Source organism: Tauraco erythrolophus, chromosome 6, assembly GCF_009769465.1.
Source record: "Tauraco erythrolophus isolate bTauEry1 chromosome 6, bTauEry1.pri, whole genome shotgun sequence".
Lineage (NCBI taxonomy): Eukaryota > Metazoa > Chordata > Aves > Musophagiformes > Musophagidae > Tauraco > Tauraco erythrolophus.
In genome coordinates, this window is record NC_141470.1 from 15,353,339 (window position 1) to 15,497,517 (window position 144,179).

Sequence of the window (144,179 nt, forward strand, 5' to 3'; positions counted from 1 at the left end):
ATTTCCTGCTAGAAGCACCGAAACCGTGCAATAAAGATGACTGTATTCTCTGACTGCTTTTACAATTTCATCTCAACATTTTATAGTTTTCAGGTAAAGCAAATAATAAGCATAACTGATCATATACGTCCATCATTTCAGCAATGTATGTTAGAAAGCTGCCTTGTTAAATATACGGCATTTTCTGCCAATCTTCTTTATGGAAATTTAATAAACGCGCTTTGCAGTAACCAAATTTCAACTGTCAAGATGATCACAAATCAAATTACAGACCAAACCTGAGCTTCCCACAAGCAGGATGGTGCTGCTCCTGCCAACCGAAGCTCCTTGAGGAAAACAAGAGTTTTGCAGTTGATGTTTCATCCTTGATTCTGAGATTTTGAGAGACATTGATCAGATACAGCCTGCAAAGGGAAACTTTTGCAAGTTGCATTAGAGGAGAAAAAGTGAATACAGTCTCGTCTCCCCTGGAATCACCCTTCCAGCTGACTGAATCTCCTGGGGCCAGAGACTCATGTAGCTGCCCATGGCCTTGGCATGGTGGCCTTGCTACCAGCGGTACATAACTCGCAGCTACGATCTCCAGATTTCCCCAGCAAAGAAGAGCAGCAGCTCTAATCTTAGGGCTATGTATTCTCTTGAGGGATTCTGTCTTGGGGCAGATTCCAGTGGAAATGGTTAGTAAGTGGGTGGTTTTGGTGGGTTTTTTTCCCTACAATGCAAAAAAATCATGAATGTCTCTGAAATTCGCAAACAGGAATTTTTTAAATGTTGCCTCCTGAAGCCATTGCTATTTAAAATATTTTAGGAAAAAATAGACCATATGTTAAAGACTGCATCATATTTCACCCCCAAGACCCATTCTAGGAATAAATGAAAATAGGTAGATATCCACCAATTTTACTGAATCCACTTAGACAAATTCAAACCCACCACTAAAACTTATGATTGTAATTTCAAAACTAGAGGTCCCTTTAGAAATGTGCTGTGGTAATTGTACCTGTGGTTTAACTAATAAACATTGTATCAGTGCTTGTTCCACGAGCTCACTTTTTAAGGTGCATCTTCATCAACCATCTTTCAGAGGCACATGTCACTAGAGCAAGACAGCTGCTCACCTTGCTCTGTCTCTATTGTTTCTTGCGACTACTGTTGCTAAGACAAACCAGCACCTACAAAAACACGTAACTTCTGCAGTAGGAAGCTGAGGTCTTTGACTACCACATTGTTTAGACAGAGAAACCACAGCCCAGGACCAAAGCACCCATGCACAGAGAGTCGGTGCAAACAGAGTCCAATACTGGGAAATGCTGCATCACCGTAAAGACCAAACCTGTGGCTCAATGAGAAGTGGGTTACCATACATTTTTAATTTATGGTTTTTGCATAACATACGAAACTGCGTACAAATTTTTTGGTAGGAAGGGGAAGGATGAGGGTGACAGTGTTTAAAATTTCCTGCTGAGACAGGTATGCAAATCAGCAGCCAGGCAGCTACGTTACCAGTGACTTGACTACACTGATGGGAAACACCATGTCCAGCAGCAGTGATTACAAAGAAAATAAACTTAATTGCACTTGGATATGTAACGAGGCGGGACGCAGGTGAAGACGGGGAGGGCTGGGGAGGCAGCTGGCAGGCTGAGTCCCACATGGAACAGGAAGAAAAGCGCCGGGCTCTTGGTGTGCCAGCCCAGGCAAGGGCAGAGGAAAGGTGTTGTGCTGGGTGGCTGCCTCGGGACCCAAAGATCAGCCGTGGCCGTGGGACAGCAAAGGCCACCCCAACACCAATGCAAAGGCAGCATCCAGGTGTCACAGGGCTGGAGCTTCCAGTAAAGCATTAATACATTTCATACAGGAGAAGTTTGTAATGATAAGTTTTCATAACTTTATAATTTCTGTATTTTAGGGATAAACGCTCTATGTAAGTCTTACAATTTCCTGTGTTCCTTTTCCTCAGATTTAATCAGATGATCTTTGTACCTTCTTCCTTCCATTAGATGTGGATGTTGATACACAAGGTTTATCACAGCATTTTAAAATGTTGTAACATCAACTTGACCAGTTTTGTCTATAATTGCGTCATTAGCAGTATTGTAAGTTGCCAAGAATTTGGAAAGCATCAAATAAAAACAAAAATACCCCTATCTACCAAAGGATAATGTTTATCAGTTACAAAAAAAAAAAAAAAAAAGGAAGAGGTTTTACATTTAAGAAGCTATTTGGTTTTCATTCAGCTTTGCCGTTTATCCCCGTTTTATATAGGAAAATCGTTTGTTCGGACATGGTGGACAGCCATCCCGAGGGTTTGCCTTCAGCCCTCACGGGAGCTTCCCGTTACGCCGGTAAGCGCCGTCGGCTGGCGACGGCTCAGCTCTCGCTCCTCAGAAGCGCTCCCCGCCAGCACCTCGCCGCCCGGCGGGAGCCGCGCCGCCCGAGCCCCTCCGGCGCGATCCGGCGGGAAGCGCCGCGGCCCCGACGGTCCCGGGGCCCCGCGCGCGAGTGGCGCTGAGGGGCGGGCGCGCGCCCAACGGCCGGCCCGGCCCGGCCCGCGCCTCGGCGGCGGGCGCCCCCGCGCGCCCATCGGCCGCGAGCGGCAGCTGAGGGGCGGGGCTAAGGCGCGAGGCCGCGCGACGTCAGCAGAAGCGGCCTCCGCAAGACGCCGTTGCCAGGGCGACGGGCGGCGGCCCAGCGCCGCTCCCGGGGCCTCCCGGCGAGCATCGTTTCGCTCTCCCGAAAAGCGGCCCACGGATCGCGGAGCTCACGGGAGACACAGCCCCGTACCGCGCCCCTTACACAGCAATTCCCGGTGCGCCGGCACCCACTCCGCGCCCTTTGTCCGCCCCGCCGCTGCGGCAGCACCCCCACACGGGATCACGTCACTTTAGCGTACGGAAGTGCCGACCGACAGAACATGGAGTCACCTTTTCACAGACGGCTGCGTAAAGGGATCGCAAATTCGGGAAGAACCCACCCCCACTGCCCCGCAGAGACCAAACCACGATGGACTGGTACACGCCAAATGCTGCACAGCACACCCGCGCCACTCCCGAAGGTCACGAGCAGCAGTCGAACCACTCATCAAAAACTGTCAGGAATAACCCCGCGCACAAGACTTACATGTGAGTAAGTGACCAAGAAAAACCAGAAACTTCTGTAAATCAGCACATTTTTACATGACTTTATTCAATTTTCTTGAATAAAACACAGGCCTTCATGCCACAAGCACACAGGCACCACCAACTTCTTTGATCTTTTCCTCTGCTCTTCTACTGAAGAACTTTGCTTTCACAATTACAGGCTGCTTGGGCAGCTTCCCCTTTCCCAGGACTTTGTAGTAGCCCTAGAAAGATTAAAAAACTCGTTAAGTGTTTGTAGTCAGCCTGCAGACTCCTACATTCAGACTTGTCTTTCAGCATACACCAGTTAAAACCAAAACCATGACCATCATGGCCTCACTCCGTGTGTGTCTCCAATACAAAACCGGTACAAGTGAAAGGAAAACACCCTGCATGACCTAGTGTGGTTACATTTGTTCAGGGAAAAAGGGGAAACTTCAAATTGTTCTTTTTCTGTAATTTAGAAGCTGCATTTCAGCCCCCCCAACATTCCATATACAGAAAACACTATGAAACCTAATGAAGAAGTCACTGACCTTCTCCTACTTTTCCAAAGGACAGAGCAGTTGGCTGCACTTCCAAGACTACCTACTACTCAATGACTTCTGGTCGGTGCTCTTTACCTGTAAGACATCCTGGCACTTCTGAACAGAGCAGAGCACTCTTCTGCACGTCTTAAACGGACAACTGAAGCTTTTGCAGCAACAGCTGTTCTCTGCCACTGAAATCCTCTCATTTCATCCCTGTCCTTTACATGAAAAGGACAATCATGGCACAAAGCCCATTAATGCTACAGCTGTTGAACACATCACCTGCTGTAAGAGGAGGTGGAACTGGCCAACATGGGTATCTTAATTTGGGAGGCAGAACCACCCATCAGTGTCACTGATTCAGTGGCTGGCAGAGACACGAGAGATCGCAGCCAGTGAACAGGGATCAGACGTTTATGTCCGAGAACTACAGCACACCAAGACAATCGAACATGTGGAGATGTGACTCTAGTCTCGGTGTTAGAGAAGCGACTTTGTACAAATGAAAATAGTTCTGCCATGTCTTTACGCACGCTTTCAGTAACATGTTGAACAGGTGATCTTTCACCACCTTCAAAATAAGGGAAGTCCCTATCCACAAACACACACGAGAAAACATTCTTACACGAAAAAACATAACAGCCTAAGCACCTGTGTGAATACTTACACGCCAAGATATTAGTCCTGAGAAGTTTACAAATACTCAGACACTGCAGCTTATTTGCAGCTTTCCTACTTCGATACAAACAAGCGAAGTTACCCATGAAGTGACCAGGAATTGAGGATTTTAATACGAGCAGACACTTACTGAGCGCACAACATCAATGACTGGGGCCAGTCCAGCCTCGTTTTTTGCATAATTGAGCCTTGTCTGTTCACTGACGAGCGTCCATAGTTTATCCAAATTGACAGTAGGACAGAACTTCTGGTTTCTCTTCAAGTGATAGTGTCTCATGCCTACTTTTCCAAAGTAACCAGGGTGACTGTGGAAGAAACACATTCCTCATCAGATTACTTTTTTAATAATCCCAAGCAAGTAGGACTAAAACACTGAAACAAGCACCTTGATCAAAGTAATCAAAATGTCGCATTATGCTTTTATTCATACCAATACACAGTGTTGAAAATGCAATAATCATTAGTATCCAAACCAAGGGAAAATTAATTTCTCTTAAAGTGTTTGTTCTCCCTTGAGCTCACAACTCGCTCCCCCTCACTGGTGAGGCCAGCCCAGCCCTGTATTTCTGAGGCAACCTCAATTCCGTGAATCCAGGGAGGGCTGCACTGCCCGAGGAGTTCGTGCACTCGTGTCACTAACCTGGTGACTGACTGAGTCAAGAACGGTCACAGCCAGTGAATATAGATTAGTGGTCACTGTCCGAGTACTCTAGCACACCAGGACAACAGGCAGTGTCCAGATGTGACTCTAGTCTCGGCAATAAGACAACATCCCTTACCTTTACAGTATGCAGCTAAATAGAATGCACTTTGGATTTAACATAACATTTTGAATTTACACAACATTTTGTGTGTGTGCACTGTTTAGCATGGAACGCATTACAACAGGCAAGTTTGTTGCACCAAATGTTGCACTGAACTCTTAAAGACACCTAGTTTAAGCGAAAAGGTCTTTGATTTTAGGGTAAACAAGGACAAGAGTTGACTGTAGCTATAATGCCACGCTTAATGTCACAGGGAAAAGTACTTAAGATCGAAGCAAGTTTTGTTTGCTCACATATAAAAGTTATTTTTTTCTACTTCAGGGACATACACTTTGTACGTATGTATTTAAAACGTTAGCTTACTATTTATCAAAGTTAATCCTGTGATGGTGCATACCACCAGCATTACCGCGACCTCCGGGATGTTTCCTGTGTTTGCCTAAAAAGAAAATTAAGTTTGTTACACTGAGAATATTATAGTTAATACTTGAGCTTAGAGGTACATTTGATGTCAATTTAAGCTAATTATTCTGATCCTATCCCCTCTTCTGCCTTCATCTCAATTCAGTGAAATGAGCTAACTAAAAACTAACCCTACAGGAAAAAAAAAATAACCAGAGCATGCCTCTGGTTAGCTTACAGGAGCACAAGAAGGCACTAGTACTAGCACAGGTGGAGTGACCAGGACAGGGAGGAAGAGCCAGAGGTAGAATGGACATAGCACTGCCCTCTAAGCTTAAGATGTCACACAACCAGTGCCCATCATCTGAGAAGATGCCACACAACCAGTGCCCATCATCTGAGCTACTAAAGAAAAGTTACGAACCCAGTGAAGTCTAAAGGAACGTGCAGTACTTCGGATCGGCCCATTGCTGTGGCACCTGCCCCACAGCGCGACCGTCACTCGCACACGCTGCAGCCTTCAGTGCTGCTCGCTACCGCCCACGGTCGCGTTTTTCTGTCACCCGCGAAGGGCAGCAGCACCCTCTCCGCACCGGGGGGGTACCGACGGGCACGCACGCCCTGAGGGGCCTCGGCCCGCCCGCCTCTGCACTCACCAACGCGGCCGTGGCCGTGGCTAACATGTCCTCTCAGCTTCCGGGTCTTCCTTAGTCTGGAAGGCTACGGGAAAGCGGGAGAGCGGCTGTGAGCACAACGGGAGGCAAGAGGCAGGACTCCCACCCGGCCTCCCCCGGGGCCGGCGCTGCTCCGAGGTCGCAGCCGCTCGGCGGCAGCGCAGCCAGGCGCCATGGCGGCCCGCGCCCGCAGACGGAAGGCCCGAGTGGCCTCACTCGGCCGCGGGCTCAGAGCAGCGTCTCCCCTCCACCCCTCTCGCTAATCCCCGGCCACGTCCCGCCGCCGGAGCGAGGCGTATCCCCCGCGGGGCCCCCGAGTCCAACCCGGCCCGGCCCGGCGCGGCGCTGGCAGCAGCACCCACCATCTTGTCGGCGTGCGCGAGGGGAAAGAAAGAGCGCGGCGCTCGCGAGACCGGGGAAAGGTGCCGCGGGGGCGGAAGTGGGGGCCGGGCGGGGCCAAGCTCTCGCGAGACTTCGCTGAAGCGTCCGGCGCGGGGACGGAGTATCGCGAGATCCGCCGCGGCGGGAGCGCGCGTTGCTCGCCGGGGCCGGGGAGTCGCGCTGCGTGGGAAGGCGGCGGTCGTGGGGAGCGGCGCGATCGTAAAGGCGAGCAGAGCTGCGCTGGCGAGACAGGCGCCGGTGGAGTCAGGACGAGCCGACCTGCAGCGCTTCAAGCGGCGTGTGGAGCGTTGAGCGCTCCGGACAAGCGGCGCTCCGCCGCGCACCCCTCGCGCCGGCACGGCGCGCCGCTCACCCGCGGCTTGCGGAGAGGCCGCACCGGCCGCCGGGCTGCCGCCGCCGCACCGGCGCCCTGCTGCAGCTCCCCGCCGGGCCCTTCCCCGCCGAGGGGACTGGAGCGGCTCCGAGCCGCTGCCTCCGCCGGCGAGGGTTGGATTCAGCAGGCGGGCAGCGTGAGGTACTGCTCCATCTTGATTAGACACAACTTGCTTTCTGTTCCCTCTGTGAGATGTAGCAAAAGTAGGATTTTGAGCAGAACTTAAGCAAATTTGAAAGCTTGGTCACTTTATTAGACATCCATAACAATGGGAAAATAAATACTGTGTACTTAAACGCAACCGTCTGCCACGCTGGAGTAGCAATTCCCGGCGAGCGTTACTGTTCCCTCAAGCTTGTTTTTTATTGTTTTATACTGTAAGACTAGAAACAAACTGTTACCAATTTAAAACACGGGCCTCAGTACTGGGTTTGGTTTTCTTCCAAGATTTCGTTCTCAGTGAAATGGTGCACTAGTAACATTCCATGCTCAGGAACGCCTATTTCTTCAGTTGTTAAAACTAATGAAGGCACAATAATATGCTCCCTATTTTTCGTTCATCTGATGTTTTCGAAAAGACAGACCTCCCGATAACACTAGGATTGTTTTATATGGCCATAATTTGAGTATCAATAAGGCAGCTACCAATTTTTTGAAACATGATCTCACCTTGTCCAGTACTCTCCTCTGATTCACATTACAAAAACTGGAACGACATATTGATGTGTAATGTGTTTAAAAGCTTTCTACTGAGATTTTTAAAGTGCAGATGGAAGAAAATGGCTTTGGTGTGAGAGATGAAGTGCTGCATTCTTGTACACCCGCCTTCTGTGGCTTTTTCTTGCCTTTGTTGCAACTCTTCTCTGCAGCGCCTCCTTCAGCCGATGATGCTTTATCCATCATTTTCTTAAGAGGAAGATATCTTTCCTCATGTATTTACTAGCAGCTGTTGTTTATAAAATAGCCAGAATCCACCTGTCCAAGTGAAGTTACTCCTTCCATTCTGAAGAACTACATCTATAAGTGATTCTGGAATTTATAGCATATTGTAGAGGAAAACTAATGAAAATTGACACTTGTGATTACATTACTATTGAATCAAAAGCACGTGGTATTTTACAGACATTTAATATACACTTAACAAGCTTTTGTGTATACACAAATGTGAGGGAGGCAAGCGAAAAAGGAAACGACTTCACCTTTTCAGTGAGTAATCCCTCCATTTTATTCTATGAGGCTGATAGCAAACCAGAACCACTGTCAGGTTAGGAACTGCGCAAGCCTCAAAGCCAACCTAACTAGAGAAGTCATGCTGCAAATGAAGAAAAATTCAGTGTTTGGGGTTTTTTTTAAAGGTAAAAAGCTTTAAAATTATTTTCATTAGCTGTCAGATTCGCAAATATATTCAAGTATTTATTTTCTTCTTCAAACAAAGGAAAAGCTTATGGATTCTCAGTGTGAGTTACCAGTCAGAGATGAATGCGGTACTTGACTAACACTCGTGGCAAGCTAACCATTCCTGTCCTGCTGAAGAGCCTTCATTGAAATGGAAGCGCCACCTGCACAGACTGCAGCCAATGCAAAATAAAAGCAGACTCTCCTGAAACAGCTCATCGGAAATTTAGGCAAAGGCTCTGTCTGCTACAAGCTGCGTGTATTCTACTCTGATCGTCTAACCAAGGTAGCAAAACCAACCTGAAAATACCGCAGTTCAGGAGCAGTATCTATGACATTGACAATGACAAAACATAATTTGCTGCTAACCCATGGAAAGAAAAAAAATGTTTTAAGAGATGCTCCTGTTAGCATAAAATTAATAGAACAGGGATATAAAATGCCTTGTCTCAGCCCTAGTGAAAAACACTGATGAACACTCAAACTACATGTCGTGAAATAGCAAACCTACTTAAAGACAGGTTTGGAACAACCATTCTGTACTTTCATTACAGATTCATTAAAAATCACAGGAAATTTACTCTGGTTTTGTACCTGCTCCACATCAGAAACTGCAGAGGTTTGCAATGAATATGAACAAACAGATATATTTACAGAGTTTATTAGAAACCATACATACATTAGGAAAGGATGTACTGTACCTACTCGTTGCAGCTTGCATGTCAAAGAACTGAGATCTCCTCAGGTTTAGCAGTCTTAGTGCAGAATGGATTACAAGTAGTTTACTGACCAGAGTTCAAACCAAGTGGAAGTTTTGTATTGTGAACCAAGTACCTTATTATCAAGTAACTTTGTTATTTCTTTCTTTTAAAATTAATTAGAAGGAAAAAAAAAACCACACAACCAACCAACAACAACCAACTCTGCCACATGAAAGCAGCGCCCGTGCGAACAGGCTCTCCCGCGTACCCGAGTTCATTCATCCCCGCAGAATTCAGGCATCAGTGTAGCTCTCACAAACATCCCTTGAAGTCAGTGGTTCTGCTGAGACAGTCAGCTGCACGTAATCAGCTATTCATTTTTGCACCAAGCATAACTCAGTTCATACTAAAGAAACAAAAAGCACCTGTTACTCTCAGGAATATACAAATATTTACCACAGTTTTCTTTGCTTATTACAAAATCAGTTACAAAAGCTTACAGCTCATTATGTACAAATTCTATCCAAACACAGAAAGGGGCCATCATTTGGCACACCGTCCAACAGCATGGGTGGTCACTTCACGCTGGGGTCAGCTTGCTCCGCTCTCCTCCGCATCAAACCCTGAAACGCTGCAGGTGCCTCACGCGCGGGGTCAGAAACAGTCTTTGGGTTGGTACTTCACCAGTTAGTTCTTCTTGTGAAGGAACTTCATTTTGTTTCCTAAAGAAAGCACACCGTCAGTCTCTAGCATACACTGAAAAGACGAGGAAATCAGAAGTTACTCAGCAAACGGGTCTAATTTGCAATGTAATTGCTGTAGAGTAACTCTTGTCCTTAATACCAGCAGGGACAGCCAACTGACAGAAGCCTGAGTGGCAGGCACTTTCCTCTTCATCTCCTCGGCTATGGTTTGGCTCCCCCACCACCAAGTGAAAATGAAAGTGTTAACAAGGATCATAATGAAATCTGGTTTTGTCACCTTTAAGCACGCTCTCCTTGGTTTTCTATTTCCCAGCACACTGAAACTGACTATCTTATCTCACCTCAGGCAAGGCTTTTTAAAATTAAAAAAAAAAAAAAAAAAAAGACATGAAAATTAATTTCAGAAATACTTGAAATACTGCTAAAGATCTTCCTTACCAAGGCCTCGCAGAAACTTGTTCACTCCACTTTGTTCTGTGTCTGGAAGCTCTTCCAAATACTGTTCAAACCCTCTGCTCGAAGAGACCTGGGGAAGAGGGGGGAAAACAGAGCTGGGGTGCGCGGGGTCAGGCTGAACCCGCGTCCCGGGCCCCTCTGCACGCTCCCAGCTGTACAGCCCCTGGCGCCTCTAACACGACGAAACGTTACTGCCGGTGCGGCCCTGTTCATCCATGCGGCATCAGTGCCGGTACCGCGAGCCTTATTCGGTACGCGAGGGGCACCGGATTCGGGGCCGGGAAAGCGAGGGGGCACGGGCGGCCCTCGCCCGGGCCGGCTGCCCGCTCCGCCCGCCCTCGGACCGGCCGCGCCCTGCGCCGCCTCGCCCCTCTCCGGGACACGCCGGCACCGGGCCGCCGCGCCCGCCCCAGCCGAGCGGGACCCGCCGGCAGCCGGCATCCAGCGCGCAGCTCCGCGCGGCGGCTGCAGGCCGGGAAGCGCCTCCCGCTCTCCCTGCCCTCGCCAGACGCGGCCACGGCTGCCAACCCCTTCACCGGCCTGCGACACCGGGGCCCCCGCCGGCGGCCCTGCGGCACCACGCGCGGCCGCCCCGCCCCGCCGCGGGAGCGCGCCGGCGGCCAGCGGGCACGGGCGGGAGGGACGGCCCGGAGCGGGGGCGGGCTTTGGGGGCTTCCTCCAGCAGCCCCAGTTGGAATTGACCTTCCGGTGAGGCGGGCCGGGCCTCGCGAGTGCTGTCCCGCTTGTCCCGGGCGGGCGCTGGCAGGCCGCCTCGCGGGCCCGGCGGTGGGTATTCTTCTGCTTAGGCAGAGCCTTGGCATTGTCGCCGCCGTAGCTGCAGTCTCGGCCCACGGGAAGTGGAGAATGGCTTTCGGGGGGTTCGTCAGCCGTGCGGAGGTTGCTCAGCCCTGGCAGCAGGCCGAGCCGCTCCCCACGGGACCTGTGCGAAACGCCAGTGACCCGCACTGCGGGAAAGAAAAACCACCCTTACCTTTTGCCCTGCATTTTCTCAGCTCCCTGTCCTGGATGAAGCCAGCAAACATTTGGGATTCCATGAAAACTTCCAAGAAGCGGCGGATACTCTTGGAGGCCACAGATTTACGGAAAGCCTCCCTTTGGAAGGCACGCTCTCCTTTTTCATTCTGGGTTAGGAACAGGGAATAATGGCCAACTGTCTCCACAAAGAATCGGATAAAAACCTCAGACACTAATCCATTCAGGGTGTTACATTCTGCAAAATAAGGCAGCAATAAGACACCAAAATCAGCTGCTACCGGAGCTGTCAGCATTGTCGTCCACACGGGGCCAGGTACTGTCATCGAGCCGTTTACTGATGCCGTGCTCATACGCGAAAGGAGTTGTACCGGCTCCTTGCAGACCTGGATACACATCAGATAGGCTAACAGCTTTGTAATCAAGAGTGCTCGTCTACATAATTGGTGCTTCATAATCAAAAGTCAATGAGAAATACAAATTCTCAGGAAACAGCTCAGAAAATCGACATTTTTGTGGCTGCTTCATCAAAATTATACCTCATGTTTTAATTCTTGAGTAAGTTTCTTGAGAAGCTTCTGAATGACTCGGAATTAAAATGTTTGCTCTGGGGTCAATAAGCTTTTAGCAAGAACTGATCAAAAAGGGTATGTTGTAGAATTTGGGTTTTCATCATTTCTGAGATGTTGAAATAGTTTTACATATGTAGCACAGATGAGTAGAAATAAATTTCAAAAACTGAAGAGGGGCCTGTTTCATACCTTTTAACCACAGGCATTTAAATTCACCCTGGGCTGTTTTCATAATTGCTGGGGAGAAATATGAACCTTCAGAGGAAAACTCAGCCCCACCTGCACTGAAACGATTTTCTGCAGGTACCTGCTTCTCCCCCCTGAATATACCAAGAGCAATTCCCTGGTATACCAGACATACCCCTGAGCATGTACAGTTATCTGGACTGAAATAGGGCCAAGATGATTGCAAACCTCTGTTTGAGCAAAGGTTTAGGAGGGACTCATGGGAGCGCATGTCATTTACGAAGAAATGAAAATAGATCGCTGACACGGAGTTGCTGTGGGTTGATGCTGTCAGTCTCACTCTCTGTGTGTTCAGAGACCATCTTTGGTGTCACAACAGTTATTTGAGTACTACAGTCCCATCTTTCCGTCTCCTGGATGGAAAGTCACAATATTACCTACGTGCTTGTTTATGCAAGTCTCTGTTTCCAAATGAACTTACCATCATCTGAATCACTGTCTGAATCTTGATTTATCAGTTCATTCTTTCTCTCCAGAGCCTGCTCCAGAGCAGCTTGCAATTTTCTAGGTAATAGTGTGTCTTCATCATCCATCTGACAGAGGGGAAAAAAATCATCATTAGGTCACATTAATGTGAGCAGTGACTACAGCAAACACTTTTGCAAGGTTTAAAATTCATAAGAAAAAGCATTTTGGATCTGCTACTGTCATGCCTACATAAACAAATGAAAATCTGTGTGCAACGATCCTATATTTCTAAACAAAATTTCTTGTCACTCTTAAGGAGATTTAAGTCAGGAATGATAATCCAAGGAGCAAGGTAAACATGTAGAAACTTGGAATCAGCTCTTTACATGACAGAGAGTCCAAATAGTTGTTTTTAACTAAATACACATCATGCAAAGCCCGGCTACGTGTACACACAGCTGCTGTAGTTAGTTTTGGGCAGATTCTTTGGTTCTCGACAGTTGTTTTTACTTATACTCTAGTATATCTTATTTTCCGTGTTTTCCCCCTCTTGCTCTCTTCATCTTATTCAGTGCTTGTTCAGCAAAAGCAAGTGGACACAAGACTCTTGGCTCTGCAACCGCTAGTCACCAGCCATATCTTCCAGGGAATCGTACAAGAAATTTACTCATCTAACCTGCAGATTGTTATTTTTGAAACTATTTAGTGCCACATTACTATCAGGAGACGGTGATCCTTCATCTCCCTGTTTACAAGGCTCCTGCTTTTCCTACTACGTTAAATTATTCACCTTTCCTCTCTCACTCAAAAAAATTGCTTTGCAATTTTTGTCCTTTTCACCTCCAACAGTGTGAATTTTCTTCCTAGCGTGAGGTTACTATCTTTGGATGTTTTCTTTGCACTGTGAATATAGTTCTTGATTTCTTCTGACAGTCACAGCCTCGATCCCTTTTGCATACCTGAAGAGTAGTACTTATCTGCAGGCGAAATGGAAAACGAACACTTTTTTTTTTTCCTAATCTCTTTCCCCCTGCACAATTCCTGCCAAGTATCTCTAATCAAAGAAACCTAATCATACTGTAGGAGTAAACAGCTTGCTAGACTGCATGGCAACAGTTCGAGCTGTACTTTACCTGTCTGATGAATCGATCAGATCCCAAGTTAACCATCAAAACCTAAAGAAAAGAAAACACTGTAGTGAAACATATCTGAAGAGACAGAAAACATTCATTTGTGTCTGCTTTTTAATAGCAAAAGATCATCTGAATGGTCCCAAGCCTCAACATGCATCAAATTCCTGCTGTGAAACAGCAGATTGTGTGCTTTGTAAAACAAGAAGATGAAGTTTTTCTTTAGAGCAAAAAGTGTAATTTAACATAGTGAGATACAACAGATCTGGCTTTAGGTTAATATGTAAAAAAAGCTAAAAGGATTAGGCAGGTCTTTTTCCTTAAACCTAAGCAAATGATTGCTAATCATTTTTGTTAACGTGCAGGTGAAAAGTATTTCAGAGAGGTTTAAAGAAAACGGTGTCACTTGAGGCAGCAGGGCTTCTGAAGGGCAAGAGTGTGAAATAATAATGAAGCAGCAAAGCTGAGAGAGCTGTGAAGGTGTGGGAGAGTAATGTTAGGTGGGAGGAAAACAGAGCAGAGCGTTACATGGGCCAGAAGCACAGAGAGCCCTGAAAGCAAGCACAAGAGAATAAAATTTCATTGAAAAATGACAGGAAACTAATAGGACTAAGAGAGAAGAATGTGCCCTTGAGTATTTTTGTGGTATTTTACTGGAAGAGCTGATGAAGTGCAACTCTCATTTAATTTCCAATATAGTATTACTAAAGTCTTAGAAGTAAAAACCAAAAAACCTTAAATGTTTTATTTTCTGTGCTGGTTATGACTTCATGCACAACTTCCATTAGCAGTAATAGACATCATAGCATATGGCATTTCGTGTCTTCCTCTTCTTGTTCCAGGTACAACAAAATCAGAACAAATCAGCATATTTACACTGTACTTGCTTTTTGACCAGGTTAACATTCACTTCTCTTTGTCAAGGTGCCAGGTATGGGGAGAGAGACAGAATAAAGGGAAGACTGAACCCACTACTGCAGTTTTACCAAGAGGTGGTTGCCCATGAGAAATAGGCCAAGAAAAACCAAAGAGGCAGATTCAAAATTAAACGTGAGCATTTATGTGTGAAGGGCAGGCCCTCTCCAGGGTCATGCCAGCTTTACTCCAGGCAAACAATTCTGGTGCCAGCTCCTACCTCCTCTACAGGCAGCTCCTTCAGTTTGGGCAGAGAGCTAGAGAGCAGTCCCACCAGGAAGGGGGTAGGGCAGCACACGATGTCAATCATGGATGAAGGTAGAACAGGAATGAAGGTGTGCTGCCAGGAGAAAGGGTACAGCAGGGCCACCACGGCGTGTGAACAGCTTGAGAGGGTGCTGGAGAAAAAGGAACAACCGTGTTAGCAGAGGTTTTTATTTGTCCAGAAAATCTACCACCTGCTGATAAACTTAGCGTGTTAAAATGTATGCGCTTGGGGCCACCCTTCTATCACTTCTGACTTCAGTCGGCCTAGGTCCTCTTCCAGACCCTGCCACTTCTGTACTGGGCAGTGTGGTAGCTCCTCCCGTGCTCACCTCTAGGTGACTTGAAACTAAAGGTGAAAAACTAGGACCAGTTTGTTTCATTATAGCAGTCAGGAGACTCTTTGATTTAGAAGATGAGGTTTAATGTTCCCAACAGCACACAAGAGCAGCCACTTTGAATGATGCTTAAATCTAAAAGCAACTTCAGTTCCATGTTGTGTTACGGCCATGTCAGTAGTAAAAATGCATAATATTGAGGTTCTTATGTTGAGCACTAATACACAAACAAGAGAAAATGAAAAATAAAATAAAATTGAAAACATATCCTAAAGAAAAACTCTACTAAATCAGATGTAAAAAAGCCCCAACAATCAATACTTACCCCAACGGAAATCTAGTAAAGGCACACATTTTTCAAAGTTTGCATATTTTTGTGACAACAGCACAGTTTTACTAAAATACATTTTAACGGGCTTGTTGACCAACTCTAGTGATAGAGGTATTAACCCTGCTCAGCAGGGTACCCTAAAATACACATTAGTATCTCCTAAACATTAAGGCTTGGTATCATTTGTGGAAAATGTCTCGCATACGTTGTCCTTCCACCTACTGAATCTGATTCCCTTTTACAGTTACATGGCTTCCAAATGTTAAAAACAAAGGAACATCATTACCAAGCGAATTTTAGCATCAGGGGAATAAAGACAGGCTCTCCATTTCAGAGCTTTGATTTTTGGACTGACTTACAACATCTGCCTCTCATGGGCTAAGGATGACAGAAACTTGGATTTTTACCCAGCTTAGCATGACTGAGCTCATTTTCTCACAGTGCAAACTTCTGTTGTGCTTAATGTGTCCACAAAGAGCTATAAATAACTAAAAACTCCAGAGCTGTTACTGCTTGAGAATGCAGGTGAGAAATGGTTTGTTCTACTGCAAGACCTGTTGGAGACTTTAGGTGGCATCAGATCTCCACCAGAATAACCCTTGCCAGCGTTTTTTAGTTGTGGATTATTCCAAGGCCAGGAGAAAGGTTTCACCTGTTTGTTCCTGTCAGCGATTAACCTTTGAAGTTTGCTGAATGGAAAAAGGGAGAATTAGAGGATAAAGCGAGAAAAGGTTGGGGAAGAGCAAAAAAGCTTGTCTTTTACTGCAAATAATCTGTTGAGTTGGTTTTACTTGACGTTTCCTTTAAGATCTATCAATCACGCCATGTTTTTATAGCACGTGTTGCCTGACACAGGTTTCCTGTAAAATGATGTGTTTCTCTAATTTATTTTTTTTACAACAGGCAACGGTGCTGCCATTGCCTCATGTTTTGGTCTCGAGTGTCTACCATAGCAGCGTGTTTCAGAACAGCTGTGGAGCGTGCTACAGACTCCCAGCATTTCTCAAGCTCACGTTAATGACTCTGTGGCATTTTCAGCTACTACAAATTCAGTCATCTTAGCTGAGCGACTAAAAAAAGAGCCACGTTATGCTAAAAGCAGGAAGACAAACATTCTTCTGATACTCGCTTAGTATTTTTTTCCTTTCTATAGAATGCCCTTTTGTAACTTGTTGTCTTACACGCAGCGCTGTGACGTAAATCAGCCCCTGCATCCTCTCGTGCGTGCTATTCCCACGCTAGGGGAGGCTTCGGGCTCTGGCCCAGGACACTGGTTTCTCTTCCAGAGCTTTCCCGGGAGCTGGCTGGGGCAAGGCAGCAGCTGAATGCAGCGAGCGGCCATGGATGGGGGTGTCCTGCGGCAGCGCCCTGCTCTGCTCCGCCGGCGTCCCGCGGGTCACACCAGCACCCATGTCAGCACCTCGGCCTGGGCATTTTAAGGCGCTGCACAGAGTTTTTCAAGATTCAGCCTCATAAATCTTTCCCTGTGAGATGTCTCAGGCTGACCCCCATGAAACACTCGCTCCGAACTTTCAGTCCCCAGAATCGCCCGCTGCCCTCCCTCCCGGACACTGCTCATGCAGAGGGCAGCGGGAGTCCCACACACTGTTACCAAACTCCTGCTTGCACAAAGTGCCCGCGTCTCTTCTGTAGCTGGAAAAATTCGTATTTAGAAAGGATACGCATCTTTCACTTCAGTGAGAGGTTTTTACGTTCCGTAAGGTAAAATTCAGAGATGATGGATGTAAGCAAACCCCCAGTTTAAATCTCTAAAATGTGGTTCGGATCCTTTTACAAGGGTGTTACTCATGAAGCATGTTTGGTAAATCAAAAAAGAAAGCCCTACCCTGGGAAACCAAGTCCACTCCTGTTTTTCCTTTCAAGATGTGCATCCCACACATTGTCCCACTGTTCTTGCTTATGAGAAATAAGAAGTAAGGTCAGGTGATTTATTTTCTTTAAGGTGTGTGAAGCACACAAAGTAAAGCAACAGAATAGTGAAAGAAATTAGATTTTTGAAATATTTTCACTTGCAATATTCTAGGGCAGTTTTGGTAATCCAGAGAGATGGTTTTGAGAGTGGGCTTTTTCATTTGGTCGGTGTAGTTTTACAGGAACGCTGCATAATGTTCTAGCTGTCGTTCTACTGGAAAACATTTTATTACCCATATGCAGGTAATTTTATACACAGGCACAAGAAACCAAACCATTGCGTGAGTCACACTAACAAGGAGCATAACATCACATACTTCTGAGGAGAATCACTGCCAGAGTCTTGCACAAGTGGGAGACACGCTGTGATGATCCCAGGGCTCCAGCCAGCCCCGCACGGCACTGGGCCAGCTGTGCCCAGGGTCCCAGCATGGCACCGGCATGTGCCTCCCTCCTTCCCTCCAACGCACTGGCAGTGCCGCTGCCCCATCCCGGCAGCACTAACGCCGAGCCCTCGTCCGGCCCTGGCGATGGGGACTACTCTGCTGACCCGTGATGCTCTGTCTCTGCGGAGCTGCTGAGGGGCAAAGGCAGCCTCTGCTGACACCCAGCACATCTCTCTGCTCTGTCAGCTGCAGGCTGTCACGCACGCACGTGTTGTCGCTCGATACGCGGTTTAAGCCTACTAACAGTAATTGGCTGTAAAAAGGTGACTGTGTTTGCAAGCTTTGTGGGCTAAGGGAATTTTCGTACATATGTGCCTATGTCACACAGATATGTAAGGCTATTATCTAGCCAGACTACAGCACAGCCTATGCCACTGAACTCATCCCATTACCCTGTACTCATCCCAATAATTTGCACTCTGCTAAAGCAAAATTAGTGAACAACATCTAGAAACATATCCAGTTTCAATTGATTTCAAAACACAGGCAATCCACCACTTCTCCTTCCAGTTCTTTTTCCATGATTATCATCTTGTTAAAAATTATTTGGAATTTGCTAAGGTTTTGGTTCTCCCTGTTCCTTTAATTCACTAGATTAAAAAACCTTCAGCATTTGATCTTCTCCCCATGAAAGTATTAATATGAGTTCACCTAGTCTTATTGAGACATTCTTAATCACAAATTTTTCTTGAAGAAGAGATCTTTCGTCATGTTACAGACAAAAGATGACAATGCTGCTTTCACACTCAAAGTTGATTTATCTTCCTCTGCGCTATTTTGTTTTCCAAATCTTTTTCTTATGATAGGACACAGAAACTTGAGGGGGAGGGGGAGGGGGAGGGGGAGGCTGAATTAAATGCAAAGGGTAAAAATAAGACCTGTGAGGCAGAACTGGGAGGAGAGGAAGACAAAATGAGCCTGGAGAGCAGGTAAAAAGGAAACATGAACTGAGGGCAAAGAGGCTGAGATGCAAAACTAAGGGAGAGGACAGTGGCTGGCTGGACTGAACGACACAAGGACCAGGGAATTCACAGTTTAATGTGAACATTGTTCACGCTCTGTCACACACATGTGGCCAAATTATTGGGTCCCTGTGACACTTGTTCCTCCCTGCTGCTCTAGGTAGATGGAGGGACTGTAAGGCTGTCTGATGCCAATTACCCATCCTCGTTCGGTACCAGAGATGCTGAGAAGAGGCTGCAGCTGCCGGAGGGAAGGTCAGACACCGGCATAGCTGAAGGTGTGTGACAGGCTTGAAGCCCACTCGTGGTACAGATGTAAATCAAATCTAACCAGTGGTCGTACACTTCAGCCACTTCTGTACTGCTTCTCCCTTGCACCGCTGTGCACAGCCTGCTGATAAGCAGACAGATGCAAAAAGACAGTTTCTATCAGGAATGATTTTCAAACTGAAAAGACAAATTTCCTCCACAATGGTTATGTTTACCTATATGCAAGAAACAGATTATGGTCAAAACAAACACTAGAATTTGTGCTCAGCTTATTGCTGTTTGACTCAAATTAATTCTAATACATTAATTTATCTGGACACTAATAGAAAAATTATTTCTAATGCTTACAGAGCAGCAGGAATTATGCCTGGCTTCACCAATTAAAACAAAGCATGAGGGGACAGGCAAAATACTGTTCTAAGCCTTGATTCAGCAAAGTAGGTCAGCACAAGTTTCAGCCTTAATTTCCTTTCATTGTGCTGAACTACTTTGCCGAAATGAAGCCTCAGAGACCTTTTATTTTTCCACTTCTATTTTAATCAGACCAGCCCACAAGTACACACACAAGACATGATAGCCCCTTTTGAACTATGAATACCCTGACTGCTGTGGAAAAGAGTGCTGTCTGAATGGCTGCAAAGTCAGCCTCTCTTTGTCAGCAAGGCATGTTTCAGCTTCTGAAATCTGAATAATTTTTTTCTAGAAGCCCTTCAGGGGTAAAGCAAACTACAGAGAATCCTTCAAGCCTTTATAAAGTGGTTTGGAAGTAGAGACTGTAATTTTTGAAGCTATTAAATAATTTTAATTTCATTAAATATATTATTAATATATTAAACTTTACTAATGTAATTTAATTTTTAATTAAATAATTAGATTTCAGCCTCCTGGATTGAGAATTCCCTGTGGCAGAATCATTCTGTAAAAAGCCCACCTCCATGTAGGGGTTCACAGGGAGGAGGACTCTCTTGCCACTGCCAAGGCACTTATCCTCACCTGCCCTTCAGGTAAATATGTGAACATCTGGGTAGCTGCAGGAAGTTTAGGATGGAGTGGTGGCATACATTACTTGAAAGAGGGTTCTGAACTTTCTGAATTTCCTCTTACTAAGTCTGACCTTTCTCTAGAATAATCAATGAGATGTTTAAAATCAAAGTAGTGGGTGCATATTACGTGGAAAATTGGGTGAGTTTGTAAAAGGCAAAGTAATATTTTGCATTGTGATTTATTTTTTTAAAGCAAACAAGTAAGAGGTAAACTAAGAGTCATGACATGAGGTCTTTAGTAGTGGGCCTAAAGTATGCAGCTAACACTGTATCTCGGATCAATACCTGACACCCCTCTTTTCAGGAAATATGGACAAATCTGTATATGTATATTTTAGGTTACTTCGTCTCTTGATGTTAGGGGAGACCTGCTAATAGAAAGCTCTGCTCCTAGTGTCTAAATAAAATAGGGAATTCCCTAGTGTAAATGTGATCATGGCAGAGGGGAACACCTATAATTCATGTGAGGATCATGGTGAGCCAAGTCCATTTGGGCCAACTGAAATGCAGCAGCCAGTTCTGAACATTCCATAATTTAATCATTACACACAGAGCAACATATACTGCTACAGTCGATCTCTGCAACTGGGTAAAGAGCTCTCCAAAGCACAACGGAGAGATCTCCCCTGTCTGTTATGGACTGTAACATATACTACCCAGTCTTAGCAGTGAGCTAATGACTCACTCTTAGTTGGGAAGTCAGTGAAAATCCCTAGCTCTGCACAGGAGCTTGACAAAGGAAAAATATTGTTCAAGAGATTAACGTTTCCCAAGGTGGGTGACTGATTTAGCTATTGCACCGTGCCCGTCAGCCTCCAAGGTCCACCCGCTGCTTCCTCACCTCCCGAGCCAGGCACCCCCCCTCATGGCATGCAGCAGCCTCATGCGAAAGCGAGAACCGAACCGTACTTGTGCCAGGAGTGACAGGCAGAGCCAAGTCACAGTGGCTCCCCTACTTTGAATGCGGACACATTTGCTGCAAGTGACCTTCGTGATATCTCGTGGAGTGCAAACAAGGCCTCAGTGATAACACCAGGAGGGCGAGGGGGGCACAGACTGAGGAGGAAATGCATATTTTCCACATCATATCAGCCCAATTATCAGTTATTGTCCTTTGCAGAATCTTTTAAACTCTGCTTACAACTCAAAGGTTGTAGCTACTTAACCCTCACACCCCTCAAACGGTGGTCTTTTCCCCCAAGAAAACAAGCCAAACCCAAACCTTCTTTTGCAAGAAATGAGTCACGCTTCAGATTTTGGCTGGTGCTTTCCACAGTGCAGTCTGAGAAAAGCCATGCTTATAAAATTCTCATAAAGGAATCACGATATGGCCTCACCTGTCTGGCGAAGGCAGAGCTGCAGTTTCTTATCGGTGGGGCACCAGTGACTCAGTTAATTTTGCAACACACTCCAGTGACTACTGAAGGTGAGTTACAGAGAGCTCAGGCAACAATTCATCTGTGCTACTGATGATTCCAGGTAGGAGATTTTTTCTTTTTTATGAGAAACATGGTGGTTACAACCCAGTTTCTGGACTTGTTTTCTCTGACTTTAATTCACGGAGCCGTGGTTTGCCATGCTGCCCTGTTAACGAGTGCAGTTCATGGAGCAGACTTGCCCAATGGTTTGCATCATTATCTGTGTCCCTTTTCTGCTCCCTCCTTACCATATTTTACAGAAAACTCAGTGGGCAACATCTTCATCCATAAACTCTTCTCTGACCACATCCCCTTTAGCTTAAGCTTGCAAAATCCTCTCCGGTCTTGTGCTATCTTATCCTACTTGTATGGTCACATCAGCAGTCTCACTTTAATTACCTGAGCACGTTCCCATAGCGCATTATGAGTACACCAGGCAATCTGGAGCAGAAGGAGCAAGGGTCCGTCATGGCACTTGCCTGTCCTTTCATTGATCCCCCATGAAAGTTTGTTCAGAAGCATGTGGACAGAAAAGCTTTTCTGTCACCGTAAATGTCCCATCAGACCAGAACAGAGAACACCACAGAACTTCACATCATATTTTGATACACTGGGCACTGAGCTAAGATACATGCTAAGAATAAGGAACTTAAATTTTAGCATTTTCTAAGATGACAACAAAGACACCAAAGATTATATCTGTGATGCTCCTAGCAGCCTGTGATGTTATGCAGAAGGGCTGCTGCAGCAATCTGTACCCAACTGCAATTTATGGTCAATGGCTTAAGGAATGAACAGGTATGTTATTAATGCCATAGTGCAGCCAGGAGTCGACGTCAGGAACAGCCAGCACCCAGCAGCTGTCTGCTCTGCTGGGATGATGTCCAGAGATGGACTGAAATATGATGTGCTCTCAGAGATTCCTATTTTAAAGCTGCTGTATTTGTCAGTCATTCAAAGTAATTCAGATTTTCAATGTTTTATAATTACACAACTCATTAGGGGATATTATCAGAGAAGAAGTAAGTGCGGGGTTTGTTTTGACTATACAGGAGGCTTTCTTCCTGATTTTCATCCAAATATTGGAAAACAGATATTTTATGCAAAATTTCCAAAAGTTACCATAACTTTACACAAATTAGTAAATTATTTTACTTCATTAAGAGCTGCATTTCCAGAATCCAACTCCCGTCTGCCTGGAACACCGGAACGACAGACAGTATGAGGTCCTACAGATAACCTGCAAAGCACAACCCTGGCTCATGGCACAGATCGAGGTTGCATCACATGGAGCTGAGAGCTGCAGACCAGGGAATGTACTGTCAGGAGATCTCTCTCTCAGACAATAGTATTGAAGTACTTAATTTAAAAGGAAGCAGAGAAAAGTTGATTAAAGGAGAATGTGATTTTAACAAAGATATCGTTGTTTTGGTCCCATAATACTTGTGCATAAGAGAGGCACATGAAAGCCCTCAGAGAAAGAGACATGCAAAGTGCCCTTCAGAACGAGGATTTGGCTTTTCAAGCAACTGGCATTCAATCATACTTTCCACAAAGTTCAAGCAAATGGGATTTTTGGCAAAAAGTCATTGCTTTGACACATCAGCCATCTGCCCAAGCTTTGTCAGGTGGTTACAAGAAAAAAACCAACAATATTTCAAAGTGGAAAATTATCCTTAGAGCCCACGGAGTTATCCAGTCCCTTTCTGCAGGACAGTTTCTTAGCATAAATCCACAATAAAAGTGGTCCTGGCCCAGGTGCTCCATAGGAGTGTTAACTACTTGTTCTTTCCACACTGGGACCTTTGCTCCCACCAGTCCTTGTTAAAGTTCACACTGGTGGTTTCAGATTCACAGGCAATCATTGCGCTGTTAACAACATGACAGCTGTACAGTAGGATGAAGAATTTTTCTAGGTAGTAGCAAAGGAGAAAAACAATCCCAACACTCTAATCCTTCTCATTCAAAAACTGAAAAGAGGGAATCTGTCAAAATCGTCTTGCAGGGAGCTGGAGGCCAAGTCAGGAAAATGTTGCAACTTATTGCCCTATTCAGAAGAGAATTACCAAACAACATGGTTGTCTTCTTATCCCATTCCCTCTCATGGGAGGAAGGGAGAGAGAATTCTGTTGCACAAATGGTAAGTGGAAAAATGATGGCCAAAGTCTGAAGTGACATGAATAAATACCACTGGAAAGGAGGGCAGGAGGAAAGGAGGAAAAGGAAAATCGTACAAGCTCTACCCTTCTTGTGATATGGCATATTAAAAATGCCATCAAAGTTTACTGCATATTAAAAATATCATTATTAGATTGCTTTTCTCTGGGACTGTGGAACCTTAAACAAGGCAGAAATTTAGAAAGTTCATTTTGTTTCTCAGGCTGTCTTTTCCATCAGACATACGTTTTCCTACTGTCCACATACAGCTCCTCTGTTGGTGTCAGTCATCACACAATCTGAGTGCCTGAGAAATGTAATCTAAGTGGTGCAAAATGTAAGTATCTCTTGAGATGGGGGAATAAAGTGAAAAATTTCTCTCAAAAATCTTAAGGGACAGCTCTGCTAGTTACCTTAAAGCACCAATCTCACATCACATTGAACGCCTTGAATTCTGGCATTCAGACTGCAAGACAAGGTGCTCAGCATCTTGCAGGACTGGGCTGCGCACCAACATCCTACTCAAAGAAGATTACTAGCTATATTGGGTAGGAAAGAAAGAAGCAGAATATCAAGAAATTGCAGCTACATCAGGCCAAATAATCACATATGTTACAAAAGGTTTATGCTTTTTTAAAGTATATGAGGCTTTGAGCAACCTGATCTAGTCGAAGGTGTCCCTGCCCATGGCAGGGGGGTTGGAACTAGATGATCTTTAAGGTCCCTTCCAACCCAGACCATTCTATGATTCTATGTGTTTCTACTCAATGATGCTGCATCGTGCAAGCAGACTGAGATAAACCAAAGTCTCACAAAAGGAAAGCAATCACACGGTAAGTAACAGAGACTCAGACAGACTATAGAGGATGCTTCTTTGGTAAAACGTCAAGGGAGATGCAAGCTGTGGTCCCTTAGGTAAAGCAGGGGTGGTCTGCAAGTTCTAAATTATTCCTCAACAGAGGCTGGTCTGGCTCTCACTGAAGGAGGTGGAAACTCTCTGGTTACTTGCATGAGAAATGGATGTTTTTGATGTAGGATAAATTCTGTCTACTAGGCATGATTACATATTGAATAATTACACGAGGGCTCATTCCTTCCACTGCAGACATTATGGAAGAAATTCTCTAGCTTACATTCAGTATGTCAGACCAGACAAGCACAATAATCCTGACAGTATAAAGAAAGCACTTCAAGATCTTTGGATAAAAAAATACCAGAAGAAACGTCAGCCATCCATACTTCTCCTGGGTTTAGATGTAAGATCTCGCAGCTATCCTACATTCCACAGGTACAGTAGCTTGCATCTCTAAACATCTCCTCTTCAATTCACAGCTGATAATTAAAAACAAGTTTTCCCTGAGACAAAGAACTGGACTTCCAGTTCAGTACAGGGCTGTGACAGACAGGACCAAGAGAACGCATAGTTGTGTCTCCTGTAGCCTGTGCTCAGAAACGGTACAGACCACTTAGAGACCAGCAACAGTAAATTCTCCCTGACAAGCTGTTTTCTGGCATGTGTTTGCTGTCAAATTTCTCTCACCTTTTTTTTGTGGAGGTTTTTACGACAGGGGAAAGTAAAGGAAATCTCTACTACTGGCCAAAGCTCACTGACTGTTTACTAAGCACACTCGCTCTCTTTGTCCTAACTCACGTTTCCACCTTTTAACCTGGAGGTTGGCAGATTTTACAAGTTTTACAATATGACGGACTACTGGAAAGGAGCATTCCCAGGCAGCAGGTGAGCCTGGTCAGGCCTATCATTGCTGTGATTAGTTTGTAAGAATTATATCCTACTTTTGTTAATAAAAAATAAACAATAAGGAAAATAGGGAATGAGCTTTCACTTTAGTAACCTGCCCAAGAGTTTAGCTACTCTTGCTTTGCCACTTGACTTTGCTACACAGTGCTGAGGAACAATAGCTTACTCTTGCTACTAAAGCATTGCCACTTATCTCCTACTTAAATTTGCATAGTTTAACTTGAGCTACAAGATCATGCTATGATTTTTCTGCCACATTAAAGGATCTCTAATACTATTTTTCTAGGTAGGCACTGAGAGACGGGGACCGGGCTGCCTCTCAACTGCAAACTGTGCTGCTTTCTAGCACGGCCTCACAACTCCCAAACCAACAGATTCAAATATCAGGACAGGTGTCAATGCTTCCCGAGAATCCAGGGCGTAACACGGACAGCCTTTAGCTGTCTCTGTCCGTGAGATCAGGGAAATGCCGTTGTTTGTTCTGAAAGCCTTTGCCCTTGAATACAAGTACACTCTGCTCCCCTTTTGCTCCACAAAGTTAACAGAGACATGCCTGTGGGATGACTTCTCCCAGTATTTACATATTTATGCTTCTGTCCTGTATTAGTCAGTGTTTCTGTCTGGAGCCCCTTCCCTTTGGTCAGGTCTGGGATCCGCCTGGACTTTCTGCAGTGGTGCTGGAGGACAGATTCCTCCTGGCAGTCCAAAATACTTTGGGGGACGGGCAGGGAGGTTTGTATCCTTAACAGGATAAAAGGTTTTATCCGTAACATGATAAAGCATTCCCACCTCGTAGGTGCCTAGCTTCCGCTCGCAACAGCGCCTCTTGACTTCATGGGGCGAGCGCTGCAGAGGAGGGTTTCAGCAGGCTGCAGCACACCAAGAGACAGACTGCTGGTCCGTGTTGGGCCAGGGAATGTGTGCTGGCAGAGGAGCAGAGAAATATGGAGGAAAAAGCCTTCTCCTTGGGAAGACAAAGTAATCCGTGGCAATCCCTAAGAGAGGAAGACACTGATGTGCAGGAGCTTTAGCTGCACTGATGTTCACTGTCATCCAACATTTCTTCAGCCTCATTCCTGCAGATCTCCCTTGCTCATAGGTAAAAACTAGTGGGTTTATTCACAAACTTACAGTATCTCATGAATGTAAATTCAGCTGGCTCACACATAAGGATGACGCATGACAGGCTCCTTTCAGTCACAACACCACCTTGAAGTGTGCCCGTGCCAATGCTCCTGCCCACCCCCTCAGCCCCAGCACCCTGCTCTGCCCCTCTCCCAGTGCAGGAACTCCTGGTGTGACCTGGCCAAGGAGCCCAACCTGGTCTGGAGAAACTCTGCAAAATGAGTAATTCCTACTGCAACTGGGCCAGCACAGCCTCCTGGTTGAGGGAGAACGTGGCACGGGGCAGGAGCAAACAAGTGGAGCATGAGCAGGGACTTCCCAAGCTGGCATTGCCACTTAGAGAAACACCCAGCCACCCTTCACCTCGGGATACATTTCCAAGTTCACCTATGTGGTTTAGGAGCATAAAACTCATTTCTGTCAACAGAGATTTTTTTAGTTGAGGCCCATGCTCCTGCTTCACTGAGAAGTAGCTGAAATATCTCATATAAAACCAAAATTCACAACAATGAAAAGTTATTTTGTCTTTTACAAGAACAGAGACTCTATAGAAGCCTTTCACAGCCCCTAAAGCTTCAGAAAGGCCACTGAAAGGAATATTCTAGGATTTAGATCCACAGCAAAAGAGAAGCCTCATCCAAACACTCCCACTGATCCCAGCTGGCGTTGGACTGGACCCACATGTGAAATGTAAGCAAAATATGCCCAGAGTTCTTCACAATATAGTGGATTAGAGCAAGAGTGGTTTTTATTTATGAAAAATGGAGTTATAACAAAGGGACATTGAGATGCCCAAGGCCTTCCATTCCCGCTTTCCAGACAGTGAGGGGAAAAAGCAAAGAGACTGTTCTCACAGGCATGGATACATCGCCTCTTCAGCAAACATGTCTACAAATTTGTTTCACCAGCATAAACTAAAACAAGCAGAGAAATATTTTTCTTCCAATGTTTCCTTTCTATTTATTTTCTGTTGCTACCTTTGTGCCTGCAGCAACGCCAACGTTCCCTGAGCCCCAGAACCCACTGATTTTGCATCTGCTGCCTAACCTTTCAAACTCCAGAGGACTGCGCTAGCGCAGCTCTCCCTTTGCAGCTGGCGGAGTCATGGGATTATTTCAGAGTTGGGGTGAACAGGCAGAATGCCGGGAATATAAATAGGGGCTCCCAGCTGGGACGGGGATTGAACTGGGATGGGACATACCATCTCTGTTGTGCTTTCAGCAGATGTTTAAGGAATTAGAGCTTTATATTACTCCTTTATGAGTTATTATTCTTCCATGTTTCTCTATTGTTATCTTTATTTTTCTGTTGTTTTCTTGACTGTTCATGGAAAGCAAAATACTGGCAGATTCAAATTAATTTTTGAAGGTGAGCAAATAGCTGCAGAGACTTATTCACCCAATTTCAAGCAGAAAAAGTATATAAGCAACTTATTGGGACAACCCCCCCCCAAACCTAAGTGCACATAACTAACCAAGGCAACTTCACAGTCCTGTCATTCAAAACTTTACTATTGTTTCTGCATTGCTGGTACCATCACTTTCTGTGTTGAAAAATGGCAACCTCTTCTGTGCAAAGATCAGGGACTATAAATTTTCATATTTTGGGTGCTATAAGAACCATAAATAATGATTTATTGAATGAATCTCACTTCACTAGGCATGACTTTCCCAAACTTGTATAATGTGTGAAATCATTTATTGCTTGGAGACCTGTTAAGCAGGCAGCCACAAAAGCCCACTGCCTCTCATCATTTGAAGCCCAAACCTCAACATCATTTATTTCTAAGCTATTTTTTGGGTACATGCAGAAATCAAACCCTTGTAAAATCTTTTTAATTTCCTGCTTTCGTTCTTTGGGCCCACAGACTGGACCTGTAAGATATTTAACTTCTTTTTTTTTTTCCACATTACTGGTAAACTCCTTCGGTTTCAGCCGTGATGCCCATAAACAAAATTCACGTCAGACAAGGCAAAGGTTCCAAGACAGACAGTTACTAGCTCAAAGCCAGAGTGTTTCATTTTAGACTTCATCCCCATTTAAACCATGAAAACCTCAGTAAGTATTGAATTTAAATCCACTATCACTTTCTCCAGGCCTTTGTCAAAGGGCTCATTATTAGCTTCTATTTTACAGTGCCTCCTAGATCCCCATGCTGAGGGGCCACACTGTATCAACTAGAGCTGCGAGCACACACAGAGCAAGAAGCAGTCTCCATCCTGGGCCATTTAGGATCCCAGACAGACCAGATAAAAGACAAGAAAGAGGAGCTACGTTTCCAGCATGTGTCACACAGCAGGTCGGAGGGTTCAGAATAAGCGCTCAGGATTCAAAAGTCTTAATCCAGGGCCCTATCTACCACATCAGATTTTGTCACACTCTTTTTAGACAAAACAAGTATATAAGTATATAATAACGGGTACATGCAGATATAATAAAGTGTATTTATATAAACTTTTTTGTAAGAAAGGTTCTGTGCCTTCTTACAGAAGCAACCACAAAACTTTCAAGCCTCTTGGATCCATCTGAATCCTCTCCTTTCTGAAAGTAGCTGCTAATGGCCCCTAACCTGTTGGCTCGCTCTCACAACAGAAAAAAACAGTTCGCTGGAGAACAGTTTTTCCAGGAGAGTGCAATGTTTGGATATGTGTTTACTGAAAGGGACCTTTATCATTTCAAGTTCCTGTTGGTCCTGGTGCTCTGTATCTGTGTGGCAAAAGAGAGAGCAGCAGTGGTTTGTCTGTAAGCAAGATTCTCTGTTACTCTCTGCTCTGGGGTCTGTAGGACTACGCAGCTATCAGAACGCACAGGCAAGCCTGAGCTGTTGGCTTCCAATCAGGCTTGCAACGTGTCTAAAACCCTGGTTGCCTGACGAAGTCCTGAGTTACCATGAGTCCTCAGCGTTGGCAACATGACCGTTTTCTAAGCCAAGCTGCCTTAAGCCTGTCAAAGTAGGTTTAACTGTTGCTTCATTTCTCTGAACAGTGCTCAGAAGCATTATATGACATTGGCTAAGCCAGCTGTCCCCAGAGAAAAGCTCCAGGGAACGGCTGCTTTCTGTCCGACCCCTCATGGCTAAGGATGTCTCCTGCAGCAAGCCGTCCCTGCGTACTGTCCATGGATCGAGGCTCGGGGTACTTTGCCAAACCAGGACAACATTACAAAGGAGTAACTGGGAACTCAGGAGTGACTGAGCAACAGCTGGCAGCAGCACAGTCCTCATTTTCTCTGTACCATTTCTGTGATTTTTCACTCAAATCATTGTGCCATTTGAAGGAACGCAGACCTGTGTCATTCTGAGTTACAGTCAGACTTGTCGGTGCCACTAATTCTGCTAAATGAACAGTAAAATAGAAACAGGCAGAACGATGTAATTAAGTTTGCTGCAGAAACAGAATCATAAGGAACACACCAGCAGTATTTTCAAAAGCCACCTGCCCCAATATTCGTGGTGTGACTCACATATCTACTAAAGTACTGCAGAAACCCTGGACCAGCTACACAATTCTCACCAGCAGTTTATGTGAAATTAAGTCATCCCAAATGGTCATTCAAACTACGGGTTACTGACAGGGGAAGAAATGAAATAAAATGTTCTTGTTGTTCTAGACAACAAAAAAGACCGCTAAGGAAGTAACTTTATAACTTGAGAAGGGTCTGCAGCTTTAAGGAATTCTCCCCTAAAGGTTGTAAAGCTTTTACTATGCAAAGTATTTTTGCTATTATATACACTGGCGGCCACTAAGTGCAGCTATTATTTCTGGCGGTCATTCAGAGAAGGTCGGGGCTGATAAAGCGTTTAACAGAGTTTGTTTGGGTAGATCCATCTGTGGTTTTAACCACCCATACAGACTTTTGTGTCCTTTTAAAAGACACTGGATGTTACTGAGTCTAATAAATTATGATCTTCTATTATTTATCATGCCACAGCAAAGAGCATCATCTTTACAATGCCCACACTTTTCTATATGCATTACACAAGCATCTAAAAAAGGGATTATTCCTTGCTGTGGGGTAGGGGTGCAGCCTACACAGAGCTCCCATTTCCTTGGTAAAGGCCATGTGGAGTTGTGACCTGTAGGGTGAGTTCATGCCTCAGAGGAGCCAAGGAGGGGACATTGCAATCAAAGGGCAGGAAACTAAGAGGTATGTTGAAAGGATATAGCAAGGAGTCCAAGATGGAGCTTCGGAAAGGAAGTACTTTCAGGTCATGTGAGCACCTGAAGGAAAAATATCCTAACTAGTTGGGATGGACCGTAATAGCATTCTTAACACTCCCACTGAATGGGTTTGATAGTGCAGGATTTGAAACTTAGCCCCATTACAAACTCTCTGTACTGCTTGGAGCAAACCAGGTGAACTCCCAGCGCCCCACTTCCCTGCCTGGCTGGCACTGTGTGCCACAAGGCGAAGCGCCTCAGTGATGATCTCTGCTACTGTTTATGAGTACTCTGTTCCAAAACATGAAATGAAATATTGCTAGGACTATCTTGCTTCAAAATGCTGTGCAAACAGTTGCTGACTATGAAGCAGGTGAGTAAAACTTATTTAAATTGCACAGTGAGAAGATCTTCACAATCTGACTACCGTTCCAGACATTTCATAAAGCTTTTTGTATCAAGAGATAGTACTGACCTGAACAACATTGCCACTTACCTGAGCTTATCTGCTACAAAAATCACACGCCGCTCCAGCAGGAGAGAAGCAAAGATCCTGATGATCTGACGAACGCTGAGGCACTTGAAAAGGCATTCAAAGTCCACGTGTTCCAGACGTGAGTCCATTGGCCGTCGCAGCTCAATGACCTGAACATATCCAGCAAACATCAGTCAGCACCACTAGCCAGAGCTGACAGCTCCAGGGGTGCCCAGCACCCCAGCCCAGGCCCTCCAGCACCGCTCCGTGCTTGCCTGTTGAGGGGACATGGAGAACGACCCCCATCCTCTTTTGTAATCTGAGGCTGGAGGCACAGCACTCCAGAGAAATGGTGTATTACACAATTCTCTATCAAGTCATTCTTCTTCCCAGAATACAGTTGTGTACATTAAATCTGCTGCCATTTCCGAGAGAAGCATCATTCTGCCTTCTAAACACCCTGTCACAGATTTAAAGCTTGGCTGAGTCAACAGTATGAAGCAAGTAACAAACTGGAAACACTGGAGCCGGAAGCTTACAGGATTAAAACAGTCATAAAGACAAGGCAAATTTGGTTATTATCTTGGCTAGCGATTCAAATTCACATCTAGATAGGAGCCAAGGACTCAACTTAAAGGCTGGGCAAAATTCAAACAAATTTACTTCATTTTCACTCTTCTGTGATGCATAAATCACTAGATAATGTTTAAAACCTTTTTTTTGGTCATAAAAATATGTACATATATATACTTAACTGGGGAGTCAGGACAAGGTCTTAGATGGCGACTTGTGACATCCCTTTAAAGTCTAATTTTCATACTTCATCCATGACCTCAGGCCCTCTCCTTCCTTTTTTCAAATGCCTTTTGCTTGATTCCTTTATTATATCTTCCTTTTACTTTGCAATTGACATGCTCAGATGTGGAACTTGAAGGCGAAGGACAGAAAAAAGAAGAGGGAGAAATAACATGAAGAAGAGAGTAACAGAGGGAGAAAAATATGAAGTGCAAGACAGCAAATGATGAACTACTGAGGAATTTGAGGAAACAGAAGGGAAAGGGGAAAAGCTGGCCAACTTGAAGCTGTGTTGAAATCTCTGAAGACGTATTAACAGGAACGTATACACATCTCCTTCTTTCCATATGTCCAAAAATCGCCATCACTTTATTGCTTTAGACCACTTTTATGTTTTCATGCACATGATGACGCATTCCACGAGCACACTGTATTGGGTTTAAACTTGAGCAGCCCTTACAAAATTCTTCACAAACACACTGTTTTAAGGATATGATCAGCAGCAAGACCACAGGATACTGGAAACAAAACCAGCTCATACCAGTTTAATTGTAATATTTTTTTGTGGTCGGTAACGCAACTGTAAAAAGAAGGTCACTGTTAGAACAGTATTTGTGCACAGAGCTGATTTTTTTAAAGCCTGACCCATCACTCAGCTGTTGCCTCAAACAGCAGTAAGCATCAAGTTGTGGAGTGATGGTGTACCATGAATACCTCCTCAGGAGACACTGCCTGCCTGTACCCCTTTATCATATGCAGTCAAGGTGCCCACTTCCATTCCTTAGCGTTGGGATTGCAAGCTCAAATCATGTTGATGTGCCAAATTATGAGGAGCTGGTTTTACTGCAAAACTTCCAACACTAAAATCTTGCTGCGGGGTAGGATGCAATGCAAGTTACGGCAGCTTTTACAAATGCCATGGATGTTTTCTGTTGCCTGGTAAAGCCTTCTGCTTCAGTCTGCTTGTCACAAAGTAATACACTGTCTGCTTCCCAATTAATCATCATCTTTGTTTAGGCCAGAGGAGCCACAATGGAAGGACAAGATTCTGTTCCTAATTAAGCCAGTGCATTCCATTCAAATAACGAGTTTGTACTAGCATAGCAGAGAGCAAAGCTCAGCCAGAAAAGAGTTGTTTGTTTGTTTGGAATTATCTCAATGTTTTTCTCTGGGAGAGTTCAGAAGCTTGAGCAGAGGACAGAGAAGTTGCAGATCCATGGTTCCCAGATATAGTCACATCAAAAAAAGCATTATCAGATCTCTCCACTGTTATGCCAATGAGCCTTTTAATTTTCCTTTCCTTCTCCAGAAGATGATGCTTGGGACTTAAATATGCCTTGCAAGTCACTTATACAAGGAAGTCTTTACATTTCATACCAAGTAACATTACAGGCCCACTCCGTTGAAGCTGGTGGCATTATACTTAGAGAAAATACATCATTTGATGTAGAAACAGTAATAGTACTGTTAAACTAACCCTCGGGAGTGTGAAATAATGCTAGAGGGGATTTTTTTTCCTGTTTTCATTAACTGGGCCAAATTCTATTCCTATCTGCAGTGATCTATTTCCTCTATATGCTTGCCCATCTGAGTGGAGCTACTGTATACTTACATAAGGACATGCAGAGAGCAGAATTTGACACGGCGAATGGCTAACAAGCCTCAAGTCACAAAAAACTTTTTAAGCAAGGCATCAATATTGCCATTTTCCAATAAGGCCTATGTTGTACAATGCTAGGCTTCTAGCTACTTGAGTCAGTAATAAAAGGAAATGAAATTTATTATATATATGCACACACACAAGAAAAACTTTTTGGAAAAGCATGTCATCTGAAAGTTGTAAGTGTGTCTTGATTGACATATTTTCTTTGAGAGCCAGTTAAATGATATTTATTGCCTAAAAGAGCCATTTAAATGCTGCTGGTCACTCCTACCAAGGCCAGGACCAGCAGTAATGAGGTTTGCAATAATAACCAGCTGCTGAACTGTTTAAGTACGATCAGCATGGGAAACTTAAGCTTGCTTGTTATCCCTGTGATAAAGCCCAGCCCTGGTAACTACACTAGGCCAGGCATACTAGGACGTTTGTGGTGTTTGTGTTTTTTTCTTAAACACGACTTATTAATAAACATAAAATAACAAATACATAACAATAAATTGGCTTATTATCATCAATGGGAACTAGCATTAGCATACCAACACTGGTGCAGCTCCTGCAATGCTCATTTTGAGGGTGTGCCACCTCACATGCCTTGCAGTATCTATATGCCTCCTCCGGTTTTTCTTTTGCTGTTTGATATTGGAGTGGTAAGGGGCAAAGCTTTGACTTTTAATGTTTGCAGTTGCTTTTTACCTCATTTCCCGCTCCAGGCAGAAAGGTTTTGACTTTGATTGTCTTTCCAGGTGCAGGAAAAGGAGATTCCATCAGACTCCTCATAAATGGATAAACCAAGGCAGCAGATATTCCCCTTCTCCTTTCAACCTCATCCAGGATCTGATCCATTAGTAAGGCGCAAGAGAGAAAGAGACAGAACATGTCAACACCACATACACTTTTAAAGCATCTTTTGACCCACATGTGCCTAAACACATGGGAAATTTCTCTTTTAATTTATTTTTAATTTAGTTTAATTCTCCTCTGCCATGTATTTCTTCACAACCATTATAGCCACAGGATTCGATCATGCTCTAAAAATGATACGTTTTCCAGTTACAAAATGGAGCCTGTTTGTGAATGCAGTTAACAAAGAGACAAGGAAGAAATAACAAATCTGGAAAGGAGAAAGAAGACTCAGCATGGCAAAAGGCATGTATATTGTTTGAATTTTGCCTGAACAACAGAGTGAGCTGAAGGAAGGACAGATCAAGACAAATCCCATGACCACAGACCAGGTCAGAGTCAGGTCTCAGTGGTATATCTTGAAATTTGTGTTAAGGAGAAACACTTTCTTCTGCCCTGGGCACCTCTTCCATTTCAACTGAGAGGGCAGCAAAAAGCCAGACCAGCAAGAAAAGCAACCCTGGTACACTATGATACCAGCAGAGCTCCACCAGGAAAGAGTTCCTGGAAGAGCCCCGGCTGTGGCAGCAGCAGTCACGTCGCAGCCTGAGCTGAGCTGGGGCCAGCCGTGAGCAGCCTCATGAAGCATGCCCAGCTGTTTACACTGGGTGCCTGCATTAAGGTCATTTTCTGTTTGACATGATGCAGAGCCTGCAATCTAGTTTTGAAATGAGCAGATGGAACTTCTTACAGATAGAAAGGACAATTATTTTTTTCTCTCTTTGGTCACATGGGCCAACATAAATGAGATCACAGCTAACTTTTCCCACATTAGACAGACCATATAGATGATAAACCTAAAGAAGACGAGAAAGCAAGCTTCAAAGCAGTTAGTGGTTTGACCTGAAATGGTGATCTTTTAACCACCACTCAAGAGCAAAGGGCCATACAAGAGTTAGTGGGTCTGAGTCAGGCATTTTGCCTTGTTTCTCTTGGAAACGCCTTTCATTGAAACAGAACATTGAAAGATACTTAAGCACAAGCTGGTGCCTTACAACAACAGCCAGTGACACCAAATGCCAACGGGACATTCACTGGTGCAGTTTCCTCTTCGCAATGTAGTAAAGACCTAACTAAAGCAAAGCTGACCCTATATACATAGCTTGCACTCCAGTCTGTGGCAGATAACCATAAACGAAGATATAGATTTCATTCTTGATGTAACTTGCAGCACAATAATTACCCTCACCAGACAAAAGCAGCTGCCCTAATGGTAAGTAATAATAAACCAAGGCTATGCCCCAGGTCCCTTAGTGCTCCTGCACACTGCAAGCATACAGCACTACCTCCTTTTCTGCAGTCACTGTTTGATGCTTTACTTTGCTGGTGTTGGGGGCCATGTGTGTGTCATATCCCAGTCCCAAAAACTTTCACAATATGATTAGTATTTAAATCAAATAAAAGTTGAACACAGATCTCGGAAGATAGAAGGGTCAAAAATATCTGCTGAAACCGTGACCACATGAACTGGCTGGAAGTAAGGGTATCATCTGTGGTTCTCAAGTCTGTCTTAGCAGTAGGTATTACAATAGTGAGCATAAAGGCTTTGAGGAACATGAAAATAATGCAGGGGATCAGAAATAGGATGACAAACATTTTAAAACAGAGGACTCCTTTTGCTCTTCTGATAAATAATATCCAAGGTTTAATATCTTATGGTCTTTCATCACTCGCATTTTTCTGTAAAGGCAATTGTTCCTCATTTTGACTAATTCAGCGAAGTGCACCATAATGATTGTTTTCCTCTCTTTTACTAGATTTATCAATTAGGACAGCCCAGGTTTCTCTTACTAGGCTGGAAAAAGACACTGTCTTACGTTTCAAGAACTTCTGTCTCCATCCACACCACATATGTCTTCAAAACTGTCATGGAGGCTAAGGCTCAAACACCTCCTCCTTCATTTAATAGCTATTTTGTTCAAACCCTATCCAAAAATGCGGTGTTTGGAGTGTGTGCTAAAGAGCTGTGCTAAATCCAGCCCAGGACTGGAGCCAGCCCCACGTCGTGCCAAACACTCTGCTCCCACTCTGGCACTGGTATCGTCAGGAGGTGACCAGTCCTTTGTAGGACAGTACCACTGTGACTAGACTACAGTAGGATGGAGTCTTTTTGTAGCCCAGACCCTCCACAAGCCCAGTGGTTGAAAAAGTGCAGAGATGTGCCACAGCCCCATTCAGGGCCCAATATGCATTTGAGTGGGAGCCTTCCTTTCTGCATAGACCAAGAATCTGAGCCCTGTGTGGCCAAGGGCCTGTCTGCAACAATGCTTGGGAACAGCCCTTGCTGAAGACAGTGAAATCACGGTCACCCATCAGCCGCTGGTTCACTTTGGCTGGATGATCAGACACTTTTGTTCAAGTTACAGATTGAACTGGGAAAGCAGACTGTTTGCAATTTTGGTATGACCTTCCACATCTGCTGCAGACTTTACACCTCAGCTGTAGTGATACTCAGTTTTAAGGAGGATACTTACATTTTCTTTTTTTTTTTTTTTTAGTATTTTCTGTCTTTTTTCCCCTCTCCCATTTTCCTTTGAAAATGAGTGCACTATCAAAATAGATAAAAACATAAAAGTAAACAAAGAGCCTCAGGACCTCTCTCCATACCATGAGTTTGGTGAGCTGTGTTATCCTCCCAGAACAATGCATTCCGTTTCACTCACAGTTATCTGTGTTTAGATACATCTTATAGCTAAGAGACACTGTTATAAACCCTTGATTTCAGAGCTTTATGAAAGATGTCAGAAGCAGAATTGCAATTAACTATTGCAACTTAATAATTTTTCTTCACATAGATTTATCTTAAGCAAAGTTTTATCTCAAAAACTTGAAAACTGCATTGAAGATAACATTCTGTATGATTATTAGATCATATGAACAATATAAATGCTGTGATTTTATTAACTTCAATGATTTACATGTTCTTTTCAACTTTATTCCTATATAAATGAAAAAGAAAAATCTGTGTAAGTTCTGTGAGACTTCTCACACCTGAAGTGGAAATCGTTGGCAAATTCTATGAACACTGTATCGAAATGGGAAAAGGGGAAGGCAGCCATTTGACATATCATTGTTCTCCACACACCACCAGCAAATCCTATATGATACTCTGAGGTGCTCACTGGATTTTGCAGAGCTCACTCTCAGAGGACTACGAGGCCCTAAACTAGCAGCTAGAGAGATATTTCAAATGTTAATCGATCAGAAATGTTATTAATAGTTAACTTTAATAATCTTTTGTCTTACAAAAGAATAATGCTTGTGGCTCTGGAGCTGACTGGCAGTTAGTTGTTCCTATGGCTATTCAATCCCCCAGTTTAGCTGCAAAGCCCTGCTTATTGTCTGAACTCTTGAGTCAAGAAATGTGTTACCTAGGTAAACTACCTCAGCATACCATGCAACTTTGGATTAATTAATGTGGAGGCCAATTAAAAGATTATCCATGCTTTCCTAGCCTCCTAGGATAAAAACTCATGTTAAGAGAGTCAAGCATACAGAATTCACTTATCAAACAATCTTGCTTCTTAACCTCATCATTCCACAGGGTATTGGAGTAGAAGTGGTACTGGCCCATCATTCAAACCGTGAATGCCAAGAATTACAGCTCAGCACAGAACGGCTTTAGAAAACAATGGAAAAAACTTCAGTCAGCCAGATCATACAGACACCCAGATGTTTTCTGAATCAAGTTCTGCCTCAGTCACAGAAATAATAAGACATTCTTCAATGAACCCTACAATAGGGATGGAATATCCAAAACAGCAACTGTAAAACACAGTTATCTCCCATCAAAGGAAGAAATTCTTGTCTGGTTCATCCCTGTGGATGTGTCTCAGTAAACAATCAGATTAAAAAACAATATTTAAAAAAAATCTTCTTACCTTGGAAAATAAGTCAAAGCACCCCAGCCGGCTGATGACACAATAAACTTCAGGTAGGCGTGGACCTTTTCCACTTGGCTGATAGCAGTAAAAAGGAGATCGAAATTACATATTAATTTGGAGTCATGAGGAAATACGCTTCTCTCTCTGATCACACAGTTGGCCATCATGTGTCATCTTTCACTATCCGTTTCTCCATCAAAATAGCTACTCTTGGAAAAGCATCATATTTCTTCTGTAAGACAGGAAACTAAAAAGCATAAATAGTGCTTATCCACTTTGGAAATCACAGTGCATTGGAGCTCCAGCTTGCAGCCATAAAAGCATTTTTAACTACGAGTGTAACTCATGCCTTTGCTATCATTGTCCTCTGTTCCTGCTGCGGCATGAGGAGTGAGGCCACCCCGGGGCCTTGTGCTGGGCAATGAGAACTGCAATGCTAAGGGAGGTTATGATGGCTTTAGTTCCCCACTCACTTCATGATGTTCAGAGAGCTCAACTCACAGAAAGTGTGCTTAGAGACCTAAATGAAGGCAAGCTGCATGAGCTGAATCATTAACTTCCTCAGATTAATGCATGATACACATGAAACTCTTACATAACTTTAACGGTGGCAAGTATGAATCAACAATGTACATGCCCCCCAACCCCTCAAAAAAAAAATAAATCAAAACCTATAAAGACCATCCTCTATAATCATGCTATTGAATATACTTCCTAGAGAAGCAAATGGTTAAACTGGCATGACTGATGTGTATTCATTCCCTCAGCACACTGGACTCTGCAACCCTGCCTATACCACTGCAGGGAAAGATCTGTCAGCACTGTGTGTGAAAGAAGGGTACAATCACTTGCTGGATTCAGCTTCTTTACTGGAAAAGAAGTAGAATTAGGCTAATATTGAGACCTTTAGAAAAACCGTCCTTGCTGGCAAGGTCCTCAAGAGCAGAGAGCTGGTCTGCCTGTGTACAATGCACGCAGACGGCAGTGACATCCACGCATAGCAGCTTCCCACTGTATTTTTAATAAGCTGTGAAGCAGCATTCCAGTTTTGTGTATTTGCAACTGATTTTTACCAGTTCAGCAGGCAAATCCTTCCTAGGGGCTGTTATTTTAACAAGGCAGTTTGCTGACTTGAGATGCAGTCACATGTTGTCCCAAGATACAGTGCAAAGAAGTCCTGACGCTGCGTCGTCCAGGAGCTAAGTCCACCACGGCACAGAACGATTGCAGGTACACCAGCAAGCCTCAGCACCCCGGCAGCAAAAGCTGAAAGTGGGGTCTGAGACAACAGGTGAGGCTGCCCACTTCCTTGCATCTCGTGGAGTCAGCTGTGCTTGTGCAGTACGGCGTGAGAAGTGGCTGTAAAACAATCACTTGGCATCACTTAGCCCCTTTGAGCCGCTGTACGTTATTGATATGCAGCAGTGACAAATTCATCTCCATTAATAAGGACTCTGTGATAAAGGAGCTCAGTCACCCTTTCCATCAGCTTCTGCCCACTTGTACATTTAGCCAAAGTGGCTGATCATCTCCTCTGTATCCACATAGAAGGCTAGTATATTTTTATCTTTGTCTCAGTAGACTCTGCTCATACAAGGATTAACTCCTCCACAGTGTGTCTGACATTTACATGCCACACAGATGTCAATCAAGAGAAACTGAGGCGTAGCTGTGCTTTTTAAATCTGAATATTGCTATCTAGACTTGGACAGCCAGCAGGTGCCTGTCTGTTATAATAAAGACCACAAAAAAATACCAAAGCTAAGTGAATACAGATGAGCCTATTTCTGGATCCAAACCTGCTCACTACACGTCACATCTCTGAAAAAGCAGAGCCCTTTTTTGTCCATATTAGGTATAAAACCCTTTCTAAAGGCACGGAGTGATTATATCAAGCATGTGGGATTTTGGTTAAAATCGTTGTGTCAAATCTGCAGGAATGCCGAAGCCATGCCAGGAGCCTTGGAGAGCTCCCAACCAAGAGCTGTCTCACTGAGTGCCAGTAAAAACATCACATTCCTGGGTCATCTATAAGACCAGAAACAATAACTGCTCAGAGCTTATTCAAAGATTCTCCTTTATGAAACATCATTGCTTTCAAACATCTTAAAGGCTACATATCTCTGAGAGCTGGGATTCTTCCCTCCTTGCACTCATCATATAGGACATCCTTTTCTGTTATTTCAGAGGCTTTTTCTTGCAAACAGCACAGCCTCCCAGATGCACACGAATCATCTGTAAGAGGCAGCAAGCAAAAGTCTCAGGCAGAGCCATTCTGAGGGGCAGGACTTCTCAAATTTCTGGCACTGGCCACTCTTCACATAACCTCCCCTCTCAGCCATTAGTTTACACCTCAAAGATGGATCTAAAACACCTGCTAGTTGTGTTTTAGTTTGCTTCTTTCCCAGAAAAACATCGTATGGGACATGACACTCCTCCCTTCTCTGCCTGGGCTCGTCTCTCTTCACTAGGGGAGACTTGGACACTCGGTCTGGCCAACAGTACTGGTTTAACCTCCTCTCTTCCCAGAAGAGAGCACTTCCATTTGCTGGCTGTGCTCTACAAGGTAGCTACAAAGCCTTGGAGTCATGTCCTCCAAGGCTCACCCTTCCACAGGATGAATTGGTCCAGTTCAGGGAAGCTGTATGGTAAAGTAGCACAGCTGAGAGGCATCTGAGTGACTCTGCCTTGATGCATTGCACTTCTGAAAGAAGAATGGAGGGGATGATGTTTTGGTTTTGATTTGTTTTCAATTTGTTTTCATGGAGCCCAGGATATTTTCAGCCTTCATCCAGTATTACAAATGAAAATGCTAATGAGTGTTGTTGATAACGAGACAGTTTCCCAAGAGAATGTCAAGAACTTGGCTACAAGATGGAGGAGCTGATATCTCCATCAGGGCTAGCCCGCAAGTGGCTCAGGACAGTCTTTTTTATATTGAGTTTAATCCGAATTTTACCGTCTAAAGCCCACCTCAAAACCTGCTTTGGCAGGAGAAACAGGAGGCTTTTGCTCCAAAAAATGTCTGCTATTTTTCTCTTTCAAATCACACCTCCCTGCTCATATGCTTGAAATCTAGGGGAGCCTTCAGAGATTTCCTCCCAGTCTGGCATAGCTCTGGGAGTCTCTCACACACTGCTCATGCCTGCTTTCAGAGCAAGCAGGCTGCCCCTGCAGTACACATACTCGCCAGCCATTCAGACACATAACTCAGTGGTTTGGGTTTTTTTAAGATACTAGGGAGGCTGTGAGGTGTCAGGAAAGCTCCTGGTTTCACAGTCACAGAGATAACTGGGGAATGCTAGTCCCAGCATGTTGACATCAGAGAAACCAAAGTAGTGGGGACCAAACACAACATTTTTCCTCCTGCACTTCTCCTCTTAGCTTCTCCCATCTACCTGAAGATAAACTGTGTGGAGAGGAAAGTCAGCAAAAACAGACCTACCAAACAGCAAGAAAGAGAAACATAAACTGTAGTCCTACCTGCCTTCTCAAAAAAGCAGGAGTGCAGCAAGAAACAGACTAGCATCAGTTTGAAGACTCCAGAAGGGCTGTGCGCTTTCCTCCCCAAAATGGGACAGGACATCTCACCCAAGATCTTCTAAATAATTCCCCAGACAGCATTATTAGGAAAACCAGAGGAAGCAGTAAGGGCTGCTCCAGGTCAGGTGAAAAAGGACCATCACAAATGCACAGCAGCAGCTGAGTTGTCTGAAGGAAGGGCCTTTGCAAAGTAGATGCATTAGGTCTGTGTAAGCCTCTAACACCCTGGGCTCCTCTTGAGACCAGAACTGTAGATGCTTCAATTGCAATTAGCTGTAATTAAAGCAATGACAATAAAACAGAGATAGTACGTAAAAATATTTAACTCTAAATGGCAATGCAAATGCCATTTTCACACACAGAATGTGTAATGTCTATTCCCTTCTGCAGGAGAGTGAAAAGGACACTTTTAATCCTACCTGGCTGATCTCAAAACAGCGAATAGATGCAGATTCAATCGAAAGCTTAAAGAAGGAAACATGGTATTCCCAAATAACCTTCCAGCACATTTTTCCTACTCAGTTATATTAGAGCCACACACAAGCCGATGGGGTGTTTAGCTTGAATGGATGACATCAAGAAGATAGAGGAGATGCTTCCCATGAACATTCTTCTGCATATACTAGGCTTGGCAGTTTCAGGAAGAGAGAGACATACTGAAAGCGCAGTAAGTCTTCTGGGGAAGTCTGCTGTTTCGTTGCTGGTTTAATTGAAAGAATGACAGACTTACAGAGACTGAAAAGTAGGTTTGCAGAAATGAGGTTATAGGGTCAGATCAGATAACTACTCTCTTAAGCCTAACACAATCACATCCTCATGGCCACACAAGCCCTAGCCTCACCAGCAAGCCAACATATCCAGAAACAGAGATGTTCCTTAATGGTGTCAGGAATCAGAACAATTCAAATGCTGAGAGTCTAAAATGAATACATCAGTCACAAGCCAGCTTCTGTGGCAGCTCTTGATTCCTTGTTAGGGCCAATCCAAATTCAGACCATGAGAAAACTGTGGGTGTTTTAAATCCAAAAGCTTGTCTTAAAGCCTTCTTTTTATATGTGAAACATGAACTTTTAATGCCAGAGCACCCAGTGTGCACAGGGCTGTCAAAGGTGCTTGTAGGAGAGCAGCATGGAGGGAAGAAGGCAAGGGGAAGGAAAGGTTTTCCAGTGAGCTTTTTTCAGTTCCATAAATATTAATCTGCTTCCCACAAAAGCTGCTTTCACAGCGTAACGAATTCCCCTCTCCTGTCCCAGCCAATGTAGGATGAACCAGTCCCACCTAACGACTGTTCTCATGTTTTAAGGTACACACTTCATGTTCAGGCACCTGCTCCGCCACTGACTCCCAGAACTGGCTCATCTTAGCCTAGAAGAGTGCTGGAAGAGCGTTTTATGTGAGAGGGAAGAGAGAAGTAGGATAAGGTAAAACAGACCCTGCAAGTTTTCATCTTATTTTTGCAAGTATGAAGTTACCAGCCAAGAAATCCAGACATTGTCAGGCTGTCTGCTCTGAGAACTTCTCAGATGTCTGCCCTAAATGATAGAAATGTGTATCTCCCGCTATTTCCATGAACCAGCTGCCAGATGTGGCAAGGAACTGCAGGACATTGTTTTGAGGATGCAGTATCTTACGCTAGAACTAGCACCCCTCAGCATCTGCAGCAACTCCCATGGCAGTAAAGCTCAAGATGCTTGTGAAGATCCCATAAAACAGCAGCTTACATGCCGTGACTGTCCCTGGGGACAGAGGCTGGCACAGCTGTGCATCCCAGCCATAAGGCTGCTGACAGCCCAGGCTGCCGAGGAGCTGCACTGGATCCAAGCATCTCCCAAAGGGTACCAGCCTGGTGTCTCTCTGGCTGTCTATACCCTTTTTCTGGGCTGCAGAGACTGTCCATGGCCTCCCAGTAAGGAAAATTTTTCAGATTTTCCAGTACTGGTGGGTCTTGCAGCTGAGGCTCTGCCAGCAGATACCTGCTGAGAAGGTCCCTCCTTTCACCACTGTGATTCTTGTATATCCCCTGTGCTCTTACTAGGTACAAGCCTATGGGGTTGCACAGATAGAGAAGAGCTAAGATTTCAGTCACACTCTTTAGAAAGCAATTTTTTAACGATTTAAATCAAGGCAATCAGTAAAATGAAATTATATACTAAACCAAATTAAAAAAACTGTGTTTTCCAAGGTACACTCAGATTCATGTTACAGCAGCTTCACCCCTGTTCCTTCCCTACTGCGTGCTCCTGCTCTCCCTTCTGCCCCTACCCAGGTTGCTGCGCCATAGCCCTGGGGGCATTGTAATGTCCACTGGAGACGGCCGTGACCAGCCGGGCGAGACTGAGCCATCAGCAGGAACTACTCAAATCATCTTTGCTACTGACATGTGCGTATCACGGAGCCACAGCCCAAGAACAAAGAGCCTAGCAAGTCGATTAGGATTAATTAGCACGGAAAAGAAAGTTAAATTAATCTGAGTTATTAAAGAAAAATGTCTTATTTGTAGTAAAATGGCATAGTAGTGAGAGTTAATATCTCTACTATATATTGGCCCATTTCCTTTTGCATGAAGATGCATACTGCTCACATCAAGTCAGGAGGAAAGCTGTTACACTATTGCCTTGGAGGTATCAAGATGTAACTGGAAAACTCCATGCTATCTATGGAAGCACAGATTGCTGCTGTGGTACAATAGGTTACATTCCATTCTAATCCTGTTCCAAAATGAAACAAAGCAATATAAATACATTTAAAGGGGATACTGTACAGGATTTGTAGTACAAACAGAACATAATTGTCATTGTATCCCTTGAGGTGGTTTTGGCAGAGTTCTAGCACACAACCCCAAAAGAAGGGTCTCAAAGAATCTCACATCTGAAGGCAGAAAATAAAAAGTGGAGCAGTTTGTTCGTATCAGGACATGCCAAAGGAGAACAAGGCTGACAAAAAGTAACTGTTTCATAAACAAAGGAATCACAACAGCAGCCTCTGCAGCAGACACAGACAGCCATCCTCACAGGATCAGGCTGGTTGGCCCACCCAGCCACGGAGCCTGCTTCCAAGGATGGCCAAATGCTCCAGAAGGTGCGGGACACCTCTCTCTGGGTGTTACAAGAGCATCTCTCACCAGCACAGCTGGGGAATATTTTCTAAGGAATTAGCCTCACAGCAGTTGGTTTGTCTTGAAGCAGAGCAGTTTATAATGATTTTAGGGTTTTCTTATGGTTCTATATTGCACAGTATGGGCCCACCTTTCTCCTTCATAATGTTTGCCAAAAACTGCATGTAGTTCCTGAGTTATGGTTATTGCGTTTGACAGAACTTGTGGGTTGGGAATGGTACTAATCAGAGGAGATGCTGTGCTCTTCTGGACATCAGAGCCACCCTGACTGAAGCTTTCAGAAACTGCTCAGGAAATTGGAACCCAAATACAAAAATCTGCTTTAGAGCCCAAGCTTCTGGCATACAAACAGTGCCTGCAGAATTCACCTGTTCCTCCTTGCCTGTATAAACTCTGTACTTGCATATATAAAATAAGAAAGTATGCACGTGACTGCAGATAGCAACATCACACTGAGATACACACCAGTGAGGCTGTTCCACCCATGCACCAACATATGCAGGGGACAAGAAACGGTTACGCTTTGTGAGCACAGTCGAACCCTGTGGAGAAGGCACTTCAGGTAACAACCCCAATTCCACCATTTCTCCCAGCAGGACAGAAAGAGGTTGCAGGACCCAAATAACAGGAGATCTCTGCTAATTTTGCCATTTGCCCAGATAGAGAAATGCTGAGATGTGTGTCAGCGTTCTATGTTTATCTTGCCTTTAATGTAGGGTGGATTGCACTGAGCCTTAAGTGAGGAAAAAAAGTCTACATTAATCTTTCATTGACAAACTAATTCAACTTTCCTGTGTATACACCTTTTTTATTGTGGCTGATTGCTTCAATTTCAAGCTGGTCCAGGACCAAACGTTTTGCATTTCACAATTGTAAGCTCTGTGCGTGATTCCAAACTTGCTAACATTCCCAGAAATATAAAAGTCTTAAACCACCTTTACCTGCTAGAGTGAAAACATTCCATAATTTCATTCTAGCCAATATTTTCTGAGGTTTTGTTGCGGTTTTTTTTTTTTTCCAAATATACCTTATTATCCTTTTAAATGACTACACATAAAAAAGTAATTGAATCGTACTGCTGCACTACATCTTGTTACGCTTATTTACACCAGCAAGTAGCTTCTAGGTGCTCCACTTGTTTCTCTCTGAATCACCCCCTGACCAGCCCTAGATTTACTGCAACGCAAGCCTTCAGTGACATTCCCTTTCCACATATAAGCCTTGTTGTGGCCCACACTTACATACTGTGTTACGCAGAGCAAGCAAGTCTCTGTGATGCTACCTATGGCAAATACCGCCCACTGAATTGATAAACAAGTTTTCTGTTATGTTAGTTTAAACGAAGCTTCTTCCAAATACAGGAACCACACACGGCAATACCTCCCAGACAGAGCATCTGCTGTCTGCACGATGAGGAGCTTGGCCATAGACAAAGAACAGGGTAAAAGCAGGATGAGGTACAGGCAGCATGCAGGATGGAGGGTGCTGTGCTAATGACAGAGAGTTGCTCTATCTACTGGAAGCCACTGAAAGCTATGAAGGCAGGTGCTCCTTGCTTGGAAAGATGGGAAATCATGCCAGAGATGGAAGGAAGGGGGAAAAGTGCCAGTGACCCTTTTTCTTAGATAGGGAGTAGCTATTTACAAGTTTGCAATGCTGCTGCAGACATTCATTTTGCACAGGGAGGACGCAAAAGGCTCCTACAGCATCCGATATCCATATAAGCTCTCCAACCAAGTGTAGGCAACTGTCATGTGAACAGTCACAGCTCCCCACCTAGTCACTCACAACCATCTCCAAACCTAGCCAAGAGGTGATGAGCCCAGGCTAGTGCAGGAACAACCACCTGCTTTACACTTTGCCGCCATCCAGCCAGGCCTGCAGGATGGACAGCAAAATCCCTGTTTGCACTGTGATTCACTTGCCTTAATACATTTTGCAAGCCTTTGTGCAGTTTCCTCCCCGCTCCGACGCATACACACACTGCCATGTTCTCAATTTATCAGGTAATCAGTGATTTTTCAGGTGATGAGACAAAACTGTTTGGCAGGCTGAGTAGGGTCCCGGCACCAGCACCTGACCACCCCTGGTCATGAAAAGGAGCCTGAGAATGTAGACTTCCCAGCACTGGTATCAGCTTATTGCATGGTCCTGAGCAAACGGTGATGGTGGCGTACTCTCCACCACTGCTGCCCTCCTACTCGACAGGGTGGCTTATTTACCTACACCATGGACCTGCTGCAGAGTGATTAGACAGTGCTGGCAGAGTACTTTGGAGATGTAAGCAGCTGTCCAAGAGATAAACACTACTCACAAATGTTTAGAAATACCACATTTGCCTTTGTTTGCAGTGTTGAAGTATTTCTGATTCTGCTTGAAAGCACGTAATATAAAGAATTTAAAAAGTAAGTGCTCACACAAGAAACTTTCCGCATCCTTAAGAATTTCCTACAAGAGTTGGGATCTGTTTGATTGAGACAGCCATTACAAATTCTTATTTTACTTGAGCTTCTTACTTTTCCAAATTTCAGAGTGAGCAACACTGTTTTCTTTTAAAAGCATGAGACACCCTCAAAGTTCAGACTATAATTTTGAGATATTGTTTAACAGAATTCTGCATTTTGAGGTGAAGTTGATGTACTTACCAACAGCCTCCTGCAGTAACCAAACCGCCGGCTCCCTTCTTCCCCAGTCAGCATGAAAGAGAAGGTCTCACTAGAAGAAAACAAATTTCCCAGATCTTACTATCAGAACTTCAGCATAGCTACAAGACAGATCATTTAGAAAGGGATACTGCCTTATGCAGTGTGAGATTCTATCCACTGGAGGGTCTTCTCTCCCTCTGCCCATCATCTGGACATACTTTGTGGGCAAATTCCATCAGCAGTAGAGCAAAAATATCCACATGGTTGTGAACAACCTAGTTATCATAAGAAAAGATGGGTGCTGAATTTCAGCGACATGGCAGTCCCTTTGTACTGCAAAGGGAACACAAGAACCAGATGTTGAGGGCAGTATTCAAATATGTATCTCCCTTACCTTTTAGTTAGACCCCGTCTTTGGATTGTGCTTTGCTTTTAAAGGAAGAACTTTAGATATCCTCTAAGATTAGAGAAACCATTTTCTAATCCAGAAACAACACAGATTTCCAAAATCCAGCTCATTTTATAGCCTTGTCTAGGATAAGTACCATTTGTGACAGAGAAGTAAACCAACAGTTTAAGGTTATAATTACAGCACAGGTAAAGGGACCTGTGTCTGTGAATTTGTGCCTGGACTGAGAAACATTCCTAACTGCTTTGCAAGTTTTAAATGGCATTATATAAAACACTTTTTCTTTGTGCTGGAATGCCAGAGTTTATACAATTATAGTTGTATATGGGAAGGATATCTTGTTTCACAAACACGGGCTCATGAAAGGTCTGTCTAGGAGAGAAGCAGCAGCAGAAATGAAATGCTAAGTAAGTAGGGCTGTGTGCTTCTCATACCAATGTTGCCCACACAGTTGTCCACTTTTCCTTCAGTGTTTTCAATAACTCACAATTTAGGTGCTTCCACGTACTGAATAATGCAGCCAAGCAGTAGAGAATATAGCATGGTTATGTTGCATGTGCCATACGTAAGCCAATAAAAGGTTCTGTTCACGTTCTTGGCTACAATCATTGCTGCAGGTGAATGCTAGTTCCTTGTCATCATTGAAAGTCCCTCTAGACACACTCTGAACTTCATTTACACACATCTCAAACCATGCATCTTAAAAAGCCATCTCATATTCTAAGGGAATGTGGACAGACTCCATCTGGAGTCCTGCATCCAGCTCTGGAGTCCTCAGTACAAGACAGACATGGACGTATTGGAGCGGGTCCAGAGGAGGGCCACAAAAATGATCAGAGAGGTGGATCACCTATGAGAGCAGGCTGAGAGAGTTGGGGTTGTTTAGCCTTGAGAACAAAAGGCTCCAGGTAGACGTTACTGCAGCCTTTTAATACTTAAGGGGGGCTTCTAAGAAAGATGGGGACAGACTTTTTAATAGCGCCTGTAGCGATAGGACAACAAGTTGTAGATGCCACATCTCTGGAAACATTCAAGGTCAGGTTGAACAGGGCTTTTAGCAACCCGAACTAGTTGAAGATGTCTCTGCTCATTGCAGGGAGGTTGGACTAGATGATCTTTTAAAGGTCACTTCCAACCGCAACCATTCTATGATTCTGTCCCTTCTGCCTATTCTACTACTTCTACACCTTCGGATCAACAGGTTCTGACACATTGATGCAGGGGAAAATAAAAAAAGATTTTTTGAGGTTTCTTTTGAATGAAAAAGAAGGTGAGCCTGGTCCTCCTTTCCCTTGCCATTCATCTCTAAGGGAAGGAAGGTAGGGCTCCTCTGCTGGCAGAGAGCTCAGCTTCAAAAAAGTTCTCAGAACAGCATTGCTTTGAGCCAAACAAAGAGGTGTCCTGCCATGTTAGACAAGCATTCTGGGGTAAATGACTAGGGCAGGTGGTGGGCAGGGCCCTGTCCTTTTAAAGATTTATTTTAAATACTTCCATTCAAGCTTTCAGATTTAGCACTGAGAGGAACCTTGAAACCTCTTCCCCTCAGCCACACCGGCCTGTGAGGCAGGCAGAACAGGGAAGAAAAATAATACAGATCTTAAAAAAAAATAAAAATTAAATACAGCTGCTTGAGCCTGAAGTAGCCAAGATTCAAACTGCAACTTCCTTAATTGGGCATCGGAGAGCCTGTGGCTGCTCCAGATGCACTCCATCAGCACTGTGCAGCAGAGGAGCACTGGAGGGTTTACCTGTTGTATTCGGAGACAGGGAGCCAGTCCTTGGCATCAGGAAAGCAGAACTGAGGGATAGCCTTGAGGCGCTCCTCCGCTTCACGCATTTGCTTGGTTGGTCTTTCTAGCTGCAGGAGAGAAAATTGAGGTTCAGTCAGTTACTGTTAGTGCCAGCTTCGAAGCACCTCTCAGGAGAGGGGGCTACTAATGAGCACTGAAGAGCAAGGGCCCATCAGCTTGTTCTTTATTTGTGCTTGGCAGAGTGAGCCATGACCCCAGGACAGGCTTACAGACGATAGTACAATAGAAATAATCACTGCTGGGTTTTTTAATTTTTTTTTTTAATTGCCCAAAACTTCCTTGTTGCACAATGGCTACTTAAAACACAGTCCTCACTCAAATTCCCTTCTGCTGTAAGAGCACAAAAGAAATGCCATAGATCAGCAGAAGTCTTTCAGTTGACTTCAGTGAGTTTTGGAACAAATCCTAATAGAGCCAAAATAACTTAAAAGTGAAATATTTAGAAACTGAATTTAAACACAGTCTTTAAAGCACCTACCAGCAGGCCAAACTCTCCAGCACTGGAAAAGATAAATTTATAAACAGGGAAACTTGCAGTCACCTGCTCTATGCCCTTCACTTTGTAACAGATTGCTTTGGAATGATTATGAAAGCTGAATGATTAAATCCATTTAAAAAATAGATTTCTATTAATTTTCCCACTTATTCACTTTACTGATCTTAGAATGAACTCTGCATAATTTTTCTTTTACCTTGGGAAACTGGTATGTCACTTCTGGGAGGTAAGTGTTTTTAGAGGGCTTCTTTTTCAGTGACACTACCACAAAATACTCAAATAACTCTCGTTCCTGCCATTCAATCAGCTCCAGTTCCAGCGTTCGATAACTTGGAGCCCTCTTCAGCATCGACTGGATGTGTACTAGACGCTGGGTATGAGCTAGCATTTGAAAAAAAAAAAAAAAAGAAAAGAAAAAAAAAAGAGAGAGATCGTTACCTGGGACTGTAATGTGTATGTGTAAGCCACAGCCATTCACAAAGGACTTTCAATTTGCCAGCATATTATTCCAAGCACGTTCTCCTCTCAAAAGCAAACCTTCATACTGTAGTCTCTCTCACTAATCACACCCATAAATCAAAACTCTCTCTGAGTACTGACGTGATGCAACACTATGCCACTGAAATAATTTGCAGTTTGTAGCTGTTACCCTGCCAAAGGTGTGCTTTTTCTTCACACATAAAAACTGGATTATAAGCCCTTATGTGGGTGTGCAAATGCACTACGGCCTCCAGGGTGACACATCTCAGGCCTGACTTGCACCTGGTTTACACTGGTGAAAAACAGTTCTGTGATCTGTCCCTCTGTAACATAGCTTTATGCTAAGAACCACTGAAGGTGTATTTCCTCCTTCTCTACAGCACCGGCATAGTCCATCCAGGCCACAGAACAATCTCCAGGGAAGGCAGAAGGAAAGGAAAAAGTTGCGAATTGCCTCCTGTGGGATTGCTTTGCTTGTGCTAATTTGAGTGGGGGGCAGTCTTAGATTCATGGTCACGTCCAGTCCTGATTCAAAGGTAGGCCTTGATCCAGTGGCTTGTTGCTAGACTTCTACAGCAGACTAGTCAGTAACACCATTACCAGTTCTGATAGACCAGTAAGTCAAAATAGCTGAGTAAAACCAGCTTCCCGCATCCTCTTCCCCACCTCTTCACACCAGGATCTCTGTGCAATGGCAAATTAATTATTAGCAGCACATGTCAATCCCTGAAGGCACTGACACTGCCCACAGTTTGCAAAAGGCAGGCTCTCCCTCATGGCAGGGAAATAAGATGTCACAAGCACTTGATTACAGCAGTAATTAATTGACAGAAAGAAAGGGAAACCCTTTGATGATCAGCTGTCATGCAATTGGTTCAACATCACAAAAATTAAAAATTATTTTGATAAAGCACTTGGGTCTTGATGTGACTGAACAACTAGGGAAGCTAAATCCCAAGAAATAACCTGCCTTGTCCTGCTTTGAGACAGCCCCACACTGCTGGCCAGTGCTTCATATTTGCAAGAGGTGAAACCAAAGAGCACACCCCAGCCCAACAGATGGGGTGAATCCTGTCGTGCTACCCGTGACAACTGGATCTTTGGCTCAGGATGCCCTGAGAGCATCGATGCAAATATAAGGTCATGCAGCAGCAGTCAGTTGGGGAGTCATCAGAATGAAGATCCTCCATTCCACAACAATGGAGAAAAAAGCTGCTCAGTTTTCAGTGAAGCTACAATACCCTCCCGATAGCAAGAGAGATGCCAGGCCCTGGCATAAGAAATGTCTTATTTCATGTATTATGAGCAAAAGCAACCTCTACATTTTTTGACACAAAGAGAAACAGAACTGAAAGTGACTTGGGGCTGGTACCCGTCTACAAAGGGGCAAGGAGTCTTTTTCCACACATCACTGAACAATATTGCATACAGCCTGTTTTGGGTGGTCTTACCACTACCTATCTGGATCCAATCTTTTTCCCTAAGACAATTTTTTCCAGTAAGTTTCCCTGCATGAACAGTAAGCAGGTGACAGCTGCAGTATATAGACACAAATGTTTGCCTCCTATCTTACAACCACAGCTCTGCACTCTTGTGGGTTTTTTTCCCCTCACTTACTAACAACATTACAGGTTTTTAATAATCTGTTGTTTCTGCCTTCAACTTTTTTATAGTTCTCTCTGTGTATCAGGACTCTTGAAAACAAGGGACTAAATTACTGGCCTGGTGCAACCAGAATTTGTGCAGATGCTGTGCACCGATCAAGGAATTTCTACAATTTGGAGACTGCAGACCTATAAAAGAGTGTAAGAACCGCTACGCTGGATCAGACCCAGAATCTTGCCTCCAACAGCAGCTAGCAGTAAACACTTACAGCAGTGTATGAATAAGAAGAGAGCGAATTTATCCAATCTCATCCCTCTAAGTTTTCACCCAATAGTCAGTCTGGAAAACATCAGCATCTGTGAAGTGGCTGACAAAGCAAATTTATCAAAGGTCCTGTTCTTCGTTATATGACACAGTTGCCAAATCCTTGTTAGATCCTCACAGCTCATTTTGTCCTTGCTTTCCACATTCATGCTCCTGTGTTGGAAACTTTGTAAGCTCTGCAGTAATGGAGTTAGTATAGTTCAGGAAGGAAAATATAGGCCATGGACAGGAAAAATGTGCAGTAGCAGGCTGATCCCTTACCTTTAAACCTGTCATCTGAATCACTCTCACTCTCGCTGTTCTCATCTGCAGAGGAGATAGGGGGATCAGTTAATGCAAAACCAAAGCAAACATAAACTCAGTTTAATATGGTGAAACTGGGAAAAATCGTTTCTCACGTTGAGCCTTGTGATCCACACATGCTCTCTCCTCAGTTTTAAAATATCTTGAAATAAACAGTTTGAATGACTCCTTAGATTCTGTTTTCCTTGGATTAAGTTTCCATTTTGCTTGAGAATAAGAGCTTTGTTTTCTTGAAAAGTGCAAAATTCATTCTCCGTTACAGCAACAGGTTGTCCTGAACCCCCATCTATGCTAAGGTACAGAGGTGAATATGCCATTTGGAAAATGGATTTTAAGCCTTCCAATTCTTTTTCAGACTTTTAAGTTTGTTGAAAAAAAGTTACACAGCACTTGAGAAGCCAAAGTAAGCCTTATGAGCTTTGTCTGTCTGGGCAACACTTTCAGTCACCAGAACTCACCAAAATGAGTGAGAGTAACATGCAAAAGTAACCTTATGACAAGATGTATTTCTGAGGTGTACTCGCATTAAAGCTCTATTGTACTCCTACTACAAACGTGGCCTGAATTTCTTTCTGGCCCTTGCTTTTCCAGAAGCAGTCTGAAGTGCAGCGTGAGTTACATTCACATGCCAGGAAAACGCATGAATGAATTACAAGGTCAAAACTCTGAATTTTGGACAAAACGTAAAGATGCAAATTACTCAATAAATGAACTAAAGAAGAAGCTGGATAAGTCTAATCATTAATAGGATAGACAATGCTGAGAATCTCATTTATTTTTAGCTTATCCCTCTTTTCTCCTCTTGCAGACAGAAAGTTACCATTGTTCATACAAGAAATTTCTAAACAAAGTAGAGCCCAGGGTAGATGGGGAGGAAAGAAGGGAATCTGTTAATTCAACATTCTGTTAATCTGTAACATTCAAATGGATTCACTGAACCACGACGCTTGTGTCATACCTCGTAGTGACGCTGTCTCAATATTTGACATAGAAAGTTTCTTCAGTCGCTTTTTTCCTCTTTTTGCGCTGTAGATGGAATTGATTCTTTGGACAAGCTGCAAAATAAGAAAATGAGGAATCAGTAAGATCAAACACTTTTCTGCCAGGAGACTTCTAATTAATCTATCCAAACAAAGAATTTGATCATGGATGATAAGCCAGCTGAACCCCTCAAAGCCTTTACTATTTCAACATGCATTTCTTATGTTGCGTATTTTGAATCCCATTTGTTTGAATCACTTATTTTGAATCTCACTTCTTTATGGATTGTCATGGTTTGATGTGGAGGGGGGGGTGGTTCTGGTGGCAGGAGAGGGGTTTTGCTCCCTGCGACCTCCCCGGTTTTGGAACCGGGTTAGGCTTAGTTCTGGCCACCAGATCAGACTGCCATCCCCCTCCGGGTTGAGCCAATAGGGCGCCTCTGCGAATTGCCCTATTTAAGTCAGGACAAAGGAACCGGAAAAGGTGCTTCGCCCAGGATCGACCAGAGAAGGGAGGAGGGCACTACCCCCGCTCCTTGGCTCCCGGCCGGGCAGCTGCCTGCATCAGGCCGGCACCGCCCACGGAGAATGGCGGCGGCGGAGCCAGCTGGGGAGCTCGGGGGCACCCCACTCCCGGGGTGCCCACTGGGCTGAGTTCACCTGGAGAGGACTGAGATCTGAGAAAAACAGCCGCATCGACAGCAGGTCAGTGAGGATGGAGCGGGAGGAGGTGTGCCGGAGCCAAGTTTCCCCTGCGGCTGATGGTGAGATGGCAGGCGGCCCCCCTGCAACCAGGACGGCCTCGGTGGAGCAGAGACCCACTTGCAGCCCGTGGGGAGAAGATGCCTGAGCCTGAGGATGGTCGTGTTGGGGTGCACGACAAGGCAGAGAGGCATCTGGAGTCTGCGTGACGACCCACGCCGGAGCGAGTGGCTACAACTCCCTAAGTACCCGAGACTGTGGTAAAGCCCACACCGGAGCAATCTGTGGGGAAGGATTGTTTCCAGTGGGCTGGACTCACGCTGGAGAAGTTTGTGGATTTTTCCTCGTGGGTAGGGGATCCATTGGAGCAGGGGAAAAGGGTGTAAGGACTCCTTCTCCTTTAAGAAAGAAGCAGCAGTAACAGCACGGAACGAACTGACCTGCACTCCCCCAGTCCCTGCCCCCTGTGCTGCTGGGGGGAGGAGGTAGAGCCGGGAGGAAAAGGAAAGGGGGGGGGAAGGTGTCGGTTTTAAGATCTGGTTTTGTTTCTTTCTGTCCTCTCTCAAGTAATCGGTTTTTTGTTTCCCTTTGTCCTTCTAAGTAATCATTAATAAACTCTTTTGCTTTGAGAAAGCCCTGTCTGTTTTGCCCAGGACCATGGTTGGTGGGTGCTCCCTCTGTTCTTGTCTCAACCCTCAGTCCCTTTGTTTTTTTTTCTCTCCTCTCTACTTTACTGGAGAAGGAGAGACTGTGTGAGTTTTAGTTGCTGGATCAGCCTAAAACCACGACATGGATATATTTTAAAAAACAACTAAATAACTCAGAAACCTAAATCCTGTTTTCAAAAATCTCATAGACATTTGCAATAAAAGCACAACAAACCTGAGGATTCAAAGGTAGCTGTTGTCCTCTACCACCTCATTCTTCTCTCTCTATGCTGTTGCTTCTCTCTTCACTTGCATTGTCTAACAGTGACCCATTAGCCATATCCAACTTTGCCAAACTCTCATAGACCTTAAGATCATATTCTTATTTTGAATATGAGTAGCATGTGTGTTAGCACCTCTTTGAACTGATATTTTAGTGCGTTCAAATAAGCACAAAAGGAAACTGCCCTAAGTTTTTAAAGCCTTTTTAGGTGCAGAGTGATCACCTTCTTTGAAGCTGTATCATTATCAGCTGAGGATCTGGCCCATATGGACTTCTCCTCCCTTCGCCTTCCAACTCCTTCCATGCTGTATTTATCTTACTTCAGGTAAGTACAATCTTATCCTTATCTACAAAAGTATTTTGAAGTTAGCTACTAGTGCTGGCTTTAGCTGGCTTTAACCAGCACTGGTCAGAATTTTAACTCCTGGTAATCACCTTTATGACTTCCCTCAGTAGGCCTAATGCTGATAATAACTGTCTATCCAAAAAAATCAGAGATCATAGAAAATATTAATGAGATAGCTCCTGTTTAATGCCTTCAACAAGAAGTTGGGATTACTAAGAATTTGTAATTAAACAGAGTATGATAACTTCTGGAGAGTCATAAATATGTAGCAATTACTCTTCATAGTGATTTATGAGTCAGGAATAGTATATTTCATCCCATAGCAGCTTTACTCCTAGAACTATAATAAAATTCACAAAAGCTGTTTTACCTCAGCTTGCAGAGAGAAAGAAACTCAGTGAGAGAAACTAATTCACTGTAGACACAGGAGAAAGTCATTAACAGGGCACAGACTGGAACAAAAACTCAGGCAACCCCTCGAACAGAGGAGGAGAGTCTGGCCCAGAACGGACAGTTTGAAGTGTTAAAATCCTCTCTCGTTCTTCCTCTTGAAGCAGTATTAGGGATTTTGCCTCCACATGCTGACTGAGCCATGAGCAACCTACCAGCAAGGCTCATCTGGATCTTCTCCGCTTGCAGCCGTGTGCCTGGCTCTGCCTGCTGCGAACCTGCACAGCACCACAGCAGAGCCAGCAGGATGAAATCCTGCCCAGCTCCAGGGCGTGCGCTGGCCTAGAAACTCCTGCACGTCAGCACTGAACAAGGAAGGCATCAGGAGCCAGGAGTGAGAGACCTTACTGGGGTTTTTCATCCCCCTCGCTGTGCTGCTTGGCACTTTGTCTGCTCGAGCTACTTCACTGGGGGTAAAATACCTGCACTGCGGTGAGGAAAGCCCAGATGTCCAAAGCGTTTGGATATTGCTTCACAAAGCATCACTGGGGGTGTTACAGAACAAGAGTTTGTCAGGTTTGAGTTTTTCCCTCTAATAACTTAACATTTTCTCAATAAAAACCTGAGATTCTCCAGTAATACGTCATTCTAGGAGCTAGAGTGGTCAAAAATAAAAATTATCACAAGATTTATGATAAAACTATGAACACTCATCACTGAAAACATAATTTCATGTAAGGAGAATGTCTGTCCCTTAAATAAAAAAAAAAAGTTGGGTACAAATCTAACAGCCAAACTTTCCAAGTCTTACTCAAAACCAAGTAGCAAGCTATTCTGTAAGTTACTCTATAACTTCCTTCACAGATGTATGCTCATTTGTGCAGTAAAATTGTATATTTCAAGAAAGTAAAAATATATTAAGGACGTAGGATTAATTTCCTCCTTTTTGCTTGTTTCCTGCTTAGAAAGAATTTCAGACTAATTGACAGGAACATAAAAATCTGCCTCTACTCACAGTATTTACAACCATGTACTTTAAATTATGTTCTCTAATAAGAACAGGAGAGAGCTGAATATACATTAAAAATCAACTTTGTTCACAAGCCAAAAATAAATATATTGGCAGTTGTCCCCCCTTCTGTTGCTATTGTACTAGGAAAGGTTTGTTGGGGTTTTTTTTGTTGTTGGTTGGTTGCTTGAGTTTTTTTCACATCCCATTTTGAATTGGAAAACTCCTTGAAAAATGGAAAATTAATTTTTACTTCAAATCCATCAAGAAAACAGGGTTATCAGGATGGGGTATATTGTGAGTAAATGAAGGGAAACATACTAGGCCAATAATAGCTATTTTTCTGAGACGAGTAAACAAAGGATAGGAAAAATACATTTCATATGCTGCTGCATGTTATAAATCGTAATTACTTGACCGTCACTCATTCAAAATCATAAAGTTAGGTACACAAAAATGCTCTGGCCCAGAGTGCTTAAATAAAAGTGTGGAAAACAGAACTGGCTTAAAATCAACTCCGTGCAAAGATGGCAATCAGATGTTTGCTACTCTTGGACCAAAGCAGTTACCCACTTCTAGGGAAAGGATTTCCACAGTATGGCTGTTTTTAAAAACAGATTACGTCTTGGCTCCTGAGAGTTACTGTTTCTGTTTTGATCTCAATTTTCCTTTAGGATACAGAAAGATCTTTCGGTGATGGTTAAAGGCTGGATAGAAATTTGCAAGCTTTTGCAGACAGGTGACCTATCCTCAGCATAAGCCTGATCACCCTGCCAGTACCTTTGGGATCCTCCTGGCCCGCCGTGTAGACAGCAGCTCACTTGTGGTACTCAGGCTGTCCTCATTGAGGCTGGAAGGGGAGGAGGGAATGCCAAGCTGAGCCAGCAGCAGCATGTCATCGTGGCTGTGCCGCTTGGGCAGCCGTGGCAAGCGGTGGCTCTTCCTTTCTGACCAGTTCCCAATACGCAGAGACTGGCTGCTGGGCTTCGAAGGTAGCTGCAAGAACAAGAACAGCTTGAGCTCTTTGTGAATGAGTGGTGGCTGCACAAGGCCATCACGCCCGGTGAGCCACTGCTCTGCTGGATATGAGCAAAGAGAGAGTTTAAGCTCAAAACAGAGAGACAGGGGTCAATATCTACGACTTCAAAGTTCAAAGAAAACAATAGTACTTTAGGCTTTGGTGCATTTCCATGCACCCACATCACATGAACTCTCTGAGCCTTCAAACCTAACTTAAAGGCTTGGTTGACATCAGAACACGGACCCAATGGGCCTGATTCATCTCTTTCACTTACAGTAGTGAAAATCAAGAGCAATTAATTGAAGTTGCTATTTTATCCTAGAGAAAGAAAGTAGAAAAGCAAACTTGGCTGTATTTCCATGGTGTTAAGATGTTTTAAGATCTGGCAATCTGCAGAGGCACAGGTACAGCATTGTCTTGCATTCTCAAAGAATTCCCTTTAAAACACAAAACTGTTTTCATTGCAGGAGGAAGGGAAAATCTCAGGACAGGATTAAGTACCAAGTAACAGCTATCCTTAAACAACTGGGGCTCTTTTGGAGCAGTCTTTCAAGTAGCATTGCCCAGCTCTCAGGAAGGTTAATCGGCAGGCTGGCAAGGCCAGGTCTCTGCCTTCTCCTCCCAATCACAAACACGGCCAGAAGCTTAACCAGCGTGTCTAGAAAAAAGTACTATTATGTCAAACAGCTGTCAATTGGCATTCGTCAATATTCTATTAGCAGTTCTTACAAGCTGTAAACCTGCAGTAGTAATTGTCCCATTTGTTCTACTAGGAGGGCTTACCTATTACAGCACCATACTATCTGGGATTAAGCATAGGTGTTTCTGCACGTGTGGGGTTTGCATCACAAATACAATGTCATCAATAAAACATGCTTTTTTGTATCTGATGACTTCAAAAACTGAAAGTAACGAATGGGAAAGACGACACAGTGGGATTCAAAATGACCACAAGCCAGTGTTTCTGAGGTCTCTGCTTACCACAGGTTAGCATGCCAGGAAAATCTGCAGCAGTCTATGCTTTAACAAAATGAATTCTTTTTGGAGATGATTGTTGAAAGCCTGCTGACCTCTTGATCTCTTCCATCTTGTTTATCATCATCCATGACTGAAAAGTCATGTTGCTAATCCAGCTATGTTGCTATGCTGGAAAAACTGGGTGATAAATCGTTGCCAAAGCTGCCATTCTTCAGGAAATTGAGACTTTTCTATTTCTGGTCATTGGAGAATTACCCAGGCCCATAGTTGACCTGCTCTTAGTGTCTCTTCACTTTATATATCAGCACAATAACAGCGCAATTATGGCAGGACTGTCTGCTGGCAGGAAACTCCCGGCAGCATTTCAAAAAGAAGCTACCAGAATAAAGATGACCCTGGTGCAAAGACACCAGAAAGCAACTTTATAGTTGCAGATAGTTTATATCTGTATACTCTTTAGTCACCCTATGTAAAAGACAGAACAGCCCACGATATCTTACTATGGCCCTCCATGGTTCCTACCCTAATGGTACACCCTGTTGGATCCTCTAGGTGCTACACAATTCCTGTTAACACACACACAGTCAAAAAGAATTGTTACAAATAGAATGCTTCTCATTACAAGGTTATCTTCATGGCTGCAGTTTCTGTTTCTCCTTACTCTGCCTGATTGCTACTTTCCACTTGTTCCCTGTTCACTAGCTTTGCTGAAAACACTCCTGTTTCACAAATTATGTGCTAGGTGTATTCTAAGAATCCTGGTGAAACTTCTTTTGTCTCTTAGACTGTGGTGCTCACATGCACACAAAATAAGTGAAAGAAAATAAATTCAGTTTTGTTCCAAGTCTCTTTACAAGACAAAAATGTAAATTGTCGCAACCTTTTGTTCAACTGCAAATTTTCTGTTGATTCAGTGCAAAACAAAGTTCCTTCAAAAGGCATTTTGAATCTCAAGATCAAGTATGTGATGAAATTTATATTCTTCCTTATGAACACAATGACCCCATAAACAACAAAGCAACCTGGCATTTCATAGCGTTCACAAAAACCAGACTGCTTTGGAAAATCCACCGCAAAATGGAAAGTCTGCAGAGTGCCTGGTCTTTTATTTTATGCTCTAAACACAACTTATACAGCCTTGTTAAATGCAGACACTCAGGTTTTTCTGATTATTTTATTATTCATTCATTTATTCGGGGGGCATACTCAGCCTTCTCTGTTTTACAGTAACGCCTGCCCGCTCCGCGCTCCCCACGAGCAAAGTCACAAGAGGCCTCACGTAACAACACAGGGGCGAGATTAAGCAGCTGACTTTGTCCCTCCTGTCCCCACTAAGTGCCCTGCAGCAAACGCGGAGGCAATTCACTAACAGCTTAGGGCCAGATGCAGCTCGGAAACAACCGGCGGAAGGATTCTGCTTAAACTCCCCAGGCCGTAGCCAGCACAAAGAGCCACCAGCTTCTGCAGCGCAGCGCTGGGAAGCTGCGCTACGGCTGCCAAGAGCATTCCCAGCAACGATTTATGCATTCGGTCGCACTTTTTTCCCAGATACCCTCTCTCACTCGGTACAGCTGCTCTTCCTCCTATGCCATGATTGCTTTTCTTGCAAATGTTTTAAATAAGCTTCAAGCACAGAAAGACGGGCGCTGTCACGCCGTTACCTGGGGAGGTGATGTGTATTTCCTGTCCTGCGGCGTCCACATCCTGTGCAAAGAATCTAGGGAATTCTCGGAGAGCTGATGGGATTTTCGGCCCGCGTGACGGCCTTTCAGCTCCACATCCTCGTACGGGTTTTCCTTGGGTGACTCGCCTTCACGTTTGTTTTTTTTTTTTTTTTCCCAAGAAAAGAAAAACAGACAGGAATGTAAAGTTAAAAAAAAAATAAAAATCATGTGAACCAAGTGAAAGGCTTTTAGAAAAGCTCCTCAGCTTTCAGCATGACTCATCCCTCTAGCTGCAGCTGGAAGTATTTGGAGGAGAACTTGGCTATGAGGTCGACAAGTTTCTTGGGGTTTTTTTTACTGCTTTTTTTTTTTTTTTTTTAATAAAATGCAAAGATTTCACAATACGTGCTTCTGAGCATCCACAGCTGTGGAAAATTTATTGATATATAAAAGCTAAAGCACATAACTACTTTAAAGTGTATCAGTAGATTTTATAAACCTATAGCAGCCACTCACAGGGTGAAATGAATAGCAATAAATAACTGTTCTCAACATACCACCCTTACACACAATAAGACAACTTCTATTTGATGCTACCTTCATTTTTCTCTTCCCCTTGGAGAAGGCAAAGAAAGGATAAACACTTCAGCTCAGCAGCACCAAGAGAGAAGATTAGAAAATGTAAAAGATAAAGGAAGAGTTTCTGCCCCAAACATACCGCATCCTCAAAGTGTTCTTTAAAATACGTCGTGCGTTCTAATTAAACAGCTATTCATTTCAATGTATGTAAAATTAATTTCTCCCAGAAGGAAACTCATCCTGCCAATAATACATAGAGGCTTTAACAGTTAATCACTAAATATGACATAAATGAAAAAGAAATCAAAAGTAGACTGCAATCTTTGAATTTTTAGCATTTGAAAACCAGAACCAAAATTTGTAGTCCAGATTTAAGTGAGACACAATACCCTTCAGCAGCCTAAGGACCAGTTGAATAACCCACCGTCTTCTCAAAACTTCTGAACTCACTAAACCTCTCACCGAACTAAGAAGCATGAAGATGAATGAATGTCATCAGTAAAATGAACATTTTATGTCCATTTCTTCAAACAGTTCATAATCAGCAATTGGTGTAGGTCTTCAGGTTTTTTGAGCACAGGGTCCCTCCTGTTTTCCATATTACACAGAAAATCATCCCCCCAAAAAGCGATCTACTCAAATTCACAACTTGAATTTGCAGAAACCTGAAACATGCAGGAAGTTCAAAGCTTTTGAACCAACTTGCTTTTGGGTTTATATCTAAAGATGACCCTAAAACTCATGGTTTTAGTACTATATATATGACAATACGAGCTATTAACTATAAGAAATTCAGATTTTACTACATACTGCATCAATTAAGAACTGAGGACAGAAAGCTGTAGCATGGTTTATTATTCACACTGTTACAGAAAATAGTCACCACTTTTACAGAGATGACAGTTGAGGCACAGGTATTTTCAATCAGAGCAAGGCCTGGATTAATATCCAGTTTGTTTGACTACCAGGGTTTTTGTTCTAGATAGAATATTACAGTTTCTCATTGTACAAAAGAAAACAAAAGAAGTTTGTGCTTTCTACTTTATTGTTAAGCCTGGAAGTGTGAGACTGCTTGCTTCATCAATTATAGCGATAAGAGCTTTTGCTTAGCAAGTTCACATATTTGCAATACAAGTGAAAACTCCATTTTGCTTTGATAGTGCATCATACTAAGATCGCTAGTGAAATATAAGCACAAGAGGGACCGTTTTAGCTTTGTTTTAACTAGAAGCCTGAATAACTGCTGCTCTTGAAAAATGTTTGAATTCGCAATCACAGCTTACTATTTAATCTAGAAGGAATCTGATTCTAGAGGCTGCCCACACGCCACATGGAAAGAACACCTTCAGGTGCACAGGGTACTTAGGAGAAAGATCTTTTGATTAACGTAAGGAACAGGATAAATCTTAAGAAACAAATATTCCTACAAAAAATTAAAGCTACAAATGTTCTGGGAGGACTATGAAGTTGATCGATTCCTTCTGCAGGAAGAAAAATAAATAGATGTTGCTATTTATTGTGGCTAACTATTTCTGTTACTTGTAAACTCTAGAGTTCTAGATACGATAACCACAACAACAATAAATAATCGACTTCACAAAATGCTGTTACTTACTCACAGCTAATTGGACTGTACTAGCATAATAAAATTTCCTGTAAGCCCAAGTATAGGTCAAGCAAGCATTTTGGAATGGATTAACAGATTTCAAAATACCCAACTACATTAGACAGTGCTTAAACATATGCTTCCTTGTGAAAACAAATGTTATTACATTAGTCTGCATAGCATCCAAACTCTCGAGAAGAAACAAGCCCATCAGTTGAAAAGAAACCTTTTTCAAAACGTAAAGCATTTGAAAGTTTTAGGGTGATTCTCTTTCCAAGACACAGTGTAAAACAGAATTGCTCGAACTCAGTTAAATGCAACATTACTAATGTTGACCTAAAATATTAAGTATAGAAACAGGCCCAGAGAAGTCTTGGATGAGAGAAGAGGGAGGAGCAAGGAACTATGAGCAGAGGCTGCTTTTCTGACTCAGATTCTCTACCAAAAGAAAGCTCGGGCCAAATTCCTCTTCAGTGTACTGTGGAGGTCAGTAGAGACGCCACATGGATTTTAACCCTTTCCCTAGAACTGCGAGAGTTTCTTCAAATGACTGGCTTGCTGTTCTAGAACACCTGTTTCTTTTGTTTTTCTCATTTGCTTTAGAATCAAATTATTTCAGGGGTTTATTTTCATTTAGAAATGATGCCTCGAGACCAAATATGCCTCACTTAAAATCTCTGATAATGAAATAGTTTGATCAATCTGAAACAACCTGGTTTTGCTGATTTGGCATTTGAACCCAGTGAACTAAAAGAGGTCATTTATTCGTCTAGGTGTTCAGTAATTTTCAAACCTTAGACAACCACCATTTTTTAGTATATATGCTCTCCCTGGGCGATGAGACCAAAAGGCCAGATATGCAAAAAGAGCACGAGGCAGCCCAGACAGACAGGTTTCTTCGTGCCAAGAGCAGGAAGGGCAAGTGACAAGAAAACCAAGATGGCAAGCAAGCTAAAACGATGTGTGAGGGTATCCTGAACTGCCTTAAAGCAGCATTAACCCTACCACTCTGCACTGACTTCCTTCCATGGGAGAAAGACCTGGGAACTGATGGCTGCCAGCAGATGTAGGTCGCACACCGGAAGGAGGCTCTGGAGAAGGGCTGCGTTGGCAGCTGCTACTGCTGCTGCAGCACAAAAATGAGGAAAGCTTCTGTATAGCTGGGCTGGCTCAGAGGTTTGCAGCTTTGATCTCTGCGTTTCTCTTCAACACCAACAATTCTCTAGCTCCAAGACCCAGGCAAGGAACGTTCACAATCTGCAAGCTGCAGTGCTTTTTCATTCATTTGGATTTGCTGCAAAAGGAAAACACATTTACAATGAAAGAGCAAGGAAACATCCTTGTTCCTTCCATATGGATGTCTCTATTGGAAGCCAAAAGGAGAAACATTATGCCGGATAGAGGCCAGGCTCGTCTTGATGAGGCTGATCCAACTGCCACAGAAGACAACAGCAGACTATCACTGACTTCAAAGGAAGCTGAATCAGACCTCCAGAATGCATATGGTCACATGAAATAGCAAGTCTTTGGCAAATACTGTCTCTAATCACTATCCCTGCTTTCAGATCAGTTCCCTTCACAAATGTGAGGGTTTTTTTTCACATTTCCCATTCTCTTGCATTCTATATACCAAACTGCTGAGTTAACAGAGGACATTTATCTACACGACATTTATCTTCAGGAGAACTCACAGACAATTTAATGACTGGTCCATAGGGAAAAAAAAAAAAAAAAGATAAAATAACCAGCGATCTTTAGTTGCAATTCCTCTCTCCACGATGCTTTGCAAGTCAGCCCCACCGAGTCCTGAGGCGGCACACAATGTTCCTCTGCTCAGCCTCTCACACGTGGCAAATGGGAAGCAGAGGCAGACTCAGCAAGCCTGTCTCATGCTGAGAAAGGAGTGAGAAGTAGGGCTGAGGGGGGAAAAAAAGTGCAGGCAGGCACTTCTCTATAAATGGCAGAAAGCAGGGAAATGTATAATTTCTTTCTAGATGGGAGAATTAATTATCAGAGGAATGAAGTGATTCACTGAGTGCTGATTATAACTCCTGCTTTTCCCACTGCCAGGAAGCAAGAAGAATCGAACAGCAGGTATACAGCGAGGGAAAAGACTCATCAACTTGTGTTAACTTGGGTGCCTAAATTAGAAGCCAATGCTCACAGAGGAGATACGGTCTCCAGAGGGTGATGCTGAGTGTGCAAGATAGGATCCTACCGCCTTCCCTGCTGGCTACGTGGAAAGCCCAGGCCCCTGAACTGCACAGCCAAGTTAGCACCTCACAAATGACAAAGTGTGCATATCCTACATACTACAGCATGTGCACAAAACGCAGCACAATTCATGTATTTTACATTATCATGGACTGGGAGATGAAAGCTTCAGCTGCCATCCCAGGGAAAAAGCATCACGTACCCCAGAGGCAAGAAGTTGGAAATAGTGGCAATAAATGGGCAGGAAAAGAGGCCCAGATAGGCAGAATCAGGACTGAATAACAGATGAGCAGAAATACCCAAGTGAGCAGTCTGCAAGAACCTCTGATACTTGTGGCACCTACCCCCTGAACCTTTTGCAGTGTTTCTGTAACAACAGACATAAGGAGCAACATCAACTCCTTTCCACACATAATCCCACTGATGGCACCTACAAGTTCTTGAACTACCTCTTTTTGCCCTCTGTCCATGACCTCTGTTCAGTTTAGATACAGCCCAATTCATCCAGCTCACATACAAAGTGCACACAAGCTCTTACAGAAGATTAAGATAAAATACAACTTGGCAAGGAAGAAGTAAGCAGAGAAGCGTGGTTGGGGAATTCTCCTTTTGCTGTTGTTGAAGAGGAAGCAATGGGAATGAATTTCTGAGTGTAAGCACTGCATGAGGGAACAGCACGGGATTCATGTGCTGTGCAGCCTTACTGCTCCCCAGCGCCTCCGGGCATTTAAATCCAAACGGCTGCTCAATGGTGAGAATCCAGGTATATTCTGTGTATGCATTACTCATTCATTTTATTAATAAAATTACACAAACGCAGATTCACACTGCCAGTGCTGAAGGAAAACTCAGCCATGGGATGTTTATGAGCATGTTCAGATCAAATGGATGAAAACCACAAAATCTCCACATTCTCATAAAGTATCTGAGCTTAGATCTTTAGTACATAGATGAGATCTTTCAACATCAGAGAAGCTGCAACTTTGCATCTCAGCTGAGGAATTTACCCAAGGAATCTGTAGAAAGAGGAACTATTTCAATATCAAATTACAGCTAAGACACATCATAGCTGCCTTGGAAACTATTTCTAAACAGTACTATGTTACAGACTATTACTTGCTTATAATCCTACCCCCAGTGCATCAGCTCAGTACCAAGTTCTCAGAAAAGTAGTAAAGCATCTGCAACGTCCAGAGTGACAAGTCTAAAATATGATTGGCCTTTCCCTGGTCCATGGAGTTTGTAGGCAACAGCCTGTGCTTTCTAAACTTTTCCAGTTTTGCTTTGCCTTGCAACAAGCAGAAGAAACGCTGCAGGTACTTTCAGCTCCCTGCCATCTCTGCAGCTTGGAGTTGTAAACATGAAGCATTAGATGGTGACGAATAAGCATGGCTGATAAATGAACAAGAAACTTAACCCCCAAAATCATCCATTTAACACTCAATCCAAATTCATGTGCATGAAAACATCTGATGAGCAACTGTTAGCACAGTATAGCACCAGCACGCCTAAACTGCTTGCATTTCACAGAGATTTAACCCTGCTGACTTCAGTACAGTCTCTCTGAATTTAAACTAGGATTTTGGAGAGCAGCCTCATGATCATTTTACTCTCTGTTTTACAAACCTGCAACATTGACTAGTAAATCAGGCAACAGCTGGTTTATCTTCTGACAGAGACTGTCAGAAGAAGTTGCAGTGGATGGTATTGCTGTGAGACAGATGCCACAGAGAAAAATGGAGATCTAAATAAAGCATGAGATGATTATTAAAAATAACTGAAATCCATGTATTCCAATGTAGCAACAAAGCAGCGGGCTGATCATCAATAGGATCAGACAGCAAGAGGATTTGGCCTTTCTTTGACAGGCCCATATGGATACTGTTTGATGTAATGTGTTCTGGCTGCCATTAGCCTATATCGTCTATTATTAAAATTGCAACTATTACACTTTCCAAAAATCATATGCTTTTCAGACTGTGAAAAGCAGACTGTGGGCGTGGAAGAAGACAGGAACATACGTTTTCCTGATCACTGCCTGCACCATAATTTTGTATCAATCAATCCTAGCTCTTTGACTAACAACTATCCAGAGACCTCCTGGTAAGGGTCTGACTAAAAACCCAAAATGTTTTTCAGAGAAGCAACTAGCACAGCAAGGTGATGGAGGTGCATTCTCTCCAAGTTTGCTTCAGCTTCACAGCAGCCCAGCAATTCCAGTTTCTCCCAAATTGGTACAATCCTTTTGATGCAAGACGATAATATGGCAGACGATAATGCGATACGAAAGCATGACGGGTGATAATGTGGCATATAATGATGGGATTTTACTGGAAAGATCAGCTCGCTGTCTTTCTAACCTTTTTCCACATTTACTGGAAGGACTTTGCAAATGTTCTAATTTGAAAGCAATGTCAAGCTGGAACATCTTCCAACTGGACCTCAGTCATCATTCTGCAGCTCTTGGCACAGAGAGCGCAGGATTCAGTAAAACAGCTAAATCATCCCATTTGTTACACGACATGCACTATGTCCAATTTACATCAGAATTCAAAACAACTAATCGGTTTAGGAGAGATGAGATGCCTTACCAGGAGGGATAAAGGGAGTGACACACTGTTCAGGAATCCACAGGGAAGGTTAAGCCACGGACATTTCCTTCATGCCTAGAATCTCGCTTGTAGGTCCTCACCTGCCTATTTTAACTGCTCAGCCATCCACCTGGGTGAGGCTGCCCTGACATCCCACTTAATAATGCTAATTCGAGACATACTGCTCCATCTCCTCTCTTATGAGTTCTGATGTATTGGGAAATATCTCAGGGACCCAGATTTGTCTGTTCTCAATCTCTGGAAAAGACTGTACTTACCCGAGTACAACAACCACCTGACCCTCACCAACTTCAAGCAGATAGCTATACCAAAAGAAAGACATTTTGCTTCCTCAGTGATTACAAAAGAACTTTTCTAGGCCTGGTAGCTACCTGACTGATTTGGAGCTTTATAATTATTTAGTTTTCACTCAGCTTTCTGATTGCGAAGAAGGCCCATGCAAAGCCGGAGTTAGTTGTCCTGTTATAGTGCAGAAGTAAACAAGAAGCTGATTCTCCCCAAACTGAAGAGAGATACTCGACAGAGAAAAACAGCTAAACAATTATGTGTAACTACACTGTTTCACTTTTCAGCCATCTTAGGTGTCAACCATAACAAAGTTCAATTATATACCTCCAGAAGTACAGTGATTAAGTTGCTATCATCAGTCTAACTCCTTTGAAGATGCAAAAAATGTTTGTCAAGAGAAGTATCCAGCTATTGCAAGGGCTCAAAATCTCCTAAACGTGACACTGAACAGGTCAGTGAGCAGAAGGGTGCATAAAAAACCCTCCCCAGGAGAGCCAGCTGCCCCTGGAACCATGGATTGCAGAACACTTGCAATAGGAGTCCACCAGCAAGGCTTCATTCAGAAATTCATCCTGGTTTTAGAGATCCCACAGTAATGTTTCTGGGGCATTGCTTTACTTTTTGACTGCTTCAGCTCTAGCTGTCAAAGCAGACACAGTAGCTGTCAACAGCTGCTTCTCCTTCAACAGCTTCAGACCTACTGTTGGTCTTTTCTCACCTTTCCCCCTCCAGACAGATTCTCCACACAATTTAACCATCACCTTTTATCTAAAGCCGATCTGAAACAATCTGACTCTGCTGACTGAGAGCTTCACAGACTCCAGAAAAGCATTCTGACTGGCTTTGTCAATTACTTCTTGACAAACACAAATACAGCCAGAGATGGGCCTGAACCCAAGCTCTGCCGCTGAACATTTATTTCTGAGGTGGGAAGAAGTCTGTATCTCCATCAAAAATGAGTGACTGACTCTAGTCACCTCAATGGATCACAGAGAAACTGCGATGCGGAGATGGGGAAAAGTGAGGACGAGATGGAATTGAGCTTTTGAGCTGGCCTCTGCCACTACAGACAATATCAAAACCCCAGATCCAAAGGCCTGTGCTATCTTAGAACCAGAACTCAGCTGCTGAATCCCAGCTTTAAAATAAAAACATTTCAACTTTTAATTTTGCATAACTGTGGCATTGCCTGGAGGAAAGATTTTTTTTCCACAGGAATTTGTGCCAGTTGCCTCAACCATACACTTTTGACTATCCTCCTCTTGCCCAGGTTATCTGTCCTTCTTTAACAGCTAATTCATCTGCCCAGGTTCACATTTGAGCTGCTGGAGTCTCCTTGAGAAGAGTATTTCCTCAGCCAGTGATTATTTGATAGACTCCATCTTCCACAGTATGCCCTAAAATGTCAGTTGAAAAAATACTTGCATTTAATGAACTAAGGAACCCCGTGCTGCTGACTATACCACCTGCGAGGTTAAAGGAGAGACACATGGCCTAATGATCTACACAGCACTGGGGCTCATCGCCAAGCAGCTCTAACAAGTTTTGGCACTCATACCTATCATGCCTTTGGCATGCCACCTAACTTCTGGCATAGACCAGGCCTGGCTATACATACCTGGCATATGCTAGTGTCACCAGACTTTGTGTTCCTAGGGACTGTGCTGCCAGTGAAACACCAAAACTTCCCCAGGGCAGAAGCAGACACGTTTCTCCTCACAGGAATTTGATGGAGAAGAATAAACTAAAAGATCTATTTCAGCCCTGGAGAGATTCCAGCAGATCTATGCACTGGGAAAATGGCCTAGTAGGAAGCCTGTCAACCGATGCAGATGAAGGGCTAATGTCACCCCAAACTGCTGGGCACATGCCAATGCACATGGTCAAGCCAGACAGAACAGAGGTTTGTCCACTGCAACCCAGCACAGTAAGCACTCAAAAGAGCTCCAGCCACAAAGTCAAACCAGTCTTGTCTCAAAGAAAAGTACAGCCTAATCCTAGCTGAGGACTCTAAAAGAAGTGACTTCGTTAGCACTGTCTTTCGTGTTAGTTAACACAGTTCTAAGAGTGCTTTGGACCACTGCAATATAGTGAGCAGGCACCAGTCTTGCATGTGAGCCAGTCACTCAGAACGGGAACCTACCGGAGCAAGACCTCTCTGCATCAATATATGTGGCTGCAAGAAACCCATTCTTATAAACTGCTCTTCTTCCTGCACCAGTAAGAGACTAAATCCATTAGAATACTAATACTCTGATACTCATACACCTGGGCTACGTGCTGAATAGTCCACCTATGACTTCAAAAACAACAGAGAAGCAAGAAACCTTGTTAGTCACAGATCTTCAGCATTTTAATCACTTTCATTCTTCTTGGGGGAAAAAAAAAAATTAAATGAGGGTCATGCAGCTATAAGAGCAAGTGGCTCTTGCTTGGACAAGGCAAATGGAGTCATAAGACATCAAATTAAACATTTTCAATCCACAATGCAACACACACAGCCCAGCTGAGCAACGGGTCTCCTACACATCTATGTAGCATCCTCTTAAAGGAAATCTCCACCTGCGGTACTGTGTCCAGCACTCTGAGCAGTTACAAACAGAGTAAGAAGGTTTGCCTTGTCCAAGATTTCTTCTACCATATTTAATATCTGAATTGCGAATGCAATTTCTTTTACAAACTATAATTTACATGATTTTACTAGATTTTCTCGAGTTAAACTTAGTATTGTGCCCTTAACCTTGTCTTCGCTTTACTCATTCAGCTTTTTTTGGTGATGATAACAAGTGCTTTCTTCTAGAAGTCAGGTGAAAAATGCCTCAGAGACACCAAAAGTTAAATAATAATATTCAAATATCTCAATTGCATTTAGGAGAACAGACTGGAAAACTGAAACCATATAGATTTCATAGATTTATGATACGTATGACAGGAAATCCTGTTGTCCACAAACACAGCAGAAGCAACAACCTCAGACGTCTCTTAATACTACGATAGTTTCTTGAATTCACACAAAACCAAGCATGGTTCCCCCAACTGGATTCATAAAGCCACATCAATTTTGGTCTGATTAAAGACTCATTCAAAACCACAAGAAGCAAAACAATGTTAAGTTTACTATGTCTGCCACATTCCTGTGATTGCTAGTACAGAAGATGAATGAAGTCCACATGGTTCCTTGCACATAGAATACAGCTCTGATTAATAGTGCACCCCTTTATACAACTGGTTCTTGATTAATGCAGAATGGATAATTATGTTCCAATCCAATAATCCGTCTTGAACCTAACATGCAGATATTTCATCTATTAAAGCGTACAAAAATAATACAAAATTAAACAAAGCTTCTGGTTCATAATGTCGCTGGATTTCAAAGCACAATCATTTTTGTTTGTAATGTACCCTAAAACTCTTTTTTTTTTTTTTTTTTTTAAGTCAGCTCTCAAAATAACATAAACTAGCTATAGCAGTTCATCATTGTGCTGGTCATTTGTCGTGGGTTATGTTGAACCGCCCCACACACAGCCGGTCACTCCCCCTCCCCCACCCCCAGGAATGAGGGAGAGAATTAAAGGATAAACGTGAAACCCGTGGGTTGAGATAAGAGTGATTTAATACAGATGATTTAATACAATGTAGGTGCTCACCACCCCTCGTATGCGAAGCCCGTCTCGTCCCGGAAACTGCAAATCCCGGACGAACGCGAGGCCCCGAAATAGAGAGGGGCAGAGAGGGAGAGAAAGAGAGAGAGAGAGAAAGAAAAAAAACCAGCAGAGCAACAGCGCAGCAAGCGCAAAAGAGCAAAAGTGCAAAAAGAGCAAAAGCGCAAAAGCCCCTCTTCCCGGCTGACCCTCGCTTTTATACTGGGCATGACGCTGCATGATATGGAATACTAATTGGCCAGTTTGGCCCTCAGTCTTAAGTTCCACACAAATGACAAGGGGAATCGTGTCCCCCTTGTCCCAGCTATGCTCCCCCCCTTATCCTGCCGTGTTTCTGTACTCCGCACACTGAAAAGTCCTTGGAGTTTCACTTCCAACCACAAACATCAGCTTGCTATCAACATTCTTCTCAGAGTGAGCCTCTGAGTGAAACCAAAACAGGGAGCTCTTCTGGCTATTAAAAAAAAAACTCTGTCCCAGCTAAAACTGGGACAGTATCCACCCCTTATTCCATACCATGCATGTCATGCTCAAACCTTACATATATACTATTCCCTTAGCCATGGGTCATCCCTCCAAAATGTGTCTTCATCTGTTACAGCAGTCTCTCAGGGCAGGAAAGATGACGTGGAATTCGCTCAGTCGGTAGAACGGATGACATGTAGTCTTTGTTGCATGTGGCGCCTGGAGCTCGTAGTTGGTGTATCCGGCCGCTGTCTGCAGGTTGAAGATGTTGATCTTGAAGAAGTTGCTGGTTGTTTGGAATCAGTTCTGATTCTGACGAAGTTCATTCTTCATTAACCTGGATGATTCTTAATATAATGACATTAGTACAATGTGACAACCATAGTGATGATGGTATGCAGGGACAGGGTTATTCAGCAATTAATATCACACAATTCAATTCATTTTATCATCTATTTTCACCCAACATCAAATCCCCTTGAGGTACACATCGGACTTCCCCGTCCTTCTGCATCACCCACCAAGTACACCCAGGTCCCTGAGCAAAAGCAATCCCACGAATGGGTTTACCTTTACCCGAGGCAGGAATAACCCAAACTGTCTTCCCGAGTATATTCCTCATGTGCACTACAGGGACTTTGTCTCCTTCTACAGTACGTAGAAGTTCTGATTGCGCAGGACCAGCTCGATTGGCAGATCCTCTAGTGTTAACTAACCAGGTGGCTTTTGCTAAATGCGTATCCCAATGTTTGAAGGTTCCACCACCCATTGCTTTCAGTGTGGTTTTTAGCAATCCATTATATCGTTCAATCTTCCCAGAAGCTGGTGCATGATAAGGGATGTGATATACCCACTCGATGCCATGCTCTTTGGCCCAGGTGTCTATAAGATTGTTACGGAAATGAGTCCCGTTGTCCGACTCAATTCTTTCTGGGGTGCCATGCCGCCACAAGACTTGCTTTTCAAGGCCCAAGATCGTGTTCCGGGCGGTGGCATGGGGCACAGCATAGGTTTCCAGCCATCCAGTGGTCGCTTCCACCATTGTAAGCACATAACGCTTGCCACTGCGAGTTTGTGGAAGTGTGACATAGTCAATTTGCCAAGCCTCTCCATATTGATATTTCGACCAACGCCCTCCATACCAAAGAGGTTTCAACCGCTTGGCTTGCTTGATTGCAGCACACGTTTCACATTCACGGATCACCTCTGCAATGGTGTCCATAGTTAGGTCCACCCCTCGATCACGAGCCCATTTGTATGTGGCGTCCCTTCCTTGATGGCCTGAGGCATCATGGGCCCAACGAGCTAGAAATTTTTCACCTTTATGTTGCCAGTCCAGATCCACCTGAGCCACTTTAATCTTGGCGGCCTGATCCACCTGTTGATTGTTTTCATGTTCTTCTGTGGCCCGACTCTTGGGTACATGGGCATCTACATGTCGTACTTTCACAATCAGCTTCTCTACTCGAGCAGCAATGTCTTTCCACAACGGGGCAGCCCAGATGGGTTTACCTCTGCGTTGCCAGCTGCTCTGCTTCCATTGCCGTAGCCATCCCCACAGGGCATTTGCTACCATCCAAGAGTCGGTATAGAGATAGAGCATTGGCCACTTTTCTCGTTCAGCGATGTCTAAAGCCAGTTGGATGGCTTTCACCTCTGCGAACTGGCTTGATTCACCTTCTCCTTCGGTAGCTTCTGCGACCTGTCGAGTAGGACTCCATACAGCAGCTTTCCATTTTCGATGTTTTCCTACAAGGCGACAGGACCCGTCGGTAAACAGAGCGTATTTCTTCTCATTGTCTGATAGTTCATTATAAGGTGGAGCCTCCTCAGCACGTGTCACCTCCTCCTCCTCTGGTGACATTCCAAAGTCTTTACCTTCAGCCCAGTTAGTGATCACTTCCAAAATTCCTGGGCGATTGAGGTTTCCTATCCGAGCTCTTTGTGTGATCAGCGCGATCCACTTGCTCCATGTGGCATCAGTTGCGTGGTGTGTAGACGGGACGCTCCCTTTGAACATCCAGCCGAGCACTGGCAATCGGGGTGCCAGGAGCAACTGTGCTTCTGTACCAATCACTTCAGAAGCAGCTCGGACTCCTTCATATGCTGCCAATATCTCTTTTTCAGTTGGAGTATAGTTGGTTTCGGATCCTTTGTATCCTCGACTCCAAAACCCAAGAGGTCGACCTCGCGTCTCCCCTGGCGCTTTTTGCCAGAGACTCCAGGTGGGACCATTCTCCCCGGCTGCGGTGTAGAGCACGTTTTTGACATCTTGTCCTGTCCGGACTGGTCCCAGGGCTACCGCATGGACTATTTCTTGTTTAATTTGTTCAAAGGCTTGTTTTTGCTCTGGGCCCCATTCAAAATTATTCCTCTTTCGGGTTATTTGGTAGAGGGGTTTTACAATCTGGCTGTAGTCGGGAATATGCATTCGCCAGAAACCCACAATGCCTAAGAAAGCTTGTGCTTCCTTTTTGTTGGTTGGTGGGGACATAGCTGTTATTTTATTAATCACGTCCATCGGAATCTGACGACGCCCATCTTGCCATTTTATTCCCAAAAACTGAATCTCCTGGGCAGGTCCCTTGACTTTACTCTGTTTTATGGCAAAGCCTGCTTTCAGAAGGATTTGGATTATCTTTTCACCTTTCTCAAAAACTTCTTCTGCTGTGTTGCCCCATACAATGATGTCATCAATGTATTGCAGATGTTCTGGGGCATCACCCTGTTCCAGTGTGGTCTGGATCAGTCCATGGCAAATAGTGGGGCTGTGTTTCCACCCCTGGGGCAGTCGATTCCAGGTATACTGGATGCCCCTCCAAGTGAAAGCAAACTGTGGCCTGCATTCCGGTGCCAAAGGAATTGAGAAAAACGCATTAGCAATATCAATTGTAGCGTACCACCTGGCTGCCTTTGACTCCAGTTCATACTGAAGTTCCAGCATATCTGGCACGGCAGCACTCAATGGTGGTGTAACTTCATTCAAGCCACGATAGTCTACCGTCAGCCTCCACTCGCCATTGGACTTACGCACAGGCCATATAGGGCTGTTAAAAGGGGAGCGGGTCTTTGTGATGACTCCTTGACTCTCCAGTTGACGAATCAACTTATGGATAGGAATTAGAGAGTCTCGGTTGGTACGATATTGCCGTCGGTGCACTGTTGTATTAGCAATTGGCACCTGCTGTTCTTCGACCCTCAGTAACCCCACAGCAGAAGGGTCCGTTGAGAGACCAGGCAAAGTAGACAGCTGCCTGCCTTCTTCTGTCTCTACTGCAGCTATGCCAAAAGCCCACCGATACCCTTTTGGGTCTTTGAAATACCCTCTCTTAAGATAATCTATGCCAAGGATGCACGGGGCTTCTGGGCCAGTTACAATAGGGTGTTTTTGCCACTGCTGTCCAGTTAGGCTCACTTCAGCCTCTAACACAGTCAGTTGTTGAGACCCCCCTGTCACTCCAGAAATAGAGATGGATTCTGCCCCTCTGAAGTTCGATGGTATCAAAGTGCATTGGGCACCAGTATCCACTAAAGCCTTATACTTTCTAGGGTATGATGTGCCAGGCCACCGAATCCACACAGTCCAGTACACTCGATTATCCCTCTCCTCCACCTGGCTGGAGGCAGGGCCCCTCTAATGCCTGTTATCATATTCATCAGAGGAATCAGCAGGATTGGAGTCAGGATGGCTAGGAGGATCAGCCCTCCCATTTTGACTAGTGGACTGCTCACTGTAGACTGGGGCAACAGCTGTCCTGGAGGAATTGGAGAAAGTTCTATTCCTGTTGGTTCTTCCTCCCAACTGGCGTACCCTGGCCTCTAAAGCGGAGGTGGGTTTTCCATCCCACCTTCTCATGTCTTCTCCATGATCACGGAGGTAGAACCATAGCTCACCCCGTGATCTGTACCGTCTCTCTTGTCTCTCTCGAGGAGGGTAACGCCTGGTTCTGACAGCTGAAATTCTAGAACGTTCGGGTGGTGGGAAGTCTACTTTTTCTCTTAATTCTCGGACCTCTTCAGACAGCTTTTCCACAGCCGCAACACAGGTTCGTATAGAAGTGTCATCATCATATCGTCGGAGGTAGGTGACCAGATTACCTACGGATAGTGGTGCTTCATCGTCCCCGAAGTCCATTATTGCCAATGAGGTGGAATATGCGGCTGGCGCACTCCGTATAATCTTCTGCCACATTGGTCGTGTGCACCGGACGTCATCTGGATCTTCGAGTCTTGGTCCGCTTCTCGAGTCAAGATAAATCAACTCTCGCACAGCCAGTTCTCTCAGATACTGAATAGCTTTTTCTATGTTGGTCCACTTGCTTACATTACATGGCACCTCGTCCTTGTAGGGGTACCTTTCCTTTATGGCTGCCAGGAGTCGTCTCCAGAGGCTGCGGACTTGTGTCTGCCTTCCAATTGCTTTATCAATGCCTCCATCCATGGCAAGGGCTCCCAGCTGCCTAGCTTCACTACCATCTAACTCCAGACTATTGGCTCCCATGTCCCAGCATCTGAGCAACCAAGAGACAATGGGCTCACCTTTAAGGCGGCCATAATCTTTTCGAATATCTCGCAGCTCGCTCATTTTTAGAGATCTGGTGGTTATCCTCTCATCTATGATGTCACTCCTCCTCCATTGAGATTTCCTCTGGGGCGAAACAGAACGCTCCCGCTTCATTTCTCGTGATGGCCCTGGTCGCTCTTCATCATCATCATCATCCTCTCCTCTGCGTTCTGACTTTCGCAGACATTTCCTTGGTTTCTCTTCCTCCAATCGTTGTGATGGCCCCGGTTGTTCTTCTTTGTCTGGTTGCTTTGATGGTCCTGGTTGCTCTTCCTCATTTGGTTGTTGTGATGGCCCTGATTCCTCTTCTTCGTCGTCTAACTTTTGTATACATTTTCTTTTCCTTACGGGGGCAACTGATACCGTTGTAGTCTGAGTAGCTATAGTGCTTGTCATGGGAGTTGAGATGGCAAGCACAATAACCCGAGAAATAAATTGATATACACCCCTAAATGGCCGATTGATTTTGAATATATAGATAATTAAACATATATTCAGGAGACCTTGCAGGACAATCAAACCGGTTAAATTATTCCAATGATGTTCGGCATTATCAAAATCAACGTAAGCTTTTGTGAATGAAAAGTCACCGGTATAATTGGCGATGATATCCGCCAGGTGACGCTCAAAATTAATAAACGAGTTCCACATCACCATCCCCCTCTGCACCGCCGAATACAAAGACTGAGCCGGTCCCAGCACCGATGATCTTATCAGAGTTACACCGTACAGTATAGCAAAACCCTTAATTACCGATAACATACTTTTCATGCCGGTCCAACACCCAGAGCCAGAAAACCGCATAAACATTCCGCCTAACATCATATAGGGTAGATAAGACAATAAATTATGAATGTCCGGTAACATGTACGCAAGCATAACAAACAGCATTCCGGCCAGCCACATCGTTATCTCAACCCCTTCGTGCCCCACGTTGGGCGCCAATTAAGACTGTCGTGGGTTATGTTGAACCGCCCCACACACAGCCGGTCACTCCCCCTCCCCCACCCCCAGGAATGAGGGAGAGAATTAAAGGATAAACGTGAAACCCGTGGGTTGAGATAAGAGTGATTTAATACAGATGATTTAATACAATGTAGGTGCTCACCACCCCTCGTATGCGAAGCCCGTCTCGTCCCGGAAACTGCAAATCCCGGACGAACGCGAGGCCCCGAAATAGAGAGGGGCAGAGAGGGAGAGAAAGAGAGAGAGAGAGAAAGAAAAAAAACCAGCAGAGCAACAGCGCAGCAAGCGCAAAAGAGCAAAAGTGCAAAAAGAGCAAAAGCGCAAAAGCCCCTCTTCCCGGCTGACCCTCGCTTTTATACTGGGCATGACGCTGCATGATATGGAATACTAATTGGCCAGTTTGGCCCTCAGTCTTAAGTTCCACACAAATGACAAGGGGAATCGTGTCCCCCTTGTCCCAGCTATGCTCCCCCCCTTATCCTGCCGTGTTTCTGTACTCCGCACACTGAAAAGTCCTTGGAGTTTCACTTCCAACCACAAACATCAGCTTGCTATCAACATTCTTCTCAGAGTGAGCCTCTGAGTGAAACCAAAACAGGGAGCTCTTCTGGCTATTAAAAAAAAAACTCTGTCCCAGCTAAAACTGGGACATCATTAAAGAAAGAAATAGTGTAAGGGCATCAGGAGAAAGACAAAGAGTTAGTGTGCATATGCATCAGATGAAGAGGTCATCTAGTAACCTCAAAATCAATGACTCTAGTCCTAGAGCTTACATGCTTAGAAGCTGTATTTTGATCACTGTGCTAGTCTGAGTGAGAGCACTCAGCACCAAACATAGTATCTTGCAGACATCTAACATTAAATACACTTTTTAGAAGATACTCTCTGATAGACAATCCACAAGTTATCCACAGCTCATCTCTGCTTTCCAGTGAGGGAGAGACGTCCTGCTGAGAGGCACCAGGCCGGGGGACATGGTGACAGACAGGAGAGCCAGGCTGCTGTCCTGGGGGACCTCAGCAAGCTGAAGGAATGGCTCAACAAGAACTTTGGGAAGTTTAGGAAAGACCAATACAGTCCCACACGTGGGTCAGAATAACCCTGCAGCAGTCCCATGCTGAGGCCAACTGGTTAGGGAGCAACTCTGCAAACCAAAGGCTTAGGGTCCTGGTGGGCAACGAACTGAACATAAGGCAGCAGTGTGTGCCTGTGGTAAGGAAGGCCAAGCACACCTTGCCTGCCTCAGCAAGAGTGTGGCCAGCAAGTCATGGGAAGTGGTAATTGCCTTCTATATGGCCCTTGCAAGGCTGCATCTGGAGTATTCACCAGAGCACCAGAGAAACATCAACGGACGGAAGATAGTCTAGAGCAAGGCTGCTAAGATGGTTGTAGCTGAAGCATACGACATAAGCATAAAAGGCTGAGAGAACTGAGATTGCTTAGCCTAGAGAAGTTGGGGGAGGGACCTAACAGCTGTCTTGCACTACCTAGAAGGAGGGGGTTATGAAAAAGGCGGGGGCAGACGCGTCTTGGAAATCCACAGTGAAAGGATGAAAGACAATGGTCACAAAGAGCAACGAGGAGAATTCTGATTGGATAGAAAGAAAAATTCCATCACAGTCATATCAAGAAAAAAATTTCACACTGGAGGTTAAGCAGTGGAGCAGGCTGCACAGAGAGGCAGTGGAACCACCCTCCTAAGATATTTTGAAAACTCAACCAGATGTAGCCCTGAGCAACCTGATCTAACTCTGAAACTAGCCCTGCTTTGAGCAGAGGTTGGACCAGCTGACTCTAGAGTCCCTTCCAACCTGATTTTTTTTTTTAATATGATTCTGTCTCACAGTCAAATGCTTAGAGCATTGCTCAAGATTCACAGTCTTTTTTTCTTGTGTCTTAACACTTACTTGCATTAAAAGTTTTAATTCTACAAGGAGTAGGGTGGGAGGGGACTTTATTAAATTTATTACTACAGTGACAATGCTTTAACCCCCTACAAGCTTTTAGGGAGGCGGGAGATTCAACCAGCTATAGACAAAAACCCACTAACACCTTTAGGGCAACCGTTTGCAAAGAAAACTGAAAGCAGCAGTGACAGAGTCCTTTATAGCTTTGAAGCAGATGTAAATCTATAAAATAAACTCACTCTTACAGACACCTGGTTTGCATGAGTAGAAAAGTGCTACTTAGAGACTGGGGTCTAGCACTACTGGTATAAATTATGCAGATGTGATACACAAAACTACGATAGTTTCTTTAAAGCCAGAGATCAAACTGCTTTGCCTTGTCTTTAATCATGCTTGACAGTTTATAGGAATTATACTGATTTGGTATTCCCCCCGCACTGCCCGTATTGAATGAAGTGCTTTGGAAAGAGGTTGTTAAAAAGCAGTACAAAACAATGAAGTCCTGTGTTTGTCCACAGATCTGAGATTTTGCATTCTCTTCCCACTGCCCTGCCAAAATGGCCAAATTATAATCTGCAGGGAGCTGGCTTATAGTTCCCATGAGTTGTAAGAGTCCATTACAATTTTGTTTTACTGAACCAGAGATTTCTTCTCATTTGGAGAAAGCTTCTAACTAGTCCTGTACATTTTATTTTTATATTTAACAAACTAAAGCAAGGAAAAGAAGCACTACCACCTAACATCTGGGAGCACGCTGACAGATGCTTAGCAAAAAGGTGTCCTGTAATTAATGCACAATACATTTTCAACTGCAAATAGCACAGTGGTCTGACTGGTCGAAGGCTAATGATCACATAAATGATGCTCTCCACAAAAAAAAACTTTTTGGTATCTACGTTAGCGCTCATTTTTATTAACAGACATAGAACTGGGTATTTTTTTGTGTTCTGAAAGCATTTTTGAATGGTATAGAGGGACAGTACAGCAGAAAATTGAAAGAGCAAATTGCTACTTTCACTGAGGCTGACAAACCAGATACAGAATTTGAGTATAAGGACAAAGGGCCCCAAGCTGCAGTTTGTGGCCACTGTTCATTGCTGTATCAACTGATATGACCAAGAAGAATTTTGTTCTATTGTCTTTGTTTGCCCTTCAAACATTTGTAAGCAGTATTAGAGCGCCTCTGGCCCTTCTTTTTGCCAGACTAAACAAGCCCAGCTTGTCAGTGTCTCTTCAGAGGACATGTGCTCTAGGGCCCCTGACTATCTTGGTAGCCCTCCAGTTTTCTGTAGATAAAGATTCATTGTCCAAAGTAAAATGAAGTACCCTTTGTATCTGTTGTAATAATACAACACTGAAAGAGTTAAAAACAAGGCAGATATTCATCACTTGTGTGGAAAATCTGTTCTCTGAAGGGCTGCCCAATTTTCGGTAATTATAACAACTTTTTTGATGTTAAAAGAATGTATGCATAGGCCATACATTTCCTTCTAAGACCAAAAGAAACATGTTTTCTTGTGAAGCTTAATCAAAACAGTGTTTTTGTTGCGCATTCCTGATGGCTCTATAGCTAAAGGAAATTAATTTTTCTTTAACCAGCAACTGGGACTTGGAGGAGACCAGGAATGGTGCTACAAACAGCTTTGAGGCAGTCCGCACAGGAGTCCTGAAAAGCTCAGGCCGACCACACAAGGCCTGTGAGGTTAATCTTGCTATTGGATAGTTCTGTAAACACTATCTCAAGTTCAGTTCTTTACATTTTTACACCACTCAAGGCTTCAAGCCAAGGCCTTGATAAAAAGAATGATTTGTTTCTTGAGAAGCATGGCAAAAAGCTGACCAAACAGTCTGTTTCCAATACCACTTGATGAAGTCCAAAAGAATTGAGACCTCCTACATGCAGATTAAGAGTTACATTTGCACCGATGCATCAAACCCATTTACTCTCCATTTAATCTCTCTTTACTGACAGCACTGAATGTTCTTGCACAGGGCAAGTGTTCAACAATACACAGTCTGCCCACAACTGCTCAACATCCCACTGTGAGCCCATGTACTGCAAGAAATTCTTACCTACAATGTCTTCATAGGCATTTTCTTCTAAAGTGCTCTTGGATCCAAATTTATGCTGGCTCTCAGTCCCATTTTCAGTTGGGGAGGGAGGGTACAGAGATTGCAGACTCGATGCATCCTCAAACTCGAAGGATTTTCTAAAGTTTAAAAAAAGAAGTAATTAGTAACTAAAATGCAAAATGACTCAAACGTTTAGCTGAGCACGTGTTTGCTAAGAAATATGTATAAAATGATCAACAACAAAAAAAATAAATATCACACATCATGCTTTAAAGACTAACTTTTAGAGAACCTCAAGTCCTGTGCTCATAGCAGTCTTTAGTATAGCAATCTGTGATGCTTTTATGAGGTTGGAAGTATTGTTATCCCCATTATGTGGGCAGGGAGAACATACCAAGAAAGTACGTGATATTTTTCAAAGGTTACAGAGTAAGTTAGCAGCACAGTCCTCAGATTAGAAATTGCTTTGCTCTTGCCAGAGGCCCCAGAAACACGTGGCCCTCTCTCCTCAAGAAAGACATTTCTCTGGAAAGCGTTTCTCCACCGGTTGCTCTGGGAGACACAGCCATTAGTTTGAAAACACTCACATGTCTTGAACCTCCAGATATGCTCCCGCACAGAGGTCAGCGTACAAATGCCAAAAGCAGACTTGTGTGAAAGTCACCCATTTCCCTTGCGCACCCTGCGTCAAGCATTGGCAACGAAAGACAAAGCATTGAGGAAATTAAGGCTTTCTGGGGTGGACGAGCAACCCGGGCTAATGGCCGGGGGCCTGAAGGTTCAGGCTTTCTGGCAGGAAGGTGAGGAGCAACTGGGTCAGATGAACCCCCACAACTTGTCTCTCACCCAGGTACTTGAAGGAGAGGTGATTCACCACCTCTCAGCCACACCTGGCCTAGTGCTGTGACTGCTCTGGGTGGAGAGTGGCCCAAGCCCTCCCCATTCTCCAGTTTGCCCAGCACTTGTTCTCTGAGGCAACATCTGCACTGACGTTGGGAGGTGCATGGTTTGCATTGCCAGCTGTACAGGGGCTAGCATTCATTTGATCCATTTAGTGCTGAGGATGAAATGGTGCGAAAACGGGCTCAGGCCACAGTGTAAATCCTGGGGTGCTCTAAGGCTTGCAGAGACTCTGCTGAAGCCCATACTTCACTCATTGATACCCAAACTAGATGAACAGTAAATCATCCTGCCATCAACCCCCTTTACTCTTCTCCCCAGCCAGAGTGAAACATACATTGACAACATATTCGTATGGAGGTGGCAGAGTCTTGTGGGCCACACTTCAGCCTGTTGATCGGCTCAAGAGTCTCCCTACGGGCAGTACAGTGACTATCGTATAGACACCACATTTGACAAGAGCATTTCCTATTTGTCTGCTGGAGCAGACTTAAGGGTCTGCAGCAGCTTCGGAGCCCCCTCTCTCCCCCTACTCTTAAAAACAGTCAGGTCTGCGTTATGCACATCAGGATCACGGCAGAAACAAGCCATGTGTTTCAGATCCAGACATCCACTCCTCCACACCTCCTGGCAGTTATAAAAGATGCTTAGGCACTGAAGACATACCTGCATATGAAATGAGACTTTCTAAAGTAGTTAAATATCCAACTCTTACAGATTTCAGCACAAAGCTATGATACAATGACACTGCATAGGACCACAAGAATGGTTTTGTGGACCAGCACTCAGCTGTGGTCTCTGTGTCCCAAGCCTATCCTGTGACACTTCTCTCCTGTGCTGCATCTGTGCCAGAGGATCGCCAACTACCAGGGAATGTCCAGCTCACATCAATATGAAGTGTAGAAGCTACCACGGGCATCAGATCCTCTGAACACACACTGGCTCTATGCAGGCAAATATGAGAGACTTCCTCCATTTTACTATAATGTTGAATTAGGCACCACAAAGAAACACGGTGGGTTTGACCAAAATACTAGCAGAATAAATATCCACGGTCCATTCTTATGACATTCCAGTGAGTGCAAATCACACGTATGTTTAATCTGAAACACACATCTACAAGCTGCAGACATAATGAATTACTTCTGTTCTCAAAGAGAACAGTTTAGACACTAAGATTCAATAACTCGTACTAACAAAATACTGTCATTATTAGATGACTTGTAGGGTCTCAAGCTCTTTGTAAATGTTGGAATTCTCTTTGCTGTAACTAAAGGAAGGACAGTAGCAAAGACAAAAAGTTAGGACATTACAAAAGATTTCCACTCAGCCTTTAAGTCAACTGGTGATCCTGCAGTTTTGGGGAGTTGATTTAAACTTACTTAGATCATCGTTAATCAGAGGTAAGTCCAGAGAAATCACTAAAGCACAGTAGGGTAAAGCTGTTACAAGCAAACGGAAACCTATCCTGTACAATGTCAAAATGATTCACAAGAATCATCAGGTACACACGATTGCATTGTAAATCCTACAACTTAAACTCCACTGATCACAACTTAAATTCATAGATATTGCTTTTGTTTTGGGTTCGTACCTACTAGCCTCACCCAGGACTAAGGCTCCATTTGCTGAACCGTGCTGTTGCCTACCTCCACTATGACAGGGAACTGAACCTACGGAACAGCAGATGCAAGCAATGAATTGTACCTCTTCTTGAAAGAAATTTCAAATTTCATCTCACAAACTCATTGTAACAAAATACTGTGGTTCTCAGATGACTTGTATGGTCTCAAACTCAGTGTGAGTGTGTACACAGTGACTGACTTTGATCACTTAGCCGAAGGTCACATGGTGATTCTGTGCAATAATTACCTCCCGTTATTCATTCCTCTCCACCATCCACCACACAGACCATTGTATTACTTGCCTCTGAATCTTGCAATAAAGGCTATCATTTATAGCAGAACATTTAAAACTTATTGTTTGTCTTCTGTACATTGGAAACACTGTGCTGAACAAAATGAGGTCAGCTTTATTTCACAAATTCTAGTTAAAATCTAGATTTACTTCCTCTAACTGAGATTATTGCCAGAACTCAAAGATAAGCACTGCTAATCAGAGCTTGGTTTTCCACATTTCTCCCCCTGCCCCCCACCTTTCTCAGAGAAACAACTCCCATCAGCAGAGCTGTTTGGTCCGCTTCAGAAGCAGGTGTCTCTTGAAAGAGCAGAATCTGAGGGCTCCTCTTCTCCTTTTCCTGCCCCAGCATACGTCAGGTCAGGTTGTGCTGACATAAACTTTTAATTAATTGAGCCAACATCAAGCACCAGATACTGAATTGATAGTGTGCGCCTGAGATGCTGTTTAGCACTTAACTTGCAAAGCTCATCGCTAAATATCAAGAGTATGTGTGTATCGTGCACAGGCACAGATAGGTGAACTCATTAAAAATGCCATACTTGGAATGTTTATCAACAACTATGCCTACAGTTTTCTAAGCAGTGAGCAGAATGAGTGTTACCATTTCCAAAACTCAAGAGGAATCATGTAATTAAAGCAAGCCAAGCTCCACAGACTGCTGGGGAAACGCAGACGTGTACTCTGCTCATCATTAACTCAGGAAGGTCACAAAGGCCTTTCCGTGCTAAAACATAGTTTTCTCAGCATTAATCCTCTACAGCTATTGACAGTAACTTAGAACAATGTTTGTAAGCGCTGAATTAAGTAAAATCACCAACATTGCATAAAACTGACACAACCACTGTAGTAACAAGGTTTGGAAACACAAACCCTCTGCAGGTATGTTTTGCAGTGAACAGGAAGACAGAACGACAGATCAGTTACGGTCCCGCTACAAGAGGATAACGAAATTGTGCTCCATTAAAAATCACAAGTAAGGGCATTTGTGCCAAAATGAATAGATAACCTTTAAGCACACATGACCTAGAGCCTTTTTCAGGGGTTGAGGAATGCTGGAGAACTACAAAACTGTAGTCATGTAAAGGTATTGTACCAGTGCATCCCATCAGTGCGGTCCAGCAGAAAAAATACTTGTCTTGCACACAATTCCTAGCTTTTCTCAGTTAAAAGCGTTGCATTAGAGGGATAATTTAAAACATTGTTACTAAAAAAATACAGTACATTTCTTTACTTGAAGATGGAGCACAAGACATTTCCTTGAATTTTACCTATTCTGAGATTTTCTGTGAAAGCGAGACTCTTTCTTCTGCCTTCTGGTCACGGGGGGCGCAGGGGTGGACGGGAGGGGAGGAGGAGCAGCAGGTGTAGGAGATGGAGGTAGGCCATTGCTTGGTTTACTTTTGTGGTTTTTGTCTGCTTCATATTCAAAGGTGCGTTTGGGCTTGGGGACAGGATTCACCGCGGTGTTAGCTGGGCTTTCGAGGAGCAGCTTAGGGCCAGCTGAGTTGGCAGCAGCCCCCTGTTTTGTCTTACTGCTTTTCTCAGTCTCGGGAGGCGTTTCAGGTTCACTCCCCAAAATAACACTGCCTCCTCTGCTATCACTTAGGGTTTCACTCAGTCCCTCCACAGTACTCAGAGTCACAGACTTTTTCCTCCCTTTATCAACACTGTAACAGCTACTTGGTAACTGGGGGAGGCCTCTGCCGGGCTGCTCTTTCAGTGCCTGCTCGATCTTCTGTATTCTGTTGAGCACGGCAGAGGACTCTTTCCTCACGTGGCCCTTGAGGAAAGCGGCAGAGGAAGGCTCGCTCCTGCCTGCTCTCTTTTCGAACCGATGGCAGGAATCCCTGTCCTGCAGTTCCTCCTCCTCCGTTTCTGGGTAAGAGCACTCAGAAAATGTTCGGCTCATTCTTCTGAGCCCTTTGAAATCGAACGTCTTCTCGCTGCAGGGAGAGGTCAGCACGCTGGGGCAGCTCTCACTGCCCGACCTCTCCCCAGCATCCCTCTTGTCCACACACACGCTCGTCCTGGGGGACAGCTCCCGGCGGCACTCCCATTCTGTGATCTTCTGCCTGATGTCCAGCGCCTGGGAGCGGACGCTCGCCCGGCTGAGGGAGAGGTTCCTCAAGTTGGTGGCAGTGCCCAAGGACAGAGTGCTCCGGGCAAGTGGATGGCTCCCTATTGTGTCCTCATCTTGAGCCTCCTTTGGACTCTCCTTTTGGTCCTCAGCCTTGAATACAGACAGCCTTTTATCCAAAGCGCCCACACTGACGGCTTTGAGAGGGTGGCTTGGGGAGTCGGTGTCCGATGGGCTCGTGGAGGTGCTTCTCAGCGTAGACGTGCGGCTGCTCCAGTCCTTGAGGCGCAGTCTGGAGCTGGAGGCTTTGGTGAGTCGAGTAGAGCGACAAGAGTCCTCGCTGTCGCTGAGAGGGTAGGCTGGGCTTCTTCGCGGGGACAAAAGAGGTGGTGGAGAAACTGACTGACACCTAGAAGCAGAAAGAAATAAAAAATCAAGTCCTTGGGGAAACCAGAGTTATTTGCCAAATTTCTTCTGGCTGCAGGTAAAGCAGAGGATGTCTGCACACTGCAAAACTACCCCAATGCATCACTAAGACACCAACTACCATTCAGTCCCAGAGTCACGGGTGGGGGGACAGCGGCAATTAACTGATGTTAGTGCTGAGCTGATGAAAGCAGAGCATTCAGCACGTCCAAAGCCAGTTTTCTCACCTCTGCTTGACCCCCAGCTTTTCCAAGTTTCCTGAGTTTAAAGACCCCTGAGATTCTCATAGCAAACCATTGCCTTGAAAGCATCTACCACCTCCAACAGAATAGCTCTCTGGTCGCCCAGATTAAGGAGTCCCTCTGCAGGAAAAGGGGACTGTCAGGGAAAGGATTCCCACTGCAACAAAAATGGGAAAGACTAACCAACAAGGAGCACAGTTCACTCACTAGTTGCAGTGAGCAAACCAATTCAAAAAGCTGTCAGTTTTTAATTCATAACATCTGAATCAAGTACCTCCATGCTCAGCCACTGCAGTATTTTAGCCACAGCATTTCAAATCCCTAATGCACACAATAAACTAAATAAAACTACAAAAGGAAGATCTGTTTTGTCTTTGGTCTGATGTTATGGGCAACAGATTAAATTCTCCTTATCAAATACAAGTAACTTCTTATCAAAAGAATATCACAGACTGAAAAAACATACTAATCTGCCCACAGTATGTGTTGAAGAATATAAACCATAGAGAAAGGTCTCAGTGTTACCCTGGAAAAAAACTCCTCAGAACAATTTTTTGCCATGGTTTGCAAAATCAGCCATTGTTACTGGGGTTTTGTACACTGTTGCAAAGACTTTTACGAACAAAAAGACAAAAGGAAATTAAGTGACACATTAATCAGCTGGCTCAGCGCTGATGAGCCAGCAATGAGAAAATTAAGCCAAAATCATATCAAAAACAGGGGTTTACTGCTCTGCCACAATACACACATACAAACCATAGCAGATACGACTCCTTTAACATTTTGCCTTAGCAACTTTTCTGTTCCAAAGAGTACGGAAAGAAGAGGAAAATTCCAAAAGGAATGCCTTGCATATGCAGTTAGGTTTCTGTTCTATGAAGACTGTGAACAAGTTGGTTTTTTATAAACTGTCCTGTACACACAAAACACAAATGAAAGAACTATTGGACCAAAAGAAATCATGGGAACAAACGTCTCTGCTATTGCAAAGGCAGAAAAGATTCAGAAAATCCCTGCTGCTATATGGTTTTCTACCCAACAGCCAGCCATTACCTACAGGCACAGGTGCCAAGTTCTGTGCATTAATCTGAAAGTCCAGAATGCTGGGGCAATACCCAAAAATTTTACTTTGACACAGGAGGTATTTTCTTCTCCTTCAAACACATCCCCGAACTAAATTATTAGATTTTATCCTGGTTTCCTACAATGGATACTTTGCAAGCAAAGCTCAGAAGTATCACAAAAGAGGAAAGTTCTGGCCAGAAAAGGACAATGATCAAATTACCACAAAAGGGAACTTATGTCTTTTTTAGAGTCCTGTGAGAATCAAGCCTTTTTGGCACAGAAGTTGCACTGCTTGTTGACTTTTGTTTCTTCATCGTTTTGAAAAATAAACATGCCCATAGGAAAAGAGAGATCTCATGCCCAGGACAACGGCAAATACTTCACCAACAACTGCTTAAAGCTTCCTCATTTCAGCACAGAAAGGATGCATATCGGAATGCACTCTCCTCATCCTAGAAGTTCAATTTCCTGCTATTCTATACAGCTTCAGACAGGTGTCTTAAGAGATCTCAGAAGATCAAAAGCAGGTGAGAGGTGATGAGTGGTTTTGGCTGGTTGTTGCAGCACAGAGTTTGCAGTGAATTACCTAGAATTACCTTGGCCTACAAGGTAAAGACAGTGCCTGAAGATGCAACCTAAATCGGCCTCTTCAGACCTGGTGGGATGCCCTGATTCTTCATTTTTCCTGTCTGTCCTGACTTAATCTCTTCAGTTTAATATGACAGTCATAAATTTTCTATCATTCTTAACACTCCTTTAGCTTAGACATGAGATCATATTCTCCTAATTCCTGTATGTCATGCAGGTCTGCTCCAGAGCTGCACTGGCGCTTCTCTCAATGAAACAAGTATCACCTGGTGGAAGTGTATTTTACATATAAAGACTACAGCCTCCAGTGCAGCCTTTGAAGCTGCATGTTGGCTAAATCCACTGTCAGGATTCAGCTAGGGGATAGAGACAGACCCTCTAAAGAGGCCATGGGGAATGCTTTAGCATATTAAAACTTATTTATTAGATTCTAAATTATAATCTGTAGACAACAGCAAGAATAAAATACAGAATGACTGGCGTAAAGTCAGCAATGGGACAGCAGAGGTGAAGGACATGCTGACAATGCGCTCTCTGCCTTTGACTCACTACATAGAAAATACCGTAGGCACAGTCTCTCATCTCCTTACACTCTAAGAAACATCTTTTCAGTTGTTTTCACTGTCAGGAAAGGATTTGTTGACTCATCAGGAGAGGAGGAAAAGGGGAAAGGCATGATTTGCATAACCTGCAGAAGTTGCACAATGTTTCTTCTTACAGATATGAGCCATTCTTTTAAATCCCAGGTTCCTGGTAAGGTAACTGCACTTAAGGCTCAATCTCGAAACCTCTGAATCTGGTTACAAAATTCCCACCCTCTTCCACTGTGCAAGACTGAGGCTGCAGAGCAACAGGCCCTCTGGAGCTATACACTGTTACGTACTTGGGGTATCACAGTTAAGAAAAAGATTCTGGTTTACATTGCATTATACTGTAAATCTAAGTAATTCAGATAGAAGCTATAGGACTAATTCAACAAGAAAGAGAAAAAAAGCTTTGTGTGTATGACTTCAGGCATGTGTTCTCTAAAAGACAGTGGCAAGTAACAATGGGCCAAAAGTGATCAGTGAATAATAAAACGATCCTTCCCTAAGAAACCTACTTCCATTAGAAGATTATTCTGTTGAAGGCGCAGTAGTTCCACAAACTTTAAAACCTGTATTATTGGACAGAGACAAATAATTAAATAACTTGCAATCTTCCATATAAAGATTGTAAACCAAAATGCTTTTATTGAAGTTTTCTACATACACAATGATACATGCAGCACCTTACAAAGCATATTACATACATCTTCAAAATATTCTGTATAAAAAGCATAAATAAAGATAATGGAATCAAATTTAGATTTCTTAACAAGTTCACTTGAACAGCACCTTCCTTCTGGGCAATGACTTTTTTTGAGAATATTGGCATTTCACGAAACACATTGGAATGAGTTGCTTCGATTGCCTGTCTGATAAGGATATTCTTCCGAAGCGCAGGCTTAGGTGCGCAGCTCTCAAACCAACTGCCATGTCAGCAGTGAACTGCAGTCTCAAAGGCAAAATCGCCGGCCAAGCAACCCACAATGTCTTGTAAACAGGTCACAGACCCCAAAACAACCTTCCTGGGGAACCTCGTTGCTGCACAGTAAGGGGAGCAGACAGAATCTGAGAAGTCGTTTCCAGCCCTCTAGACCACACTTAGATTTGCTGCTGTGAGTTGTTGCCTGAGAAATCAGGAGAATTACCACAGTAGGAGAAAACTGGTAGTTATCAGTCACACTCTGTAGGAATTTCAACTCTAGATACAATTGATCTTTAAATTCTGATTCAGTCTTTTCTCTCCAGTTTCTTTTTCTCACCCAAATGTAGAAAAAACTTTTATTTTACAAAAAACTCTAATTCTCCAGGCCTGCTCTCAAATAAAGATACGATTTCCATGGACTAATGCATGTATTCATATTGTTTTATCTAATAAAAGCTAGTATCAACAGGCATCTCCTTTCACCAGTTCCAGCAAACACCTGTGGATAGCAGTGGAGCTGTATCTCATCTGCACCAAGAAGAGAACAGAATCACTTGCCACATTGCTTTGAGCTAATTTGCACCCTACTCACCACAAAGCAAAAGATGAAAAAACTGAATTCCTACCCTCTTTGTGAAGTCTCTAGCAAGGCTAACTTGTACTAAAAAATAATCTATGGTGATAGAGAAGGGCTGGTTCTTGGTGTCATAAACGCCTGAGCCTTCATTCTGTATCTGACCCAAAAGTCAGAAAGTCTTCGATTTTGGACAGGACACCAACCTTCTCCTACCTACAAAATGCGGGTGCTAACACTTGGCTGTGTATAGAAGGAGAATTCTAGTTCCTGGAGACGACTCTAAAAGTGGGCAATACAAAATCAGTACCAAAAGCAGTGAGCCTGGCCTTTTCATCCAGTTGAGCTTCCATTGCCAAACATCAACTCCAGAAAAGAGGAGAAATGAGTGCAGACAACTCCCACAACTTCATGAGATGGCTTTCAACCACAGGAGGCAGCCAGAATGGTGGCCAAAGAGCTGGCTTGGTGAGTCTTTTGGAAATCAGAGTACAGTGGATAATAAGAACGTGCATTTATTGAGGAGTTTGCATTCATGATCCACACACTTTTTATAAACACTAATAACAACATAAAGTTGCATTTCAGACCAGGGATTATAGGTGACTGAAGGGGTGGTTAAGTGACTTGCCTTGAGTCACAAGACTCCTAAGTCCCACAGAGCTAAGCTGCTCAGACTCCATAACACTCTTTTAGCTTTCCTGAAGCGTCAGGAGTGACTCCACAGATCATCCTGTGCTAAGGAAAGACAAGCTGGCAGAAGCTGCTCAATGATCTTTCAGTTTTGCAAATCCCGTCTGCCCTGCTTAAAATAACACAGAATAATAAGACAGTTTTTGGCTCTCTGATCCAGGGAATTTCCCACTTCAACATGCTCATGCTCGGGAGCCTATTTACTGAGAAAAGAGCAAGAAACGTGGTGACAAAAAGGTATCGGGTCTTTCCAGGCTCCTGTTGATGAGATCCCATCATTTCACAGTAACACTGATGTTTGGTGAGCTCATACAAAGTCCCACAGAGCTGGTTTTTTCCTGAGGACTTTCTCCCCTCTTTTGCTGGGAAAATATTGCTTGCTTAGTATTTTATTTAGACTTTCTGCCTATCTCTGTCTTTTCTCAGGGCATCGTGCCATTTCATCAGGACAAGCTAACCTGTTTCAGAGTGATGATGATGACGTCAGAATCGCTTGTGACCGTAAGCATGTTAGTTTGTTTATTGAGTAGATTTGGCCTGCCACACAAAACTGGAGGCTTCTTGTTGCTCTGTCCAATATTTAAAGAGATTTAAAACAAAAGCAACAGAAATTTCTCCTTGCAAGAGCAGCAAAACTTGTTTTTAATACAGACAATAAAGCTGCCCCGATTTAAGGTAACCGAGGATGTAACTACAAAATTCTCTGGAAATTTGCAAGAGAGAATGCTAGGAAATGTTCCGCTACTGACTTTCAAATTATTTCATACGACACAACAAATTAAAAGCATTTTATGATTAATCATGATCTTCATTTCTTTAAATAAAGAACCTCTCTCAAGCAAAAGATTGCACAAAAATGATCATGTGATGCACTAATTCAGATACTCATTGTTAACACTCCATTGGAAAGAATCATAAAGCCCGCAGCTTTCTGGCTTCTTGTTAGTCTTTTTGGCTACTGAGCAAACAAAATAGATGTGCTCACACTTCAGGATGCAAAACTGAAATTATCTTTATAACCAAATGTTTTCACCCCTAAATCCTGAGGATTTTACTGTGTGCCCAGATGAGCTTATTTATGTCCACATCTTCAACCACTATAAGCCTCCAAATAGTTGAAACACAAGTGAAATAAGAAACTTGGAGAACAAGATACAGCTTCTTGGATTCTTGGATTTTCAAAAGGGTATTTTCTACCATGCAAGTATAACTTCCCACCACATTAAAAGCTGTACTTGCCTTTTTGTATTCAGATTGAAAATGGATCGTGTTGCGGATTCAGACCTGACTTCTACCCATAATTCAGGATGCAAGGAAAAAAAATGGGGATGCACATTTTTTGAACAGAGCAAGAGGCAGGACGATGTCCACACGAAAGCAGAGCCTCTTACGGTCAGACTGTAACAGAGCAGGTCAGCAGCACAGAAAGGTCCCTTGAGTAAAGAGCGGCTCCTGCTTTGTGCCAGCCACCATGAGTGCAAATACTGAAATCCATCCTTCCCAAAACAAGCCAAAGCGAGATGGAAGCACACTCTGCTCACCTGTTAGCTGGAACCAAGTGTACCATGCACATTTTGATGCACCGCTACTGAGAAAGGATGTAATGGCTTGCTATGGTACTCATTTCCATTGAACTTCCACTTGATTTGGGCATCGTGGGCAGAGGAGAGAAAATGTATAAAGACCAATAAAAGCTCAAATTAGAACCATGGTTTCTGTGTCATTACTTTTGTGACCTGGCCAATAAAAAGCACTTTGGAAAAGGTTCAGTACCGACAGCTCCTTGTAACCAGTACGGTTTCATGCCACTCTAAGGGTATAGCTGCCAGGACATCACTCAGCAAACAGAAAAGCATTCTTTTGCCTCTGTGAAAGCCGGAAACCTCCTGGTACAAATCAATACTTTTGCACAAAGAAAAACTGAACACACTACTGCAGTACAGCAATCTTCCAGTCATGCCTCTTCAGGTGCAAAATAGCGGAGTAATTCAAAGGAGGCTAAAAAGCTTTAATGACTTCGATTGAAGCAATGTGAGGGACACAATCTCCAAAATTCACACTTCCCAAAAAATTCCCTCTTCCTCTGTCTATACAAGGACTAGCAATACTTTCCTCTACACTTTTCTCCAAAGAGCTGTGAGAAGCCCACTTTATCTATCAACCACTACCAGTTAGTGGTTTGGTTGCGTTTTGAGTCGTGTTATGAAGCAAACCACTGGACAGAGAAGCAAAGATCCAGCATCATTTGCTCGTGACACTGTGCTGTTTCCTTTCATTTCCACACCCCAAGCTGCATCCTCACCAGTGAGGACAGAAAGGCAGTCACTGATCGCTGCAAGCACTCGGCAAGGCATTACTGCGAGGCAGCCACAGCGAATGCTCAGGGGACAAAGGCAGGCGGTCAGACTGGTCTGACTGGGTTACGAGGTGGTTAGCATGAGGGTCAAACATACAACCATCACCAAAATATGTGGTATGAAACGGCTCTGTTGCTTAGCTGAGATGGCCCAAAAGAAACCCATGTATCGATGATACTTCTGAGTTTTGACATTTTCTTTTCAAATATAAATAAGCATCTAGGCTTGGACAACTGCCTTGTATAATACATCAAAGATTAATTGACTCTTTAATTGAACTAGGAGTAGAAAAGGACTTTAAAATCAGCGTTATTGTTTCTCCTTGTAACTAGGGATTATGGGAACATTAAGATCAGACAAAAGAGACCTCCTGCACTGCTGAATTTAAATCCAATTTTGTTTGGCAGTAAACCTTTCTATTACAATATATTCCGCACTCTGGCATAGTATACCATATTGTAATTTTCTACATAGCTCAAGTAGATAACTACAGATGATATTAATTATCTTAAATCAAAATAAGAGCTTATGGTGAGTAAAGAAGGTGAACTTTTCGAACTCAGTGCCGGGCACACAGTAGTAAGGTGGTTTTTGAGCTGATTCAGCCTGATAATGAAGCAAGAAGTAAAACCTGTCATACCTTGCCTCTCACTTGGAAAGGAAAGTGATGTAAGTGGCAACAGAACAACCCCTCTTCCACCAGACCCTTTATTATTTTTGAGGTCTCACCAGGAGTATGGCTCAAAATCCCCGAAAATCTGCATTCCAGTTAACCTCCTCCCTTCATTGTTGAATTTGGGATTGTGACAAAAACAAGACAGAAAATACTTTCCAAACTTAAAAGTGAATTTGCATTATAACAGTGTTTGGAATAGTCTCAGTCTCATGAACACGTGCTAGTGATGGAAAAGTCCCAGCGTTTAGAGAGAACGAGGCAATAAAATCAAAGTGGATGAATATCATGAAATGTTTAAAGACAGAACGAAAATAGAAACATCAATTATTTTTCCGTTTGTACTTCTGATTTTTTTTTTTCCCCAAGGAATTTTGATACCTTCCATTTAAAGAAAAATTGAGACTGTATCAGAACTCGTTACAAAATGATAGGCCACTAGGACTGTGAAACAAAATAAGATCAAGCTCTGTGTGCGCTTTTTAAAAGTTTTCATTTCTGTGCTCCCAAAAAGGACGGAGTTAATGATAGCAATTGTGGGATACACTCATGAGAGTGCTGTGGTGAATTCCTGCGTATAAAAATCCCTCCAGAGCTCTGGGTCTTTGCAGTCGGTTCATGACGAGAAGCACACAGAAACTTAGCTGACTGCAGCTGAACTGTGGTTTTCTGGCTTAGAAGCAAAACGTCTGATTTACACCAGTGAAATTCAGGAGTCATTCTGCCAAAGTAAATTACGTGAAGTGGCAACTATGCTCTACAACTGTACAAAGAAAGGGCAAATAAATCAAAGCTGATGAGTCAGATCCTAAATACTTGAAAATTAGACTGGATCTGTAAAGCAAAGAGCAGGAAAATCTGACAATGACAAATGACTGTAAAATAAAATGCGATTAATCAACACGCACTAGGTACGTGCCTTTTCCAAGACATTTCTAAGGGTAAAGAAGATAACAGGAAATGGTGAAATTATCTAGATTGAGAGGGCTAGCTTCCCTGCCGCTCTAGATTTATGGCAGTCTTTTGCTCTGATACAAGGCAAGTGCAGGATGGTTTTTAAACAATGCCATGTTTAAGCCTTTTTCACCCTCTCTGTTCAGATACAAATGACAACCCAAAGAACAGAAGATTGACTAGCCTGACCTGTACCTTTCATCACAGTGATCAGAGGCTGATTGCACATGGAAAAAAAAAAAAATCAAAAGCAAGAACTGAAATATCAGAGCACACCATTCTCTCTTTTCCACGCACTGGTTTCATAGGACCATTTCTCATTTTCTCCTCAAAAAAATATTATGATTCAAAGTTGGAAAATAGAAGCCTCCCTCACCCATAACTCTTGAGTAATCCTTACTCTTTCCCCGTAACATGTTCTGAATAATAATTTATGCAGCAGATACTTCCACTGTTATATCTCCATTGTTACTTATTTTTATTACGTTCTGGAAACAGTTCATCATGTTTCAGTCTCACCTGCTTTCTTAAGATCTTGGGAGTTTTGTTGGAGAGAGAGTGGCAACACAGCAAATCATAGCATTTTCTTAAATCAAGCAGAATGCACAAGCTCTTATTTGTCTACTTAAGAACTGCCAGTCCTTGAAACTTGTTCTTTAGCAGCATGTCTAAACATGAATGTTCAAAATCTCAGTGCACTTGGAAGCTCTCAGTTTTGCTTTTTCAAAGCACAGGTGATTTTTCAACATGCTTGTTTATCTGCCCTGGAATTTCAAAGCAATAAACTCTGTGGAACTAATTCTGCTGGAGCTTTGCAAGTTTTCTACACTTACATGCACACAATTTGGGAAGGGTTAAAAATTATTTTTATAAATTGTGATGCTTAGCTTTTAACGTATCTGAGGCCATTCTGGGTTTGGTGACCTCCAACTCTGGAATTCTGGTTTGGAAAAGCTGTTGTAAAATAGGTCCATCTCTTTTCTGCTCTGACAAGTCAGACAACCTTACGAGGTCACTATATATTATACTGAAATACTCCATACCCACAGGGAAAAGAACTGAACTGGAAGCCAAAAAGTCATGAGCCCTGGCTGCACACTACTCCAGAATACAGCCAAGTCTGCTTTCCCTGCTTTACATATAAATCAACTTCTAGGTCACACAAAAACTCATCAAATAGACCTAAGAATAAATATCTAATAGGGACAGAAAAAGAATGGACATTAAGGACTCCATCCCATCTTTAACAGTCATTCTCAATCTCATCCACTCAGAGAAGTTGCTTTCAGAATAAATAAAAAAATCTATTCCTTGCCTCTCCTACCACTACTCACATTTTCCTTCCAGACCCACCAGCTTAGCTCTGGTCCCCAGTGTGCTGCCAATGTCGAGTGAGGTCTTTCTGTAGAGAATTGCCTTTTTCAGTTTTCTGGTTTTGTAAAGTAGTTTATTTAACACAGTGAGAAAGCATCCTAGAAGAGCAGGTTATAAAACTGAAAGCCATTATCCATCTGTCTGCTATGAAACAGGCATTCTTAATTTCTGTCATCATTTCAGCTACTAATATCACAATGCAGCAAGTTTGAGGCCTGAGACATCTGGAGAAAATACAGTACATGACAACAGGATAACACCAGAGTGATTGAAAAGATCTGAAAGTGTCTGTGCTGCTTCTGGAGTTACTGCACTGCATAGGAAAGAAAATCAAATAAACATTCACATAAAAATGAAGTTAAAATAAAATACAAAATTAAAATCATAGAATGGTTAGGGTTGGAAGGGACCTCAAAGATCATCTAGTTCCAACCCCCTGCCATGGGCAGAGAAACCCTCCACTACACCAGGTTGCCCAAAGCCTCATCCAACCTGGTCTTGAACACTGCCAGGGATGGGGCATCCACAACTTCTCTGGGCAACCTGTTCCAGTACCTCACCACCCTCTGAGTGAAAAATTTCTTCCTTATATCTAATCTAAATCTGCCTTCTTTCAATTTAAAGCCATTTCCCCTTGTCTTATCTCTACATGCCCTTGTAAAAAGTCCCTCTCCAGCTTTCCTGTAGGCCCCCTTTAAGTACTGGAAAGCTGCAATAAGATCACCCGGAGCCTTCTCTTCTCCAGGCTGAACAGCCCCAACTCTCAAATAAAATAAATGTAAAAATCCTGGCAGAATAGAAGCTCCTGCACTACCCCTGTGAATCCAGAGCAACCTCAGCATCAGCCCTGTCTGAACACAGCCTATCTGACCCAACCTTGTCTGACCACCACGCACTTGAAGCTCATGTACCGTGAAGGTAGTTCACAAGTGGCACAGACTGTCTGAGGCAGGGGAAGAGAAGGAGTAATTCTCATTTTCACCTTTGTCTACAGAGCACTCAGGCCTCTGGGGAGTCTCATTTCTGACCTGGGTGCCATCCTATTGTCAAGACAACTGCAGCAACTCAGTTCGACTTTCTGGAAACTTCTCCTCTGTAGGCAAAAAGCTGAAGCAAAGGCACACAATCAGCACACTTCAGGTTACATGATGCTAAGAAAGCTTATTTGTCCTCTGAAGGGCACTTTTTGTACATGTTTCTAGAATATGGATGAAGCAGTCTGACAGCACTTTCTTTGTTCCTGTATTAGTCTTACAATGATAAATCTAAAGAAACATGCCCTTGTTCTTCATCTTTAGCTTCACTTTATCAGTTTTACCCTCTCCTTTGTCCTTTAGACGAGTGGACTTCCCCCTGCCTAGATCTCCAAAGATCTCTGCTTAAAACTCGGACTATTTTTCTGACGTTAATAAAGAGTTTTACCTTCCTCTGTGAACTTCCCAGTTATGCGATTGCATCCCGACAGTAGTCGGTCTCTCACCCGTATGTTGACGTTCATTGCAACCGTTGAAGATGAACAAAACAGTTTTCCTAACAAAAGTTACACTAGTTTGTTGTTTGGTTTTTTGTTTTTTGGTTTTTTTTTTTTTTTTTTAAGAACAAGTTCAACATTCATAACAGACTCTGTAGAGAGGAGCACTGGTAATATCTCACAACACATGACTTTTATGTGAACAACCGCGAGAACAAAATTAGATGCAGGAATTTTTTTTCAGCACCTGAAAAAGCGGAGAAGCGAAGAACCAGTTGATAAGTGAAATATGACTTGTGGAGGTGCTGAAGCAAGGGAGAGGGAAGGAAACACACGGGCACTTGCTGCCTTCTCAGATACCAGAAATATATACGCTCAAGTGATACATAATACTTTGCATGTTCAGAAGAAACAGCTAGCACAGACTTGCAGCACAGTTTTGGTCTCAGGACAGATTGAGGGTACGAACAGCGTTTCAGAAGGTGCCACTGCCTGCCATGACTTATACTGACTTGTAAGTTGCGAGCTGACATCCCTCATATCATCATACACAACCCATCCAAGTCTACACAACAGACCACAGCTGCACTGCCTGACTTTCGCAGATACACTCAGTGTTTTACAGATGTTATCATGAGAGGAAAAAAGGAACATAACTACGGGTGAAATAACATAAAATACACGTTAGGATTCTACCCTATACATATTAATTAAGTGTAGAACGTGTCTCATCTTTTGAGGCTGAATCCTGCCTCTGATGGAGGAAAGATTTGAAGGTTTACAACCCTGACCTCTCTTATCATCATAATTTTCTTTAGCAGCTCTGACCTTACGGAATGCAAAATAAATTTCAGTTATGACAGACAAACATGACCTTTGGTACATGTTACAGTGTGCATAGATTTGTACAGATTAAGAAGAAATACTTTGCTTGAATTTAAAAGAATTGAATTTTTTGAATTTAAGAATACTTTAAATATATACTTTAAATACTTTTAAATAATTTAAAAATACTTTGAATTTAAGAATTGAATTGCTTGAATTTAAAAGGGAATTTTCTTTCAGTTTCACTGATGGCCTTTCTTCATTCACTTTCTTTAAATATCTGTGAATGATGGTTTGATTTTCTTCTGGCTTATGTCAAGACAAATCGAGAGTTACTAAAGAGAAGTTGCTAAAGATGCAAACAGATGCAAAACTTGTTACAGGAAGATTTAAGTCATTGACCTGGCGCAAATGAACACTTATGAAAAACAGAGTTTCCGTCTAAAAAATATTTGCACTGAAATTTAAATTAGGTTACTATATTTGACTGGTTACTGTATGCTTGGTTCTACTTTCTTTAGCTAAACAAGCCAGGAAAATAAGGAAATGTGTTGGGCATACCCACAACTGAGTGTCATATGAAAGACTTTGCCAACCAAGAGTTGTTGGGGATTTTTTTAGTTGAACATAGCTTTGAAAAAAATCTTTAATCTATTTATTCCCCAATCCATTGGCAGATACATATAAACTGGAAAAGAAAAAAAAAAAAAAAAAAGAGAGGAAAGAACCAAGCCATGACTTGCAATGCCTGTTGCTATTATACTTCTTTACCTAAGAGTCCAGACAAGGTCAAATTTAACTCGACCAAAGGCTACATCTGGCCCTAATTCAATTTCATTGAATATTGACAAAAGAACGATCAGCCAGTGCTCGAGCACTGCACATATCAATATTCTAAAACGTGATCTAAACAAAACTTTCCAAAAGATTCAGACATTGGCTTCTCTCTACTTTTTACTCACCAGAACTGTCAACAGGAGCAGTTAGGTCAGGGAAAGACACTCCCCATCACTTTCTTCACCATGATCAAGGGTAACATAAACGTGTACATTACTCACTCAGCTGAAATGAGCCTCCCAGATCACATTTCATCACCACACCTACAAGAGCTGTGGGATCTCAAGCCTAAATTTGGAATCAGGATAATATCTGGGGGATTTATATATCCTTTATAAGCATTTCATTCTCACAAGACCTTGGCTCCTTATAAAACTGTGGATTTAGTTTTACACTCTTCTGTTGGCCTATTAGGTTTTACAGGGAACTGGCCAATACATTTGTACTATTCACATCTTATAAGAGAAGTTGCACGTATCATAACCCTGAGGATGAAACCATTTTGCTACCACTGAAATGCAACAGGAACGCTGCCTAGTAAAATAAGGAATTGCAAGTTTTACTTAATTTAGGGCAACTAAACTTTAACTCAGAACAACAAAAAGCAAGTAGACATTTCTGCTATCGCCCATCCATTCCTTTCAGAACAGAGACAAAAATAAACCTCATGTTCCTACAGGAAGACACATAGATAACATCAGGCAAAGCATCAAGAAAATGAAAATGTTATGGAACAAATGAGGCAATACCAACATCTGTGTATAAGGCAGCAAGAAAAAGCAACTACCAACATTTGTAAGCTCATCAGCTGTGAAAATATTTGCTCTCTAAAGACTACAAAAAATAACAAAAAACTCCTTGCAGTAACCCATGGGCTCTCAACTAATGAGTATTTGAAGCAACAAATTGAAGTCCAGATTCTGACCCTAAGTTACATCCCTCAGAGCCCCACAGAGTTTGGCCCTTAATACTGATTTTTTTCTTGAAAAGCACAAACTCCTAAGATTTCTGCTATTTATTCAGTGGGAAAAAAACTCAAGCTATCTCATACCCCGGGAAGTAAGTTTCTTAGAAAACATATTAAATAAAACAACAAACTGAAACCAGCCATCAAAACCAACACAACACACAAAAGTGAGCCAGCAGCACTGTATTTAATGCCAGGTTTCCATCTCAGCAGTTGGCCAGCATTTAGAAAAGCAGTTATTGTAAGCCATATTCAGCCGAGGTATAAACAAGTACGGCCTCTCTCTAATGGACTAACACTTTCTGTACAATAAAACCAAATTCACCTTAGTATGTCCAAAGTATGCACCCCAAGCATGCCAGAAAAAAAACAGGTGTCATTCCTCATACATAGCGTAATCAAGAAGCATATCTGGGGGGGAAAGAGAGCAGTGGCTGAATGCGTGGGTATGAATACTGCTGCATAACAGAAAAATCACCTTTAAGAACTAAAGAGGAAAAAATGGAACCTCATCAGACTAGACAAGAAACATGCATTTATCCAGGCAGAGAAATTACGTTCTGTCTGAGAGCAAGAGAGGTAGGAGGAGAAAGGAAAGAAAGGGGCTGTAAAAACAAGTTTTAGTCCCACGAAGTCCCTTGTCTTATACCAGAGCTGCAAACTCTGGAAATTAAAGCCAGCCTATCGCTATCTTTAGTAAGCGGAAGGCTGGTGTCGAGTTCCCACCTATGAGTAGAAAGCCCATCTACTGCAAAACTGGTTATAGGAAAGGATATCAAAGAGTCCAGTGCTATGGCACTTCATGCTTTTCACTTCTGCTTTATTTAGTTTCCTCCTCTCATGCCTCTGACAAGCACACAACCATCCATCACTGTGATCACTTCACCCTGCTACTGATCCCAGACTTACTCGGAGGCTCTTCCCTCCTGGGAAGATGTAGAACAGAGATGGAGGAATTCTGCTCTCAGTCCCTTGTGTCCTGTCGTAGCCTCTGTGCCTCCCAAACACTGCCTGCTTCACTTGGCAAGCAACGAATGACACACGGTCTGAGTGCATTTGTCAAACCCTCTGTCCCTTTGTGTGCTTAAAGGGAGGAAACTGGCATTAATGTTTAACAAAACCAACAGTCGCAAAGCCTTTCTCTGCAATCCAGCCTGCTGGCTTTGAAGGGACAGGTGTGTGAGAAATCTGGCAAGCCAGAAGTTTCCGCCTGGTTGTCCGTGGCTTGGAAAAAATATCTTGTTTTGTTTGGGTTTTTATTTTAAAGTTGCATGGAGCAACAGTTTTTGCAATTCATTCCTGAACCTCTGAACTGAGGCAATCCAGCCGCCCGTAGCTACAGAAATCATAGAAGCTGTATGTGGTACCAAACCACACGCACGCAGACACAGGCAACAAGCCTGCCAGCCTCAACACGTATCTTGAAGTCCACATGGGTGACAGTACTGTTTGACAGGAAAGGGAGAGGTTAAAAATCCACACCAAAATGCTTTCAGGTCTCTGCCAACAGTTTCAAACGGGACACAGGATATCTGCCATCTCTCCTGATTGCCTATGTTGACATAAAGTGGTTTTCCAAATCAGCAGCAAATCAAGGGGGTGGAGGTTTCATGTGAGAGCAGCCTGATTACTGGGCATTTGCTCAACTGTCTCTGCTGACAAGTCCTCCGGTGGCCTCGGCTGCTGCGCAGCTGTACGTACGGCTGCTTCCCTGGGTAAGCATCCAGCTGCACAGATAAAAGGGTGAGTCAGCTGGAGCTACCTATTCTGTCAGAACAAAAGGATTAGCCAACACCACCCATACCTGAACATCGTCAATACTACCCCATCCCAATCCACAGATGTCCCCTGAACATGGTCAGGCCATCTGCCTGCCAGCACCAGCTGAAAAAAGACCTTCTAGAGTTTTGGTTGCAGGACTTGAAAACAAAGCATTTCTCTGCTACTGCCACTGCAATGCTTTCTGTTTTCACAGCTCAAATAGTTACGTTGTTACCTTGAAAAAGACTAGTTCTGAGAAATTCTGACGCAAAAATGGGCTTATTCCATGAATCCAAAATGCAAAATACTGTTTCTATCTATTAGCTGCTGTTAATTGTTTGTCATAAATGTGTACTCACTGTACAGCCACAGTACTGTGGACAGCCTACGCTGAAGAAGTTACCTTGCTTTGCAATCCTAACATTTTCTTTCTATAGCTAAGAAGAGAAGAAAACAAATTAACCCTTTTGATTTACTCCACGGTTTTTCTACAGCTCCCTCGTAGCAAAATATTAACACACATATGCATTAAAGCTCATCAATAATATGACAATAGTAAAATATTTACCTTTTTTCCCCCCTCTACTTAACTCTTTACTATATTGCTTTAACAAAGAGCTTCAAGAGCAAAATTTGGGCACTCTGGGCAAAATTTCTATATATGGATAACAACAAACTTGCAAGATACTTAGGCTCCCAAAACCAGCAGTCAGGTTGTCACAGGAACTGACATTCGCATTGACTACAATACAATTTTATTAACTGCCTCGATAAATAAATGAAAAATAATTTTTTAAAAAGTTATATTTGACTATTAGGAACATCATATCTTTTAAAATTTTAAATTTCTTTGTGCTGTACACAGTATTACCTGGTGGATAGTTATTATGCTATTTAGAGGATAAGGCCTGTCAAAAGACTGTGAGGATGCTACGTCAATGTACTTCTTTCTTTGGCTTTCTGGACAAAGTGGTTTTTTCCCCAATCAGGGAAGAAAGGCACAATAATTCTTTCACTTATCTTTATTTCATTACGTTCAGATCTTCCTTTCCATCTTACTCTTTACAAATTCTACTATGTCTTCTTTTAATTTTCTGTTCTGCTCAAGTGGAAAATATCTTTTTAGGATAACTAAACAGTCCAGGAAACTGGTGAGAGAACACGCTCTCTTTCATTTCTAAGCCACTGATTCAAATCCAGGCTGATTAGGACACAGAACAGAAATTGTTCTCCCATACTGGTGGCTTTTCAACAGCTCAAGTGTAAAGAGAAAAAGGGTCTTAGGCCAGCTCCTAATGGACAGATACTCACAGAACATGAAACATCATTAGTAATGCTCATGACTTGTATCTTTGTTGGTCTTTTCAATGAGATCACCAGCATCTTCCTGGTCCAGAAGGCAATAGATTTTCATTCCTAAGAACAACTTCCTCCAGAAAAATTGAAATATTGGCATTATGATGTAAAAATGGTTTGCACATGACTACTATGCTATATCCCCTGTGGACTTCTGCCTCACTTCTTATCACCAACCAAAAAACAAATCCACATAAGACTCCCGCTCTGATTTTCTCATACTGCATTGATGGGGACTCCTGTTAAGTGTTTTAGCAAGTACCATGCTCATAGCTTTGGTTCACTACTTTTCAGTGTAGTAAAAGCATTAGAAAGACATCAGAAACATTTCCAAAACCATGCTGTTGTAATAATTTTCTGTAAAAGTTCAGGTTTTGGTACTACTGAGTACACTAATGCAAATATAGTGATTAAACAAATAAAGATTGCAGTGTTAGTCTAAGTAGGTTTTGTACCAGAACAGAACACAGTTGCATTAAAAATGCTACTTTTAGTGTGACCTGTCAACTACAACTCTCTACTTTTTAAAAGACTTGTTACTTTTCATTTTTTAGTTAGTTTTCAGTGGTTTTAGCAAATATAAACCTTAATGGAAGAGAAAAAGGTAATTTTAATGATGATGTATGATTTACTGCCTATAAAAGCATAAAGCATTCAAAATGCCATGAGAATTGAATTATAACGGGAAGTGATCTGCCAGGGTACATTCCTGCAGCCTCCAAGTAACAATAAAGCAAGCTTGATCGAAAGCTGCATGAAGCAAAACACAATGAAAATTTTGGTTTTGGGTTTTTTTCTTAAAAACCTGTGCAAATGGGAGGGATATATTAACATAGCTTCCATCTAAGAAAAAGTGATTTGCTTGACTGACAAGTGCATATAGAGCAAGCAATGCTTCTTACTGAACGGACATCTAAAATTAAAGTGAAACAAAATAGCCAACAACAGAAATGGAATAGCAAAATTCCCTGCCTCCCACCATCAACTGTTTGAGGAAGCCCAAAGGATGTATCCAAAAGTAGGTCCATTTCTTCAGTTCTATCTCTTGATCTAATTAGAAACTGTTACCTTGTCTTACAAACTATTCTTCTCATGCCACTAGACCACTGTGCTTACAAGAATATTTCTGCAAGCCTGCTAAAAACATTTCAAGAGATTTCAGGGCACCCTCTGATCCACTGCCCCGAGGTCACTGCTGAGCAGGGCGAGGGAGGGCAACATCATGCTTCAGATCACGGGAAATCAGCACCCCACAGATGCTGCTTACTCAGATAAAGGACAGCAACAAAGTCAAAGCTTGTATTCAAGCTCTTCCCAGACTCAGGGTCATTTCAAACAGCACTTTGACTTGTTCCCACTGCTGATGTTTCTGTTCCTGATGACAGAAGACATCCCTCCCACTGCCCATGGCCCAGTTCAGAGCTGAGCTGCCAGAGCTCTGTGTCCCAAACACACCTCCAACCTCACAGGGTAAATAACAGTTTTTATTCCTTTCTGAACCAAATGTAACTTTGCGCTGCTGGGAACAGGCCTGCTGAAAATTTGTCAGCTGCATAGTTCAAGCTGTTTCTGCTTTTACAGGAGTACAATACTTGCTAATAGATTTCACATCAGTTATTCAGTTTTCACAGTTGTTTGGCTGAAGTTTAGATTGTATTCTAAACTTCAATGGTTTAAAAAAAAAAAGTGCAATGTCTCATCTCCAATAACTTAGCATATTGCTTATTCTTCGCAGAATTTTATCAAACCACTATTCTTCCTATTCTCAAGCTCACTGTCAAAATACTAAAACTTGATTCTTTTTTAAAGTAACAAACATTTTCTACAGGGTTCATTTCACAAATTCATAAAGAGCTTGAAAGATTCTCACTAGTCTTTCTGAGCAGTAGGCAAACACTTTTGGCAGGAAAATGCACCTCAGCAGTTCAGTGCGAAGCGCCTCACTGCCTTGAGCCACGCTCAGCTGCCAGGAGCTCTCCTGCAGCGGAGGCGAGCAGTCCCGACATGTCGAGAGCACTTCAGCTGAACTCACACCGCTGGCCTCTTAGTGCTCTAACAAAGTCCCCCAGGGCTGCTCTGACCAGGAAAACTGAGAGCTGTTTTAGCCCAGGCTACCCCAAAACTGATGGAGCAAAAGAAGCTTTTATTTTAAAATGCACAAATGGAAGATTTGGCTCCGTGCTTTAGGCATACATAGTGCACTCTCCTCTCCAAGCCGGTCTCACCCCTCCAGGGCCAGAGTCCCTGGAAAAGAAGAACTTGCACGCCCAGATACGCACAAAACAGCAGCAGCTAGCCGACCAAACCATCCACAAAGCCCCCTGAAGTTGCGCAAAACCATCAGCCGCTTCTAGACCCGCTGCCTTCTCTGTCGCTGTTTTCTGCATCTACCACCTGCGTGTCTCCTCCGGAGAAAGGTTTTCACTGGGACACGCTGCTCTTGGTTTGTGGTTTTGGCAAGCGTGTCAGCACACAGCTGAAGCAGCTGCAAACACACCAGCATTTTTTCCCATGGTATATAATTATAATATGAGTTGAACTGGCGTCCTATTAAGCACATATGGGAGCATCATCCACACAGAAAATTTCATCCAAGTGTGAAAAGTAGTATAGCTACCTATAATCAATGTTTTATGAAGACTCCTTTAAACCATGCAACTAACTGCAGAGCCCAGGCAGAGAGCATCTTTCACCCGGAATTGAAATGCAGCCATCCACAAAATAGAAAGAAGCAGGTTTTTTATCACTCACAGCAACACTGCCCACACACTTAGCAAAGAAGGAGTATGAGATACGATAATACTTTACCATAATTGCGCTAAGACAATGGCAATCACATAATAATTAGCAGGAAAATTGCATGCATTAGAGTATCCAGTAAGACCAAAATTTCGTTTGGGAACAACACAGGGAGTTGAAGATGCATAATTTGGTTTCCAAGTTATTGTTTTCTTCATGATGCTCTCCATTCAGAAAATTCAGGACATATAACAAATATTATAGTCTTTAAATTTATATTCACACGAAATACATAAATACAAAAAATTATGTTTTGTTTATCTTACTATTCTGCTAACGTTTTTCTTACAGTAGGGTCAGGGCTTCATCGTGGTGGATGCAGTTATCTCCCTCACCACGCTCTGTCACAGTAACGGCGAGGGAGCTGCTCGGTGTCGGTCTGCCTTGTCTGCCCCCCGAGGCGTCCAGCCCCGGACGTGAACACAGCTCGTTTGCGTTAGTCACGAGACAATTCATTCAACTGGAGCGCATCTGGATGAGTGACCAGACGATAAATTTGTGCAGCGTCTACAGCTTAACACAGAGCTGAAGGACACTGGTTTGGTTTGGGTTTTTTCTTTTGTTAGAGGTAGGGAGTTACAATAGCAGATGGATGGAAATTATATGAATCAAGCTAAAATCGTATTGTTAAATATCAGGTAACAGCAAGCAAAAGGAACTACAGCTGCATCCATGACCTAATCTCTCTAAATGAGAGAAAAGTACTGTACAGGCATCACCTCTCTGAAGACAGAAGAAGGAAGCCTCTCTGCTTCCTATACAGACAGGTTTTTCTCCTGACATGAGATCACCTTTGAAACAAAAAAATTTACTGTGGAAAGAGAAGAGAGCACTCCCAGGATAAGACAGCAGAGTGAACAACTGCCTCTGCCACCCACGCTCCAGCGCTGACAGCAGCAGAGCACTGCGTAACCCCAACACCGGACGTATCTGCACATTCTTTTATTTAAGAATTCTCAAGGTCTCAATTCCTAAGGCAAAATATTTCTAGTTGCCTGCCCAGGCCGCAACCACATAATCCTTTCTTCACAGGAAACAAAGTATTTCAGTTGGGTTTATTAATGCGGACTAAGAATTAATTTTACTTAAAAATAAATAAATAAATCGATCTGCTGTAAAACTGAATGAATTTGGCTTCACTAGGACCGATTTTGGAAGTGACTGTGTATCTCCGTTTTTTAAGGCTAAAACTTAGACATGAAGTCTTCCTTTAACTAAGATTTTTCTTAAAGCTCTTACTGTTTCTGCCTTCATCAGAGAAACACAATAATAAAGTACAAGACCTTCATGTGCACATGAAGTAGCTGAGCAGGGACATCCGGGGACAGATAACCAACCCTAAACAATGCTTCTCCTAGTAACCAACCCAAGCAACACTTCTCCTACGCAGCCCAGCTTTGCTGTGTTCTGTCATGCTGAACATCAAGACGGCTGCTGTTCAAACAAACAAGAGAAGTTTTGTTTGCTTACGCAAACGCAGTGATTATCAACCAGGTTCCCAAACAAAAGAATTAGGGTGGATACTGGAAACCGAATGCAAGAATACCGGTCCAGGACTCTTGCCAACATCAGGAATCAGTCCTCCACAGGCCTCAAACCTCCTGCAGTCTTCTGTAACACCCCAAAGCAAGAAGCAAGCACAGAGCACGTGCGAAGACCTGTTGTTCCAAAAGAGGGGCATCTGCCCTGATCTCCCCTCTATGTGGCTGATGGTGGCTCCACAGGAGCTGAGGCCACAGGGAAGCTGGTCCAGATCTGGCCTCTGGTTTAGCTCGCAGCAAGTGAATGCGCCAGCCCGAGGAGCCTGGCCTCAAGATTACAACAGTGATTTTACCTACAAATAACAACAGCGAATAATCCTGGACTCATGATAAAGCTAGACAGAATACTATCCCATGGGTTTACTTAGTTAGGAAATGAAGTCATTATTGTATTTCATTTTTTTAAAGACTTATAAACAATTCAGCTGAAACACTCCTTAGGTACTTCTAGAGTTATTTAGTCCAGTTAGTCATTTGGTTTATGTGGTGCATCCCCATTGTCTTCAGTGGAGGTAAGCTAGCTCCAGCCAATTAAAATTCTGTCCCATTCATTTAAATTCTGAAGAAGGTCTGACCCACAAAGCCAGTGCAAACATATCCCAACCCCAGTTGGACTAATGGGGCTGGCGAATTGTCGGTGACAGCAGGAATGGTCTCACACACTGCTGGGAGATAAAAAACCGAAGCCTATTTTTAGAGGTTTGTGGGTACCCAACTCAGTTCTTTCCAGGCAAGGAGAGAGATGCAACTCAGATTTTTTAATCAAGCAAGAATATATTTGATCCAAAGATCCAACTAAAAGTATTTAGAAAGGAGAAGTTTTACCAACGTTATTAGGCTAGGAGTTTAACAACTTGCAACTTTGTGCTCACAGCAATCTGCAGATACAATCCTTTGATAGCACAAAGTTCTGATGCCTTGCTATACAACCTGCTGACATCAGCAGCCTCACTTTATCATGTCATTAAATCACGATTGCTCAGATGGAGAACATTCTCAAATTCAGTGAGGATGACACCTTTCTGGTGCACATTGGGTGGAAAGACAACAGCCCACATCACAAAATCCAACCCACACTGAAGCTCGCATGATTCCAGTGACAGTTTTCCTCAGACCTTTTGTGCAACTGGAACCAGGATCGTTTTCTGCTTTGGCTGTCTTCCCAAATCAAGCCCAGTGACACCAAACTAAAAAGATGTTTGTTCTAGCTCATTATGGCAGTTCCTCTATATATATTACAAAAGTCACAACTGGCTTGTAGCAAACTTGATTTTTGTTCACTGTAAATGGCATACAAATATGCTTTGCTTAAGCTTGCAAAAGTTCACTCCGAAGTCTTGATTTGTGAAACTCATATGCATACATTTTAAATGTGCTTTACATGGGACTTGGTACTGTTCTGCAAGAAATTAGAGGACAATCACCTTGCTTTTCAAGAAATAGAGAATAACTGTAATGACATTATTCTGAGATATACTGTAAAGTGCATATATTGCTTAATCAATAAAAACATCTTCCTATTTTTGTCTACATTAAGTATTCCATTTAAAAAAACACATATTAATGCGCATAATTTGTTTCCAGATTAACAAAAAATTTAGCCAAAAGCTATTAATCAAGAAAGTACATCAAATCAATGTCTAAGTAATCCTGCTTGCAGGGATCTATTCTGTGCTTACAGCAGAGGGATACTGCCATACTTTAAAATATTTTTAACTAAATAATTTAAAAAAAAAATCTATCCTATAGCCAAAAAGTGTCTTATAATATTTATTCTGTTTCTTATTCCAGCACCGTCTGTATCAGGGCAACACAGTCTGGCAGAAGCACAGTTCTACTATTTGCAGCTCTGCATCCAGCTCACAAGGTGGGACTCATAGGTCAAGCACAGCCTGCACCACAGCAGATGTTAGAGGTACAGGGAAATTCTATCACTTGCTCACAAATACTTTGGAAGTAGTCTGTAAATCCAAATTTTGAAATTACTTATGCCTCATGCAATACCCTCAGATAAAAAACTCTAAATCCATGGTCTCCTCTAAAAACAAACACTTCCCGTACTCTAGCAGTACACTGCAGCAGGTGAGAAGGCTCAAGTTAAGTGTCTAAAATATGCTTCACGATCCCAAGTTAAGAGATGGCTTATTAGCCAGAGGTGAAGGCATTATGAATGATTTACAGAAGTTATGTAGCCACACTTACGCTAAATACTTTTCAGCCCTGGACTGGTGCTTGTCCCATCTAGCGTCTCAAACTAAGTTGCAATTTTAAGATATAATGGTACATTAATATGTAATTATTTTGTTTAGAATTTTTTTCTCCTTTTCTCTATCAGACTAAACAGACTATAAGTTTGAAATCTATATTTTTTTAAGTAGAGCATGACCTCATAAACATAACTATAGGCTCATTTTAATACAGTATAGTGTCGATTAAGTCACACAGAGCTGGTAGTGCCTTTTCTATGTTTACATTTGCACAGGAGCAAACACAAGATTAGGACAACTACTTTATAAATTAATTCATTAGCTCAAATAAAGGTTCTGTATAACACATAAAGACTCCGGATAAATATTAAATCATTTACTAAGGGAAAGCAAGTCACATTGTGGGGAAAGAAGTATAAACACTGCTATGCCTTTTCCTTGACTTCTGTACTCTGAAGGTTTCCTCAGGTTACATTGATCCTCTGAAGTACAGTGCAATCAAACCAAGTACTCATTTGATGCAAAAGGGTCACACATTAGTTGTAAGCATGCTACAGGCGTCTTTTCTTCTATGGAAGAGTTAATAAGATTCCACAGAGCTGCTTCCTGCCAGAATTGCTATGAAGTCACTTTCAGCTAGACATAAGGTGCTTTCCTAACCTCCTGTTCCTTGCTGTTCACCTCAGTGACTCACAAGGAAGGATTAAAGTTGCGTCCTTGAAGTTCACCGAAAGCCAGAAAGATTCATTTCGTAAGTATACCAATCCTTTTGCAAACTCTCTAATATTCACTTCCTATAACTGACTTGTTCCAAACAACATCAGAACATCCCCACTGGCTTGGACCAAAGATCCCTAGTCCAGGCTCTGTCACCGACCGTGACGGTTAGCAGGTGCCTAGAGAAGAGAGTAAGAACAAGACTAGCATGCAGTGCGACTTAGCCAGCTTAACAATCTGTTGACTCACAGATTTTGCTTCTGTGGCTAAAAGCCTGTGATAGATTTTTCTTCCATGAATTTGTCTGATTGTAACACCTTGTAGCAGTAAATTCCATAGTTTAAACTCATGCTGCAGAGAAGTACCTTCTTTTCAACTGATTTTCAACCCGTCGTCTTCTGGTTTCATTTGATGTGTATTAATTCTTAAACGGGAAGAGGTTTTTCCCTGTTTACCGTCTCTGTTCCATATATCATCTCAGAGACTTCTATTACCCCTTCTTCCCCTCCAATCCTTTCTTTTCCAGGAGGAAAAGTCTTAGTTAATCTATTCTTGCCTTGCGGTGAAAATCTTCCGTACCATCGACCACCCTTGTCATCTTTCTACAATATTTTCCTATTTAGAGCTCAGACAAGTTTGTCTCACTCAAGACACACAAAAATCTCCATTTGTAACAAATGGTGAACGAACTTCAGATAACTTCAGAAAGAATGCATTAGTGTGGATGTTTATTTAAATCGCTCCACTTTCTTCAGATCTAAAGGTTTTCTGCTCCTATGCTCACAGCAGAAACCTGTGAATCCCACAGTCAGTTTCTCAAGTGAGACTCACTGTTATCCTCCCAAATAAAGTCTTCAGACTGCTCGCCCTCTCCCTTATTTTCTAAACTGCCTTTAGCACAACTCTGGTGGAAAAATGGCTGTGGTGCCTCACGCCAGTGGATCCACGCTCCAGTGAGGACCAAGAGAATCTTAATTACTGCAAGAAACTTGATGCTTGCAAAGCATGCAGTTGTATAGATGTTTACTTGTAGGCACCTCCTTTCCACTGAAGATTTTTATTATTAAATCTATGTTCTATGAGGGTCTGATTCACAGAAAAAACAACTTGAACTGTAAATTTGAATTTAGAAAGACTTCTATAGACTTTACTAATCTTTGCTTCTGGATCATAAGGAATCACAAAAGGCTGAACCAAATGGTGACACGGTATCACTGAAACACACCTTGCATCTTAGAATCATAGAATCATTTATGTTGGGAAAAAAAAAATAGGATCATCAAGTCCAACTGAACAGTCTTGCAACAATAAACCCCACCAAAACTAGAACTGACAAGAAAATAACACTAAAAAGGTGTCTTGGGCACCAGGAGACTAATACACCTGTGTTACACCAGTATCAGCACTTACTGAAACTCTACTCCCACAAATTATAGAGAAAGCACATTTGCAGGTTTCCAAATCTCCAGTCAAATCCCGTACTAAAAAGAGACAATGACTGTTAGGTTTAAGTGGATCTTTGAACATGTTTGCAATAAATCCTGCAAGCCTTAAACTTTTATTATGCCAGCACTTACTCCACTGATTTACAGTGTGACTAAAATGAAGGATCCTCATGGTCGACTCACATAACATCCTCTTGCAAGGTTTCACAAAGACAGGTGAAGAAGATTACAGAAGGCCAAATAATGGTTGGAGAACTGGTGCGTGACAAACTATTCATCTCCTCACTTGTCACGCAAGTGCAACTGAAGATTTTCCTTAGCTTCAGGTCTGTACTTGTACTTACAAAATCTTTTCCTGACAAATTCTAATCAAAACAGATGGTGATGATAAGGAAAGAGAGTTTATTTGACAGTTATTATCCAATAACTTAGTATCCCACAGTACTTTCTAAGCTATTCAGAATGGAAAAGATTTTAAAACAAAAGAGTAGGTCCAGAGTTTGCTAAAGTCTAGATCCAAGTTCTCAGCACCAATCTGTCTGCACTGATGGAAGGATGATAAACAACTTGAGAATGCCAGATATTAGGGATCTGGTTTTAATATCCACGTGTGAATATCTCTCTAGAAACTCCTCTAGCTGCCCTCCCTCCCACTTTATTTTATGTTTTTATTGTTTTGTACTAAGAGATGCCAAACGCACAAACTAACAAGCTGGGAAGTGTACCAGGATATCAAGTCCATTTCTGCTGAGCTTTAACACAGCATAATATGCCTAACAAAAGACACTAGAATGGATGCTGGTTATCTTTATCTTTAGTCGACTGCACAACGTAAAAAGTGAAAGGAGAACAGCAACAGGAGGAAGAAAGGCAAATCAACTTAATGAAAGATTTAGATGTGGGAAGAGTGTGACAATGCCACAAAGGAGGTCACTAGCAGAGACAGGACTAGGGTCAGGGTTCTACCTAAGGCTCTTGATTATTAATTCACTGCTACTTTATAGGCCAACCTATCCCTTGGCAATCAGGATGAGGCCATTTCATCCAACTCAGAAAAACTGCCTGCTACTATTGCAATTCAATAACACGTGTAGATAGGCAGGAAGGTGTGGCAGAGAGCTGAAAGAGAGAAATAAGTTATTAGATACAGAAGGCAATGCAGAGGCAGCCATATGTGCATGAAATATAGAAAGACAACCAAAACTGAGAACAAAGCCAGAGTGTTTAAACCCAAAACAGAGATGTGTCATTAAAAAGAGGTTTTCCTTCAATTAAAAATAGAAAATAAAATGTCAAAAATGATCTCTTCTATTGTTTCCATCCTGAAAATATCAGAATTGAGTTTATATTTTCTCTTTTCCATTGTTTGTGGTCAGAAAAGTTCAGAATACAATGGCAGGTATGCCAAACCAAGCCAGTATTCAACATCACTTTCAAGTTGACTTACAGGTCCGTGCTAGGATCAAAGCCAACTCTACTCCATTTCTCTGTCTGAACTTCTCCATCTATGCTGGCTATTCAACCTGGCAGCTGTCAATACAGGCACTTTTTCCTTCTGACGTTTCATTTTCAAGTGGATAGTATCAAACCCTAATTCTGCGATCTACTCACCTGAATCACAGTCTTTACTATTTTATTTGAAACAAGTTCTCCCAGTATAACCTTCCTATGCACATACTGTATTGCTGTCAGCTAGGAGTAACCCTCGTACAGCTTTATCAGGTGTGGCACCCTCCATCAAGCATGGCTAGAACAGATGCCATCTGGCCTGGCCAAAATGATCAGAGAATTTCATTTACATTGGTACAAGCCATGCTCCTATCCCAAAGAGTCCAACAAATAAGTAAGACCTTCACTGCTTTTTTCCCCTCTACAACATTCATTTCTGGGCACAGACTCATTTTGCTGCAGGCTCCTTAACGCCTTATAGAGTTAGACGTTGAACTTTGTAAGGCAAAGAATGTCTTCCTTGTTTCTACGTCCAATACCTAGCATAAAGGTATTACTGCAGTACAGAGAATCTATAAGGTCAGTGCAAGTTATTTGCACATTGCTCATCTACGTTGTTTATAATCAGAGAATGGTTTGGGCTGGAAGGAACCTTAAAGATCATCTAGTTCCAATCCCCTGCCATGGGCAAGGACACCTTCCACTAGATCAGGTTGTATGGTGTTAAAGTCTTTTCTTGAGCCAAAACATGAGAAAAACGAAGACATTGGCATGTTTTTATGTAAGGTAGTGTAGAACAGTCCCTCAAAACAGAACAAAACAATATACCTGTGCAAGAATCCACTAGAAAGCTGGATAAAACGCTACAGCAAGGACAGAGAAATGTGTCAATAGACACATCATGCATTTGAAGAAAGACTCTGAACAGTTTACGTGGCTTTCTGCTCACCTCACTAAGATGACATCCAAAACCTAGAGCTTTGCTCCTGTGGTCCAACAGTTAACTCATAAAGGCTCTTTAATCTGATGGTTGTCTAAACTTTCCCTGTCAAAGCATACCGAGGCTGCCCTAGTGAGACTGCAGATTTAAGTGAGGGTTTTGCAACTGTCAGTCCCAGAATGAGAGGAGCTGGTAGGCTTGTCCTGTGTGAAGGCCACGGTCTGAATCAGTCAGCATTACTTCGTAAACGCTGTGGCTGAGAACAAGACTCCTGTTGACACCTATATGTGAATTTGTTGGCTGCAGGTGAGGTGTTTACTTGCATACCAAAGCAATATTCCAAAGCAGAGTTGCCTAAAGAAAACATCTTGTTCTCAAAACTCTGCCTTTGATCAGTGTAAACTGAAGGACACAAAAGCAAATAACTGACTCTACTCTTTTCCCATTTCACTCTACTAATTCATGAGTGAAAGATATCTGTTATTTACAGGCATTTCTTTATTAGGATAATGTTTCTTAGCCACAAGTAAACGTGCACAAATTTGCAAGCGCACCTTGTTTTCTGGTCTAGTCTAAACAGACTGATTCCCTCAGGATTGCCCCATCTGGGGACTTAAGGTGTCCTTGGCTACAGTTTTCTCCCAGCTGTGAATGACTGAGTTGATCTACTTACTCTGTAAATAATGCTACAGAAAGGAGGACAAATAAGCAAAGCAACGGAGATGAGCCCTGTACTTCATACTCAGCCCTTTCACACTTGCTGCCTGACCTGCCCACTGTCAAGGCAGATACAGCAGAGAAAATTTGACAGTAACCAATACAAAATACAACCTGGAAATTGGCAACAGAGAAAAGTTGACTTGCAGTCATATGGCCAACAAAGTCAGTTCAAACCTCCTGAGGTCTACACAGTGCCTTTGACACAGGTCCTTCCTTGCAATCACTTTCATCATAACCAGCTGGCAAGCAGCAATAGCTTGACAGAAATATGCCAGAAGCAGATCTCTTTTTATACCTCAGTTCCTCCAGTCCCTACCAAAAGTTTCTCTCAGCCCAGCAAAGCACACTCTGTGTCAGAAAAGAGGTCACTTACCTTTGAACAAAGACTTTGTTCCAAACACAGACAAACCTTTCTCAGAATCTACAAAGCCTGCAGTTCACCACTTACCTATCCAGAGTGTCCTGAGGCACTTTACTCCCTCCAGCTCTGCTGTTGACACTGGCATTCTTGTTGGCAGTCATGGTCATTTCTGCTTTCTAGAAACGTGGATATCTGTGAGAAGAAAAGTCAATTAAGCTTCAACAAGCTTCAAGACTGCTAGAAGTACTATGCTGCATAAAGGCAGAACTCAGGGCTGCTTTGCATTCTGTAAAATGCAATCAGTCTAGTTACGATCCTGAAAAACTAAACCCTACCTCTCTACTGCTGCTCTTTCACATTCACAGCCAAGTTTATCAGAGTCCAAAAGGGAAGTATCTTATGGGAATAAGGTGTATGCTTCAAGTTCTGGCATGTCTCATGAACAGAGCTTGATATAGAGTTCACAGAGTATCACAGGTTTGGTATGGTTCTTCCATCCATCTGTATATGTGGAGAACCCAGTAACTGCACTGTGTGGTACTTGCAAATACCATAGCTATGACTGGCATTTTGGCCACAAAAAAGCTATTCTGAGGAACAAAGAAACTTTTTGCAATTTTAAAGTGCAGCTCTATAATGGAAATATTTTCTAATAGTGAAATATATTCAATAGCAAATACGATGAATATAATTTTCAAATCTCCTTGTGATATGAAAATATCTACAAATGGTTTTCTCTATTGGCCCCAAGATTCTTTAAGCAAAACTATCTTAGAACACTTTTAAGACCTTGTGTAAGTTATTTCCTAGTAATTTGGTAACAACCCAAAAACTGTACATTTTATTTCAGCCATGGTAAAAACCTTACATGTCCAGTTAAGTGCCCAAAAGATGTGCCTTACTTCTGTAGTGTTGCTGCACACCAGCAAAGAAACAGCCCAGTACTGTGATTTATTTTGCCCTCATCACTCGGTCTTAATAAGAACACTATGCTGCAATTGAAGGGAGAATATGATGATATGGATTATGGGCCAGGATATGATCCCAAGGATGTAAAAGCAGTAACGTCTGCTGGTACACGCTCTGGGCGGTTTCTGAGATGCTTCTTAGTTTATAGGCTAAAATATCTGCTATGATTTGCAGCACTACCACCCGGGGTCTAACCAGAACTACCAATTTTTACAACCATTAACAGCATAGTTAATGCAAAAATAAGGAGTATTACAAAACTTCTTGTTTACTCAAACCCGCAGTAAGTCCAGACTGCTTGAGAAGCCAACTGTAATGTGATGCTAAAAGCAAGCTGGGTACTGACAACGCACAAAATCCTTGTACAAACAGACCCATCGTGGTGAGGAGGACATTCTCTAAACCACTTTATTCCAAACTGTTCTGCCACAAATAAGGTCAGAAAATTTCCCGCAGATTGCCGCTCCAGAGGCGGAGTCTATCATGCTGACCACAGACTCCAGGTCTACTTGTCCTTCTCCGATTGTCTTGTGTGTATTGATTTTCCCAGATTAAGTAGAGACGTTTTTTCCCAGTTGGTAACATTTTTTCTACACTGAAGCTCCCCAAATTCCTCCAGTATCTCACTGTTATTGTTAGTGCCACATTATCAAGATAACGGGACTGTAAAGAACTGCCTGTTCTGAGTGGAAAAGGGCTTGCTTGGGACAAGAAAGGAAACCTGCTGATGCTGGCCAAGCTTTCTAGGACTGTGCATTCCATAGGGAGCCAGCAGTTTTTTTAATTGTTTTCTACTCAGCAGTTCAATGCCTTTACTGTGTTAATCACTTATTAGAAATTAAGTTGAGAAAAGTAAGAGATATAAGTGTGGCACAAGGTTAGCATGCGTTACATTCATTTTCCAATATTTGCCTTTCTGTTCAAGACCAAAAGAAGCTGAATGGACCCTCAAAAAGATGGGATACTGACCTGGCACTAAAAACAAACAAAAAAGAGATAGAAAACAGGAACATAAAAGCACACAGAGAGTCCACTTTTCCCATATCCAAAATCCAAACGAAAAAAAAAAGTATACATACATATGCATCAGGGTGTTTGCTTTTCATGGAAGGTTTGCCCTTCTCAAATTTCAGCTTCCCAAAAGCTTGATAAAAATCATTGTGGTCAAAATAAAGAAAAGTGATTATTTAAACCCCACATTTCTAAGCTACTTTAAATGTCAAATAGGCCAAACTGGTTTGCTTTCAAGCAAAAGAGGAATTGAATTCTAAAAGACAATTTTACGAGACATGTTAAATTTAGTGACATAAGTGTGTTTCTTCCCATGTGGTTGAAACTCCGGTGTATACGGTGACATCAACTGACTTTTCTATGCAATTTTTGTTTAGTGCTTATTTTGCATTAATATTTTACTGCAGATGATATTGGTATAATCCCAGCATATGCAGAGAAAATCCAAATAACCTGAACATGTCAGAAAAATAGGCAATCCACAATTTACAGAGGTGCCTGGAAGCAAAGGCTTAATACCAAAAAAAAAAATCCAAAACCAAAACAGGGACAGAGAAAAAAACTAAACTAAATTTTATGGTCATGCACCAAGTTATTTCAGAGCCTTCGAACAAGTCTGACAGCCCTGTCAGTTTATATGACTCATTGTAGGGTAAGAATCACATCCCTTGGGCTCGTATGAGAGCATTCTCCATCACAGTATTTGCAAATTACTCTTCACAAAGCGATGAAAACCAAAATCTCTCAAGTATTGTGACATACTGTTAAAAACAAATCCAAAAATAGTCATGTCACACACATTCCACGTTGCCTAGTTAACCATTAACTACACTTTGCCTAAAAATACAGAATTCTGTTTTATTTGTAAATGTAAATAATTACTCTGAAACCCTTATTTAGCCATAATTTGTGCCTTCCTCCAGGGGTGGTCTCCCTAATTTTACCAGGACAACTCCCAAATCGGTAATTTAATGAGCCTGGATTGCAGAAACTGGACCTTCTTCATTATTACATCCATTTTGTCTAAAACCTTCACAAACCATTTGGCAGGATCAAAGAGTAAAGATAAGAGACAAATATAAAAAAAAAATGGTTTGATGGCAACATGGGACCTGCTGCTACTACCAGGCAAGGTTCATCATCCTGACTGAAAATGGCTACTGCAATGCAGATCTTTCCTGACAGATTTTTATCATTGCAGGAAGCCCTGATAACAGAATATTCCTTATGGACTTCTAGTCCCTCCTCCCCCTTAAAGGTTTCCTTCCACTTCCAAAACGGTACAAATGCAAGTGTGGCCTGGAGCTTTTTTTACAGACAGATGGGGCACTGAAAACCATCACACTTTGTGCCAGTGAACCTTACAGCATCACTGAATCTTTCATTCCATTAACAGGTATTAGCAGGGGAGGTGTAAATCCTACACTCCTCCTCTCTGCAGTTTAAAATTATTCTTAATTTCCTAAAGCATTCCAACACTTCAGAAGCACCACTTCCAGTTCCACCACAGTGCAAGTTGTTCCTCAGCCCACTCCTATTCACAAGTGGTTCAGGGCTAGAGCTACACTTGGAGCAAACACCTGAAAAGTCACAACAAGAGTATTTGATTTGTAATATCTGAGATCCTCTTGAGGTCTCAAGAAAACCTTCTGCTTTTTTACCCACAATGTATCCATCAGTTCCTGCATTGCAAGAATTTATTCCCTCCTCTCCTTCTGTATAAGGTGAATAACATTGAGCCTAGTTATTCATGTCTAGGGTCAGATGTTTTAAACATGTATGAAATCAACAGATATCTTAGAGAAAACATTTTCATGCTTTGAATCATTCCATCTTCCATTCTGTTTGTATAATGGAAGCAGAAGAAGACTTTTCATTTGAAATTTCTTCAGCTCAACAGACATGCCTGATTTTTGTTTGTTTGTTGAGGGTTTTTTTTGTTGTTTTTAATACTACACTCAGTATCTCTCCCTATCCCTGTGGTCCTTTTCTCTACTTAGACTTAAAACAGATTAATTGCACTCAATTTTCTGCTCTCATTTCTAAAGCATATTTTCCATTAAATATACAGTTCCAATAAAAAGTCCTTAGAGTATGTTGCAATGCTTCAAAGCCAGTTTTCTGAGTGTCAGGAACACTAGCACTGTTTCTCTGGCAGCTTACTGAAGAGGAATCGAGATTCTGCTGCTTACTGATGAACACTGAACTCGCACAAGCAGAAGACAACACGTACGTGGCTCCAGCCCTCTCAGCCAGGCGTTTTCTGGAGCCCAGGCTGCCACACAGAGCAGGTGAAGTTCAGAAGGTGGCAAAGAACATCATATGCAGGGTTTCTAATGACTTGAGAAGGAACCCTTTGAATTTAGGCTCCTGAGTTCTCTCCTGGCATTATCACTAACATGGGTGCAAAAGAAAACGTGTATGTCCAGCAAAGACATCAAGTGTGTTCATAAGACTTCTCTGCTCTGGACTTCTGCCATTATTTTTGAGAGAGGTTTGTCGGTGACAACTCACTGTACGTAAAGCCCTTGTCTCACATGTTGCCCAGACTAATCTGCACTTAACCGTCCTAGACCAAACCAATCCATACTGCAACCAATGTAATTTCTAAGGTATAATCTGGATTCTTGAGCTCTGCATAGGTTCTGAAGCCTTTTAAGGCAGATGATTTTCCTCTTGAAATTCTACTGATCTGGAAAATATGGGGAAATATTACTGCTTTGGTTTGTCCCACAGGCCAGAGACTTGGAGACATAACAGGAAGGCATTACAGGGAAGAACTATAGGTTGCTAAGACTAGCGTATGCTTTCGAAAAAGTACCTTGTAATAAAGGCAGACTCTCAGATATATATTATTAATAATAACTAATTTGGCCTACTTATTTTTCTCTCAACAGTAACTGTGCAGAATGTCTCTAGGCATTGAGAAGTTAGTTTAAAACATTAATACGCTTTTCTGAGTATTTTAAGGAAATCCTGCCCACATTTCAAGAGGTGTTGTATAGCTAAACTTTTGTTTTAAGAGTCACAGCTTAACTTTGTGGCAGTTTGCCTATTCCCTTCCAGTAAAACAAATAATTGTCCTCCCAGAACAATGTCAGTTCTGATGAACTGGAAAGTCCAATAAAATCTTCAAAGATTTCTGCCTTGAAAGGGCTTCTATAGAGACTCCAAAGAACATTTCTGTAAGAACTACGTGGTTTCATCAGGTATACCTGTTCTCTAAGCTGGGCCACCATAAGCTTAACCATGCTATATCAAGCAAGCTAACAGAAAGAGCTAAATTACTTGCCTAGCAAGGACTTGGCGTGGAGATATTCAGAAGGTATTAATTCAACTATTTCATCCCAAGCCAAAGGAAGAGGTTTTGTCAAACTTCTCATCTCTATGACACTGCGAAAGGCACAGATTTTAACCGGTATGAACTCCACAATCTCATGCAAAGCTTTCCTCCCTACAATCCACAGACTGCCTATTTCCAATTAAGTCAACACACAGTCTCTCTGCTAGGCTTTCACAGCTAGGTGACAAGTTTACTTCCAGCAGAAACTCCCTAGTACAACCAATAGTGGCAGTGGACTTGGTGGCTGTTGCAACCTTGCAATGCCAACCCACCTTCTCAGAAGTTAAGTCCCCGCTGAACTGAAACTGATAACATTAGGAAACAGATGTTGAGGCACATATTGGAGGGCAAAGAGGTTAACTCTTCTCAGGGTAGGTTGGTAGACCTGGGCAGCTGCAGAACCAGGCAGGCAGGTGAAAAGCAGGCACACTGCCTAGAGCAAGGACAACTCTCCACTCACGCCTCACCCTCCTTTCCTATTTTTCTACCACCTAAAACGCCTTCCCCTTCTCCTGATATTCTTGCACTTTCCTGTTTTGGGCCTTCCTCATTCTGTCCTCCTCACCCTTCTTTACCTTCTTATGACTTCATTTATCTTCCCTCAAGCTGTGTTTTCCCTTGAATTGAAAACAGGCAACATCTGGTAGAGAGAACAGACCTCACTTGAAACACACTGAAGTCCAAAACTTGTGTCCAAATGCAAGAATTCAGCGCTAAGCTCTTCTATTACCTTCAGCACTGCTAGGGCAATCACAGCTTCAAAATGGAAGGAAAACACCACAAAAATCAAAGAGACCAGTGCTACCATGCATACTCACTTGTCTTTTATGAAGGAATTTTCACTAATATTAGGGTGACTATGCTCTCAGACTATGGAGGTCACATTGTATTTTAAAAACTTTTGAATATAATTATGGGAACTCTATGGCACTTAGTGTAATTGCTTTATCTTTCTTGCTTCAGTATTAGAAAGGATCAATAAGGTCTTTTTTGTGCTTTGCTCTCTTACATCACTGGAATTGTATCTCAGTTGAAAAAGCTGGAGTGAACCCAGCCCTTGGACTGAATCTTTCTTCCTTTCTGCATAAGGAAAAGATGTATTGACTTGTGCCACATCTAGTACAGTCTCTGATAGCCACTTTTCATCTAGCTAGTAGCCTACCCAAGACTTCCTTCCAATGTAGATAAATTACAGCTATTGTTGTACCAGCAGGGAATTAACTTCACCGTGACTTCTTTGGGCTGGTTTGTGCTCAATGAGTGCTTAAAACAAGTTCACATTTGTTGACAACCAAACTGGAATAAACTGAAGGCTCCTTTAAAAGTGACTGCTCCCCAGGGAAGCGAGAAGGAGACATTAACAAAAAAATACATGGCTGCATTGAATCAGAATTTCCCTGTGTAGATTGAAGAAAAGGTTTATATTTTAAAAAATACATTGACTAGTTCAAGCTTAACTATCTTGATTTGAAATACCAGGGTAGAAAGCGTTCACAGTACTTAAAAGTACAATGAGCTGGTACTATTATAAGCTCAGAGGAATCCCAACTATACATTTTGGTGGCATGTGAACTCACATGGCTTTAGCCAATCATGAAACACACCCTCACATTGCCCTTAAAACTGATGTCAATCCGAAACGCTACAGTCTTACTTCCTGATGCCTATGCTAGCCACACATTCTCACCCCATCACACTCATACAGCTATCTGGTTCAGGGAACTGATTCAACCGCTTGGCTTTTTTTTAGCTTGTTCAGTCATCCTGATTTTTCAGTCATCCTTTTGGGTTCTTCTAAACTGTCAGGAAAACATACCTTAATATGCATTACTTAAAACTAAATTTGCATGTTTTCTCTTTAAGACAGAAATATTTTTGATTCTGGACAGCACTCTAAATGTTATAAATATGTTCCTACAGTATATAAAATACAATCTGGTCTTGCAGGCTATATTTGCTTTTATTTTTTGAGAACAAAAAGAGACAAAAATAATAAAAACATTCATCAAGACATTTTCTCTCTGACATGGATGCAGCAGAAGCTCATGTATTTGATGCAACAGAAACTCTTAGATTTCATACACTAAAATTTGGATTTAGATGCAAAGCATTGACATTACTCTCATGGGGCTTCAGCAAGCAAAATACATGTGCACCTCAGATCTGGATCAGGCTTTGCTACAGAAAAGTGACTTCTTGTTTCCTTCTGCTGTACTTGAGTGTCAGTCAAAATCTGGTAAGTCCTTTCAACAAGTCCTATAATAAACTTAATGAACACTGATTTGTTGAAAGCCCTCAGTCATCACATTTTGCAATAAAGGCTAAGCACAAAATAATCAGAGGCATATATGTTTTGGCCTTTGCAACACAAACATTTGCATGATGACCAGACGCAGCTATGAAAATAGCCTACTTACAAATTGTGCCTAACATATAGCACAGTTCCTCGGTATTATACTTCCTTTGTCCTCTCCCTTCATCCTCAGGATATTTGCATGAAAACACCAGTTCAAGTCTCAGGAGTTCAGATGCTCCAGTAGCTTATTCCTCAATGAAGTCATAGGCCTCTAATCGCAAATCAACATCATTTGCACAATAACAAATTGCTGCTTGTGACACAAAAGCCAGATTATAATTTTACTAAGGAATGAGAGTAGAGTAGCTTTAAGGAACAAAGATTCTTCTTCATTACTATTGTTTGCATCGCAAAGAATACACTGTTCTGATTTCCCACAGGGTATCACCAGTCCTTAAAAACATCACAATACAATTCGAAGCACAGTTCGCTGCTTAGTACAGACTGCCTGGGAGCACAGGCTGCAGGGGAGACACAAAGTGAACAATCCCAGCTGAAAGTCTTAAAAGGAAATTCCCTGTTGAGCTGACACTGATGACTGAACCTTCCTCACCCCAGAGCTGACTGATGAAGCCTGGTGGACAGCTGAGAAGCACCCTGACTTTGCAACTACTGTAGGTCGATTCATTAGAGCATCATGAGAAGCAAAACACGGGTCACAGCTATAACACAGAGCAAGCTGCTGTACCCAGCGCTGTCCGCACACCTCCCTTCCTTCCGGCCAGGCACACGTGGCTCCCACTCAGAGCACCACTGGAGTGCAAACTGCAAAATTAATAGCAGTTATGTGCCTCGTACAAGGTTTTAATAGTATGTGATGGGAGGAAGGAGGATCTTGATGCAGCTGCATAGAGACTTGAGAGGGAGGGATTCGGTCTTCGTTTTGCCATACATTTCTTACGAGTCACTGGGTAAATGACTTGATTATGCTAGTTGAGCGATTTCCTGACTACTTCTGTGTAGGGACATCTTTTCTAGAAGCAAACTGTGCTACCGAGGAACATCTGAAGGACACTCAGCTATATGGAAGGTGGCTTAACAAGACCTCTATTATATTGTACCTTAAACTTGAATTAACTTGCCAGTGTAGACAAATTAACTTAATTTTTGTTTCTCAATTTGTACTCTATAAAGCAGAAATAAGTCAGAATTTGTTTGTGTGGAGATGAGAATTTACAGCATCCTAAATACTACACACGAACTCTCTATGCGGATGTTCTTAGTACGTGTTTAGGGTGAGTAACACATTTTCTAAATTACCTTGTACTAGGGCATGCTTAGGAGCAACAATACAAGTAGTGAATTATCTCAGAGCAGGCAATGAGCTATAAATTAATAACTTGGCTTCCCGCTGCCTGCACAAAGAGACCCTTGAGCTTCTTCTCCCATATCCTGAGAGACAGGAGTGAAGCTGGCAGTTGCAAAGCTTGAAAACCCTTGAAATCGTCTTATATTTTGGAACTGACTACTTGTGACAATGTGCGAAACGGTGCCACTGGGAAAAGCATGGAGATTGAAGGGTTTAAATGGCCAGTTTGGCCACTGCAGCTGGTGGCACTATTTTCAACTCTTTTCAGAAGGTCACAAAACTTCTTTTAGCATGTTTGCCTCAGCCTCCTTCTGTAGAGCCCTTCCTGAGAGCAGAGAGGAGGAAAGACACCTGCCGAAGGCCAGGATGGCCAGGGAGACACCTTGCTTCCCACCTCCACAGACGAATGGTCAGTGATGGCAGGGAGGGAACATTTGTACCTCATCCTGACAGAGTAAGCAGAAAAAAAAGGAAATGATCTGAAAAAGAAAGGAAAAAGGGAAGATAGATGGGGGGCAGGAAAGGAGGTCTTAGTGGAAAAGGAAAGGAGCGAATGGAGGCAAGTCATGCTTGGGCAGTGGGCAAACCCCCTCTTTGCCCACGTTGGTACAACAGGTATGAGGCTCTGGATGTGGAAGGCCAGCCAATGGATGACATGAATGATTAAAGGGAGGGCAGAGACAGGTGACATTATATTGGGGTCTGCTACAGGCCACACAACCAGGAAGATCAAGCGGATGAGGCCCTCTACAGACAAACAGGAACAGCCTCACGTTCACAAGCCATGGTCCATATGGGAGACTTCAACCACCCCCATATCTGTTGGAGGGACCTGGTTACCTGGGATATGGAGAAGGCTGAGGTACTCAATGACTTTTTTTGCCTCAGTCTTCACTGGCATGTGCTCTATCTACTGATGTTCCGCACAAAGTCCTTTGTAGTACCATGCAGTAAAAGAAAACTAAATTCAGCGGTATAAGCAGAAGGTCGGGTGACATTGTCACAAAGTATTGTTTTATGTTTCAAGCAGCAGTGGAATATCTTTGATATCAGTGCCTCAGTAAGGTCAAGAACTGATATGTGGTATTACTATGAATCTCTTTCTGTTTAGATCATTATGTCCTAGTAATTATGTCACTGTTTTGAGTCAGTATCTCCAAGAAGCAGGTCCTATCTGTGATAACTAAGCTGTCAATGCTAACGTTTCTAGTGAAGCAACTAATAATTTGGGTGGACTGTCTCAACATGATGATACAAAAGCATCCTGGGAGGATGAGGAACTGGCTGGATACCTCGTGGATGTAAGCAGAAAATATTATTCAAAACTGGCTTGTTTTGTACAAGGAGATGAGAACAACCTTGGGTCTGTCTCTTTTGGTCTTGGCAGTTACCCAGGGAATATGTAGAAAGGCACAGAGAAGATCTTAATCCCCCTGTATCCAAAGTACATCCAGAAGTGACCCTGGACAACAAGCATTAGCAGCAGCAAATGGGATGGCATGCAAATCTGGTATTTTTATAAGGGATTTATGCAAGAAACATTCAGGAGAGGTATCTGTTTACATTTAGAAATTATATTCTTGCACTTAAAGCAACATTTGCAGGATGCAGGACCTCTGAGCTGTGTTTGAGCTCTGACATCTATTTCTTTTGTGGTCTTGGGAAAGCGGCTTAGAGGTGAGTTCCTCAAATTCAGTGCCAGAGAATAAACCCCATTGCTCACATTCTGGCATCTGGTTGAGTGGCCCATTTTCCTAGAGCTGCTCTTATTTTCCCTACTCTACCTCAGAAGTCCATGGTTTGATCTCTTCAAATATCTTTGCTCTACCAACAAACCAGGAGTAACTGTATGATTTAGCTCACATAGAAGCCGTTAGGACATGTTCTTCAGTAAGTTCAAGTTCTCCAGAAACATGGTGGGGCTCACACATGCCACTATCACCAATGGTAAACACATCAGTAACAGAGACAAGCCATTCCTCACCAGCTTCTGTGTTCACCAAAACTATCCTCTCCTGTTTGCTACAGCTGCCTTCCTACAAACTAGTATCTCTTGGGGCAATAAGCACCTGTTCTGGGCACAGTGGTTTTCGGATTCAGATTCCCTTCATGTTTATAAACCTCTTGGCTACTGCCTCTCTCTCCTTCAAACTGTACACATGCTAAGCCAAAACAAATAAAACCAAGCCCCCTATGAACCCAGGATGATAAATCACAGCGGGGTGTGAGCAGGCTAACCGAGAGGGTGCAGTCCATGCCCTGCCTGCCTAAGCTCCATCTCCCACCTCAGACAGCTGAACAGACAGAAAGGAAACACGGGAGAGAAGCGTGGTGCCAGCAAAATGACTGAATCTCAACCTTCCTCCTAGCTGTGCTGCTGAAACAGAGGAAGCACACTAAAGTAGAAAAGGGGAGGAGGGGTGAGGACCACACAAACATCAGAAGAATCGAAGACTAGTACAACAAGAGTGAGATGCAGGATAGCTAACACACTGTGTCAGAAAAAAACACAGATGGGAAACAAGGAAGTGAAAAGATTTTCAGAAGGAAAAAAGGCAGTAAGAAACACTACGAGGGAAAAGAAATATACTCCCCTTCTTCCCCTCCATGCTGGGAAGGCACCCTGCGTCCCTCAGAGAAAGCAGTCCATCTTTCCTCTCGCTCAGAGATGTTTTCATTCCACAGCTAAAATTTTCCTCATGAAATAAACTTTGAATTTTCCCAAAGATACTTCAAGAAAAATGGATCAGCGATACTGTGGTAACCTCATGTGAGACTTCACTGAAAGAGACAGAAACTCCTGCTGTCCTGCAAAGCAGGTGCAACTCCATGAGTGTGGGAAGTGTCCAAACTCTGGGTAGTTGCTCATTCAATATACAAGCCCAAACTCAAATGCAAACTCAAGCTTTTGAGTCCCTAATTCATGGGTAGAAACCTCATCCCTCACGCACATACAGCCCTGTAGTGACTGCAGGAGATGAGCAGTTCCCAGACTCCTGCAGTTTCTTTAGAAAATTGACTTGGAGGGGGACGATGGGGTAGGAGAAAGGACAGAGAGAACATTGGCAGCTGTACCAGAATCACAATAACATAAACTAAGTGCAGTAAACTACTTCTTATTGCCTTTGTTAACAAAAATTATAGTAGCTATAGCAACAGAAAAGGGGGGGCAAAAGAGTCCAAGACTTTTTAAAATCCCCAAAGAGCACAGATTTCTAATACAGAAAAATCAAGATTTATTGCACCAGCAGCTCCCACAAGGCAGGGCTATAGTAGTGCACAATGGTTTCAATTAAAAGCACGAATCATGAACCAGTGCAGCTGGGCTTAGTAGTTGGCAGACAACATCATCTCTTCCAGAGAGCCACAACTTCTTCAGGGACTGAACTAGCTTCTCTTGCTGTGTGACGTGCCCTTCACTCCCATTTCTGGTGACTTTACCTCATATCCTCTGCCAAGGCCTGTGGCAGAGTAACTAATGCCACTGCTCAAAAGAGAAAATCAGGGAGAACACTCCTGTGCTCGAGTCCTGTGCATATACCCCTTGCCAGTCATCCCACACCGATACCCCTACGGGTGCTGTCCATGGCACGGCGCTGCACTGCACACTCAGCAAGCACCTCAGAGAAAAGCGTTTTGGTCCCCTCCTGCCTGTGTGTATTTTCCTTCTCAAATACACACACTCACAAGCTCAAAAAGGAGAGGAATGTCTGGCACTTCTGCGGCGACTATCTGGCAGAAGCACGGCTCCAGTTTCTGGCAGCTCGACCAGGGTCTTAGAACAATTATTTAAGTTCCTGATTCAAGCACTGGAGACAGAAGATCAAGTTACATTTCTGTCCAGCCATCAACACTAATTCAGTTTTCACTAAGTCAGCCTTGCTGGAATTCCTCTCTTCCACACTAAAACAAAAAGGGAAAGTGTGAATCAACACTGAAAAGCCATTAGAAGAAACATAAAGAATTTCAAGAGTTGTCCTTCATAAATGTAAAAAACACTAATAAGATCCGATAGAGAAGGAGCTGTTCCTTCCTTCCTTGAAGCGATATTTTTTAAAGCTAAAATGATAACTGAATCTATTACAAAGGAAACAGAACCATGGTCCTCAGTTATATCCACTGGCTTCAAAACTGCTGTGTAAATAAGTTTTCCTCTCTTACTACTACAAGCTGGCTTGGGAATTTGTAGAGAGCATCTTCCCAGCTATCGCTCAGTCAGAGGCATACGCAGCCATCAGAAGAAGCAGCACTTTGCTCAAGAAAAGTGTTCAGTTCCCACAACACTGACCTTTGTCATCTGCATGAAAGGAAACTTCCGACAAGCTACCGCAAGCATAAGTGTTATAAATCTCCTTTCGTCAGGCCTCCAACCACTAGACAGCAAAACAACTGGAAACACTTAAACCTGGTTTAACGTTCCTTGTAGTAGGAGGCAGTGAAACACCCACCCATCCACCCACCGGAGCTGACTGCAGCCACCCAACCACGATGGACTGTGGCTCCTGCCAACAGAGGGTTTCTATTGAGGCTTCCTGGAGCAACAGCTGTTCCCAGCAGAGCAAGGAAGCTGGGCAGTGGCCACAGACACACTAGCTCTGCTCCTGTGTGGACTGCATTCAGAGTGGCAGAAGGGAGCGAGAGGGTTTTACAAGCAAAGCAAAAACAAATCATGAATGATATCAAATATCTTTTAAACCTTTCCAGGCTGTAAGATGGTATTTGATGATTTGAAAGAGCTTCTCCTCTTTCCTTTTATGAAAGTGATTTACGTACTGCTGCATACATGACATGTTAGAGACCTCTCAAGAGACCAGCCGCTGTTCCAAAGAACTTACACTTCTATGATAGGAATTTCATAAATGAAGGCACTAACTATCTTCCCAGATGCAGGCTTGAATAGACCCACTGTACTGGTGAGTTCTGCTGAGGGAACAATCTTTCTTCACAGTCTGCAGAGCAGGAGTAAACCTGATGCAGAGCAGCATTACAGACTTAACCGTTTCATTCTTTCGTTGGAGAAGACCAAGTCCCACAGCAGCAATCAGACGAGCATCATCGCCCCTGAGCCCTGCGACCGAGACCCCATCACACGGCCTCATGCAGCCTGCTCCCATGCTGCTTCTTCCATGGGTGATTCAGATCTCCCGAATCCCACTTCTCTTCTCACGTTGTACATCTTAACAGCAGTACTGCCAGGGAGGGCACAAGAGCATGCAGCCTCAAACACATGTCAAGAAGAAAGCATAATCCCACTCCCTTCCATTCAGCTGGATGAGTCTGGGAAGAACAAGTAGCCAGTGCGTTCAGGAATGGGGCGTCTTCCTTGTTTTCAGATTGGCTGCAGTGCCATAACATGCTATCACTGACGTTTAACAATATTAAAACATGTAACATGAACTTGAAATATTTGTGTGAAATGATTAATTTTATTCAGACAGCATTTGGAGTGTTACTCCAGCACCAGCATTTCTACCCAAAGTTTTAGCTCTGGTGTTCCTACTTTAACTCAACTCAAAACTGTGAGTAAAATACAATTTAATAACAAGTTGATTTTGCAATGATCTCACTGAAAAGGCATATCCAGCAATGCCTTTGCAACACAGAAACGGCCACAGGATAAGCCTGAGGGACACAGATTAACACTCAGATCAGATACAATTTCAGTCCCTTCTCCCTTGCAGGGAATGTTTTGGCCTCTCACCAAGCAGAAAGCATTCCACACGCAGTAGGGTAAATTGGGTATAGCACCCATATGGAAAAATCTTCTTCAAGACAAGGCCAGGGTATAAAAACTATGATCTGAACACATGTGCTCTCTCACTCCAAAAGTGAATGAGCCTACAGCAAAGTTTGACTCAAACTTTCCTCATCTCATGGGAGTCCATATTCGAGCAAACTTTCGAATTTGTACCCGCCAGCACTGAAGCTGCCATTCCTCTTCCTTTCCTTCTTATGGATTTAAGCTGAATGCAGCAGTGGTCTGATTTGGATCTGCTCCCTATGCAAGAATATTTTTATCATCTCTTTTAAAGCGTAGTTACTATAGAAAAGTAACTCTGCATCAACCTGAGCTTTGGAATTACACCTGTCTCCTCCCACACAACTCATCAACTAAAATGTCAATCATAACCATCAATCGTAACATATAGTTCATCTAGCAAAAGGACAAACCTGAATTCCACTCTGCTTTCACAGAGTTTATGCTCATGCAGTTGTCAGTTAAGCTATAGTTCCAGACACTCCTTTGCTAGTGTTCATAGAGGATGGTATCAGAAATGAAATAGTATCCCACACTTCTCTCCTGTCTCCGACTCCTTCACTGTTCCTCCTTCAATTCACTTGTATGCACACTGATCTTTCCAATACAAGTAAGCAGAGAATTGAAAATGCGTGTCTACAAATAGACAAATTATTTCGGATACATAGGTTTGTGCAGTCGTGCACGGTTATATATCCACAATACTGTGTACACAATTTGTTAATAAACTTCACAAACAAAACTTGTCTTCCAGCAAGTAACTCAGCTAGAATAAAGTACACACACAGAGTGTATAAATAATGCTTTCCTACTAAAAATTCCATCACCATAAAACAAATCATGCCTGTGAGGCTTACAAAATCTATTGCATGAAAACACTTCTGTTTCGATTTCATGCGAATATATTTTTTCTTGGGTTTGATTAATGAACAAATCTAAACATTCAAGACAGAAATGAACCAGTTTTGTCTGGCATGAAGTCTGCATTACCAAATTCCACATGGTTTCCAGTTGATACCACAACCTTGGCCACAGTTCATTCAAAACTCAGTCCTCGTCCTCCAAAAGGTAGGTAAATACCTGTGAAACTTCTTGTGATGCCAGGACAGTGGTTTGTATTATGGAGGCAGGTAGAATCATACCTGTGCCTGGCACACACCAGGCAAAAGCTGACTAACAGCAGATTTAATCCTGCTAGAACAAAATAAATGCTTTTGTGACTCCAAAAGGTAACGATTTATGAGGTTATGAATATTCTTCAAATGTCTTTTGCGACTATCTACTCATCCGATGATTTGGAGATGGGGTATTTTAACTTATAGTTTGCCTTGAAATTTATAGGTGTTATAAATGCACCATGATTCACAGGTTCCTGCAATTTCCTGATGGAATAATTGCATCTCTTTTCTGGTGCATGCCTACTATCTGCAACAATCTGAACTCTTACCTCATTTTCACCAAACCTTTTCCTGTTTAACCTGAAGGAAGAATGCACAGTGAGACATCCATATACAAGGGGTTTTCTTTATCCTATCATTTAGATGCAAGAATCATGCCAAGGATCCTTTTTCTGATCCTAGGAAGTCTAAGGGTATGAAAGACATGAAATTCAGTTTAGGTGAATCTTCACAGCAGCTATACTCCAGGTGGGGCTCTAAAGAAATTACATGTATGAAGATGGTTTGAAATTTGAGGGCTTTTTTTCAAACTGCAGCTTAATTTTATGGCACAGTTTCAAGGTATTATCTCTGCTGTTCCAGACATCTGTATTTTCTTAACCATTTGTCCAGTCTTCCTATTAAAAAGACAATAGGAGTTTTGTCCACAAAACTCCAATGTTGGAGTTTCTGCGAGTGACAAATTCTCTTCATACTGTAGCTGTACCACCAAAACGTCAAACAACTGTTCCATTCAGTTCTCACAGAAGCAAGTTTTGGCTCTTCCAGTTTTAAGGAGAAAACTGGAGCCACAATATAAGAAATGAGAACCCTTTGGTAACACAGCCGCACCCCACTCATATTCTGCTCTGTGCCCAATATCCCCACTCAGCCACAGATACCCAACAGAAAAACATCAGCTGTTGAAGCTTTGCAGATGGCAGCTCTATTTGGACTTTCTCCTCAAAGGATCACTGCGCTCTCTTCTTTTATAAGTTGAGATTTCTTTTCTTGGGAGATGGATATTTGGGCACGGAAAATAGCTGTGGGCATGAACAATGGGAAAATAGCATTTATAAACTGAAATAAAGTCTTTCAATTTGTGGAAACAGCTGGAGGCAGGAATGAATCTTATGAATAACGCAGCTGATACTGAACAGACTGTTGACAAGGAGTTCTTTCAGATGCTAACTATGGCTACACTCTTCCATGACAGTACAACACTTAAATCTATAACTAAAGATTTAATGCACAATGATATATCCAGCATTTTCTGTTTTACTACGCTGAGATTAATCGGTCCATCCTTTCTCTACGTATAATTTTTAGGGAAGAGAGAGTAGTTTCTTCTGCATTTTGTGTACTTAACAGTGCTACACAAGTGCTAGAATGAGCATCTGTTTTCAGTGCTATGTGAGAGGTATAGTTTGCCTGTGCCAATGTAGCGATGCGCCCTGAAAGGAAACACGCACTACTTGGAAGTCTTTAACACGCTGACACATACGGTACAATCTCTACATCGGTGCACGTAAGACTATTCAAAGGCAGCTTTGCAAAGCACCAAATGAACCTTCTGTGCAGGAACTACAGCATGGGCAACTGAACATCCCAGAGGTAAGTACAGCAGCTCGGCATCGAGGGAAAGCATATGGGCACATATCTGTCTACAGGTGAAGTAGTGCGAGGCTTCTATTTGTTCCAACCTCTCACTGCTCCCGCTTTTATCTCCTCCCTACTCATTTGATTTGGTGCATAACATCTGTTCTTCTCCTGCTGAAAGTAAACAGACATCCACCAGACACCATTGCTCCACGCAACTACCAACCACCTTCATACAGTTCTCAGAAACACTTAACGGAAGTCTTATTCCCATGTCCAGCAATGGTTTGTGTACTCAGGACCCAAAGTATCATGGAAAGTCAATAGCATGCAACTGTGTAAACCATTTAGATGCTTTTGAAAAGGTGAATCACCCTCAACACAGCTGATGCAAACTGATGTTATCTACTTTAAGCAGGCAATTATTCAACATGAAAGTATTAAGCTAGGCAGTCAGCCTAGGGCATACGTGCACAGCCACCTTCAAGGCAATGTCCTCTGAGCTTCATGTTTCTCAAAAGATATTTTTCACACCTGCCTCACAGAAAGAGGCTTTCGGGCATCAAGAAGGAATCACACTTCTTAAAAGAAACAAGAGGGACACTTCAAGCTTATATCATTCAATACGGCCTCTTTTCAGAGTAACTCTACAAGTGAATACCCAATAAAAACAGACAGAAAACACAAAACCAAAATTCCACATGAGGAAACACCTTAGTAAGCTCTTTAAATGTATTACAGAAATCTTTCAAAACACTGTCAACAGGGTACTTTACTTGCGCTACGGAAAAGCACATTTATTTCAATAAAATTTTTCTTTTTCTCGTGAAGAAAAAAGCTATTTGCCAGCTAAATCTTTTCTTTCAAAGCTAACTTGCTTCAACCAAGCCCCAGCATTCATTGTGCTGTTAGACAACAAGATTGCTTTGATGTCAATGAATCATACAGAAGATTTAACACAGTATCTGTCTAAAAAATTCAGTGGTAAGGTCAAGGGTAAACCAAGGTAAGAAGTGTTTATTGAGTTCTAATTTAGTCAAGAGCTTTACTTGTTTCACATAAACCCAAGAAGTTTATCAACTTTTGATTGTTATTTTATTTTATGTAGCTCTACTTACTGCAAAACCTCTATCTTCTCTTATTACTGCTGCCTGATTTGTTCAATCACCTAGAAACTCAACCATCTAAGGAGAAACAAAGACTAAATTAGAAATATTCTTGTCTATAAACAGGCTGTACAGAGGGCACCTTGCTTCTTAATCAGTTACTGAGTTTAAGATTACAGGTTCGTGTTTCAGAAATCAATTGCTACAGAGACACAAAGATGGGTAAAGGAAATGGCCAGGATTATATAAAAACACCATGCCCAGAGAGTTGGAAACTCCTTGCTTTTTGATCTAGAAAATTGTCCCTACTGATAAACCTGTCAGCCCAAAAGCTCAGTGAAATCAGTTTACTCAAAAATCAAGCAATTTGGTCTACTTGCTCAGTACACTTGCAACTAGAAGCAGCATTTTATTAGTTTTTCTGTGAACAATAGCAGTTCGCAAATAAGTGTTTCAACACCTGTCTGCTCAACAGTATTCTCAACGAATATGCTCTTTGTGCCAACAGGTTGAATCCTGAAGTACTTTTATTCCCAAAATCAACAGTTTTGCCTGAATGATTAAGGGCCCCTATAGCTTCCACTAGGCATCAAAGGGAGTTCAGGCATCTGGACCTAAGGCCAAGGGCCACTGTATTTTAGTCTGAATCTTATTTCTAAGACTTACTTTAAATAGTACCAGTGAGTTCTACAAGCTCAGAAAAACAATCACAGGAACTGGAGAGGGGAAAAGAAATCTTGACTTTTGAAGGAAGGGATCCAAAGGCCCTGTTCAGACTGGCCTAGTAATTTGAGTCTTTGTCTTAGCTGACAAGTGGTACTTTATCATACGTCCTCGTTCAGGGCTGTGGGGAGATGAAAGGTTCCACACAGACATGGGGAGGTGAGGTAGGGTCTGCTTATGCATATGTTATGAATGAAGACAGGTATGGCTGTAGAAACATCAGCATGCCTGCTTTGTATGAACACAGCAGACAGACAGCCAGGCACTTCATCAGGTTTATAGTCCCAAGGACGTGACAGAGACAATTTTACACTGACTGAATCTAAAATAAACTCCTACTTTCTGTACAGATCTCTTTGAAAGTTTATCAGCACATTTAGTCTCAGTTGCTTCTCATTGTTGTTCTCACCAAAGACCCCAGTAATCCCTTAGAAGGTGGGGTTTGGGGTTTGTTAGGTTTGAGGAGGGGGTATGAAAACTAACGTTCTTTTTGAGCACTATAAACAAACAAAAAAAAATCCTCTCACCTCCTTTCTCAGTGAACAGACACTTAAGAACTAGCTTCAGAAGACGCTAGTCTACAATTAAAAATTTTGTTTGGAAAATAGTCAAGTTAGGGTTTATGGACAGAACAGCATAAAAAAAATCTACATTGGTACTTCCATTAAGAAACCAAAAATAGAAATATATGGACAAATAACTATTTAAACTAATGCGTTGGCAATAGAAGAATTTTAAAACACCATTTAACAAATGGATTTGACCCAGATTCCTACCCTCTCTTTTAAAAGCACATTCTTGAAAACAATTCACAAGCATGTTGGTTCTCATAGTTTATCTCAATTGTGTAATGATTCTCAAAGCTTCAGTAAAAAAATTTGCAACACCCTTTCCCACTTTGCTGCCTGCACACCTCCTCACCAGTAAAGGGTATTAACGGAACCTGAACTAAAGCAGAAAACAAACAAAACTTAAAAGCCTAATCCTCAGTTGAAAGGGAAAGGTGTAAGTAACCCTTCTACAAAGAAAGTAAGGAATCCAAAAGATCTGCCAGTGCAGTAATCCTAGCCCCCTCTGCCACTTCAGATAGTCCCTGGTTCTTGTGACATTGTTTTCCATGTAAATTGCCATTGGCTTGTCTTCTGATTCTTGCCCCTCTTTCTTTTCCTCAGTTCATTTATAGAGAGATACCAAAGCTCCTCCCAGCCTTCACTTTGCTTTGTTTTTGCAAAGCTCCACTCCTCCGGTCATTTGTTGGTCCTCTGTGAGCATCCTGACAACTATTTTCTGTGCTTGCTGCAGGTCAAACATGACCTGTTTGAATGTGGATGATCAGAATTTCCCACCACATGCCAGAGGCAGCCTCCTCTGTGTCTCTCCACCAAAAACATGCACGTGAGGTCAGGTTTGCCATTTTCACTACATTTCGTCACTAATCAGCATACCCAGTTTCTTGTCCTCATCTTCAGGTGGTGGCATTGCTGTGCCATTTCAGTTACTTCAGTCTGAAAGATATCTAACTTGGCTGTGGAGGAGGAGCAAATTTAACACGTATATTCCTTTTAATGAACTTTTTAATTGAGATAATGTATGAAACCAGTCTCAAGATGCTCCTGCGGCAATTAATTAATAACCTGCCTACAACATGATATTGCTCTCTCAACACTAGCTTTATCTTCTCATCCTCATCAATTCACTTCCCAGTTGCTCTGCTGATTCCAAATTTCTCTCACGTAATAGTTTCCACTGTGGTTCTAATATCAAGCAGAAGTCCAAAGAGAACAAATCTTCCAGTTTCCTGCCTCTGGAACAGGACTGTCAGAGGGAACTATGAGATTAGTCAGCACAATCTATCTTTTAAACTCCAAGACTCCACATTTCCTTTCCTTCCAAATTTAGTTTATCGTAAGAATAGCTGGCCTGCATTTTTCCTCTTCTGCAACACAGATATTTGCAATTTCTAAGCACATGCTAGAAGTCCTGCCTTTAAAAGTTTCTTTCTGGACCAACTGTTTTCAAATGCCCTTTATTCTAGTATTTCTTCTTTGCTTCCATGGTCGATCTTATCCATCAGGTTGACATTATTCATCACTCCCTTTCACTCCTCTGGGAATGGAGGCAGAGCATAATTTAGCTTCCACATATTCTGTACAGTTACTAGTCACTTACCCATTCTTTTCATGTTAACTATCCCATCTATCCCATGCCTCTTTCCTACTTCTGTTTTCAAATTTTGGGGGCAAAACTACTTTGTTTGGTTTTAATATCCTTAGCAGTGTCTAATCCTACTTTCTCTCTGGCAGTCTGCACTTTGTATTTATGCTTCTTGACCTCAAAAATGAACCTTGTTTCCCCATGAATTTTTCTTTCTTTTTGTTGTAGGCTTTTCCTGTTTCTCCTTTGTGGCTACCCCTGGGACTCCCTTCCTGAGACACCATATCCTGGTGGCTTCAGAGTCCCTAACTTCAGGAAGTTCCAGGCCTATTTCATATTTAGGTACGTGTCCAATTTGGCCCAGCTCATGCTACTAACTAGTTGCTATAGCTCCATCACAATTTGGTCTTTGAAATAAGAAACCTTGTTACAGAGCCATTTTTAATTCTTCCAATTTATGTTAAATATAAGAGTAATTGATGTTTTAAAAGACTGCTTGAACGTTCCATTTGATGAAAGCTCCTACACCTCCTTATTAATTACTAAAACAAAAGTAAACCCAAAACTTTCTTGTGAGTTAAGTGATGAAGAAATCCTTAGACATCAATAAACATGTGGCCCTGTATTGTTAGCAGTATTTTTCTCCTATGTTGCTGCAGAGGTGATGCACAGACCACAATAAATTAGTATTTTCTGAAGAATCTTTCTCAACAGCATAATCCATGCTCATAAGTTTAGCATTAACTGAAAACCAAAAGGCAATTCTGTTTCCAGCTGCCTGGACTAAACGCAGCCTAGCTCAGCTGATTTCAGTATAGAGAAATTGAACTCAGTTGGTGAGCCAGGATGAAACACTACCCTCCTAGACTTTTGCTGGGATGGGCAACGCCACCTCTTTCAGAACAACGCGAAAACAGGAGATTCTCCGCAGAGGTAGGCCAGCATGTATCAATGGAGTCCAACACACAAGCAGTCATTTACCTCTGCTTGCCCAGTATGCATGAAGACACTGTTAGCAAACTGGTTAAAATGAGCTGCGTGTATTGTCCCAGTCCTTCCACCTCCCTCAGGTGCAACTTAAACAGCTGCTTTCAAAAAAATCATAGAATGGTTAGGGTTGGAAGAGACCTTAAAAGATCATCTAGTTCCAACCCTCCTGCCATGGGCAGGGATACCTTGCACCGGACCAGGTTGCTCAAAGCCCTATCCAACTTGGCCTTGAACACTTCCAGGGATGGGGCATCCACAACTTCCCTGGGAAACCTGTTCCAGTGTCTCACCACCCTCAGAGTAAACAATTTCTTACATCTAATTGAATCTACCCTCTTTCAGTTTAAATCCATTACCCCTTGTCCTATCACTCCATGACCCTGTAGAAAGTCCCTCTCCAGCTTTCCTGTAGGCCCCCTTTAGGTACTGGAAGTCTGCTAGGTCTCCCCAGAGCCTTCTCTTCTGCAGGCAGAACAAACCCAACTCTCTCAACTTGTCTTCATAGGAGAGGTGCTCCAGATCTCTGATCATCTTCGTGGCCCTCCTCTGCACTTTCTCCAAAAGCTCCACGTCCTTCTTATGCTGAGGACCCAGAGCTGAACACAGCACTGCAGGTGGGGTCTCACGAGAGCAGAGTAGAGGGGCAGAATCACCTCCCTTGACCTGCTGACCACGCTTCTTTGGATGCAGCCCAGGATACAGGTGGTTTTCTGGGCTGCCAGCGCACCTTTCTGGGTCATGTTGAGCTTCTCATCAACAAACAGGCCCGAGTCCTCCTCCTCAGGGCTGATCTCAATCCATTCTCTACCCAGCCTGTGTCTGCGCTTGAGATTACTCTAACCCACGTGCAGGGCCTTGCTCATGTCTCAGCTTTTGTTCCAAACTCCACACACTGTTACTTAGGAAATATTTTTTGTTAGCTCAAAGTAAAAATCTGACATTTCTATGCTTTAAAACTATGACCTAACAAAATCAGCAAGAATGAAGAAAGACGTAAATATATCCTTAAAATAGAATTTACCTTTTCTAAGCCAAAGTTACAGGAGCTCAGTATCTTTAAATATTACAGTGAAAAAGTTTTAAGTTCCCTGTTAACAGATGTAAAATCACACCTCAAACTTTCTGCCCAGATTTTCTTTTGTTTTTGCATCTCATTTTTGTTTCTGTCAACATTATAACATAATCCATCTGAGAGGTTTAAAACTAAACGGTTTTAAGCAGTGGGTGAAACCACAGTATGTTAACTGACAGGAGGTTTTGGCTCCTTCTTCGTCTTTAAGCATGTATTTCTCAGCTGCTGTTTCTCTGCAGCAGGGGCTAGAAAGTTTATAGACTTCAGTCCGAGACTCCTAATTTCCTAATACATGCTGCTTACGCACGTTTTCTTTTCGTTTGTTTCTTTGATAACTACAACATTATTGTCTTCCAGCTTGTCCATTTGAATATAATCAATACCAATTCACATTTACTACAGCTAGGGGCTTTCATCTAAACAACTGACTGTATCAGAGGACAGTAAGCAATGCACAGGGCTGGGATGCTGTCTAGCAGAGCCATGCCCATCTAAGAGGTGATTGATCTGATGCATAGGTGATGATCATGAAAAAAGACACGGATAGTGAGAAATGGAGGCAAAGCAGAAATACAATTGTGATACCTCTAAGCATTAGCTGGTTCTCCTTCAAAGCTATTTTCAATACATAAACTGCAGACAACAGTTACTAACCTGTTTCTTTTCAAAACTAAAGTGTTTTTCCTACGGCATATACTCCACGGCCACCTCCAGCATGAGGAATTTTATATTTGAACAATCTGAACGGTGGAAGAATGAAAGCTTATAAAATACATATCCTTGTCTATGTTGGAAATAGCACAATTCCAAACCAGAGACTAATCCTGAAATACAATCCAGGGGCTGTGCTTCCATTCATAAACTGTTCCATTCGAACACAGGGTCTGGAATGAATTTTATTCTCATGTTCAACCAGAGACCCACAATTTATTATAGTGCTGCACTTTTCAGTTTCAAAACCATATCCCTAATATTTTTTCCTGTCAAATCTAATGGAGATTAGCAGACTTCTCAACCAGGATCCTCCATAAAGGGAAACTGCAGCAGAATCCAACTGCCCAGAGACATAAAGAAGCAAGTCCAGTTATGTACCACATGACTAAAAGAAAAGGAAACCTACCGCGTGCATACAGCTCCAACTGTTTAAACTTGAAAGGCATCAGAAAGGTCCTTTTGTTAGTAACAGTGTAAGCGGGATCTCAAATGTACTTACTTCAGTTCTGCCTCTAACTCACCACTAGATTATCTATACAGCAGGCTAGCTGTATTACTCCTCTGTAATACCACAGTAATGCTCCCTGACGACTTCAAAGCCCAAAATAAATAGGCAGTGCTTCCCATTCACTGCATATTCTGCAGCTGAGATGTGCCACAAAGGTACAGGGTTATTTACACCAGTTAAATTTTCAGAGCTGTCTGAGGAGCCTCCCCAGGCTCTCTAGGGAGTCACTATCCTCTGATGTTCAAATTAAAGGGAAAATGGGATCCAACAACACTTGTCAGTATGACCAATTTCAATCTACAGGCTCCCTGCTTTTTGCAGCATTTGTGTCCAGTTTTCCACAGTGCCTTAAAATATTTCTCTGGTATAAAGACCACACAAAAAAATTGCAATAGAGCTGACAAAGTTTTCATCAATAGTTCTCTGCATACAGCAAGATGAGAGAAGCATCTGATGCCAGGATACCACAAACTAAAAGCAATTTAAATAACTACAACAAAACTCCCATCAACTCCTAGGCTAGCACAGTTTCCACCTTTGGAAGGAGAAAAGGAGGAAAATGGGGAACTAAAAGAAAAAAACACCACCCCAAAAAAACCAACCACAAAACCAAACCCTGTAAAACTGGTAACATGGTCCCTTGGCCCAAGGATGAAATCCAGCAGTCCAATCTGTGATTTAACACGTCATTCCTAAACATTCATTTTTCTCACAAAGCTTATCACACTAGAAATCTCTAACTGATCAGAATATGCTCATACCACACCACAAATCAGATTCCCACAATACATGAAGAAGTAGAAACTAGATTTAAGTTAACATAAAACTTTAAATGAATTCAAAGGAAATTATGATAGCCATCAGGTACAGAATTCTTCTACTGTAAAATTTATTAACTTGTTAAGTATTAACCAATCTTTCACATTCCAGTAAAAAGCTTTCCATTTGATAAGTTAAAAGCACATGTTTTGCCCAGTGTAAAACCACCACCACATCTCCTTTGTATAGCATTCTTACACTTTATCTACTTGGTCACCTAATAATATGTACAGTGAATCAGTCTAGATCTCTCCAAGTCTTCAAACTCTCTTTGACTGACACTGGGAAATTGTTTTACATGATGGATGACAATTTAAAATGAACCCTGCTTGACTACAGTTGCTGTAGAGTATCTTTTTTAAACCCAGCTCTGAGTGGCTTTATTCGTGACTAAGAAATATTTTTAGCACAGAAGCCATAGCTCCAACAGAAGAAGCTTCACCATCTATTTGGAAGGCAATATGCCAAAAGGACTGTGGTGCATTTTCATTCACCTCTTGACTACTGCTTCTTCCAAAGTTTCTGTCCAAAGACAGCCAAGACCAAGTTCTATGAATCATCGCTTGAATGAGATCTAATTATTCAATTATTTTTAAAGTCTTTCCTTTCCTTATTTCTTCACAGCCTTGAACATCTACCATTGTCCTCACATCTTTACCACAATTGAAGTGTAGGCGATTTCTTTCCCACCCATTAACAGCTTTCAGATTGAGAAGAGAACTGAATACACTATGCTGCACAGCCCCTTTGAATATAATCCTTTTTATCTAGGGAGAGAGGAAGAAGAAAAATCTGTATAGTCACCTACTCATAGACAGATTTTGAGACTTGATCTGATGCTTTGCTTACATCACAGATATACTGTCCTTAGTATATCTAAGGCAAGTTGTATCTAGGGGCAAGTTAACTCCTTCATAAAGATATTCATCACATTTACCTTTATCTGAACATCTTAGGATTATTAATATAGCCTCAGATATGAAACTGAGATATGAAACAGCTATGTTTAAGTAGAGAAAAATTTAAGTGCACAGTTTAAGTGTAACTGTAAAACATAAATGCTTCAAAAAGTGTATTAATTGGAAGGTTTTGATGATGGGGAAAAAGAAAAATCTCCCTCAACTGCCGTTCTACTGAACATCCCTCTTAATTTGTATGGTGCAGACACTCTCCTCTTACCCTTTTGCTTTCTTCACTTTTTTTGCCTCCCATCTCTTACTGTTTTCTTCTCACTGCTCTTCAGTTTCACGACTGAAAAGGAATTCTGCTTAAAGCCCCATGACTCCCAAATGGATCCACTTCACTGAGCCAGCTTCTGCACAGCTCAGAAGGACAACTAACTTGGTTTCAATTTCTCTTTCCATCTAAAATGTAAATTGTTTACATTTCTCACTGTGGCGAAATGGCTACATAGTTGCCAACCTGAAAATAAACTTTTCTATCTGAAAAAAGTAAATACCATTCCCGTTTGACCAATAACTTTAGAAACAGTTTGAAGATCCAGTATCTCAGCCCACAGGGGAACACGGAGTATGCATACCGGAACACCTTGCAAAGGTGCTGACAGGATTTGAGTTCTGCTTTCAGACCACTCAGGACTTCAACATTTCTGGAAGTCAGAGGGACCTCGGGGCTTTTGAGAACACTGTCTTCAGACCCCGAAAGCACAGTTAGAGGAAATGTCCAGGTATTTGACTGTTCAGTGGAATTACCACATCCATCAACAAACCAAATTAATTTTTATTTCAATGGAACTTCAAAATGCTTCTAACAAT

The 144,179-nt window shown here is 42.7% G+C and overlaps 2 protein-coding genes and 2 non-coding genes across 4 annotated transcripts; all 4 read right to left on the reverse strand.

Annotated features, from left to right (window-relative positions):
* Positions 1-3,167: 3,167 nt before the first annotated feature.
* RPL27A (ribosomal protein L27a) lies at positions 3,168-9,320 on the reverse strand. The gene is made up of 6 exons (XM_086612871.1): positions 9,307-9,320; positions 6,530-7,127; positions 6,150-6,213; positions 5,455-5,530; positions 4,458-4,632; positions 3,168-3,343 (listed from the first exon to the last, which is right to left on the reverse strand). The coding sequence occupies exons 1-6, from the start codon at positions 9,318-9,320 to the stop codon at positions 3,215-3,217; spliced, it is 1,056 nt and encodes a 351-aa protein (XP_086468997.1). The 3' UTR covers positions 3,168-3,214.
* On the reverse strand, positions 3,997-4,128 carry LOC147528522 (small nucleolar RNA SNORA3/SNORA45 family). Its single transcript, XR_015222235.1, has one exon. It is a non-coding gene; the product is annotated as a small nucleolar RNA SNORA3/SNORA45 family (small nucleolar RNA).
* Positions 4,955-5,086, reverse strand: LOC147528523 (small nucleolar RNA SNORA3/SNORA45 family). Its single transcript, XR_015222234.1, has one exon. It is a non-coding gene; the product is annotated as a small nucleolar RNA SNORA3/SNORA45 family (small nucleolar RNA).
* On the reverse strand, positions 9,249-86,797 carry DENND2B (DENN domain containing 2B). Its single transcript, XM_086612907.1, is given in 19 exon segments — positions 9,249-9,760; positions 10,181-10,247; positions 10,249-10,268; positions 11,190-11,429; positions 12,431-12,542; positions 13,551-13,592; positions 14,683-14,860; positions 31,164-31,312; positions 34,291-34,431; positions 38,379-38,456; positions 47,685-47,754; positions 49,842-49,951; positions 50,597-50,781; positions 53,071-53,115; positions 54,071-54,167; positions 58,250-58,465; positions 61,130-61,278; positions 82,069-82,205; positions 86,157-86,797. Coding segments are annotated over 19 exon segments (2,712 nt in total). The 3' UTR covers positions 9,249-9,725.
* Between the last annotated feature and the right edge of the window lie 57,382 nt (positions 86,798-144,179).

Coding starts and splice junctions, on each gene's coding strand:
- RPL27A (XM_086612871.1), bottom strand. Junction 5,531..6,149: donor CCACGGCCACGGCCGCGTTG/GTGAGTGCAGAG, acceptor TTTTCTTTTTAG/GCAAACACAGGAAACATCCC. Junction 4,633..5,454: donor AGGATTAACTTTGATAAATA/GTAAGCTAACGT, acceptor TTTCTTCCACAG/TCACCCTGGTTACTTTGGAA.